The sequence below is a fragment of the Bufo bufo genome, chromosome 3, assembly GCF_905171765.1.
Source record: "Bufo bufo chromosome 3, aBufBuf1.1, whole genome shotgun sequence".
Taxonomy (NCBI): Eukaryota; Metazoa; Chordata; class Amphibia; order Anura; family Bufonidae; genus Bufo; species Bufo bufo.
In genome coordinates this window covers 314,215,850-314,360,028 of record NC_053391.1, presented here as the reverse complement: position 1 = coordinate 314,360,028, position 144,179 = coordinate 314,215,850, and the positions used below count along the sequence as shown (strand labels likewise).

At 44.5% G+C, this 144,179-nt stretch overlaps 1 protein-coding gene across 2 annotated transcripts; it reads right to left on the bottom strand.

Annotated features, from left to right (window-relative positions):
- Positions 1 to 26,087: 26,087 nt before the first annotated feature.
- ASAP3 (ArfGAP with SH3 domain, ankyrin repeat and PH domain 3) lies at positions 26,088 to 138,345 on the bottom strand. Of its 2 annotated transcripts, none has more exons than XM_040424298.1 (25): positions 137,647 to 138,345; positions 124,749 to 124,821; positions 122,885 to 123,030; positions 122,224 to 122,298; positions 122,096 to 122,145; positions 109,828 to 109,924; positions 109,638 to 109,723; positions 107,833 to 107,908; positions 107,632 to 107,718; positions 106,278 to 106,381; positions 95,807 to 95,876; positions 76,158 to 76,245; positions 70,623 to 70,671; positions 62,070 to 62,230; positions 61,848 to 61,981; positions 61,667 to 61,758; positions 58,976 to 59,156; positions 58,795 to 58,880; positions 58,515 to 58,630; positions 38,995 to 39,062; positions 38,813 to 38,914; positions 31,747 to 31,936; positions 31,237 to 31,408; positions 31,032 to 31,150; positions 26,088 to 28,958 (listed from the first exon to the last, which is right to left on the bottom strand). In XM_040424298.1, exons 1-24 carry the CDS (start codon positions 137,785 to 137,787, stop codon positions 31,060 to 31,062), a joined length of 2,535 nt encoding a protein of 844 aa, XP_040280232.1. In that variant the 5' UTR covers positions 137,788 to 138,345; the 3' UTR covers positions 26,088 to 28,958; positions 31,032 to 31,059. The 2 variants fall into 2 exon arrangements, with proteins under 2 accessions (XP_040280232.1, XP_040280231.1); XM_040424297.1 differs by having other exon boundaries at positions 26,088 to 28,840.
- Between the last annotated feature and the right edge of the window lie 5,834 nt (positions 138,346 to 144,179).

Here is a 144,179-nt window from a genome sequence, read left to right as displayed (position 1 = left end):
TGAGGCAGGTCATTGCTGCAGCCAGTGATTGGCTGATTGGTATTCCCAGTCATTTCTTGACATGTCAAAAGACAGCAAGAAGTGGAGTGAAGCAGAGACATGAGCACCTCCACAACTGCATTGCAGGAGGACTGGAGAGTTGAGCCTAAGCTAGTTTTTTTTTCTAACCATTTGTGGCTATCAAAAAAACTTTTTCTACTTCAACACCCCTTTAACCACTACTCCATTTATTTCTATGTGATTGTTTGAGAAAGAGCTGAGCATCTCCACCAGTCCCATACTATTCTAGTCACATGGGAACTCAGGGACCTCCGTTCGCCCTTTACAAGTACATTCACACAGGTCACTTTGGCCACGCAGAAGCCCTATCACTAGTATATGTATGCCACATGTTTGCCCCAAATAGGACAAACTGTACACCTCAAAAACTGTAACATGCTCAAAAAATGCTTTTTAACCATAAGGTGTGGTTAGGAATAAAAAAAAAAAACATAAATCACAGTACCCTATGAATGTATGTATATGTACCGTTAGTTTGCCATATGGTAAAAAAAAAAAAAAAAACGTGCAGCAACACTGTGTGGTTTTTGCTGCTTTTTTTTTTTCAATGTGCTTTCCTGTCACACAATTTTTGCAGGTTAATTGCACAGCCATAAATAATATTGAAAAAAAACCCAAATATTTAACCACTTAAGGACCACAGGTTTATACCCCCCTAAAGAGCAGGCCCTTTTTTACAATTCTGCACTACACTACTTTCACCGTTTATTGCTCGGTCATGCAACTTACCACCCAAATGAATTTTACCTCCTTTTCTTCTCACTAATAGAGCTTTCATTTGGTGGTATTTCATTGCTGCTGACATTTTTACTTTTTTTGTTATTAATCGAAATTTAACGATTTTTTTGCAAAAAAATGACATTTTTCACTTTCAGTTGTAAAATTTTGCAAAAAAAACGAGATCCATATAGAAATTTTGTTCTAAATTTATAGTTCTACATGTCTTTGATAAAAAAAAAATGTTTGGGTAAAAAAAAAATGGTTTGGGTAAAAGTTATAGCGTTTACAAACTATGGTACAAAAATGTGAATTTCCGCTTTTTGAAGCAGCTCTGACTTTCTGAGCACCTGTCATGTTTCCTGAGGTTCTACAATGCCCAGACAGTACAAACACCCCACAAATGACCCCATTTCGGAAAGTACACACCCTAAGGTATTCGCTGATGGGCATAGTGAGTTCATAGAACTTTTTATTTTTTGTCACAAGTTAGCGGAAAATGATGATTTTTTTTTTTTTTTCTTACAAAGTCTCATATTCCACTAACTTGTGACAAAAAATAAAAACTTCTATGAACTCACTATGCCCATCACGAAATACCTTGGGGTCTCTTCTTTCCAAAATGGGGTCACTTGTGGGGTAGTTATACTGCCCTGGCATTCTAGGGGCCCAAATGTGTGGTAAGGAGTTTGAAATCAAATTCTGTAAAAAATGAACTGTGAAATCCGAAAGGTGCTCTTTGGAATATGGGCCCCTTTGCCCACCTAGGCTGCAAAAAGTGTCACACATCTGGTATCTCTGTATTCAGGAGAAGTTGAGGAATGTGTTTTGGGGTGTCTTTTTACATATACCCATGCTGGGTGAGATAAATATCTTGGTCAAATGCCAACTTTGTATAAAAAAAATGGGAAAAGTTGTCTTTTGCCAAGATATTTCTCTCACCCAGCATGGGTATATGTAAAATGACACCCCAAAACACATTCCCCAACTTCTCCTGAGTACGGCGATACCAGATGTGTGACACTTTTTTGCAGCCTAGGTGGGCAAAGGGGCCCATATTCCAAAGAGCACCTTTCGGATTTCACAGGTCATTTTTTACAGAATTTGATTTCAAACTCCTTACCACACATTCGGGCCCCTAGAATGCCAGGTCAGTATAACTACCCCACAAGTGACCCCATTTTGGAAAGAAGAGACCCCAAGGTATTTCGTGAGGGGCATGGCAAGTTCCTAGAATTTTTTATTTTTTGTCACAAGTTAGTGGAAAATGATGATTATTTTATTTTTTATTTTTTTCATACAAAGTCTCATATTCCACTAACTTGTGACAAAAAATAAAAACTTCCATGAACTCACTATGCCCATCAGCGAATACCTTGGGGTCTCTTCTTTCCAAAATGGGGTCACTTGTGGGGTAGTTATACTGCCCTGGCATTCTAGGGGCCCGAATGTGTGGTAAGGAGTTTGAAATCAAATTCTGTAAAAAATGACCTGTGAAATCCGAAAGGTGCTCTTTGGAATATGGGCCTCTTTGCCCACCTAGGCTGCAAAAAAGTGTCACACATCTGGTATCGCCGTACTCAGGAGAAGTTGAGGAATGTGTTTTGGGGTGTCTTTTTACATATACCCATGCTGGGTGAGATAAATATCTTGGTCAAATGCCAACTTTGTATAAAAAAATGGGAAAAGTTGTCTTTTGCCAAGATATTTCTCTCACCCAGCAGGGGTATATGTAAGATGACACCCCAAAACACATTCCCCACCTTCTCCTGAGTACGGGAATACCAGATTTGTGACACTTTTTTGCAGCCTAGGTGGGCAAAGGGGCCCATATTCCAAAGAGCACCTTTCGGATTTCACAGGTCATTTTTTACAGAATTTGATTTCAAACTCCTTACCACACATTTGGGCCCCTAGAATGCCAGGGCAGTATAACTACCCCACAAGTGACCCCATTTTGGAAAGAAGAGACCCCAAGGTATTCGTTGATGGGCATAGTGAGTTCATGGAAGGTTTTATTTTTTGTCACAAGTTAGTGGAATATGAGACTTTGTATGAAAAAAAAATAAAAAAAAAAATCAGCATTTTCCACTAACTTGGGACAAAAAATAAAAAATTCGAGGAACTCGCCATGCCCCTCACGGAATACCTTAGGGTGTCTTCTTTCCAAAATGGGGTCACTTGTGGGGTAGTTATACTGCCCTGGCATTTTCCAGGGGCCCTAATGTGTGGTAAGTAGGTAAATGACCTGTGAAATCCTAAAGGTGCTCTTTGGAATATGGGCCCCTTTGCCCACCTAGGCTGCAAAAAAGTGTCACACATGTGGTATCGCCGTATTCAGGAGAAGTTGGGGAATGTGTTTTGGGGTGTCATTTTACATATACCCTTGCTGGGTGAGAGAAATATCTTGGCAAAAGACAACTTTTCCCATTTTTTTATACAAAGTTGGCATTTGACCAAGATATTTCTCTCACCCAGCATGGGTATATGTAAAATGACACCCCAAAACACATTCCCCAACTTCTCCTGAGTACGGCGATACCAGATGTGTGACACTTTTTTGAAGCCTAGATGCGCAAAGGTGCCCAAATTCCTTTTAGGAGGGCATTTTTAGACATATGGATACCAGACTTCTTCTCACGCTTTGGGGCCCCTAGAATGCCAGGGCAGTATAAATACCCCACATGTGACCCCATTTTGGAAAGAAGACACCCCAAGGTATTCAATGAGGGGCATGGCGAGTTCATAGAAATTATTTTTTTTTGGCACAAATTAGCGGAAATTGATATTTTTATTTTTTTTCTCACAAAGTCTCCCGTTCCGCTAACTTGGGACAAAAATTTCAATCTTTCATGGACTCAATATGCCCCTCACGGAATACCTGGGGGTGTCTTCTTTCCGAAATGGGGTCACATGTGGGGTATTTATACTGCCCTGGCATTCTAGGGGCCCTAAAGCGTGAGAAGAAGTCTGGAATATAAATGTCTAAAAAATTTTACGCCTTTGGTTTCCGTGAGGGGTATGGTGAGTTCATGTGAGATTTTATTTTTTGACACAAGTTAGTGGAATATGAGACTTTGTAAGAAAAAAAAAATAATAATTCCGCTAACTTGGGCCAAAAAAATGTCTGAATGGAGCCTTACAGGGGGGTGATCAATGACAGGGGGGTGATCAATGACAGGGGGGTGATCAATGACAGGGGGGGTGATCAATGACAGGGGGGTGATCAGGGAGTCTATATGGGGTGATCACCACAGTCATTGATCATGCCCCTGTAAGGCTTCATTCAGACGTCCGGATGCGTTTTGCGGATCCGATCCATCTATCAGTGCATCCGTAAAAATCATGCGGACATCTGAATGGAGCTTTACAGGGGGGTAATCAATGACAGGGGGGTGATCAGGGAGTCTATATGGGGTGATCACCACAGTCATTGATCATGCCCCTGTAAGGCTTCATTCAGACGTCCGGATGCGTTTTGCGGATCCGATCCATCTATCAGTGGATCCGTAAAAATCATGCGGACGTCTGAATGGAGCTTTACAGGGGGGTAATCAATGACAGGGGGGTGATCAGGGAGTCTATATGGGGTAATCACCACAGTCATTGATCACGCCCCTGTAAGGCTTCATTCAGACGTCCGGATGCGTTTTGCGGATCCGATCCATCTATCAGTGGATCCGTAAAAATCATGCGGACGTCTGAATGGAGCTTTACAGGGGGGTAATCAATGACAGGGGGGGTGATCAGGGAGTCTATATGGGGTGATCACCACAGTCATTGATCACGCCCCTGTAAGGCTTCATTCAGACGTCCGGATGCGTTTTGCGGATCCGATCCATCTATCAGTGCATCCGTAAAAATCATATGGACATCTGAATGCAGCCTTACAGGGGGGTGATCAATGACAGGGGGGTGATCAGGGAGTCTATATGGGGTGATCACCACAGTCATTGATCACGCCCCTGTAAGGCTTCATTCAGACGTCCGGATGCGTTTTGCGGATCCGATCCATCTATCAGTGGATCCGTAAAAATCATGCGGACATCTGAATGGAGCTTTACAGGGGGTTGATCAATGACAGGGGGGTAATCAATGACAGGGGGGTGATCAGGGAGTCTATATGGGGTGATCACCACAGTCATTGATCACGCCCCTGTAAGGCTTCATTCAGACGTCCGGATGCGTTTTGCGGATCCGATCCATCTATCAGTGGATCCGTAAAAATCATGCGGACATCTGAATGGAGCTTTACAGGGGGGTAATCAATGACAGGGGGGTGATCAGGGAGTCTATATGGGGTGATCACCACAGTCATTGATCACGCCCCTGTAAGGCTTCATTCAGACGTCCGGATGCGTTTTGCGGATCCGATCCATCTATCAGTGGATCCGTAAAAATCATGCGGACGTCTGAATGGAGCTTTACAGGGGGGTAATCAATGACAGGGGGGTAATCAATGACAGGGGGGTGATCAGGGAGTCTATATGGGGTGATCAGGGGCTAATAAGGGGTTAATAAGTGACGGGGGGGGGGTGTAGTGTAGTGTAGTGGTGCTTGGTGCTACTTTACTGAGCTACCTGTGTCCTCTGGTGGTCGATCCAAACAAAGGGGACCACCAGAGGACCAGGTAGCAGGTATATTAGACGCTGTTATCAAAACAGCGTCTAATATACCTGTTAGGGGTTAAAAAAAACACATCTCCAGCCTGCCAGCGAACGATCGCCGCTGGCAGGCTGGAGATCAACTCTCTTACCTTCCGTTCCTGTGAGCGCGCGCGCCTGTGTGCGCGCGTTCACAGGAAATCTCGGATCACGCGAGATGACGCCTATTGGCGTTAGTGTGACCTGGGAGCGCCGCAGGAATGACGCCTTTCGGCGTTAGCGTGACGGTAAGTGGTTAAAGGCTTAGGAAACATTTGCAGATGTTTTTTGTTGATTAGCTGATTAGACACATGGTGTGACACCATGAGTCTACAATATTGACCTTTTTCACAATATTCTAATTTTCTGACTTTAACTTTTAGGTTTTCATTAGCTTTAAGCGACAACCATCAACATTAAAAGAAATAAATGCTTGAAAAAGATCACTCTGTGTGTAATGAGTCTATATAATGTAGGAGTTCCACTTTTTGAATTAAATTACTGAAATAAATTAGCTTTTCGATGATAATCTACTTTACTGAGACGCACCTGTATATGGCATCCATTTTATACCATAAATCAAGTAGTGACTCATATTTATCTGACTTAGTGACCTGATGTATGTAAACAATATACATGTATCATGAGTTCAATAAAAGCTAAAAGTAACAAAGTGATGAGGTTCAATCCTAGTTAAGATCCGCATTAGTTGACAGATGGATGACTTTTGGCTGAAACCATTACAAATACACTCATTAAAATAACGCATCAAGTAGTTGCTGGAATCGAAAGAAACTTTATATGTGAGATATATAAGCAATTACAATATTCGAAAGAATGTCTATTAGGTAAAAAAAAACGTTCAACAGAAAGAAGGCTCTAGTACCCTGTTGGGCCACTTCTAGACTGGGTACAAGATGAGATTTGGCTGGGCATGGGCACATACAGGTTCTGTATGGTATCCTATAGAACATTTTCTCACAGATGTTGCAGCTTGTAGATCCTGTACACTTGTAGTTTGCCTAATCTGGTGTCCCAGCTGGTCCCATAAATGCATGACTGGCAAGCCAAGGAATCTGGTGGAGACATTCCTGGGAAACCCTTGCTGTGTGTGGACGAGCATTATACTGCTGAAAAATGACATTTTGAAGCTCTAGCATGAGAGGCAACACATGTGGCTACACGATATCCTGCACTTATTGCTGAGCTGCTAGAGTCCCTCATATCAATGCTAGGGGTGACTGCTGTCGTATGAGATGGCTCCCCCGATCATCACACCAGCAGTTGGGGCAGTGTGTTCCTCCTCAGCAAAGGCAGGAATGAAGCAAGGCCTCCATACTCAAACCCGACCATTGTGGGATCCCAAACAGAATTTGTTGCTAAAAATGATACAGTTCCATTCCATAGCAGTCCTGGTTTCTCATTCATGATACAACTGCAAATGAAGGCGATGGTGCTTGATGTCAATGGCAGAACACGTAATGGGAGTCGTGACAAAAAATTTCCTTTTGCTAAGTACCTGAAAATGGTCCTGGCAGAGACAGAAGTGTGTAATGAAGGGACTAGCTTTGTCTGGATGGTGGACAAATAAACTTTGCGTGCCCTCACATAACCACTGCTCCTAACAGCTAGGTCAGAACAGCCTAGATGGCGAGCAAGTCATTGAAATGAACATCCTGCTTCTCTCAGTCCCATGATGCGCCTACCCTCAAAGTCAACTGTGCAAAATGTCTTCCAGTGCACCGTAGACGCATGTCTAGCAGTCAGCAATCTCTCTCAGGAGGTACAAAAAGTGAACCATGAGAGCCTTTTTTTTATAGGGGAACGGTTGAGGAATCACTTTTACACCCTTTTGTGGCAAGACCCAAACCTGTAATCATTTACACATCTGCCCAGGACATAACTGCAGGTAGAGTTTTGCAGCAACCCGACATTTTTATCTGGGTGCATTATTTTTTTTGTATTTACATCCATGCATAGCTATATAGTGTCAGATGCAGCAGGTAACAGCCTCTTCAAGTAATATTGCCACTTTTTTTTCTTTTTACAATAGAACAAATAATTGAACATTTCATATATAAAGTGCACGTTTATATCTGCTTCTTTATAGGGGAAAAAAAGCCTGGACAAAAAAATGCCACCAATAAAAAGTCATTAAAACCGCATGCGATATGAAAAAATGTGCAAGTAGTTTCTGTGGAATTGTTTTAGTGAACGAAAAATGTCAGAGCAAATTTGTGTTATTAAGCCCTTGTTTTTTTTTTCCTGTGATATTTCCACAACCAGGGAAAAACACCACAGAAACATTATGGTAATGTCACATAGCTTGAACATAACAATAATCCTTTAGATCACCGTTGCAGGCAAGATATGAACTGTTTCATGTCTCCTGTGAATGTGTCCCCTGCACGACTGTCCATAAAGGCTACTCCTACTTCAGTATAAACATGGACAACCAGTGCACTATTCATTTTTGCCCATCTGCACCTTGTGGAGTGTTGGGTGTCCTGTATACATATTATATAGTCATGGCCAATTTCAGAGCTAAGCTTTGTCTTACATGTAGGGGCACCTTAAGACCTAAGCTGTACACATGCAACACATAAAATCTTTACAAAAAAAAAACTGTGACCACAGGATAGATGACAATATGCATATAGGCAGTCCAATTCATTTCAACATGTTCTCTTGAGAAGATAAGTGGTAGGCAATTGAGAGTGCCGGATTTGTGTGAGGAGGAGGTGGGGCGTGCACTATTTAAACCTGGCCCTCCTGCCCCCACTTGTCGGTTTGAACACTTTCAAATCGGCTTGTGGGTTGGTGCCAGAGAAGTGCGTGCGTCACTGGAGGATCGGGTGATCGGTTGCGTCGGGCTCGTCGCTACGGGACTAGGTAGGCAGGGTGGTCGCACACCTGTCTTACGATTTATTAACATGTGGGGCTGCCGAGCGTGCTGCCGGTCCCCAGCCGCGCTGGCGACTACTGTATATACATGTGGCGCTCCCGAACGCTTCCGGCACCCCCAGTGACATGTCCCGTTTTTCTCCATGTGTATACTCGTGCTGACTTGCACACTCCCGCTCTAGGCACCCCCATACAGGCACCCCGTCCCGCTCCAGGGCCGGCGCCAAGCACCCCCGCTCCCACACACAGTGTCCCCCAGACGGGCACCCCTCACCTGTGGCGCAGCTGCGTCCGATCACGCCGGCCGTCGGCTCCACAGCACAGCTCACTGACTTGCTGCGCTCCAGCAGCTCCTGGCTTGTCAGTGGGCGACACCTACAGGCCCACACTGGTATTGCAGTCCAAGCACAGGCATCACTTGCTCAGGCAGTGGCTAGGTACTAGGGCAGGGGAGGAAAAAAAAAAAAAAAAGTGTGTTTAATATATTTGGAAGATGTGTTGAAGTGCAAATACATGGTGGGCTTCAAGGAGGGGGGGGGGGGGGGGGGCTGGCCACTGCACTTGCGCACGCAGCCGGGCCGCCCGTAAGGCCGTACAATGAGGCAGGAGGTTGGTTAAAGCGCAGTCGCCATAGTCCGGTGGTTAGCTAGGGAGCGGCGGCATGAGTGAAGGGTCACCCAGCCAGCGTGCGCTCACCCACATGTCTGTCCTTGTTTATCCAGGTCCACAGGTGGTTGGCTATACTTACGACACTGTGGGGTTGTGGCTGTCATGGCCGCCAGGTGAGTCAGGGGTGGGGCATGCATGGGCGGAACCCCTCTTTTCTCCTACGTAGGCTTGGGGGTCGGGGGATGGTGGACTACTATGTCCAGCCGCTGGCGCATCTATTACAGGGGGGCGCCTACAGTCGTGAGGCCTTTGGGGGGGGAAGGAAAAAAATAAATAAAAATTAATTAAAATAATTTTGTACAGAGAGGAATGTTGCTTTGCCAGGTCTGTCACGACTACAGACTCCTTATAAAGCCCTGCCACGACTGCAGGCATCAGTCTTTGCAATAGAAAGACCAGCACTCTGTAATTCCAATGATGAAGAAAAGAGGTTTCTTTATTCGTCACCCATATGTGACGCGCGTTTCGACACTAGTCTGTGTCTTTATCAAAGTACAGGTGATAACAGCTCAACACAATGTACAAGTGGCACCATTTAAATACAATTCAAATAACCCGCCTGTTAGCCACGTCAGTGATCACATGGCAGGGGGCGGACTCAACCGCCCCCAGCCATGTGACCAGTCACGGGGCCAGAGCGTCATACTGCTTTGCAACCCGTCCAAACAAAACTCAATCTAGCCATGAGTGGAGTACGGTAAGACATGTATCTAATCCATGTACTATTATCTATCAGGACAGTCTTTAATCCTTTATACATCTGATTTCCACAATTTATAAATACCGATACATTAGAATTGAACCGTCTCCTCGTCATGTAGAAGATCATGTGATCACGGAAGTAGCAATCCCGGTCACATGATTTGTCACATGACACAATATTGTTACGTCACAGATCCAAAAAATGTTGGATCTCACAGAAGATAGGTTGCGCTGCAGTATTAAGAGATCCATGTCATGTTCAAACATATTTCAGAGAACTGAGGTATCAACGTTTGGTTACAAAGCAACAACATGCATAGAAACAAAATAACAGTCCACAATTATCCGTTCCACACATTGAATCAGAGGAAACTACTCAGTGAATATTCCTTATTGAGGCCTTTGGGGGCAAGAATCTCAAGTCGATGGATCCAATATGCTTCACGCTGGTGGAGCATCTGGATCCGATTTCCTCCACGTCGAGGTAAGGTCACTTCTTCTAAAATTTGAAAACGCAATTGTGAGATGCAGTGATTTTTTTCTTTAAAATGTTGAGGAATAGGTAGCAGGGTGTTTTCTTTTCTAATTGTAGACTTATGTTTTGCTACCCGGTCCTTCATACGCATTGTCGTCTCTCCAACATAGCACAACCCACAGGGACATTTAAGTAGATAAATCACGAAACTGCTGTCGCATGTGAAATGACCCCGAATGGGGATTTGTTGTCCTGTCTGTGGGTGTGCTATGTTGGAGCCTTTGATCACATTAGAGCAATGAACACAGTTAAGGCAGGGAAATGTTCCCTTCCTAACTGTAGAGAAAGTGAGCTGTCGCTGAAGCATCCTGTCACTTCCTACGTCCGCCCGGACAATCATGTCTCTAATGTTTTTATTTCGCTTAAAGCACATCATGTGGCGGTCCCTAAATTCCTGAATTGAGGGATATGATTTTTGTAAGATGTTCCAGTGTTTATAGATGACAGCCTTAACTCGGTCCATCCAAGGATGGTATTTTACAACTGGTGGTATTCTCTGTCCTTTGTCTTTCTTGTCTAATGTCTCTGTGGGATTTCCTATCTTGTCTAGCTGTTCATGTAATAGACAGGGCGGATAGCCTCTGTCTATAAATTTCTGAGTCATTTCCTGTAACCTAAGATCACGTGTGTCCTGATCCATAACAATATTTGCCACTCTTCTATATTGTGAGTATGGCAAGGATTTTTTTACAGTTGATGGGTGATTACTGTGGAATGACAAGAGACTATTTCTGTCAGTTTTCTTGACATGTAAGTCAGTGGTAATCCTATTGTCAATTCCCCTAATCACCCATGTGTCGAGGAAGGAGACACGTTGTGAATCTTGGTGCAGGGTAAATTTCAGCTCTGGTCTTATGTTGTTAATGTAGTCCACAAAGGTCATTAGGGTCTCAATGCTGCACCGCCATACGCAGAAAACATCATCTATGAAACGTTTCCAAAATATACAATGATTCTGATATAGCACACTTGGGTAAATATATTCTCTCTCAAAGTGTGCCATATAGCAATTTGCGTATGGCGGTGCAGCATTGGACCCCATCGCGGTCCCACACCGCTGCTGGAAAAAAGTGTCCTGAAATAAAAAATAGTTGCGACGTAAGACAATGGACAGTAAAGAAAGAAAAAACTTTTTTTCGTGTGCCGTGTACAGGCTGTCATCTAATAACACCTGGACAGATTCCAGACCTTTTTCATGAGTTATACTCGTATATAAGCTGCAGACGTCTAGAGTGACCAGGATGCAATCATGCGACAGCTCAATTTCTCGTACTGTCTCCAGAAAATGTTGTGTGTCCCTAAGGTAAGAAGGGGCCTTTTTGGTAAGAGGAGTCAACACTTTGTCAAGAAATATTGCAGGGGGAGATAGGACTGAATCCGTAGCTGCAACAATGGGGCGACCCGGAGGCTTGTCCAGGGATTTATGCACTTTCGGAAGTGTGTAAAAAACGTGTGTCACAGGGTGTTGGTTGATTAAAATTCCGCTAATTTTTTATCAATAACATGTTGTAATAAGTTTTCATCACCAAGGTCTGTAACTCCCGCTTTATTGCCCAGACCGGATCCCCCTGCAATATTTCATAGACATTGTGGTCGGATAATTGTCCCAGAATCTCCCTAACATAGTAATCTGTCTAGTATAACAAGGGCTCCGCCCTTGTCCGCAGGTTTAAAAACCAGGGAGTCATCATCAGTCAGATGATTGACTACCTGTCTTTCCTCTACGGACAAATTATGGTGGATATAATAATCACCTTTCTTAAAATTCGCAAGCAGTATGGCAATATCACGTTGTACAAGTTGTATGTACGTTTCACTAGGGTGATATATCTTCGGGGGCATATAATGGCTCTTAAGCCTTAAGCCAAACTGGTGCAAATTTAATAGTGATTGTACATTATCAATAGGGACCGGATCATGCATGGGTACATTTGAAAAATGGCTTTTAAGCCGTATACTCCGAAAGAAGCGATTTAAATCCATGTCCAGTCCAAATGTGTCCAGACTAGTGGTCGGACTGAAAGATAGTCCCTTTTCAAGAAGTCCAATTTGGAGTGGAGAGAGATTCTTAGAAGATAAGTTTAACACTAGGGTGTGCTGAGTACCTGTGACCGGGTTAGACGTGGAGCTTCGGCGTCCCCGATGATGGTGTCGGCCTGAGCGCCTGGTGTTGGCCTTCTTGGGCGTCTGCGTGCTCCTAAAAAATTGCGCTGACCTGTTATGGAGTCGCTTCCAGAGTCGGATGATGCTGTGCCCGCTCTGCGACTGAATCGACGCGGTGGTTGAGATGTAGCAGTGCCGGCTTTGTCCTGCCATCTGTAAACTTGATTTCTTTGGTAGTCTTCCATATCCCGAATATATTTTGTACGCTTTGTAATCTGTATAGAGCTTTGTAATTCAGTACATTGCTTATCAATTTTTTCTTTAAGGATATCGAGATCTTCCTTTTTTAGACAGTCTCTTAGTTGGGACTCAATAGTGCTAATGCCTTCTTGGCACTCTGCAATAGCTCTGGTCAGGTGTTCAATTGTCAGAACTATAATGTCCAGTGAACACTTGTTTAAAATATTGGCAAAGCGGGCACAATATTCAACACTCTCTCGAAAGAAAGTAGGTCTGAGGTTCACTCTTAATCCACGTGGAATACGTTTAGAGCGGTGATACTCCGCTAGAGTGGTTGCATGCAATTGCAGCGATACCAGATGCTTGGAGGTTCTCTCCAAATCACGGCTCCTCAGTTCACCTGGAGGTATTCTCAAGAGCTCTGCCGATGAATCAATGCGTGCTACTATTGCACGGGCTTCCTCATCATCGTAGCTGTAGGTACTCATCTGTACGTTTGAGCTCGACTGCACGTGCACGCTCCAAAAAATCAGGAGAATCAATTAGAAAATGAATGGGCGGCACTGCGCATCAGTCGCGGTCCAGGTGCACGGTCAAAAGGTAGATACCTCAATACTTGCAATAGAAAGACCAGCACTCTGTAATTCCAATGATAAAGAAAAGAGGTTTCTTTATTCGTCACCCATATGTGACGCGCGTTTCGACACTAGTCTGTGTCTTTATCAAAGTACAGGTGATAACAGCTCAACACAATGTACAAGTGGCACCATTTAAATACAATTCAAATAACCCGCCTGTAAGCCACGTCAGTGATCACATGGCAGGGGGCGGACTCAACCGCCCCCAGCCATGTGACCAGTCACGGGGCCAGAGCGTCATACTGCTTTGCAACCCGTCCAAACAAAACTCAATCTAGCCATGAGTGGAGTACGGTAAGACATGTATCTAATCCATGTACTATTATCTATCAGGACAGTCTTTAATCCTTTATACATCTGATTTCCACAATTTATAAATACCGATACATTAGAATTGAACCGTCTCCTCGTCATGCTTATACTCGTATATAAGCTGCAGACGTCTAGAGTGACCAGGATGCAATCATGCGACAGCTCAATTTCTCGTACTGTCTCCAGAAAATGTTGTGTGTCCCTAAGGTAAGAAGGGGCCTTTTTGGTAAGAGGAGTCAACACTTTGTCAAGAAATATTGCAGGGGGAGATAGGACTGAATCCGTAGCTGCAACAATGGGGCGACCCGGAGGCTTGTCCAGGGATTTATGCACTTTCGGAAGTGTGTAAAAAACGTGTGTCACAGGGTGTTGGTTGATTAAAAATTCCGCTAATTTTTTATCAATAACATGTTGCAATAAGTTTTCATCAACCAAGGTCTGTAACTCCCGCTTTATTGCCCAGACCGGATCCCCCTGCAATATTTCATAGACATTGTGGTCGGATAATTGTCCCAGAATCTCCCTAACATAGTAATCTGTCTAGTATAACAAGGGCTCCGCCCTTGTCCGCAGGTTTAAAAACCAGGGAGTCATCATCAGTCAGATGATTGACTACCTGTCTTTCCTCTACGGACAAATTATGGTGGATATAATAATCACCTTTCTTAAAATTCGCAAGCAGTATGGCAATATCACGTTGTACAAGTTGTATGTACGTTTCACTAGGGTGATATATCTTCGGGGGCATATAATGGCTCTTAAGCCTTAAGCCAAACTGGTGCAAATTTAATAGTGATTGTACATTATCAATAGGGACCGGATCATGCATGGGTACATTTGAAAAATGGCTTTTAAGCCGTATACTCCGAAAGAAGCGATTTAAATCCATGTCCAGTCCAAATGTGTCCAGACTAGTGGTCGGACTGAAAGATAGTCCCTTTTCAAGAAGTCCAATTTGGAGTGGAGAGAGATTCTTAGAAGATAAGTTTAACACTAGGGTGTGCTGAGTACCTGTGACCGGGTTAGACGTGGAGCTTCGGCGTCCCCGATGATGGTGTCGGCCTGAGCGCCTGGTGTTGGCCTTCTTGGGCGTCTGCGTGCTCCTAAAAAATTGCGCTGACCTGTTGTGGAGTCGCTTCCAGAGTCGGATGATGCTGTGCCCGCTCTGCGACTGAATCGACGCGGTGGTTGAGATGTAGCAGTGCCGGCTTTGTCCTGCCATCTGTAAACTTGATTTCTTTGGTAGTCTTCCATATCCCGAATATATTTTGTACGCTTTGTAATCTGTATAGAGCTTTGTAATTCAGTACATTGCTTATCAATTTTTTCTTTAAGAATATCGAGATCTTCCTTTTTTAGACAGTCTCTTAGTTGGGACTCAATAGTGCTAATGCCTTCTTGGCACTCTGCAATAGCTCTGGTCAGGTGTTCAATTGTCAGAACTATAATGTCCAGTGAACACTTGTTTAAAATATTGGCAAAGCGGGCACAATATTCAACACTCCTCTCGAAAGAAAGTAGGTCTGAGGTTCACTCTTAATCCACGTGGAATACGTTTAGAGCGGTGATACTCCGCTAGAGTGGTTGCATGCAATTGCAGCGATACCAGATGCTTGGAGGTTCTCTCCAAATCACGGCTCCTCAGTTCACCTGGAGGTATTCTCAAGAGCTCTGCCGATGAATCAATGCGTGCTACTATTGCACGGGCCTTCCTCATCATCGTAGCTGTAGGTACTCATCTGTACGTTTGAGCTCGACTGCACGTGCACGCTCCAAAAAATCAGGAGAATCAATTAGAAAATGAATGGGCGGCACTGCGCATCAGTCGCGGTCCAGGTGCACGGTCAAAAGGTAGATACCTCAATACTTGCAATAGAAAGACCAGCACTCTGTAATTCCAATGATAAAGAAAAGAGGTTTCTTTATTCGTCACCCATATGTGACGCGCGTTTCGACACTAGTCTGTGTCTTTATCAAAGTACAGGTGATAACAGCTCAACACAATGTACAAGTGGCACCATTTAAATACAATTCAAATAACCCGCCTGTAAGCCACGTCAGTGATCACATGGCAGGGGGCGGACTCAACCGCCCCCAGCCATGTGACCAGTCACGGGGCCAGAGCGTCATACTGCTTTGCAACCCGTCCAAACAAAACTCAATCTAGCCATGAGTGGAGTACGGTAAGACATGTATCTAATCCATGTACTATTATCTATCAGGACAGTCTTTAATCCTTTATACATCTGATTTCCACAATTTATAAATACCGATACATTAGAATTGAACCGTCTCCTCGTCATGTAGAAGATCATGTGATCACGAAGTAGCAATCCCGGTCACATGATTTGTCACATGACACAATATTGTACGTCACAGATCCAAAAAATGTTGGATCTCACAGAAGATAGGTTGCGCTGCAGTATTAAGAGATCCATGTCATGTTCAAACATATTTCAGAGAACTGAGGTATCAACGTTTGGTTACAAAGCAACAACATGCATAGAAACAAAATAACAGTCCACAATTATCCGTTCCACACATTGAATCAGAGGAAACTACTCAGTGAATATTCCTTATTGAGACCTTTGGGGGCAAGCGTCTCAAGTCGATGGATCCAATATGCTTCACGCTGGTGGAGCATCTGGATCCGATTTCCTCCACGTCGAGGTAAGGTCACTTCTTCTAAAATTTGAAAACGCAATTGTGAGATGCGGTGATTTGACCGTGCACCTGGACCACGACTGATGCGCAGTGCCGCCCATTCATTTTCTAATTGCAGGCATCAGTCTGTCACGTCTACAGACCCGCTCTAAAGCCCTGCCACGACTGCAGGCAACAGTCTGTCACGACTACAGACCCGTTATAAAGCCCTGCCACGACTGCAGGCTTCAGTCTGTCACGACTACAGACCCGTTATAAAGCCCTGCCACGACTGCAGGCAAAAATCCGTTACGACTACAGACTCATTATCAAGGCCGACCACTACGGCACGCAGTAACCTCACGACGGCATACCAGTCAGCTATACTACCACGGCAGTAGGAGAGATTCCGGTACCGCTACTACGATGCAGGGACCCCTCGGGGCTGCAGGTGCGAGGCGGTCACAAGCACGGCTCGGCCGCACTCCCGTTGACCACAGGCACGGGGGGGGGATAGCTGCGGGAGGTGGCGCCACGGCCACATACGCAGCCCAGACACTGCCTGGGTATGCAACTTCACGGTCACAGGCTAGGCCGGCCAGGCCTCAGTCTTCCAGCGGGTCCCAGTCACGCCACGGAAAAAAAAAATATATATATATATATTAAAATAAATAAATAAATATATATATATATATATATATATATATATATATATACAGTCGGGCAGTTAACAGCGGAGTCGCGTATCCTGGCTACGGTCACAAATACTACGATACTCGGACCTGCTCATTGACTACGGACTTCAGAATCCCTGCCGACAGGCGGCAGACCTGGCAGCGCTTCTGGTCACGACCGTGGGCGCCGTCGGCCCTTGGCCACAGACACTAGGTCCCCATCCCCCGGGGGCAGAGCCGGTCTGGACCGGCCAGTAGGTAGCGATTAGCATTGATGTGGTTACTTGAGTTTGAATTTCTTTTAGTAGGGAGATGTCTCAGGAGTTTCTTCCGGAGGGTTTCCTTATCTTCTCGGGACAAGCGGGGAGCAGCAGTCCGTGAGATCGCGGAGTTGCCGATAAGGTTGTGGACCGTCCCTAGGCTGACGGCAGAATTATCAAGAAGGGGGATACCGTTCCGGCCGCCGCGAGGAAGGCGGGAACTTCACCACCTTCTAACTTCACAACCCGCGGCTCCTAGCCGAGATGAGGGGTCCCTCAGTGCCATTCTGACTTCCCTAACGGAGCTGTATGCTGCGTCAACACCATGGGTACAGCGGTGTCAGATATGCAGGCTAGACTGGAGACTGTCGAGGGCCAGCCTGCAGCGTTCAACACAGTGTTGCAGACAGGGTCTGTCGCCAGCTCATCAGCATCCGCAGCGCCGGGTGGTCCAGCCTTTCTGCAACCATAGCTCCTTCCCATTTTGTTCCTCCCAATATCCGGCAGGATATTCTGGAAGGGAAAGACATTAATTTAGCGTCCCTGCTCGTGCCGGCACACGAAGCCCCGGACAATAAGACCATTTCCTGCGGAGAGGTCTCTGTTGTGCTCAAGTCTAGGGACGCAAGGCTCAACAGGAAACTCAATGTTGCCGAATTTGTGTTGGCATTCAGCCTATACCGAGACGTGTGTCTCTGCTAGCCCCCTTAGAGGGAGGAGCTTGACCTATATTTATTCAAGGTCGTTCGATCTAGGGTATAAATATGGAGGCACCGCCTTCAAGAGTTACCACCGCTCCTTCTCGGCAAAGGCTGCGGCCACACTCGCTCAGTGCAAACATGTCGTAGACTGGTCTCGGATGGATACCGAGTTATTTTGGCCACCACTTTGCGGGCCTCAAAGCCCCGGCTTGCGCTGGTTGCGGTTCCTACGCCCACACGGCTGGATGGTGCTCGGAGAGCGGCAGCACAGCCGCGCCTTCCGTGTCAGGCGTTCTCTCCCCATCCAGCCGGCGGGCAGGGCTTCCGCGCCAATGACAAGTTGGGCGCCCGGTGAAATACCTCGGTAAGTCACCTTTATGCAATAATTTTCAATTAATGCCATATGCCACTACAATCAATGCAGGTTGTTGCACTTATGTACCCAGTGTTTCAGGGCTCACCCCCGCGTCGCTTGCACGCAAAAAGGGGGAATCACGCATGACTAAGCGTGGTTAATGTGGATCTCTCGCCTGTTTCTTAGCCGGTCATCCAGATTCAGCTTGGGTACTATACGTGCTCAACGGTCTGCGGTACGGCGTCCACACAGGCTGCTGGCTCTTCCGCAAGCCCCGCACGAGTGCGGGAACTTGCGTCGGCTATCCGAGATCCCGAGACGGTCACCCAATTAATCCAAATCGAGCTGGATAAGGCTTATTGATTGGCCCAGTGCGGCAGCCTCCGTTTGAATTGCTGGAGGGTTAACCCGGTCGGGGTGGTGACAGGCAAAATTTTCCAATAAAAAAAGATTGTGTACGATTTGTCGGCCCCACATTCCTTATCATCCCAGTCTGAATTCTCTGATCCCCTCGGAAGAATTCTCCATGAGGTACGCCTCTATTGATGAGGCGATTGAGGTCATACTCAAGTTCGGGGAGAGGGGCCTGGTTATCCAAGGCGGATATCACAGACGCCTTTAAACTGCTTCCCATCCAACCGGAACTCTGGCAGTGGCATGGGATAAAGTGGCAAGGGCTGTACTACTTTGCCAGCAAACTGACCTTCGGTCCAAGTCAAGTCCATGGCTCTTTGATCAGTTGGCTAGCGCGTTGCATTGGGTCTTATCAGACGTCTTCAGGTCAGCCATGTCACGCATTACCTGGACGACTTCCTTCTGTCGAGCCCTCGACAACGGCAGCCTCAGGACCTACAGCGCTTGCAGACAGTATTTTCAGACCTAAATGTGCCAATAGCTTCTCACAAAGTAGAAGGCCCTGACACCACCATCACCTTTTTAGGATACGTTTAGACACAGTACGCATGCAGGCGAGTCTCCCACCTGAATAATTAGATAGGATTAGGCAGGGGCCGTGCATAGGTGGGCTCAAGTGAGAGTAGCTTCCAGAGCGGACCTGCAATCCCTGTTAGGCATGCTCAATTTTGCCATGCGCATCATTTCCCCAAGGCAGGTCCTTCATCTCTAGGCTTTTGGCGCTGCTCCACAGGCCCGCGCACAGAACGAGATGGTACGGTTAGGTCCAGAGGCTATGGCCGACCTGATGATGTGGGACAGGTTTTTGACACACTGGAATGGCGTGTCACTATTCATCCCGGTAGTCTCGAGCCAGTCTCCAGTGGTCCACACTGATGCCTCATCGTCAGTCGGCTTTGCCGCGCTGCGCAACGGCAACCACTGGTTCGCTGGTCCTTGGCCGCCGGAGGTCGCATCCATTCCAGGTTTCTCTTCATGTTCCGCCTTGTTTGAGGTATATCCCTTAGTGGGGGCAGCAGTGGCATGGGGCGAGCAGTGGAGGAACTGCACGGTACTATTTCCTCACGGACAATACGGCAGTTGTGGACATCGTCATGAAGGGCAGGTCTAGTTCCAAACTGGTCATGTCATTCGTGAGGAGGTTCGTCTGGTTGTATCTGACGCATAATTTTCGTTTCGTATGCAGGCATATCAGTGGAGAAAGCAATGTCGCTGCAGACGCCTTATCTCGCCTTAATTTTCCACTTTTCTTTCAGGTTTGTCCAGGGGCAGATCTCTCGCCGACACCAATTCCACACCAGGCCCAGCTGCGCTTGGATTAGTCTCGCATCTCACCGTAGCTAAGACACTGATGGCTAAGTCCTTGTCCCACAATACCCTGAGGCTATATAAGACAGCGTGGCGCCTGTTCCAGAAATACGAAAATACCTACCCGGCCGCAGGCCTGGGGCCTATCACTCACCTACTGGGTTTTGTTGGGTTTTGCCACTCTCAATTACACTTATCCTATAGTACGGTCAAATTATATCTGGCAGGTATTCAGCACCACCGTACAGCCTATATCCGGAACTACCATCACTTTTCTCTGCCCACCCTATCAAAGCGGCCTTGAAGGGTTGCGCAAGACGTCTGTCGCAAAACGACAGGTGCGTCAGCCCTTTACCGGCCGCTTGTTCAGGTTGGTGATAGACAAACTACAGGGCGAACCATTTGGCCCACAAGTTAGCGCGCTGATAGTAACAGCATTGCATCTGGCCTTCTATGGGTTCCTCAGGCCGGGTGAGCTCATGGGCGCCAACACCCTGGCCGGGTGCTTGCAGAAGGCTCAGCTCGTCCGGCGCGGGTCCATCTATGTGCTCACCTTGGCCTCATCCAAGACGACAGGGCCCGGGGAGTCGGCGGAGGTCAGATACTTCCCCACGGCCAACAGGTGGTGTCCGGTACGTGCCTTCGATGCTTGGCTCCTCAGCATTGAATCCGAGCCGTCATCCTCTCCCTTACTCGCACTAGGCAATACCCGCTAACCATCACGGTCTTTCTTAAATACGTTCGGGTGCTGCTGGCAGGGTCAGGGGTCGATCCCTCTCAATCACAAGGACATTCCTTACGCATTGGCGCGGCAGCCACGGCGTCCCTGCATAAGGTGCCGGCACATATTTTTAAACGGTTGGGTCGCTGGAGTTCCGCATGTTACATGCGGTATATCCCGGATCCGCATAACGAAATGTCACTGGCTTTTCAAGTGTTGGTGTTGTAATTTCTGTTATTAAAGCTTTTCAACACTCCTACGCATGGTTCTTTTGGCCCCTTTAGGCTACCCTTCAATAAGCAGTTCCGGCACAACTCTGCTGCTTCTAGTAGGCGGGGGAGGGTAGGCTTAGGTAGGGTATACTCTCAGCATGAGCCGATCCGAGCACAAGTGGTAGGCAATAGAGAGTGCCGGATTTGTGAGGAGGAGGCGGGGCGTGCACTATTTAAACCTGGCCCTCCTGCCCCCACTTGTCGGTTTGAACACTTTCAACCCACCCAGGAGCCCTCCCTTCTTTCAGGGCTCATCATTGGGGTAGCCCCCTTTAGGCTACCCTTCTATAAGCAGTTCCGGCACAACTCTGCTGCTTCTAGTAGGCGGGGGAGGGTAGGCTTAGGTAGGGTATACTCTCAGCATGAGCCGATCCGAGCACAAGTGTAGCCAGAGATGTAAGGAAGCTACTTATCTACGCTGGTACTTCTACCCAAAATCAAGATGCTGTGCATGTAGGCTTTCTCTTAGTTTAATATAGACTTTCAACTAACATCAGGCCACAGCATATTAGCCAAATAAAAATGTAAAACAGACCTTAGACTAACACTAGCAGAGGATGTCACTATTGTCATAGGACTGCTTCCTTTCTACAGGGCTTAACGGCAGGGACGCAACAGTCTAGTGGGGTGAAGAGGACATGAAGTACACATCATATTAGTGTAAATGTTAAGATTTAATCATTAAAATCATTAAAAGATGAAAAGATGAAAGTTTGGCGCAAATCCTCAGTAGCGTGCTACCTGTATGTTTCCAGAAGAGAACCCTAGTTGGACTGAATGTTAATGAACCATTCAGTAGCTCCGACTCCAAACTGAATCCCTTGGACAATTTCTATAATTGCTCTACCTTTTTAGCAGCTAATACCATCCATTCAAAATAAATAAAAATACACTGCTCAAAAAAATAAAGGGAACACAAAAATAACACATCCTAGATCTGAGTTAATTAAATATTCTTCTGAAATACTTTGTTCTTTACCTAGTTGAATGTGCTGACAACAAAATCACACAAAAATTTTAAAATGGCAATCAAATTTTTCAACCCATGGAGGTCTGTATTTGGAGTCCCACTCAAAATTAAAGTGGAAAAACACACTACAGGCTGATCCAACTTTGATGTAATGTCCTTAAAACAAGTCAAAATGAGGCTCAGTAGTGTGTGTGGCCTCCACGTTCCTGTATGACCTCCCTACAACGCCTGTGCATGCTCCTGATGAGGTGGCGGACGGTCTCCTGAGGGATCTCCTCCCAGACCTGGACTAAAGCATCTGCCAACTCCTGGACAGTCTGTGGTGCAACGTGACGTTGGTGGATAGAGCGAGACATGATGTCCCAGATGTGCTCAATTGGATTCAGGGCTGGGGAACGGGCGGGCCAGTCCATAGCATCAATGCCTTCATCTTGCAGGAACTGCTGACACTCCAGCCACATGAGGTCTAGCATTGTCCTTGCATTAGGAGGAACCCAGGGCCAACCGCACCAGCATATGGTCTCACAAGGGGTCTGAGGATCTCATCTCAGTACCTAATGGCAGTCAGGCTACCTCTGGCGAGCACATGGAGGGCTGTGCGGCCCTCCAAAGAAATGCCACCCCACACCATTACTGACCCAATGCCAAACCGGTCATGCTGGAGGATGTTGCAGGCAGCAGAAAGTTCTCCACGGCGTCTCAAGACTGTCACATGTGCTCAGTGTGAACCTGCTTTCATCTGTGAAGAGCACAGGGCGCCAGTGGCGAATTTGCCAATCTTGGTGTTCTCTGGCAAATGCCAAACGTCCTGCACGGTGTTGGGCTGTAAGCACAACCCCCACATGTGGACGTCGGGCCCTTATATCACCCTTATGGAGTCTGTTTCTGACCGTTTGAGCAGACACATGCACATTAGTGGCCTGCTGGAAGTCATTTTTCAGGGCTCTGGCAGTGCTCCTCCTGTTCCTCCTTGCACAAAGGTGGAGGTAGCGGTCCTGCTGCTGGGTTGTTGCCCTCCTACGGCCTCCTCCACGTCTCCTGATGTACTGGCCTGTCTCCTGGTAGCGCCTCCATGCTCTGGACACTACACTGACAGACACAGCAAACCTTCCTGCCACAGCTCGCATTGATGCGCCATCCTGGATAAGCTGCACTACCTGAGCCACTTGTGTGGGTTGTAGACTCCGTCTCATGCTACCACTAGAGTGAAAGCACCGCCAGCATTCAAAAGTGACCAAAACATCAGCCAGGAAGGATAGGAACTGAGAAGTGGCCTGTGGTTACCACCTGCAGAACCACTCCTTTATTGGGGGTGTCTTGCTAATTGCCTATAATTTCCACCTGTTGTCTATCCCATTTGCACAACAGCATGTGAAATTGGTTGTCACTCAGTGTTGCTTCCTAAGTGGACAGTTTGATTTCACAGAAGTGTGATTGACTTGGAGTTATATTGTGTTGTTTAAGTGTTCCCTTTATTTTTTTGAGCAGTGTACAAGGACTTCCTTGAGGTATGAATCCTAGGAGAAACATAATCTAGAGGTTATATGATACCACATGCATGTCTAAAATGAACTAGAGGAAGAATACTTTTAAATAAGGAAATAAAATGTATCTTCACAGAAGAAGAGCTGTGTAGTACAGAAGCACTGAGAAAACACGATAGGCATTGCCTGGCCGATTCTCAGGGCAATTATCAGGAAGGAACAATCCTAGTAGTGCTCATTCTTGATAATTGCTCTGTGAGAAGGTGCTATTGATCAAAAAGCATTGTTAATGCAGACACCAAAATCATAGTTTCTGGGCAGAAGATTGTGTTTTGTATACAGGGATCTGCTGCCGAGAAACAATGATTTTCTATGGGGACAAGTGAACACAGTAGCGATCATCTATTCCCATACATAGGAGATGATTGCTGCATGTAAATGATGTAAATGCAGCTTTCTTCACCTCTGACAATCAGGAAATTATCGTGAACAAATGGTTTATTATTTAGTCTGCCTGCGTAAAGGGATGTTAAAGGGGTTATCCGAGATGCACCGCAATCCCTTGCCGCCGCCACTTCCAGGATCACGTGCCGTACATTGGGCATGTGATCCCAGCCTGGGGTCAGAATCTGCAGTGCATGTGTGAGTCTGAATCTAAATCTGAAGGTTGTAATGCCAGGCTGGAATCACATGCCCAATGTACGGCACGTGAATCCGGAAGTGGCAGCTGCACGGGATTGCAGCACATTTCAGATAACCCCTTTAACATTCAATAATGAATAAACTGGCAACTAACTGACAGATTAATGATACAGAAACGTATTAGAAAGAATCATAGAATTAGTGCTCAATACAACATACTACTCTACATCTACCACATTTCAATGGCGTCTGCTTTCTTTTTTCTTTACACTCTGTTTCTCTTATTACTGCCTTATGCTACACAGACATCTTGGCAACATTGAGAAGAAAATTGGATTCCTTTCCATTTTTATAAAACATTAAAATTCAAGCTAGCAAAGCTTCTCCGATTCTGCACTGAGCTCATTGTGTTCTAGGGAGTTCAATGATGACAGATAATGTCTTAAATTATGTAATGACGGGTGAGTCATCTTTGGGCTCTAATACAGTTTAACATTACACTGCACACTGTAGAATACATATACAGAATAGATACAGATACTGTATCAAATACAGTATATAACTTGTTCTGAACCATCACAGCCAGAAAAGCCTGTTGTACATCATGTGTAGGATCTTCTTTCTGCTGTATATATTACAAGACAGAGGGAGAACATCCCCCGTGAAGATATTAGGGAATACCTCCCCTCTACTCTGCAATCTGATCCAAACACATTTGATAGAGTAGTGATCCACAACCACCAGGCCGCAGACCAGTCCCAGGCAATACCATGCAGCAGGGATCTGGATGGAACAGCGGGGACAAGAACTATTCAAAAGTGCGTTGGGCGGGGAGAAGCTGGAGACGCTGACTATACTGGAGAGAAGGGAAGCTACTGTGTGGATTGTAGGGGAACATGTAGCATCGCCACATAGCGGCCACTGTTACCTTCTTCCTATCCAGCTCTGCACACAGGTCACGGCCCGTGAGCATGTTCCTGCCTCACAAAGTGCCAGGCCGGGGACATGAAGGTGAGGGTGGATTTCAAGGAATCTCGAGGAGTATCACTGGGTGGGGGAAGAAGTCTGAAACTGGCTGAAGGTTTCCTGTGGTCACACAAGCCTTCTCTCTCAAGAAATACTGTGACCTCTGTGAGGTAATAGGGCTGCAACTTGTAGTGCCACAGGCTGCAAGCGTGTTTGTGTGTGGTGCCATGCAGTGCTGACACAGTGGGTACGGTATGAGGAAGTCTTCTGCTGGCTCTGGTACATGTGACCAGGCAGTGGACAGTGTAAGGGTCCATTCACACGTCCGTTGTTTCTTTCCTGATCTGTTCCGTTTTTTGCTTAACAGATCTGGACCAGATCTGGACCCATTCATTTTCAATGGGTCCTGAAAAAAAATCTGACATTGAGCTGTCCGTTTTTTTTCAGGACCCATTGAAAACTAATGGGTCCAGATCTGGTCCAGATCTGTTCAGCAAAAAACGGAACAGATCAGGAAAGAAACAACGGACGTGTGAATAAGGCCTAACACGGGGATATCAGGAGGAGGTGACAGGGGAGCAAGGATTTGGCCAGGAGCAGGTAAACATGCAGGCAAATACCTGGTCCTGGGATCTGCTGTGATGTGATGTAGCCATAGTGGTAGAAATTGTTACAGGGTAATATTTGGGTTTCCTTCAATGTGACAAGGGGCAGGGGCGTAGCTATAGGGGGTGCAGAGGTAGCAGTCGCTACCGGGCGCAGGAGCCTGAGGGGGCCCAAAAACCCTTGTGCCACATAAGACACTGGCATTATAGAAAGTGCATGCTGGTCCATTTACACCTCTGGCTGGAGGGAAGGGGTTAGGTCAACAATTTGGCATGAGGGGGTGCCCTTTCAATGTTTGCCTCTGGCAGCAGGAAGGCTATGTGCTACCCTGCCCCTTGCCAACAAGCACTAAGGGAATGGGGGGCCCAAGCTGAACTCTTGCACCAGGGCCCATGAGCCTTTAGCTACGCCCCTGACAAGGGGTGTCCAGCAGTAAACGCTGCAGGGCTGAAGATAATCTAGCAGAGCAATTCGAGCAAATAATGGGGAAATCTCTGGATCCACATAAGGTACAGGGCTTCTAGCTTTGTTAGAAAGGTATTGTCATGTACTATATGTTGTCGGATTTTTATTTTTTTACATCGATCATGGCATAACCCCTTTAATAATAAAATGAAAATTTGCTCAGACATCTGTGGCATCGCACTTTGCATTCTACGTTCCCTGGGAGTGATTAAAGCAAATATACGTACTGGGAAACTGGGTTTGGGGGAGTGGACAATAGTAAGGTTTGCTGTGGGGTCCTATAAGATCTGTGTAAGCCCCTGCCTGTGTAAACAGGGATGTGCTGCTGCCAAACCAATAAACTGTCTTGGGACAAACAAATGCATTAATGATCATTCATCCTCATACAGAGGGGATGATTGCTTCATGTATGTAGCAGCAGCTCACAGAAGTGGGAAATAATCAGCTACGAATCGTTTATTGACCTTTGTATCAGTCCATGCAAAAGGCCCTTATTCCTCCTCTGGACCTTCTGTGTCCTAAAGGTGCATTTACACAGCCTGAGAATAGTTTCCGGACAATCTGGCCATGTAAAAGTGCCGCCGATCACCCAATGAACGAGTGATCCTGTCGTTCATGCAGGCACCCCCGATCATGGCCGATGAATGAGCAATCAGTGGCAGCATTACACTGCCAGATCATCGCTAACAAGTGTTCCTATCAATGCTCGTTAGCGATGATCTGGCCCAGCATCAGCCAGTGTAATATATCCTTAAGAAACCTAAATAAGTAAAGCTACCCACAGGCTATAGATGGGATTCGGCAATTGGCTATTTTCCCTAAGCTTTATTCACAACCAAGCATTCTTGTTTATTGCCATAGGGAGGCTAGCCATGAATCAGCGATATAAAGATCCAAGTCCCTGTTTGATTAAATGTCTGCTGACCAGGGACAGTTGGGTAATATTCATTTTATTGCTGTGGGTCAAAACTGCAGCAGGCTGAGAACTATTGCACAGCCAGCTGAAGGCCTCTAAATTGCAGCAGATAATCTCTAGTCTTATAAAATACTCATTAGAAAACCATTCTGTCAGTTCAATATTCCCCTTTCAGAACCATTAGAAATAGAATTGCTATGGCAATATTTAGAAATGCTCTCATATTTCAATGGCTTACAGCTCTTTCACATCTGTGTTAAGCTTTCCGTTCTTCTGATTCATCAGATGAACAGAAAAATGAAAAATAACCAATGGTATGTCACATCTGACTGGAAGGCTCATTAAAAAAATGTTCTCCTGAACGGAAACCGAATGGATCTCATTACAGTCAATGGGATGTGTCAGGTTCCGTTCACGTCATTTATGTGGCGAATCCGGCCCATTTACGTTATTTTCGTTCTGCTCCTATAACTGATGTGAATGAGCCCTGATCCACTTTAGGCTGAGTTCACACCACCATTTAGCTTTCCGTTTTTTCTGATCCGTCAGAAGAACAGAAAGGAGCAGAAAAAAAAAAAAAAAGGATCCTTTATTTTGCTTGCAGGACTTTCTCCCTTCAAAAATAACTGATCTTTGATAGAACCGCAATACGGGCACGGGCTTCACACGGTCGTGTGAATGCTCCCTAAGGATCTGTTTTTCTCTGTTCTAATGATGGATCAGAAGAACAGAAAGCTAAACGATGAAGTGAACTGAGCATTAGGGCTCATGCACTAGACCATAGTTTTGGTCCGCATCCAATCCGCAATTTTTCCGCATCTCAAAGAGACCACAAAAGATGCGAACAGCACACTCATATGTTGTCCACATCTGTAAGTCCATTACGCAGCCCCGCAAAAATATATAGAACATGTCCTATCCTTCTCCGTTTTGCGAACAAGCATATGACATTTCTGGAGGAATAAAAAAAATAAAAAAATGGTGGAAGGATCTTGGCCGGTATCCGTGTTTTGCGGATCTGTGGACTACGGCTACAGCCGTGTGCATGAGCCCTAAATTTAACCATCAGTTGTGCTCAGTTATCATCAAATTGCACTAAAAATAACTGATCCATTTTTTTGCATCAGTTATGACCAGTCGGCATCAGTTTGTGTCACTGCATGCAGTACATTTTCTCGCATCAAAAATAAACTGATCTCTGACAACTGATCATAACTTATGCTACAAAAAGGATCAGTTATTTAGCATTTTCTGGCAGATCAGAAGCTGTCTGATCTGGATTCCAACTACAAAACTCAATTTTTGATTTAGGCTAAGGCTCTATGGCACGAAAAATGACTTGTCTGAACACACAGATAACACGCATAACGTGCTAGTTGTAGACCTCACATTACTATGAGTGATACTAGGTCTCACACATCACAGACTTGTTGGTATAACAGTAATAATAAACCTGCCCTAATGTGCATAACACAAACATGTAAAATGAATAGATTCCTCAAAGACAGATAAAATTCATGAAAAAGATATTTTCTTTCTGGTTAGTGACCCTATAATGATGAAGTGGTCGATATCTATACTATAGTCCAATAGTCAGTCGGGTGATGAGAAATGGTTGTAGGACTGCATCATCTAGTTCATCAGTCAAATATAGGATTCCGACATTTAACTCAAGAGGAGAAATCATAAATCCATACATATATGGCATCTGTGAGTATCTTGAATCCACAGCAATGACACGAGCATGTGAAAAAAGGGTGAAAAAGTAAAATTCTAAGCGACCATGCTATCTTCTGTCAGATTCCAGCAGGAAACATCCAGTATGGGTCAGGAGTGCACACGCTCAAATTGTTATCCGTTTGGGTGGCGCACATTTGAATATTGTTAAACGGTTTACATTTTCCAGCGTCTGCGATTAGCCTGCAGGATATAAATAAAGGATAATAACAGTTTTCCCCTGGTACTCATATCTTATTCTGCACTGGAGCATAATATATGAAGCTGTGATACGAGGATAACTTCATGATGAAAGCGGCAACTGAACACATAAAAAGGATGATATAATACTGTGAAAGTAACAAACAGGACTACAGGTAATAAGATGCACATATCAGATGCTTCCTTGATTCTCACAATCCCATATATTAAACTGACATTTCTACACATACTTTTTCATGCTACATGATTGTCGTGTTAGAGTTGTCGTCTTGCAAACTACATGCAATGTTTCCCTTGAAAATCTGTTTATCTCATATTGTTGCACGTATGTGCACAACCATCATATTACTCAGTGTATTGCTATGAACTATGGGGGTCATTTATTAAGCTGAAATACGCCTATACAATTTCTCCCCACTCACGCCTGCTCTAAAAAAGTGAGTGGGGTGCAGGTGCGGATGGGCCGGCACGCCCGTCTCATTTAGCATTTTCTACGCCTGTTTCAGGTGTAGAAAAGGGTCTGAATGTAAGACAGCAAGGAAGGTGTCTTACATTTAGAAGCAGCGGTGGGTCCGCTGAAGTTACGAAGAGTTCGACACCTCTACATAGCTCCGGCGGATCCACCCCCAGCTCTAGGTGATATTAAGAACGGCGTCTAAAACACCGCTCTTAATAAATGTGCTCCTCTAACTATCACAGCAGTCTGTTAGCAGCTCCTGCAGACATTATCACATGGAGGTTTCCATAGATCTGAGTGACATTGTACTGATACTTTATGAAAGTAAATCACAGCATGCTGTATAAGACGTTATAAAGATTTTCATCATAGAAGGCAATGGAGACTCAGATCTGTGCATATGGATACCAATGTGTACCTGTGTATCAATGTAAAGTACAGTTTGAATTTTTTTTCCTGCCTGCTCTTATTATAAATCATATACAGAACTGTGTATGGAGTAGAGTTGTTTCGATACCAAACTTTTTATTCGGTTTCGATACCTCGATACCACGTGAAAAAAAATAAAACACCCAAAAAAGCTGCATGCATTCCGCATTTTATGGAACATCCAGCCCATAACAGAACAGTCCGATGCTATTTTCTGGGGGGACAAGGTCACAAAAAAAATAGCGAATCGCACAGTTTTTATTTTTATTTTTTTCTGTTACGGTGTTCACCGCATAGGACATTTTTTAGTTTGGACTTTTCGGATGTGGCAATATGTTTATTTATTTGTTTATATATTTTATATGTAAAATTGGGAAAGGGGGTGATTTATACCTAATATTTTGATGTTTTTTTTTTACTTTTAAAAAAAAACTTTTTATTTAATAACTATTTCCCCCCTTAGGGGCTAGAACCTCGGATCTTTTAATCCCTTGTCCTATTCACCCTGATAGAGCTCTATTAGGGAGAATAGGACTTCACACTCTCCCAGCTGCCCTGTGCTTTGTACACACAGCAGCAGGGAGGTTACCATGGCAGCCAGGGCTTCAGTAGCGTCCTGGCTGCCATGGTAACCGATCAGAGACCGAGGATTACACTGCTGGGGCTCCGATCAGAAGCTGCCACTGGCACCACCAATGAGAAGGAGGGGAGAGGGGACCCTGTGGCCACTGCCACCAATGATTTTAATACTGGGGGGCGCACTGTGCCACCAATGACTTTAATACTGGAGGGTTGAGGGGGAGGGGCCGTACTGCGCCACCATTGATTTTAATACTGTGGGGGTTGAGGGCAGGGGGCGCACTGCGCCACCAATGATTTTAATACTGGGAAAGAGGGGGGTGCGGCATCTGAGGAGTTAACTGCCGCTGATCGCAGCTCCCCGCCAGCATTCGCCTCCTGGATTTGTATTAAACGTTTACTTTCATTGGTGGCGCCCCTCTCTCTTCACTGGTGGCAGCGGCAGCAGCGGCACAGGGGGGAGGGAGAAACTGCTTCTTTCTCCCCTGTGCTGCTGAGGAGAACACAGAGTGCGCTGAGAGCGGTATGGAGTGCTGCATAATACTGTATACAGTACCTCTTATGCAAGTCTATGTTAACACACACACACTTGGCGAGTTATCACATCTAGCTAACGCATTGTGACTGACTGTTAACTCTGCTACATATGCATGCCACATGGTTGTGTGCATTAGGCCCCTTTTTTTAAATCTTTTTTACTGTCCACACCTATGAAATATCCACGGTACTGGGTTGTCTACAGTAATGGAGGTCTAGCTTGTGTTGAACTTTCCACATTCTGAGAACATTTCACTCTTCTGTAAGACTTTACTCCATCCATGCCTAAACTAAAATAACAAGAAAGATGTGAAATAAAAAAAATATAATAATAAACTAGTAACGATAACAAGAGTAGTGACAGTACTGGTCTTACCTGCTGTGTGTATGGCCATGAGAATCTGACGTATATCGTGGAGGCTCAGATGACCGACGCTGCAATCCCACTTCTGAAACTCCCTCCCAATCCCCTCCACCAGGTGGGCAGGAAGAAACGCTGAGAGGGCGGTCCAAAGTGACTGGGGTGTGCCAAGAAAACTCATGGGCTTCTGGAAAGGATGGAAAAGAGATGATGACGTTCTGAGTGCAAAACCAGAATACCCTTTTAACGCTAATGTCCACATCTCCTTGTTTTCTGCTGCTTCTTTCTGAGTTCAATCATCTTGCTACTCTACTACAATAAAATGAAGAAGAAAAAAAAGTATAATAACAAGCAAAAAATGGAAACAGTAGCAGAAATGGCAGATTGATGGACTGGTTTACAAGATAATAGAAATCCTTGTATGTTTCCAAAGCTAGCTATAGACACTAGATTTTTGACTGCCAATTTCAACAGGATCCACCAAATATGAAGCCTCAAAGCTTTTTTAATGAGAAAGGTACTTACTACGACTATGTGTTTTGGCAGGCAGTGGTGGTGGCATCTCCACACTCCAGGATCTATGAGGTGGTGGTGGTTTGGAGGGAATAAGAAATGTCTCATAAGTTCTGTTGCTGATGTCCAATCCCATCGAAGTTTGTCTCTGGTAGGATCTGACTGCTGAAGGCAACACAGGATTTGGGTATAATGGGCTCAGCTACAAGTAAACAGCAGAGAGAAGATGAAAAAACTCATAAATCCACTTCACAGAACTCTTTTACACTTCTCTACACCGAAACGCATAGCACAGTGAAAGGTTTCCATTCCTATCTGACCACAGAAACATTTTCATGTTGTATGACAATCATTTATTGATACGGTCACTGTCACAAAGATTATCCCTACAGCTTCCATCCTCATACAATTGTCAGCAGAAGGATAGACTGTTCTGATGCATGACTCAGACTGGATTAGGAAATTAAGTAATGCAATTATTTTATCAAAATATGGACAAACTGTGCTCTAAACACCATGAAAATGTTTACCAAGGATAATTTCATTGATTCATTGTTCAAGACAGCCTTGAACCATGCAGTTATTAGCCACACAACTTCCTTTCCAGTAGAACACAAAAAATACATAAAAACAGTAAGCCCACGTAACATGACAGGCCGCTACCATTCAATCTAACAATTGCTAGCAATATCATCAACATCTTGAGATTGTCATGACGTAGGATGTATGGAAATCTTCTCATTAAGGCCTCTTGCACACGACCGTATGCCCTCCGAGATTTACGGTCCGTGAGCGTGTGCAGGACAATGCGCCCAACGTCCACAGCATCATTGAAATCTATGATGCTGTGTGATCCCGTGCGCACAATCAATGCCGCTCCGGGACATATGGCCCGCTCACGGACCGTATATCTCGGAGGGCATAAGGTCGTGTGCAAGAGGCCTAACTGTCATTACTAACATATACAATGTTCAACAGACCACATACAATAAGAGGGACATTTATTAAAGGGGTTATCATGGCTTTACTAAGCACTGCCACGACCAGGCTGGTGGAGCTGTGTAGTTTCAGTGCAGACTTCCAGTGACAGAGCTACACCCAGGTGTGTGGAGTGTTGGAACCCTGCTGATCAGTTAGTGATGGCCTATCCTGAGGGTAGGCCATCACGTACTAAAACCCAGACAGCTTCATGAAGACTGGCGTTTTATTGTTCATCCTTAAAGAGGTTGGCCCATCTCAGACATTGATGGCATATTGTTAGGATATGTATAGAATGTCAGATAGGAGCAGGTTCCAGATGTTGGTCCTGCACCTATCTCCAGAAAGGGGCTCCCAAAACGATGGAGTTAAACGAAGGATCTTAGCGATATGCCACCATGTCTAAGATGGGAATACCCCTTAAATCTATCCCCCACTGACGTCAGAGGCACACATCCGTGCAGGTTTGCGTGCCAGAACTGAAATTACACCAGTAAAAGAGCTAGTGTAGATTTCAGATACAACCTGCAAGAGATTCCTGGCATAGCTTATAATAAATGTGCTACCCGCTCCACCCAGTTTTTGAAAAAGTAGCGAGTAGGGCTAAAAAAAAAAAAAGTGGCAACATTTTGTGGGGGGTGTGCATCATATTTAGCGGACATTCAGATGCCAGTATTCAGGTGTACAGGTGATGATTAACCCCTTCAGCAACCGTGATGTTCCTGTATGTCATAATGGCTGAGGGCATGTATGGAGCGGGCTGCTGTGCCGAGCCCGCTCCATATGCGGTTGGTGCCGGCTGCATACAGCGGCACCCGGCCACAATGATGCTGAAACTGGTCATTTAACCCCTCAGATGCCACGTTCAATAGAAATCACAGCATCTGTGAGGTTAGGCAGAGGCATGCGGCTCCCTCTGCCTTTGCGGGGCTCCGATTGGTTACCATGACAGCCTGGGTCCTGATGAAGGTTCCCCAGCCTGTCATGGTAATCTGCCTGCTAAGCAGGTTGAGGGGCAGAATACCATTCACCATAATAGATTTCTATTATAGTGAATAGGACAAGGGACTATTAAAATGTAAAAATATTTTTCCTGGGCGCCGTAATGAAAAAAAAAAACAAAAAAACGTAATTCGCCATTTTTGGGTCACCTTATCTTCCCCAAAAAGTGATCAAAAGTTGTATGTACCCCAAAAATGGTTCCAATGAAAACTACAGTTTGTCCAGCAAAAAACATCCCCTCATACACCTCCGTGGACGAAAATATTAAAATGTTATGGCAGTCAAAGATGGCAAAGAAAATTTAGATTTTTTAAAAGGTTTTTATTTTGTCAAAAGTAGAAAAGGAAAAAAAATAACTATACAAATTTGGCATAGCCGTAATCGAACTGAACCATAGAACAAGGATGTCATATCATTTTTAGTGCACAGTGAATGCCGTAATATCAAAACCCCAAAAACCTTGTCAGAATTGTGGGGTTTTTTCAATTCACCTCAACATTTCTTCCCCTGTTTTTCAATACAAGACATGGTAAATTAAACAGTGCCATTAAAAATAAAAAAAAATAAGCCCTCACGGAAACGTTAAAAAGTTATAGCTACTAGAATGTGGGGAGATAAAATGGGAAAGTGCAAAAACGAAAATGGGCCCGGTACTTAAGGGGTTAATCACCCCCTAAGTGCATAATTACAAGAAATAGGGACTAAAAGAAATTGTTAAACTACATTTAACAACATTACAGAGAAAATCAAAAACACTCCCATACAAAGAAATCTACCAACCTATAGTTGGAGGTCCGCTGCACAGTGTAAATAATGGGCTTTGCTGCTGACGCCCAGGATGCAAAATGTATTAAATGTTGATTTACCTTACGGTAAAAGCTTACACTGGCGCTGGTAGGTAGAAATGTGACACATAAAATACAGTGGCTGGATGAATATTCCGCTATAGTAAAAGGTGGATGTCAATTGACGATCCAATGAATTAATCGCCGCAAAGATAATTACCTTTTCTCTGGATGTGGGCTGGAGAAATAGTCTAAGTTCTTTAAATATTTGCACGGTTCCCGTTCCTGTATGTAGAGGCGTGTGAAGAGAGGCAAAACTTCACTGCTCACCTGCTAGCATTCACACTGCTCCGGCCGGTAGCTGTGTGGTGCGAGGGAGCAGACTATGGGTTTGGCGTCCAGGATTTTCTGTGCGTGTGACGTCACCGCGAAGTACTACTGGTGCTCCCAGAGATCAAAGTTCATCCGACGCGTTTCTGAGCCGTCGGGCTCCTTCATCAGGGATGGTCTGACCCTTCAAGTCTGGGAGTTATATAGGCGTCCTGGTTGCCAAGGCAACACCTACTCTTATCACACACAGGGAGAGAGAAAAAGAGGAGAGGGGAAAGAGCCCAGAAAATAGTTCCACAGCGGCTACAATATGCAGATTATGCAAATTCACTGAGGAACAAAACGTTCACTGAAAAGCAAAAAGTTTGATTTCATGATTGAGTCCATTTGGGGCTAGGCTGTTTAATTTAAATATCCAGCTGCTTTCCGCTCTGGACATTTTTTTTGATGAAATTGCCGCCCCTTTTGTCTTCCATCACTTTTTCCAAGCCTCCAAAGATAGAGCCCCGAAATTTTGCCGCATGATGTTGTTGATAGTGTCTAGATAAGGGATGTCCGTCAAATTTTTTAATTATGTTTCTGACATGCTCACTTATCCTGGTTTTTAGTAAACGTTTTGTTCTGCCTATATACAATTTGTCACAGGGACATTTAATAAAATAAATCACTCCTCTCGTATTGCAGGTAATGAAGTTTTTTATTTGAAATGTATTTAAGGCTTTTATGTTTTTTTTTTGTATGGTCTCTAGTGATTTTGCAATTTCGGCATGTTTTGCAAGGGAAGAAACCCATTCCATTGTGACTGATCCTATTAATTAAACTGTTAGACTTGGTGGATGGAGCAATAAGGGTATTTAAATTTGGGGCTTTTCTAAAAATAAATTTAGGTTTTGATGGAATTTTGTCACCCATTAGACTATCCTGTTTTAGGATATCCCAATAACGCCTAATGATTTTCCTAAAATTCCCTGCTCCTGTACTGTATCTAGTAATAAGAGGAATATTAAAATCCTCTTTATTTGTATTTATTGTTGTCAAATCTGTTCCGTATTTGTTCTCTTTTAGTAGAAGATTACGGTTTAATTGTTTTACCTTGTCTATTGTAGGTTGTAAATCTGTTAGTTTGTAGCCTTTTTCTTGAAATTTACTGTTCAGCTGGTCTATCTCTTTTACAAAATCCACCTCATTTGAGCAATTTCTTTGTGCTCGTATATACTGGCTATAAGGGATATTTGTGAGCCAGGTAGCTAGATGACAACTGATTATCGGAATGAAACTATTTGTATCCGTAGGCTTATGATAGGTCTTAGTTTTGAGTGAGACGTTTTCTATAAATATGGTGAGATCTAAAAAATCAATAGATACTTTATTATAACTAGCTGTAAAATTCAGATAAAAATCATTTTTATTAATATTAGTTAAAAATTGGATAAGAGATAATTCATCACCGCGCCAGATAAAAATGACATCATCAATAAAACGTTTCCAGAGGACCAGACCCGCACCGAGCTCTCCACTGGGGAAGATGGTAAGCTCCTCCCATCTCCCCAAATGGACTCAATCATGAAATCGAACTTTTTGCTTTTCAGTGAACGTTTTGTTCCTCAGTGAATTTGCATAATCTGCATATTGTAGCCGCTGTGGAACTATTTTCTGGGCTCTTTCCCCTCTCCTCTTTTTCTCTCTCCCTGTGTGTGATAAGAGTAGGTGTTGCCTTGGCAACCAGGACGCCTATATAACTCCCAGACTTGAAGGGTCAGACCATCCCTGATGAAGGAGCCCGACGGCTCAGAAACGCGTCGGATGAACTTTGATCTCTGGGAGCACCAGTAGTACTTCGCGGTGACGTCACACGCACAGAAAATCCTGGACGCCAAACCCATAGTCTGCTCCCTCGCACCACACAGCTACCGGCCGGAGCAGTGTGAATGCTAGCAGGTGAGCAGTGAAGTTTTGCCTCTCTTCACACCCCTCTACATACAGGAACGGGAACCGTGCAAATATTTAAAGAACTTAGACTATTTCTCCAGCCCACATCCAGAGAAAAGGTAATTATCTTTGCGGCGATTAATTCATTGGATCGTCAATTGACATCCACCTTTTACTATAGCGGAATATTCATCCAGCCACTGTATTTTATGTGTCACATTTCTACCTACCAGCGCCAGTGTAAGCTTTTACCGTAAGGTAAATCAACATTTAATACATTTAACAACAGCATTTAACAACAGCAACAAGATAAGTGTCAAGGATCAAGGCAATTAAATGCTGAAGACTGCATGGCTTTATTCATGAAGTGTACATACAGGAAAAGTATAGGAATTGCCCATAGCGACCAATCAGAACAAAACTTGCTTTTTTAACCCAAAACTGAATTACCTGGAATATGACTTGTTCCCATGGCAACACCTCCACTTTTTTTTTTTTTTTTTTTGAAGTGCAGTATGAAGTGACAGTTCTCAAAGTAAGGGAAACATCCATTCATCATTGGGGATAATTTAGGTCATTTTAGATTTGTTTTTGATGGGGCTTGAATGTGGAACCGAGATTTTACAAGCTTTGTACAGAGGTAAATAGAGACATAGGAACATATCTGGTTGGTTATTTCAGTTAAGAGTATTTCTTATACAATAATAGGCATAGATACTGTACTGAATGTCTTACGGGGGAAAACTGGCTGAAAGGGCAACAAAATGCCAGAAGCTTTTCAATGAACCTTCAGGGTTTAATAGCAAATTCTGCATCGGGGCCTTTCATCTACCATGCGGTATTTATAATCCTGGTGTCTTCATTAGGGATGAGGGAACTTCATATTTTGAAGTTCGTGTTCGGGTTGTGGTATAATGTGAATTGCCTTATGAATTCCGTTACCATGGACCATAACGCAATTCCATGACGAAATGTATAACGGAATGCCTTTAGAAACATTCCATTATTCATTCCGTCATAATAGAAGTCTATGGCCAGAATAACGGATCCGTCCGGTTTCCATTATGCAGGAGAGGACTCCAGAATAACGGAAACGGGGCGGATCTGTTATGCTGGCTATAGACTTCTATTATGACGGAATGAATAATAAAATGCCTCTAAAGGCATTCCGTTATGGAATTGTGTTATGGTCCATGGTAACGGAATCCATAACGCAATTCAGCATATACCCCAACCCGAACACAAACTTCAAAATATGAAGTTCGCTCATCCCTAGTCTTCATATGTGGCAGAAGGGCTTGAAACTACTACTGTTGCACCCTCTATAGCTATGCAAGTATAACGGTATACATTTTGGGGGCAAAGCATACACCTTCTACCTATATCCCGAATGTAAAGTATCGATATTGTGCAGGGGCATCCCAGACTTTTTGTCTGATACAATTGATCCACAGATGAGTGGTAATTTTGACTACCCTATCATTCTCTGTCTTGTGCAGAACTCTTTGATCGAGTCACTAAATTGTGCTGTCTGTGCTGAGCCAGTAGCTCTGCAGGGTAAAAGAGGTAAAAAAAAAAAATTCTGTAGCACAAAAGTGAAAGTTTTTGTTTTGTGGGACTCAGGGGCATTATTACTTTTAAGGGGACATTGAGAGGGCAGTTTTACTTTTTAAATGGGCACTATTACTTTTTAAGAGGAGAACTTGAGGAGTTACTATTTCTATGGAGGCACTCAGTAGTCAATATTCCCTTCAAAAGGACATACAATGGGCATTATTACTTTCAAGGTGGCATCAGTACTGTATAGCAAAAAAGAGGTTATTATTACATCCTAGAGTGCACATAGAAGGCATGATTACTTTCTAGGGACAGACAGGGGACATTATTACTTTCTAAGGGGCACAAATATGTTTTTGTATATTGAGTAGAGGACACAAATGGGGCATTATTACTTTGTAAAGGGCAAAATAGTGGGCTTTATTACTAAGTAGGGACTGAAAAGGGGTATTATTACTGTGTGGGAGCAAAAGGGTGTTCTAGAAGACAGCACTTACCTTTTCTCCATCGTCCTCATCACTGTTGCTTACTTCCTCTTCTATGTGGAACCAGTCAAAATCCAGTTCAATATTAAAGCTCCCATCTCCTGCTCTTTCCAGCTGTAACCAATTACAACATAACTGTAATATGAACCTTATTCTAGACAAGAATAAAAAAAATACCTCTTATGGCAACTTACCAGCTCTTCGCATTCTAAGTGTTTAAGAGTCTGAGCCAACATCAATGGAGTTAATCCCGCATGGTTGACTGCCAAAAGACAAGAGGCAGATGAGTTAAGAGATATAGTAAGTATGTCAATAACGTAATAATTACATCCTGATATCTGTATTCTCAGAAGCAACATACAAGTCACGTGTTCTTCAACCACGTCTTCTCTATTGTCAGCCCATCGATATTAGTGTGTCTAACCTTCAATACCATTTCCAGCTCCAAACTAAAAGTTCTACGCCAAAGGCCTGCTCAACACAAGTCTTGGGCCAGTTGCCAGACCCTTTAAAACTATTTTTCTGGCTTCCAGCCTTTCAGAGGGTTCCAAGCACTTTGGCCTAAAAAAACTCTAATTAAGTCCTGTATATTGTAATTCTTGGACAGCACTGACATATTTCATTATCCAACATCCATTATTGTGACTGAAACTGTATATGTAACACAAAAACGATTAGTGAAAACCCTGGATAGCCAGACATCATTTAGCTTGTGTTTCTTTAACATTATGGGTTTAGTAATGTCCATGTGGTAGATAAGATCTACTGAATAGGCAGTACAGTGCTAATATGGCATTTCCTGCAGTTACTTAAAGGTCAGGTCATATTTTGGCATTATATTGGTATACAGTTTCCACAGAAACCTGCAGTATCATTATGCCAGAAAGTCAATCCACCATCTTACTATTATATTATTCTGATACCATTGTTTTACATCAATGGCCAGTACAATGGGATGTACTTTTTATACACAAATTACTATTACAATGAATGTTCTCATCTTCAGGATACTCTACAAGACAATGTTGCTCAGATGGGTTCCAGCTGTTGTATCCAGTGGTTATTCAGGTCTGCATTTAGTTTATGTCAAACTACAGTACTATGTGATAGAATATATTGGTTTGGCAGCTCTTTTTATAATTTATTACATCCTTTTGAAATGGAAAACTGTAGCAAGATACATTGGGGCAGATTTAGACGGTTAAACATAGACTAGACAGTCTACGCATGTGCCAGATATATCACAGTGGCTGATACTGGATGATAAATATGGTGCATCTTTAGACTGTCCAGTTTATTGCACTTTATTGCACTATAGTTTTGACACAATTTTGGCACACAGTGTTGCAACACCTTTTCTGCTAAATCACACCCCTTTCCCACTAAGCCACACTCACTTGCAGTGCAAGCTACAAAAAGTGGCTGAAACGTATAGTAAATGTGGAACAGAACTCTAGTGCATTCTCATTAAGTCTGTCCCATTATCCTTAAAATACTGTTTTGTAAAACACTGCATGTCTGGGTCCGTCTCTGGCAGTCAGCTGTTATAGCCAAGGAAAGCTAGGGGCAGCTATTCATTTCACAGTCACAGTCAGATATTTCATTTTTTCCATAAATGATTAGTTTAGACGAATATAAGAAATTTTGTAATTTATGTCATTCGAGAAATATGCTTCCTTCGCCTCTTATCAGACTCTTCTCCTGCTCCCCTCCCCCACCCACCTTCACTAAAAAGAGCATTGGCTGGGCAGATTATTGCTAATAAGCATTTGTACAAACGCTTGTTAGCGATAATCTGCCGGTGTAAAGGTGCTGCCAATTACCTGATGAACGAGCAAAAGGTTATAGGGTCATTGGTGCTGTCACCTAAATCATCGTTTGCTAGTAGCAGATCACGCTGTCTTAACAGCCTCTGCTGCTGGCAAACAATGATTCTGTATGGGGACGAGCATGGAAATGTAGCAGTCTCTTCCACTGACAAGCACGCTTCCTTCCCAACAATCGTCTGCTCAACGGAACAGCGTAAAGGGCTTTAACTTAGATCCTTCTTCAGTGAAGACAGTCTGTCTGCTCAATGAAGGATCAGATTACATAGAAGTCTGTGGAGAGGAAAGAAGGAGCAGGGAGAGGCTGCTGGCGACAAGCGCTGACACAGAGAGACTGCCGCTTGCTAGTACCTGATTTACTGTATTAAGCAACCACTGGATTTACAATTAAAAGGAATCTGTCACCAGCGACCTCCATTTCAAGCGGTTTGCATAGACACATAAATGTGATTCACCTGATTAAAAGGCTGTCTTTCTTTTGTTAATCCGAGCCTCCATTTCCTAGTTATGATACTTTTTAATATTCATTTTAAGCCTTTGGTGCAAGCTCCACTACTTTCTTTGGCCAGCTCCTCCCTAGCTGCTTTGTCACTTCTTTGTCCTGTCAATCAAAGGAGCTAGAGAGGGGCTGGACACAGAAACGGGTGGAGCTTGGGTGCAAGAAGAGCAATGGTGATGCCTTCATTGCACCAAAGGCATAATTTGCATGTTAATAAAAAGCATCATAACCCAGGGACTGAGCCTCGGATTGACAAAATAAAATAGCAGTGTTCTAATCAGGTGAGCCATGGTTATGTGTCTAAGCTAACAGTTTAGAGGGGAGGTTACTGGTGACTGCTCAGTTCTGCTGTGTAAAGTCCTTTATAACTGCTGTTTCTGAGGTTCTGCTACAGAGAGAAAGCAGAATCTCCTGTTTCTCCATGACCTGTGTATGGGCAGACATGATCCTTGCTAGTGCTGCCCACTAGCTTACAAAAACTGCTAAAAAATGCCAGATACATGTGATATAATGGATAGGAATATTGTTATCCCTCATGTACAGTGAAACAACAGATACACTTTAACATCCAGAGGTAAAATTCATTGAGGACCTCATACTTCTCACAGAATTAGCCAGTTGTCCAGATTAGACATTGCTCTGTAAGAAAATGCTTTGGCCACATGCAGCCGCCAAGGCTTGTAAAACTCAGACTCAATCTCACAGAGGATTGTTCAAATTTTCTAACAGAAAGCAGAGGTCTTGAAAACTGAAATAAAAGTATAGTAGGTAGTTTCATAACTAAGAAAATTAAGTTAAAGGGGTTTTCCAGGAAAAAATATTGAGTGCCGCAGCCTCTTCCTAGGCCATGTGACGTCACCGTACACCGTTGCAGCTGAGCCCCACTGAAGTGAATTGGCCTGAGATGCAATACGTAAGGCTCTGTGTTTGGTAAGTTCCTGGGAGTCCACAGCGCTGACCAGAGCTCTGGTGAGCACGGTGCCTTCCTGGAACAGCAGATTGGCAGGGGTGCCAGGGGCCCCCACCAATGTGATAACGATGATCTATCCTGAGGACAGGTGATCACTATCATTTCCAGGATAACCAGTCAGCTCTCACTAAACAGTCTGTTTCCTCTGTCAGCAATTACTGGCCAGTGGCTGTATAGGAATGGCCGTACAGACAAGGGGAATGGTAACACCTTCTTGTCAATATTTTTTTATAGGAGTAATAACAGAGAAACTTCACACTGCAGATTTTTAAAAAAAGGTGATCCAGAATTTCATGAGGAATATAAGTATTTACTAAAATAGGCACTTAGGGAAAGATAACAGGTCCTCTTTAAATGAAGGCCTGTTACATGAGTGTCAGAAGAACATGAGCAAAATGGCAAATATTACAGGCATCTGTATTTGATTACAGTTCTAACAAACAATCCACCCAGCACATTGTACTCAGCAGGCCAAACGGAATCCAATGTTCTCATTACACAGCTAAAAGTACACAGTCATGGCATATGGTCAGGCTAAAGGAATATCCATAATGTATCTCCTTATCTAATTGACACTGCGTTCGGGGCTCCGCTTGTGAGCTCCGTTTGAAGGCTCTCACAAGCGCCCCCGAACGGATCCGTCTAGCCCTAATGTATTCTGAGTGGATGCGGATCCGCTCAGAATGCATCAGTTTGGCACCGTTTGTCCTCCGCTCCGCTCAGCAGGCGGACACCTGAACGCAGCTTGCAGCGTTCAGGTGTCCGCCTGGCCGTGCGGAGGCAAACGGATCCGTCCAGACTTACAATGTAAGTCAATGGGGACGGATCCGTTTGAAGTTGACACAGTATGGCTCAATTTTCAAACGGATCCGTCCCCCATTGACTTTCAATGTAAAGTCAAAACGGATCCACTTGCATTATCATGAACAAAAAAAAAAATATATATATATTTTTTTTGTTCATGGTAATGCAAACGGATCCGTTCTGAACGGTTCTAAGCGTTTGCATTATAGGTGCGGATCCGTCTGTGCAGATACCAGACGGATCCGCACCTAACGCAGGTGTGAAAGTAGCCTAAATTGCAGCCCAGAAAGGAAGGTAGTCAAGGTTAAAGTTTAGTGGAGTACAATGCAGTCTTAAAGGGAACCTGCCACCAAGAAAACGTAGCAGCATGTTATAGACATTGCCAACATACAGAAAGTCCTGGACAGTCCATAAAAATAGACAACTTTTTTCCTGGGTTGTCATTAAAAAAAAAAAGATGTGTCTGTGATTTTTTGTTTTTTAGGCTGGTGGTATTTGAGCAGGTCACTTTTGTGATAATTATCATTTCCAGTACATGCTGGTAATGAGTTGTTATCAGTATACTGAGCTATAGACATGTAGTACTTCTGTAATCTTCATTATTCAATATGGTTTTCCAATTTGTCAGTGCTTGTTGGATAACGTGTCTGGCAAAACACGCGGAACGGATGCGGACTGAAACTACGGCCGTGTGCATGAGGCCTTATGGGAAATGATTCAGCAAAGCTTGAAGCTAAAGCTCCCTCTGAACTCAGTGGTCATGTCAGTAATTTGATGTTATTGGCAGTCTTCCCTATATAACATGTATACATAGATATATATGAAAAAAGACGGCAGCACTCCAAAATTGTGATGAAAATAAGTGGATGGTTTATTAACCCATCTAGCGGCAACGTTTCAGCTCTCTCAATGGAGCCTCTGTCAGCTACAGTAGATAAAGGCTCCATTGAGAGAGCTGAAACGTTGCCGCTAGATGGGTTAATAAACCATCCACTTATTTTCATCACAATTTTGGAGTGCTGCCGTCTTTTTTCATATATATTTACATGGGACTTTGGTAGGATTTGCACCCGCCATTAATGTGTGCTGCTTTTTTTCTTTTCCATGTATACATAGATAGCTAGCAATCTGCTCGATGACATGCTGATGATGACAGGTCCCCTTTAACTAGACCTAGATTTGGGACTAAGGCTACTTTCTGTCACAGCCAGACAGCTGAGAAGCGCTCACAGGAGCTTCTCAGATCCTCCTCCTTGAATTTCTTTGTTTTGGTTTAGTTTCTCATCTCGTTAGTCTATCTCAGCTGTCATGCAGTCAGACTGATCGATACCCTTTAAGTTCCTCTCCATAATGCAGTAGTGTGCGGCTGATACAACTTCCTGGAGTGTGTGTGCATGCTGTTCCCAGTTCCCAGTCGTCAGTAGTCTGCAGATAAGTGCTGTTTATGTATTTATGTTTTTGTCTTTTCTGGATCCAGGTGACCCTGACTCCCTCCGTGTCAGTGTAGGGAGCCGGTGGTCGTGTCCCTTCACTATTGTAGGGTCTTCAGGTAATAGATAGCCGAGGAACGTGGATATGCGGCCATCCACCTTTGGGGTGTTCGCATAGGCTGAGCAGTGAGGGAGAGCGGCAGCTCTATTGCAGGGGTCTCCCTTTGTTCCTTAGTTGTGGATCCAGAGAGACATTGTTTATATGGTATTGTCTTGTTTCCTGTACACCATCCGTGACATTATCAGCCGCCAAAACCGTCTCAAGCATGGATCCGGTTTCACTTTTGGCTGAACGCCTCCAGGGTCTTTCATTGGAGGTAGCTGATCTCCGTAGGATTTTTTCTCAGTTTCAAGTGACCGGTTCAGCTCGCGTTCATGGAGTTTGTGCTGAGCCCAAGATCTCGCTCCCGGATACGTTCTCTGGGGGTAGTGAGAATTTTGTGCGTTTTAAAGAGGCTTGCAAACTCCATTTTCGCCTTCTTCCCCATTCTTCTGGTGATGAAGAACAGAGGGTGGGGATCATTGTATCGCTGCTCAGGGGTAACGCTCAGTCTTGGGCCTTTTCGCTACCGGAGGGGGCACGGCCCCTCCGCTCGGTGGATGAATTCTTTTTAGCCCTGGGTCAGATATATGATGATCCGGATCGTATTTCTCTGGCTGAGTCTAGACTACGTCTGTTATGCCAGGGTAAACAATCCGCAGAGATATACTGCTCCGAATTTCGGAGATGGGCAGCTGATACTGGTTGGAATGATGCTGCACTCCGAAGTCAATTTTGCCATGGTCTTTCAGAGGGATTGAAAGATGCATTTTCCTTTCATGAGAGGCCTATCTCCTTGGACTCTGCTATGTCTCAGGCCGTTCGTATTGACAGGCGTCTTAGAGAGAGACGAGAGATCTCTCCTTCCTGTCCTACTCAGTCTCGGAACAGTGCAGCGGTCTCATTCTGTGCGCAGGAGTCTCAGTCGCTGTCAGCCCCTTCTGAGCAGGAGCCCATGCAGCTGGGGTTGATTGCCTCTGACAATAGAAGATTCAGCCCGCATGGGAGGGTTTGTTTTTGTTGTGGAGGTATAAATCATTTGGCAAATGTTTGTCCCTCAAGGAGATTCAGGCAGTTTTCTGGGAGTAATAAAGAGACAAAAAGGAAAAAATCTTTTAAAAATGTTCCGTCTGTTACTATTGGCAGGGTTGAGGCGGAAATTGAAGGTTTTCCGTTTGCTTGTAGTTCCCGTTTTGTCCTGCCTGCTAGGGTGGCGCTAGAGAGCAAGAGCATTTTTTGTGAGATTTTTGTGGATAGTGGAGCAGCTGTCAACCTCATTGATAATCAATTTGCAATAACTCATGGTTTCCAGGTATGCACTTTGGGAAAGGATATTCCTGTTTTTGCTATTGATTCAGCTCCACTTTCTCAGAAATCATTAAAGGGCATAGTTCACAATATCCGTTTAATTGTGAGTGATGCTCATGTTGAGGATGTGTCATGTTTCGTCCTTAGCGGTTTGCCTACTCCTCTAGTGTTGGGGCTACCCTGGTTCACTAAACATAACCCCACCATTGATTGGCAAGCGAGGCAAATAAATGGTTGGAGTAACTTTTGCAGAGAGAATTGCCTCATAACATCTGTTTCTGAGGTTTCTACTAAGACTGTACCACCTTTCCTCTCTGAATTTTTGGATGTCTTCTCTGAGAGTGGAGTTCAGGGTTTGCCTCCGCACAGGGAGTATGATTGCCCTATTAATCTCATCCCAGGTGCCAAGCTGCCTAAATCTCGTTTATACAATCTCTCCCAACCTGAGAGGGTCGCTATGCGGGCTTATATCTCTGAGAGTTTGAGAAAAGGACACATACGACCCTCGAAGTCACCTGTTGCCGCTGGTTTTTTCTTTGTTAAGAAAAAAGATGGTTCTTTAAGACCTTGTCTGGATTTCAGGGAGCTGAACAGTATCACTATTCGTGATCCTTATCCGCTTCCTCTGATCCCGGACCTGTTTAACCAGGTTGTTGGGGCTAAAGTCTTTTCCAAATTAGACCTAAGAGGGGCATACAACCTGGTTAGGGTCAGAGAAGGAGACGAATGGAAGACGGCTTTCAATACCCCTGAGGGCCATTTTGAGAATTTGGTTATGCCTTTTGGTTTGATGAATGCCCCAGCCGTTTTTCAGCATTTCGTCAACAGCATTTTTTATCATTTAATGGGAAAATTTGTATTAGTGTATTTGGATGACATTTTGATTTTTTCTCCTGATTTCAAGACTCATAAGGAACACTTACGTCAGGTCTTGCTCATTCTGCGGGAGAATAAATTATATGCGAAACTGGAAAAATGTGTGTTTGCGGTTCCAGAAATCCAATTTCTGGGGTTTCTTGTCTCCGCTTCTGGTTTTCGCATGGACCCCGAGAAGGTCCGCGCTGTGCTTGAGTGGGAGCTTCCTGAGAACCAGAAGGCGCTGATGCGTTTTTTGGGCTTTGCCAATTATTACAGGAAATTTATTTTGAATTATTCCTCTGTTGTTAAACCACTCACTGATATGACCAGAAAGGGGGTAGATTTTTCTTCCTGGTCGGTAGAGGCGCGTAAGGCCTTTTCTAATATCAAGGAGAGTTTTGCTTCCGCTCCCATCCTAGTACAACCTGATATTTCGTTACCCTTCATAGTTGAGGTTGATGCTTCTGAGGTAGGGGTGCGTGCGGTCTTGTCTCAGGGTTCCTCTCCTGCCAAATGGCAACCGTGTGCCTTTTACTCAAAGAAACTCTCCTCCGCAGAGAGAAATTATGATGTGGGAGATAGGGAATTGTTGGCCATCAAGTTGGCTTTTGAGGAATGGCGCCATTGGCTAGAGGGAGCCAGACACCCTATTACCGTGTTTACTGACCATAAAAATCTGGCCTATTTGGAGTCAGCCAAGCGTCTGAACCCGAGACAGGCCAGATGGTCTTTGTTCTTTTCAAGGTTTAATTTTGTTGTTACGTTCCGCCCTGGGGTTAAGAATGTGAAGGCAGATGCCCTGTCACGTTGTTTTCCAGGAGGTGGGAATTTTGAAGACCCGGGTCCCATTTTGGCTGAAGGTGTGGTGGTCTCTGCTCTTTTTCCTGAATTGGAGGCAGAGGTGCAGGCAGCCCAGTCAGAAGCTCCTGATCTTTGTCCTCCTGGGAGGTTGTTTGTGCCTCTCGCTTTGAGACACAAGATTTTTAAAGAACACCACGACACGGTCCTTGCTGGGCACCCGGGGGCAAGAGCCACACTGGATCTCATCGCTCGGAGATTCTGGTGGCCTGCACTTCGTAAGTCGGTTGAGGGTTTTGTGGCAGCTTGCGAGACTTGCGCTCGTGCCAAGGTCCCTCATTCACGGCCATCAGGTCCTCTCCTTCCTTTGCCCATTCCTTCCCGTCCTTGGACACATCTGTCCATGGACTTCATAACGGACTTGCCTCGTTCCTCGGGGAAGTCTGTGATTCTGGTGGTGGTGGACCGTTTTAGCAAAATGGTGCATTTTATCCCTTTCCCTGGTTTGCCCAATGCTAAGACGCTGGCGCAGGCATTTATTGACCACATTGTCAAATTGCATGGGATTCCTTCAGACATAGTCTCTGATAGGGGCACGCAGTTTGTTTCCAGATTCTGGAAGGCTTTCTGTTCTCGCTTGGGGGTTCGGTTGTCATTCTCTTCTGCTTTCCATCCGCAGTCGAATGGCCAGACAGAGCGCGTCAATCAGAATCTGGAGACATATCTGCGCTGTTTTGTGGCGGAGAATCAGGAGGATTGGTGTTCTTTTTTGTCCCTTGCTGAGTTTGCTTTAAATAACCGTCGTCAGGAGTCCTCTGATAAGTCACCATTTTTTGGTGCATATGGGTTCCATCCGCAGTTTGGGACTTTCTCGGGAGAGGGCTCTTCTGGTTTGCCTGATGAGGACAGATTCTCCTCGTCTTTGTCATCTATTTGGCAAAAGATTCAGGATAATCTAAAGAGCATGAGTGAGAGATATAAGCGTGTGGCGGATAAGAGACGTGTGCCTGGTCCGGACCTGAATGTTGGTGATCTGGTGTGGTTGTCTACCAAGAATATCAAATTGAAGGTTCCCTCCTGGAAGTTGGGTCCTAGGTTTATTGGGCCTTACAAGATCCTGTCTGTCATCAATCCTGTTGCCTACCGTCTTGATCTTCCTCAGACTTGGAAGATCCATAATGTTTTTCATAAGTCCTTATTGAAACCTTATGTTCAACCTATTGTACCCTCGCCTTTGCCTCCTCCTCCGATTATGGTTGATGGAAATCTTGAATTTCAGGTCTCTAGGATTGTGGATTCTCGTCTTGTCCGCGGTTCCCTCCAGTACCTCGTTCATTGGGAGGGTTATGGTCCTGAGGAGAGGATGTGGGTCCCAGTGACGGACATTAAGGCCTCTCGTCTCATCAGGGCTTTCCATAGGTCCCATCCTGAGAAGGTGGGCCCTGAGTGTCCGGAGTCCACTCCTAGAGGGAGGGGTACTGTCACAGCCAGACAGCTGAGAAGCGCTGACAGGAGCTTCTCAGATCCTCCTCCTTGAATTTCTTTGTTTTGGTTTAGTTTCTCATCTCGTTAGTCTATCTCAGCTGTCATGCAGTCAGACTGATCGATACCCTTTAAGTTCCTCCCCATAATGCAGTAGTGTGCGGCTGATACAACTTCCTGGAGTGTGTGTGCATGCTGTTCCCAGTTCCCAGTCGTCAGTAGTCTGCAGATAAGTGCTGTTTATGTATTTATGTTTTTGTCTTTTCTGGATCCAGGTGACCCTGACTCCCTCTGTGTCAGTGTAGGGAGCCGGTGGTCGTGTCCCTTCACTATTGTAGGGTCTTCAGGTAATAGATAGCCGAGGAACGTGGATATGCGGCCATCCACCTTTGGGGTGTTCGCATAGGCTGAGCAGTGAGGGAGAGCGGCAGCTCTATTGCAGGGGTCTCCCTTTGTTCCTTAGTTGTGGATCCAGAGAGACATTGTTTATATGGTATTGTCTTGTTTCCTGTACACCATCCGTGACACTTTCACACTTGCGGCAGTGTGACCCGGCGGGCAGTTCAGTCATCGGAACTGCCCGCCGGATCCACCGCTGACTGAAAGCATTTGTGATGCGGATCCGTCTCACAAATGCATTGCAAGAACGGATCCGTCTCCCTGCTTGTCATGCGGACAGACGGATCCGTCTTGTATCTTTTTTCACATTTTTACCAATCTGCGCATGCGCAGGCCGGAAGGGCGGATCCTGCATTCCAGTATTTTGAATGCCGGATCCGGCACTAATACCTTCCTATGAGAAAAAATGCAGGATCCGGCATTCAGGCAAGTCTTCAGTTTTTTCCGCCGGAGATAAAACCGTAGCATTCTACGGTTTTCTCTTTTGTCTGATCGGTCAAAACGACTGAACTGAAGACATCCTGAACGGATTACTCTCCATTCAGAATGCATGGGGATAAAACTGATCAGTTCTTTTCCAGTATAGAGCCCCTAGGACGGAACTCTATGCCGGAAATTAAAAACGCTACTGTGAAAGTACCCTAATAATGCAACTTTTGACTACTTTAACGACCGTATGTATTTTGCGGTCCGCAAAAAACATATCCGCAAAAAATACGGATGACATCCGTATTTTGCGGAACGGAACAGCTGGCCCCTAATAGAACAGTCGTATCCTTGTCCGTAATGTGGACAATAGGACATGTTCTATTTTTTTGCGGAACGGAAATACAGACATACGGAAACTAAATGCACACGGAGTAGCTTCCATTTTTTTGTGTGGACCCATTGAAATGAATGGTTCCGTATAAGGTCAGCAAAAAAAAAAAAACACGGAACGGACACGGAAAGAAAATACATTCGCGTGCAAGAGGCCTAACTCTGGGCTTATGAGTCTAGTGAGTGGTCCTACTTAAAGACTGACAGCGCGCTTTGTATGTGCAGTCACACGGAGAAAGCCATCTGATTGAGTGAGATCATCCACTGGTATTATACATTTTACATATATATATATATAATATCTTTTCAGTTCCTCCTGCTCTAAACCGCTAAACCATGCTGCCTGCAGATAGGGCAGCACTTTCAATATGATATATTCTTGCTGCCCCTAATGGGAAAGTTGGGGTCATCTCTCTCATCAAAAGTTACCTTAGCTATGAAAATGAGAAAAATACAAAGGATTAGATTCCATTTTTCATAAATGATCATTTTCTTACCATATGACACATACATTATTTTGGGGACTACAGGTAAATCCTAATATAAGCCTGCCTACAGCACAAATGTGACACTAAGCAGTCTCTTCCACAGACAGCTTAGATTCAATCTTAATGATAGCATTGACAGGATTTTTACATTTTGGAGTATATTCTGTGATTTTGTAAGTGTGCCCTTGGCTACCTGTTGGAATACAGCACCCATACAATTCTTTGGGCCCTATTGTTCTTTCAATGTGGCTCTATGTTACTTCTGTCTACCTAAGTGACACTATGGACATGAGACCATATGCTGATTCATATTTTCTTCAAGAAAAGACTGAAAGGTGTTCATGGTAGAACATTCAAGCTGTATTATTTTCTAAGATCACAATGCGATAAATTTAACCCTTTCAACCCTAGAGGATTTTCCATTTTTGCATTTCTGTTTTTCGCTCCCTGCCTTCCTGGATCCATAACTTTTTTTATTTTTCCATTCACATAATCCTATATGGGCTTGTCTTTTGCGGGACAAGTTTTACTTTTAATAGCACCATTTACTATTGATACAATGTAGTGGGAAGCTGAAAAAATTTGAAATGGGTTGGGATTGTAAAACTAAGCAACAGTTTTATTGGTTTTGTTTTTACAGTGTTCCTTGGGCGGTAAGGCTGACCTGTTACCTTAATTTTCCGGGTCAGTACAATTACAACAATACCACATTTATATAGTTTTTCTTGTGTTTTAATGCCAAAAAAAATAAAAACTTAATTTTATTTTCATCGCCATAGTCTGACCATATTCTCATATACCTTTTTCATGGTTATGTTTATGAAGCTGAGTGGGGGCTCATTTTTTGTGGAGCAATCTATAGTTTTTATTGACACCATTTTACAGTGCATACAGCTTTTAGATTTTTTATTTCATTGGGAGGTGAATTGATAATTTTAAAATATAAAAAGTAAAGTCATGTTTGTTTTTACTTTTTTATGCCACTCTATAAGAAGCAATTATTATATTGCTTCTCTCTTACTTTGCAATAAATTGCCATTGCGATTTTCTTATGGAGTCCTGCCACATGCAGAGCTCCAAAGGAAATACAACTGCAACAGCATGGGTTTCTTCAGCGAGACCGAGGCTATCACAGAGCTCCTGGGGAAAGCAACTTCATATGCCGTGGTCACAATTAACCACAGCATCTGAGGGGTTAAATGTGTGCGATCAGCGTTATTGCCGATCGCAGACATTAGCCCTAAGGGTCTCTCTGCTTGGCGTGATGGTCTAACTGAAAAAGTTAAGCAAGACTGTACGGGCCCACCAGAGCAATTCGCTTGGGGGACACATGGGGGCAATGACCCCCCTTTATATTGCATTTATATTAGGTAGCTCTTGCTCTCTCTATCCCCCCCCCCTTTTTTTCTCTCCCGCCTTATTTTTCAGGTAAAATTACCTTAGTCAAGGTTTGAAGAAGCTGAATCCGGTTGGAGCTGGTTCTTGTTTACACAGAAGAATTTGGATGGCAACTGAAGCTGAGCTCCTGATTGGTTACTGCCTGTTGCTGGGGGAGATTTATAGCGCTCTGATTTGTTCTTGCCCGCACGGCGGGAATTTCGCACCCTTTATATTTGCAGGGTCGGCGCTACTTCAGGGCAGTTGACGCGGATCTGGACAGCGCTGACCGGGATGGATGATCTGCTGCGTCAACTCATTGTGAGAGCGGAGTCTGCCGGCGGTGAAGACTGGCTGAAGACTTGCCTGATGATGCCGCCGTCGCTTCTGCCGCCAGCATCGCGCCGCCGCTGATGATTCCGGCTGATGAAGAGAAGGGGCCGGAAGACAGAAGAACCATGCCGGAGCTGCGCATGGATGAGCCATTGGTTACCCAGTGCCGGGGGGAGAAGTTCTCTGCGCTTCCTTGCAAAAGAGCTCGTAAAGCTAGAAGCGCTTTTACTCCTCCTCCTCCGGAGGCGGGGCGCCGGTGCAACAGCAGGGAAGATGGTGTGGCCTCAGGCCGGAGCCTGAGGTCCTCCAGGAGCAGCGTGAGAAGAGGACAGAGTGACGGAGCGCTCTGTACAACGGCTCCCAGCACCAGCAGGGGGCAGCGTCATCAACAAGCTGCCAGAGAAGTTCTACGTCATCAGCAAGTGAAATTTTATCAGCACAGGCCAGCGCTTCTCAAGGAGCCCAGCAGGAAGAATTAGAGGCTGTTGAGAGGCTCCCACCTCCAGTGGTTGAGCTGTCTCCGGGCCCCTTAAGAAGATCACCACACCAGTCAGCTGCAGCCTCTGGTCCAGTTCAGGAGGGACAGCCTGTGGGTGAGAATTTCAATGTTCTGTCTGTGTCTGATTCAGTGTTAGCTGGTTTGGTAAAGCTGCTAGTGGAAGCTACTGGCAGGCAAAGGGTTAATTCAGCTTCAGATGTCTGGAGCTCTAAGTCTGATCAAGTAGTTAAGCCGCCTAGTGTTGAGAGTGCTGTGTCCTACCTAATGTTGAAAAAGGTGCTGGTGTAAAGGAGACTTGTTTTAAGGAAGCTTTAGCTTGTAATGTTTCACCGCTTGGTTTTCATTTGAGTAGTAACATCAAAGAACGTGTTTGACGAATGGAATATGTGGAGTTAATGTCATTATTGCCGTCCGCCAAAGAGCAGGTGGTTAGAAAAGAAGATAGAGTGGATGATGAAAGAAAGCGTTTTCTCCCCAGGTCCTTTAATAATTGGCTGCAAGCCTTTTGTATTTATTCTGCAGTACTGGGTGAGAAGCATCCTGAACTTTGTTCGGGTCTCTTTCAGCATCTTGACATAATTATAGAAGCGTACCGGAATTTTGGTGGAATCGCGTGGTTCCAGTACGACGAGACATTCCGTCAAAAGCTGGCGGTGCATCCGTCTCTTAAATGGGGGGTGAAGGACATTGGTCTGTGGGTGAATTTGATGTTGCCCCAGAAAACTGTTCCAATTAAAGCATCCAATCCTTCACAAACCAATATGAGAAAAGGCGTGTGTTTTGCCTTTAACAAATCCACATGTAAATGGTTGAGTAATTGTCGTTTTAAACATGAGTGTTCTTTTTGTGGAGGTACGCACCCAATGTCACGTTGTTTCAAAAGCAACTCCCAGTCTGGCCAGCAGTAACCAAATACCATGGAGCAAATTTCAAAAAGCATAGAGTCCTGTGAGGTTAGCAGAAATGCGACCGTGGCTCGTCCGTTATCCAGATCATCAGAAAGCTGAGTTACTTTTTAGGGGGTTTCAGAATGGTTTTGATGTTCCGCAGTTCCTGGGTGTTGGTTGCTGCTGGGTGGAGAATTTAAAATCCGTATCTATGCATAAAGAAGCAGTTAGAAAAAAATTACAAAAAGAACTTGATTTGGATAGAATTGCTGGTCCTTTTACAGAGCCTCCTTTTGAGAACTTTAGGCTTTCTCCTTTGGGCGTTGTGCCAAAGAAGGAGCCAGGCGACTTTAGGCTTATTCCTCACCTGTCATTTCCTGAAAAAAGCTCTTTGAACGACATGGTGGATAAATCAAAGGCCTCGGTTGTTTATGCTTCATTTGACAATGCGTTAGCCCTGTTACAGTCTTTTGGTAAGGGAGCCTTATTGCAAAGGCAGACATTAAGTCAGCATTTCGTTTATTGCCAGTTTCGCCATCAGGTTTTAATTCGTTAGGTTTTCAGTTTGATGGTTATTTTTATTTCGATAAATGTCTCCCAATGGGTTTTTCCTTGTCTTGTTATTATTTTGAAGCATTTTCCTCGTTCATACAGTGGGTTATGGATTTTGATATAAAAAGAGGTGGTGTTTTACACTACCTAGATGATTTTTTGTTTGTCGGATTTCCTGATTCTAATCTTTGTTCGGAATTGTTAGTTAGATTTTTAGACATTTGTTCTTGTTTTGGTATTCCTATAGCAGCAGAGAAAACTGTTTTTCCTTGTTTATGTTTAGAATTTTTGGGGATTGTTATTGATGCTGAGTATATGGTATTTAGGCTACCGGTTGAAAAAATAAACAAAATCAGGTTTTTATTAAGGTCATTGTTGAGGAAGAAGAAATGCAGTCTTTGTTAGGGTATTTGAATTTCGCTAGTAGAGTTATTCCTATAGGAAGGGTTTTCTGTAGACGTCTTTATTTTTCTACTAGGGGTTTGGTGTCTCCAAGTTCCCATATTAGATTGACAAAATGTTTGAAGGACGATATGTCTATTTGGCTCAAATTTTTACAGGACTTTAATGGTTCTAGTTGTTGGCAGGAGGAATTTGTGGAATCTGACGCCTTGGGCTTGTTTACGGATGCAGCTGGAAGCTGTGGCTATGGGGCATTGTGGAATGGCAAATGGTCAGCGGAGAAGTGGCCATCATCATATTAGATTGACAAAATGTTTGAAGGACGATATGTCTATTTGGCTCAAATTTTTACAGGACTTTAATGGTTCTAGTTGTTGGCAGGAGGAATTTGTGGAATCTGACGCCTTGGGCTTGTTTACGGATGCAGCTGGAAGCTGTGGCTATGGGGCATTGTGGAATGGCAAATGGTCAGCGGAGAAGTGGCCATCATCCTGGGTGCTCACCGGTCTTACAAAAAATATTGTTCTTTTGGAGCTTTTTCCGGTGATTGTGGCAATTGTTTTATGGGGTTGTGATTATAGGAATAAAAGGATATTATTACATTCAGATAATAAAGGGGTTTGTTTTGCCATTAACACTCTTTCTTCAAAATGTGATGTAGTAGTTAAACTGTTGAGACATTTAGTTCTTTTTTGTATGCAGTATAATATATGGATTAAAGCTAAGTATATAGTGGGTTCATCAAATGTTTTAGCTGATGCATTATCTCGTTTTCAGTTTTTGAGATTTCGGGAAGTAGCTCCAGAAGCGGATGTGGAGGGGAGTCCGTGCCCTCGTCACTTATGGGATCTGATATGGGACTAATATGTGATTCTATTAAACAATCTTTGGCCCCAAGAACATGGGCGGCTTATGCTGCTGCATGGCATGAATGGTTGAATTTTGTTAATTCGGTTGCAGTTAGTGTTAATGTAAACAATTTAAGTTATGGGTTGCTGTTTGTTGCTAGTTTATTTAAAAGGAACCTGGCCCCTTCATCTGTCTCTAGGATAGTGGCAGGTATTTCATTTTTTCTGAAATTATATGGTAACCAGCCATTATCGTCCCATTTCCAAGTTAAGCAGATGCTTAAAGGGTATAGGAGAGGCCTGTCAAACATAGACAATAGGAGACCGATTTCTATTCCCTTACTGTTTGATTTATGTAATTCGCTGCCTAAAGTGTGTTTTTATCATTTTGAGTCTTTGCTTTTCCGTACAGCTTTTGTTTTAGCATTTTTTTGCGGCTTTAAGGATCAGTGAGTTAGTTGCGGTTAGCCGCAAAGTTTGTTCTGGTTTAGACTTCTCGGATGTTTCTTTACAAGGTAATGTGGTTGAGATTTTTCTTAAAAGATCTAAGACGGATCAATATGGGAGGGGTAGATTCATTAGATTAAATGCTTGGGTGGGTTCTAATTTATGTCCGGTTATGGCTGTGAAGTCTTGGCTGGAGGTTCGCTCAGCTCTGAGTGGCCCATTTTTAGTGCATAGAGATTTCTCTCCTCTCACTAGATTCCAATTCAGTTCAGTATTAAAGAAATGTTTGATTTTGTTGGGTCATGGTTCTTGTAAAATATCATCCCATTCCTTCAGGATTGGTGCCGCTACGGAGGCGGCGCGTTTCGGGTTAGATGAGTCAATAGTCAGGAGAATTGGGCGTTGGGATTCTCATCGGGTTAAGCTGTATGTTAGGCCAGATTTAATTTTACCAGTCTGAATATTTTTCTGTTTTCACAGTCATGTTGTGGTCTGGATTGTGGGCCACTCCTTTATTTTCTGGGCTCAGAAGCGAGCTGAGAAGAGAATATATTCGGAAAAAGTTATCTTTTTATTCGGCTGACCTGCATGTTTTTTGGTGGGGAATTAGAGGGTTGGGTTGGAAGTGTGTATTGATGGGAATCCGTAAACTTTTATCAAAATGTCCGGTTCCCAATCTTATTTTGCTTCACCTTGGTGGTAATGACATAGGGAGATTGAAAACTTGTGAATTATTATGGGTTATGAAGAGGGATTTGTCTCTTCTGCAATGTTTGCTACCATATACTACATTGTTTTTTTCAGAGATAGTTCCTCGTCTGGTCTGGTCAGGTAAAGAAGGTATTTTTCTTGAGAAAATACGCAACTAAAGCTGGATGGCAACTAAAGCTGAGCTCCTGATTGGTTAATGCCTGTTGCTGGGGGAGATTTCTAGCTCTCTGATTTGTTCTTGCACACACGGCGGGAATTTCATCCCCTTTATATTTGCAGGTTCAGCGCTACTTCAGGGCAGTCGACGCGGATCTGGACAGCGCCCACCCTCCCTTAATTTTAAGCTATTTTGTCGCTGTGCTTTATTAGAGGGGCTGTATCGCTCAGTTGCTGCTGAGTGGATCTTGGTCTATATATGGATGGTTTTAAATTGGTATTTATTGTTATGGGTTATGGTTTTAATTATTAATTAATTTATTTAAATTATTTATCGGTTTTAATTTGGTTACCCTTAATAAAGCACTTAGGCCATTTCTATTCCATTAAAAGTTGTCAGTGTTGTTATTTATTTTAGTCACAAAAGAGCCAGGAAGTTAAAGAGCCAGGCAGGAAGTAGAATACATGCAGTGAGTGACTTTGACAATTATACCTGAAAATAAATCACTATTTAAAAAAAAACACAAAGAATATTCACATACAGGATATGTAATAATTTTTTTAAAATTTAATTGTCCCTTTAACCTCTTTCCAACTGCCGCCGTACGTTTAGGCAGAAGTTGGGCCTTTAAAGATGGCACCTGCTCACCAGCGCAGCCGGTGCCATAGCTGCCTGTTTTTTGCAGTTTAAAAGAGAGGACTTTTCATGGCTTTTTTTGTTTTTAACTGAGTATCTTTACATGGGTAGTACCCTCCGCTGATGCTGCTGTAATTTTTCTTTTTTTGAAATGCCCCTCGTCTGCCCCACTGTTATCCCCCAAAGTTTTGACGCCCAATATGTTAATGCTGAGCACCAGTATAGGGAGTAGGAGACGTCCGCGTTTCTCAGTGGCTATCTTCTTCTCCATGGCTGTGGCGTGTTAGATGTTACTTCAAACACTTGTTCCCAATTATAGGCCCATGTAAATGCTCATTAATCAAGTTAAATGATCTTTCATGCAGCACAAAAAAAATCATAATTTCTGAGCAGCAGATCGAGAGGTGTAAACATTGATCTGCTGTCCAGAAACAATGAATCTGTATTAGGACGAATAATGTCAATAGGCATTACTTGTCTCCATACAGTGTAAGTGATTGCAGCATGTAAATGCAGCTCTTGACCTCCAACGACGAGCAGGCAATTAATGAAAAGAAACAGTCCCTTCCTGATAACTGCCTGTTCAGTCAAGCATTATAAAACTGCCATTGCGGTTATCCCAATTCTACACCTACTATTATCATGAGGATTACCCATCAGATAACATTTTCCCCTCACTGCAGCAACAAACTGACAATAGATTACCTATCTATATAGGAGATGTATCTCACTCTGCTGACTGCTACAGATGGACAGTATTTTGTATTTAATTTTCAGTGGTATAGTGCTGCTAAAATGAAAAATAGCCAATAATTCAAAAAAATATATATTTTCTATGAATATTGAGTTTAAAAATACCTCTTTCTGATGGAAGTGTCCTTTCTAGTAAATAATTCTGGTAAATGACATTGCAATAATTTGTTATTCTGTTACATATCCAACTTTACCGAAACCATTTTTGTTTCACATGATATGTTTCCTTTTTTCATTTACACTAGAAACGTGTGAGAATAAGGTGACAGTCTCAAGATACAATAAATAGAATTTATCTGGACACTGAGAGGAAGATGAGCCATGTGCTTACCAGTATTCACAGATGCCTTTGCTCTCAGGAGAAGCCGTATGCAATCTGGTTTATTATATTTCACTGCATAATGTAGGGCTGTTTGTCCATCTGCTGTAACTTTATCCACAGCTCCCCTGTGAAAGCAGAGTCAGCCATCCAGTAAAACAGAGAAAACTAATATATATATATATATATATATATATATATATATATATATATATACATACACACATATACACACACACATTAATGAAATGATAGACGTCAGTGCTCCGCCTGATTACGCAGATGTACATACCCATTTTGGATGAGGAAATCTACTATTGGGAGGGAATTTTTCTCACTCATATAGACAGCAAAGTGAAGGGGATGCTCCGGATGATCCTTTCACAATAGGGAACACAAAGTTTTTTTTAAACTGCTTGGGACAGACACATACCTGCAGAAGATTGTAGTAATCTAATAAGTGTGGTCAATACCTGATTGTCCACCGAGGGAAGGGGTTTACTCAGATCTGCCCCATTCGCCATGCACTGCAGTAGGGACACCAAGTCATGCTGTTGAATGGCCTCTCTAATCCCAATCAGAACATTGCTTTTTTCTCTGTCCACAAAGTTGTGTTCCACATATTTTGCAGTGATATAATCTTTCCTAGAAGCCCTATAAATAAGACAAAGTGATCCCTATAGAAATAATTCACGTATAGGCTTCCAAAAGAGAGCCACTGACAGCATTTAAAGCATCATTGCAATATCATTAATATCATTTGTGGTCCTCACTTTTTATGAGAAATCAAAAAACACGGCATTGAAAGGGCCTCTATACTTTATTACAAAGCTGACCCATAAGCAGCAATCAACACTCGGTACAACTTCTTAAAGGGGTATTCCCATCACAGACAATGGGGGCATATTGGTAGGATATGCCCCAAATATCTGATAGGTGTGGGTCCCACCTCTAGGACCTGGACATACCCCGGTAATGGAGCGGGGAAGGTGGCGGAGGACGCACTGTGCATGCGCAGCCGCCCTCAATTCATTTCTATGGGGCCACCGAGAACGGAGCAGGGAGAGTGGTGGCCGCACATATCAGACAATGGGGGCATATTCTAGTGATATGCCCCCATTGTCTGTAATGGGAATACACTTTTAATATACACTTTGTCCCAGCGGTGAAGATGCTTCGTGGGCGAGACATTCAAGATTTGCTCTGCAACATCTATACCATTCTTACTGATGACTAATGGGCAACTACATCCTTTTGTGCTATTGTGTCAGCAACAAACAAATTGCCTTCTTATATGTATTATGCAACTGGGTTATTCTCTTTATGGTATACTAAGATTTTTTCCACAGAAAATTTAGAATGTGTGCGTCTATTCCTCAGATACTCAAGCACAGTTTTCATTCCATACAACACCATACTAAAATATGTGGTATTGTATGTGCTCAATGTGTGGAAATGAGGATTAGCCCCTTCCAGACACAGTACCTTCACCTTCCTGACCATGTCTATCTTTGCAAATCTGACATGTGTCCCTTTATGTGGTAATAACTTTGGAATATTTTTACTTATCCAAGCCATTCTGAGGATGTTGTCTCGTGACACATTAGTGGTGAATTTGGGTTGATATGTAGTATAGGACAGAAGGAGCTGAGCAGATTCATATATACAATAGTTTTGAGGGAAAAGATTCAATAAAATGTGAAATTTTATACATTTAAATCTCTGCTCTTTCTGAGTTCAAGATGGCCCAATCAGATATTATCAGCGACTGATAGCATTCTCTGTGTAAGGGTGCGTTAAGAAGACCGTTCTGGGTCCGCATCTGTTCCGTAATTTTATGAAATGGGTGCGAACCCATTCATTTAAATGGGCCGAAAAAGATGCAGTCAGCACATTGTGTGCGGTCTGCATCTGTACTTCTGTTCCACGGCCCCGCAATTGCGGACAGGAATAGGCTTTTCTATATAGCGTTGGCCGTGTGCATGCCGCAAAATGCAGAACTCGCACGGCCTTTATACATGTTTTGTGGATCCGAAATTTGCAGACCACAAAACACATACAGTCATGTGAAAGTGTGTATACATAGATAACTGTCAGTCACTGATAGTTGTGCATTGGATGGCCTTAAAGGGAACCTGTCACCAGTTGTATGGTGTCCTAACTAAGGGCAACATAAATAAGTGACTGATTCTCTTAGCACAATGCTGGGTCACTTTCTTTAATTGACCCAGTCAATCTGCCAACATCTTGTATTGAAAAGCTCCAGCTGATAATGATGAGTCCTGAATATTTATGAGCTCCTGACTCTCCCCACCTACCTGCTGCTGATTGACAGTTTTTTTCCATAAGATTCAGCAGCAGGTGGGCAGGGGAGTGGCTATAGCTCTGAATTAAATAAACGCCGGACTCAATGACATCACGCTGGACTCCAATCAGCTCATTAGCATGCAGCATCTTTGTGTGTACATTATGAGGTAACCATCTGTCACACCACTAAGTGAATACATCTAAGGTACTTTTTAGTAGTTAATGATTGTATATAATTAGTTAGATTATAATCAAATATCCACATGACAGGTTCCCTTTAAGTTCAGAAAGAGCAGAGTTTTAAATGTATAAAGTTACAAGTTTTACTGAATCTTATCCCATAAAACTATATGTCAATCTGCTCAACTCCTCCTGCCCTATAACCTGCTGCTTACAAAGTGCACTGCATTTTAGGGTCCATTCACACATCCGTGTGTTTTGCGGATCCACGGATCCGCAAAACACGGACAGCAGCAATGTGCGTTCCGCATTTTGCAGACCGCACATTGCCGGCACTAAGAGAATATGCCTATTCTTGTCCGCTATTGCGGACAAGAATAGGACATGTTCTATTTTTTTCAGGATCGGAATTGCGGACCCGGAAGTGCGGGTCTGCAATTCCGGATCGGGGCCGCATGTCAGACGGCCCCATAGAAATGTATGGGTCCGCAATTCCGTTCCGCAAAATGCAGAATGGAATTGCGGATGTGTGAATGGAGCCTTATGGTGACAGGTTCTCATTTATAGTAGTACTTTTGTTCTTGTTCCAGCCTTGACACTGATATCATTATCCATCCTGTGTGTTTAAATTAAAAAAAACAGCACCTGGTGTGCATGAAATGTTCAACAGCACTTACATGTCACTGCTGGATTTGGGCTTGGGATTTGGTGTTGGAAGAGATACTTCAAAAACATCATTGAATTTGGCATTTCCAATCGAAACTGCAATCTGAAGAAGCACAGAGCAATATTAGGATAGAATTCACTATATGGTATGTTGGAAGAGACTGGTCTGTTCAACTATAATGTGATACCTACCAAGAGTTCAGAAGTGCTCAGTAAGTCAAGAGTTAAAGACTGAACCCGTGAGTAGCGCACTCCTAAATCGCGATGAATCCCAGAACACTCAATGCAGATGAGAATTCCTAAATTGGTGGATACCCAGGAGGGTTCTGGGATTGTACATAAGAATAAGAAAGGGGAAGAATAAAGTAAATGTGAACCATAAAAGGAGAAAGATAAAGAAAAATGGCAAATTACCAGGAGCTCCGCAGTCACAGCACACTTGGTTCCCAGGTAAGGACCTAATCTCATTAATGATCTGCTTTGCCAGTTGGTTGGAGTGGTCATTTGACCCTGTATCTCCGCTGAAGGCTGCGTTCAAGGACTCATCTTTACTGTTTTGAAGCACTGATATCCATCTTTATGAAAAGGAAAATGATCAAAGAATATGTAAGTTTGTGCTTATGTATATAGGCCACTACAATCTGTCCATTTTACATTAGAAACCACATCATAATACAAAGTGCCTGCATAATGACACTGCATGCAAGTGGACATGTCACCAACTCCAAAATATATCCTATACTCAATGTTTGCGTCATCTTGATTTTAAAGGGGTTGTCTCATCGCCGTCATACATGAGGATTCCTGTTTGGCAGACTTCAGATGACGACAGCTGCAAGGAAAATTATGTTGAGGGAACAACTAATTCTCCCCTCTTAATAACGGTTGTCTGTAGTCAGACCACCCCTTTAGGATTAGTAACACTATAAGGGAGATTTATCAGAACTCATGTAAAGAAAAACACAGCAACCAATGAGATTCCACCTTTCATTTTCCAAAGAATCTCTGAAAAATTAAAGGTGGACCCTGATTGGTTGCTATGGGCAACTAAGCCAGTTCTACTTTACACCAATTTTGATAAATGTACCCTATGAATTACTTATCAAGGTCAACCATGTGGCATCAAGAACCATCACTTTTCTACAGCACATTATCAGATGATCTTCCAGGGGCACTATTTCAAATCATGTACATACACAAGGGACCATGTAATGGTTCTTTCTTTAGTAACAGAAAGAGTTGCAGTCAAGACCACACTAAGCACTCCTAAAGAGTACCTGTCAGCAGTTTTTACCATGCTAAACTGCTGATGGTGCTAAATAAGGGCTGGGGAGAGCACAACAAACATACCTTTTATCTTCAGGAGTAGTGAAAAGGTGAACTTTTTTTTTGCCATATACTGCTCCCGCTCTCAAGGAAAAGCTTCACCCTGAAGTGCTCTCTGCATTGAAAAGCTTTGCAGCCCCTACTCTCTGCTCTGAGTGACAGATGTAGTGGTCTTCTGGGTGGATGCTACAGCTGTCACTCAGAGAAAAGGGGAGGAGCTGTGAAACAGCTCATGCAAAGAGTACTTCAGAGTGAAGCTCTGCCTTCAGTGCAGTTAATGATCAAAATCCGGCAGAATATACAGTACAGACCAAAAGTTTGGACACACCTTCTCATTCAAAGAGTTTTCTTTATTTTCATGACTATGAAGGCATCAAAACTATGAATTAACACATGTGGAATTATATACATAACAAACAAGTGTGAAACAACTGAAAATATGTCATATTCTAGGTTCTTCAAAGTAGCCACCTTTTGCTTTGATTACTGCTTTGCACACTCTTGGCATTCTCTTGATGAGCTTCAAGAGGTAGTCCCCTGAAATGGTTTTCACTTCACAGGTGTGCCCTGTCAGGTTTAATAAGTGGAATTTCTTGCCTTATAAATGGGGTTGGGACCATCAGTTGCGTTGAGGAGAAGTCAGGTGGAGACACAGCTGACAGTCCTACTGAATAGACTGTTAGAATTAGTATTATGGCAAGAAAAAAGCAGCTAAGTAAAGAAAAATGAGTGGCCATCATTACTTTAAGAAATGAAGGTCAGTCAGTCAGCCGAAAAATTGGGAAAACTTTGAAAGTAAGGGCTATTTGACCATGAAGGAGAGTGATGGGGTGCTGCGCCAGATGACCTGGCCTCCACAGTCACCGGACCTGAACCCAATGAAGATGGTTTGGGGTGAGCTGGACCGCAGAGTGAAGGCAAAAGGGCCAACAAGTGCTAAGCATCTCTGGGAACTCCTTCAAGACTGTTGGAAGACCATTTCAGGGGACTACCTCTTGAAGCTCATCAAGAGAATGCCAAGAGTGTGCAAAGCAGTAATCAAAGCAAAAGGTGGCTACTTTGAAGAACCTAGAATATGAGATATTTTCAGTTGTTTCACACTTGTTTGTTATGTATATAATTCCACATGTGTTAATTCATAGTTTTGATGCCTTCATAGTCATGAAAATAAAGAAAACTCTTTGAATGAGAAGGTGTTTCCAAGCTTTTGGTCTGTACTGTATGTTCATATTCTCACTGCTCCTGATATTAAAAGCTCCCTCCACAAAAGATATGTTTGTACTGTTCTCCCCTGCCCATATCTAGGGCTGTCAGAAGTTTAGCATGGTCACTGCTAAATGAAAAAGATTCCCTTTACAACTGGCCTCCCTAATGTTATTTAGATAGTATCTAATAGATATTCTAAGCAAACGTATTTGTCTAGTGCAGGGATCAGCAACCTCTGGCATTCCAGGTGTTCTGAAACTACAACTCCCAGAATGCTTACTTCACTTTTATAGGTGTTATAAGAACAGCCAAGCATGTTTGCATGCTGGGAGTTGTAGTTTAACAGCAGCTGGATTGCTGAAGGTTGCTGATCCCTGGTCTAGTGACAGAATCCCTAAAACTGCATCTCCACCTTGTAATGTTATATCGTTAGGAAATGCCATGATATTATGGTAAGTCGGGGACCAACCTTTTGAAAACAAAGGGGCTGAGGTCTCTTTTGCCTTTCTCCTACACAACAATGCTCCTAGCGATCTGCAGCACAACTCTGTCCAAGTTAGGGTGGGTTCACACTAGCGTTAGGGATTCCGTTAAAAAATGGTTATAACGGAAAATAACGGAATCCATAAGACGGAAGGACGGATCCGTTCTTCTGCCTATAGACTTGTATTATGACTGAATGCAAAACGGAAGCCTTTAACCACCTCCGGACCGCCTAACGCAGGATCGCGTTCCGGAGGTGGCAGCGCTGCGCACAGTCACGCATATACGCGTCATCTCGCGAGACGCGAGATTTCCTGTGAACGCGCGCACACAGGCGCGCGCGCTCACAGGAACGGAAGGTAAGAGAGTTGATCTCCAGCCTGCCAGCGGCGATCGTTCGCTGGCAGGCTGGAGATGTGTTTTTTTTAACCCCTAACAGGTATATTAGACGCTGTTTTGATAACAGCGTCTAATATACCTGCTACCTGGTCCTCTGGTGGTCCCCTTTGTTTGGATCGACCACCAGAGGACACAGGTAGCTCAGTAAAGTAGCACCAAGCACCACTACACTACACTACACCCCCCCCCCATCACTTATTAACCCCTTATTAGCCCCTGATCACCCCTAATCACCCCTGATCACCCCATATAGACTCCCTGATCACCCCCCTGTCATTGATTACCCCCCTGTCATTGATCAACCCCCTGTAAAGCTCCATTCAGACGTCCGCATGATTTTTACGGATCCACTGATAGATGGATCGGATCCGCAAAACGCATCCGGACGTCTGAATGAAGCCTTACAGGGGCATGATCAATGACTGTGGTGATCACCCCATATAGACTCCCTGATCACCCCCCTGTCATTGATTACCCCCCTGTCATTGATTACCCCCCTGTAAAGCTCCATTCAGATGTCCGCATGATTTTTACGGATGCACTGATACATGGATCGGATCCGCAAAACGCATCCGGTCGTCTGAATGAAGCCTTACAGGGGCATGATCAATGACTGTGGTGATCACCCCCCTGTCATTGATTACCCCCCTGTAAAGCTCCATTCAGATGTCCGCATGATTTTTACGGATGCACTGATAGATGGATCGGATCCGCAAAACGCATCCGGACGTCTGAATGAAGCCTTACAGGGGCATGATCAATGACTGTGGTGATCACCCCATATAGACTCCCTGATCACCCCCCTGTCATTGATTACCCCCCTGTCATTGATTACCCCCCTGTAAAGCTCCATTCAGATGTCCGCATGATTTTTACGGATGCACTGATAGATGGATCGGATCCGCAAAACGCATCCGGACGTCTGAATGAAGCCTTACAGGGGCATGATCAATGACTGTGGTTATCACCCCATATAGACTCCCTGATCACCCCCCTGTCATTGATTACACCCCTGTCATTGATCACCCCCTGTAAAGCTCCATTCAGATGTCCGCATGATTTTTACGGATGCACTGATACATGGATCGGATCCGCAAAACGCATCCGGTCGTCTGAATGAAGCCTTACAGGGGCATGATCAATGACTGTGGTGATCACCCCCCTGTCATTGATTACCCCCCTGTAAAGCTCCATTCAGATGTCCGCATGATTTTTACGGATGCACTGATAGATGGATCCGATCCGCAAAACGCATCCGGACGTCTGAATGAAGCCTTACAGGGGCATGATCAATGACTGTGGTGATCACCCCATATAGACTCCCTGATCACCCCCCTGTCATTGATCACCCCCCTGTCATTGATTACCCCCCTGTAAAGCTCCATTCAGATGTCCGCATGATTTTTACGGATGCACTGATAGATGGATCCGATCCGCAAAACGCATCCGGACGTCTGAATGAAGCCTTACAGGGGCATGATCAATGACTGTGGTGATCACCCCATATAGACTCCCTGATCACCCCCCTGTCATTGATTACCCCCCTGTAAAGCTCCATTCAGATGTCCGCATGATTTTTACGGATGCACTGATAGATGGATCGGATCCGCAAAACGCATCCGGACGTCTGAATGAAGCCTTACACGGGCGTGATCAATGACTGTGGTTATCACCCCATATAGACTCCCTGATCACCCCCCTGTCATTGATCACCCCCCTGTCATTGATCACCCCCCTGTCATTGATCACCCCCCTGTCATTGATCACCCCCCTGTCATTTATCACCCCCCTGTCATTTAGCACCCCTCTGTAAGGCTCCATTCAGATATTTTTTTGGCCCAAGTTAGCAGAATTTTATTTTTTTTTTCTTACAAAGTCTCATATTCCACTAACTTGTGTCAAAAAATAAAATCTCACATGAACTCACCATACCCCTCACGGAATCCAAATGCGTAAAATTTTTTAGACATTTATATTCCAGACTTCTTCTCACGCTTTAGGGCCCCTAGAATGCCAGGGCAGTATAAATACCCCACATGTGACCCCATTTCGGAAAGAAGACACCCCCAGGTATTCCGTGAGGGGCATATTGAGTCCATGAAAGATTGAAATTTTTGTCCCAAGTTAGCGGAACGGGAGACTTTGTGAGAAAAAAATTAAAAATATCAATTTCCGCTAACTTGTGCCAAAAAAAAAAAATTTCTATGAACTCGCCATGCCCCTCATTGAATACCTTGGGGTGTCTTCTTTCCAAAATGGGGTCACATGTGGGGTATTTATACTGCCCTGGCATTCTAGGGGCCCCAAAGCGTGAGAAGAAGTCTGGTATCCAAATGTCTAAAAATGCCCTCCTAAAAGGAATTTGGGCACCTTTGCGCATCTAGGCTGCAAAAAAGTGTCACACATCTGGTATCGCCGTACTCAGGAGAAGTTGGGGAATGTGTTTTGGGGTGTCATTTTACATATACCCATGCTGGGTGAGAGAAATATCTTGGTCAAATGCCAACTTTGTATAAAAAAATGGGAAAAGTTGTCTTTTGCCAAGATATTTCTCTCACCCAGCATGGGTATATGTAAAATGACACCCCAAAACACATTCCCCAACTTCTCCTGAATACGGCGATACCAGATGTGTGACACTTTTTTGCAGCCTAGGTGGGCAAAGGGGCCCATATTCCAAAGAGCACCTTTAGGATTTCACAGGTCATTTACCTACTTACCACACATTAGGGCCCCTGGAAAATGCCAGGGCAGTATAACTACCCCACAAGTGACCCCATTTTGGAAAGAAGACACCCCAAGGTATTCTGTGAGGGGCATGGCGAGTTCCTAGAATTTTTTATTTTTTGTCACAAGTTAGTGGAAAATGCTTATTTTTTTTTTTTTTTTTTTTTTTCATACAAAGTCTCATATTCCACTAACTTGTGACAAAAAATAAAAACTTCCATGAACTCACTTTGCCCATCAGCGAATACCTTGGGGTCTCTTCTTTCCAAAATGGGGTCACTTGTGGGGTAGTTATACTGCCCTGGCATTCTAGGGGCCCAAATGTGTGGTAAGGAGTTTGAAATCAAATTCTGTAAAAAATGACCTGTGAAATCCGAAAGGTGCTCTTTTGAATATGGGCCCCTTTGCCCACCTCGGCTGCAAAAAAGTGTCACACATCTGGTATCTCCGTAATCGGGAGAAGTTGGGGAATGTGTTTTGGGGTGTCATTTTACATATACCCATGCTGGGTGAGAGAAATATCTTGGCAAAAGACAACTTTTCCCATTTTTTTATACAAAGTTGGCATTTGACCAAGATATTTATCTCACCCAGCATGGGTATATGTAAAAAGACACCCCAAAACACATTCCTCAACTTCTCCTGAATACGGGGATACCAGATGTGTGACACTTTTTTGCAGCCTAGGTGGGCAAAGGGGCCCACATTCCAAAGAGCACCTTTCGGATTTCACAGGTCATTTACCTACTTACCACACATTTGGGCCCCTAGAATGCCAGGGCAGTATAACTACCACACAAGTGACCCCATTTTGGAAAGAAGAGACCCCAAGGTATTCGCTGATGGGCATAGTGAGTTCATGGAAGTTTTTATTTTTTGTCACAAGTTTGTGGAATATGAGACTTTGTATGAAAAAAAAAAAAAAAAAAAAAAATCATCATTTTCCACTAACTTGTGACAAAAAATAAAAAATTCTAGGAACTCGCCATGCCCCTCACGGAATACCTTGGGGTGTCTTCTTTCCAAAATGGGGTCACTTGTGGGGTAGTTATACTGCCCTGGTATTCTAGGGGCCCAAATGTGTGGTAAGGAGTTTGAAATCAAATTCAGGAAAAAATGAGGAGTGAAATCCGAAAGGTGCTCTTTGGAATATGGGCCCCTTTGCCCACCTAGGCTGCAAAAAAGTGTCACACATCTGGTATCCCCGTACTCAGGAGAAGTTGAGGAATGTGTTTTGGGGTGTCTTTTTACATATACCCATGCTGGGTGAGATAAATATCTTGGTCAAATGACAACTTTGTATAAAAAAATGGGAAAAGTTGTCTTTTGCCAAGATATTTCTCTCACCCAGCATGGGTATATATAAAATGACACCCCAAAACACATTCCCCACCTTCTCCTGAGTACGGAGATACCAGATGTGTGACACTTTTTTGCAGCCTAGGTGGGCAAAGGGGCCCATATTCCAAAGAGCACCTTTCGGATTTCACAGGTCATTTTTTACAGAATTTGATTTCAAACTCCTTACCACACATTTGGGCCCCTAGAATGCCAGGGCAGTATAACTACCCCACAAGTGACCCCATTTTGGAAAGAAGAGACCCCAAGGTATTCGCTGATGGGCATAGTGAGTTCATAGAAGTTTTTATTTTTTGTCACAAGTTAGTGGAATATGAGACTTTGTAAGGAAAAAAAAAAAAAAAAAAAAAATCATCATTTTCCGCTAACTTGTGACAAAAAATAAAAAGTTCTATGAACTCACTATGCCCATCAGCGAATACCTTAGGGTGTGTACTTTCAGAAATGGGGTCATTTGTGGGGTGTTTGTACTGTCTGGGCATTGTAGAACCTCAGGAAACATGACAGGTGCTCAGAAAGTCAGAGCTGCTTCAAAAAGCGGAAATTCACATTTTTGTACCATAGTTTGTAAACGCTATAACTTTTACCCAAACCATTTTTTTTTTACCCAAACATTTTTTTTTTATCAAAGACATGTAGAACTATAAATTTAGAGCAAAATTTCTATATGGATCTCGTTTTTTTTTGCAAAATTTTACAACTGAAAGTGAAAAATGTCATTTTTTTGCAAAAAAATCGTTAAATTTCGATTAATAACAAAAAAAGTAAAAATGTCAGCAGCAATGAAATACCACCAAATGAAAGCTCTATTAGTGAGAAGAAAAGGAGGTAAAATTCATTTGGGTGGTAAGTTGCATGACCGAGCAATAAACGGTGAAAGTAGTGTAGGTCAGAAGTGTAAAAAGTGGCCTGGTCTTTCAGGGTGTTTAAGCACTGGGGGCTGAGGTGGTTAAAAGGCATTCAGTTTGCTCTCCGTCCTAATAGAAGTCTATGGAAATCAAAACGGATCCGTCTGGTTCCCGTTATGCAAGACGGAAAACAAAGTCCTGTCGACATGACTTTGTTTTCTGTCTTGCATAACAGGACCCAGACGGATCCGTTATGCTTTCCCATAGACTTCTATTAAGACGGAAAGCAAACGGAATGCCTTTTAAAGGCTTCTGTTTTGCATTCTGTCTGGGCATTCTGTTATTTTCCGTTATAACCATGTTATAACGGAAAGCCATAACGGAATCCCTAACGATAGTGTGAACCCACCCTTAATGGGGTTGGGTTGCAGAGTGAGTGGCCAGAGAAGAATTTTAAGAAGATCCTTTCATTCAGCCAGGCTCCCAGCAGTCAGACCACTACTGTTCAGAAAGTGATAGCATATTCATCACGTGTAATATTGGAAAACCCTTTAAAGCATCTTCTATAAAACTCTAGCAACGGGTATACATTTAAATTGAGAAATTATCTATTACTCACATGAACGCCTCAGCCTCATCCTCAGCCTGAAAATGATATGTTCTGTTATCTGCAAAAGAAGTGGAAACTATGAAAAGCAATGCATAGTTTGATCATTTATCATGCATGAAAATAGATAATTATGGCAGAAAGTCTCTTCTAGATACACATGTGTTAATGTGTTCCACTGAAGCACATGATCTACAGGCCACAATGACTGTCTGTTAGGAGCTCAGCACAAACAAGTGGTGAAGTGGTTACAGTGTTTCTTATAAAGCCTACTATACAAAAATAGATTTTGCTTTGTTAGTAGGAATCTTCAAATTAGGTCTCATGCAAACAACCAAATCCGTTTTGCAGTCTGCAAATCGCAGATCCACAAAATACGGATTATGTGGTCCGCATTTTACAAACACATCCAATGTTTTTGCAGAACGGACATACGGATGCTGAAAGCACATAAGGGATCCATGAGCTTTCCACATCTCAATAGAGGCGACCTTGACGTGGTGAGTGGCTTATTACGCTTTGGCCAAAATGTACACCAATGCCTCATCCAGCATGGAGGCAGGGCAGAATGCTGGATGCAGAGTGCGATCACATTTGTATTTTCCATGTCCTATAATAGGCCACAAAATATGGACTATTGACACATTAAAGTCAATGGCTTAGCAAAAAATGCGGCTGCAACATGGAGAGTATCTGTATTTTGCGGATCCACAAATTGTGGACTGCAAAATACACACGATCATGTGCATGAGGCCATAGGGGTTATGAGGCTAAACCTCTTAACCAAATGTACCCTTTTAGGGCTTGTGCACAGGGTCGTGGTTTTAGTCCGCAGGGCTCATTCTGCCTTCTCCATCACTCTGTACACAGCACTGAACGAGCACTGTGCATAGACATCAGGAAACAGCTATGCCACTTCCTGCTCTGGTCCCAGCGGTCATGTGAGGCCGAGACCACCTCTGCAGTGAGGTTACATAACCCAAACCTTTCTGGGGGCTGTTTCCCCCTGTAACTGAAGTTAACATGTTAGCCCCCATTACAGGAGAAATCAGCAATTAAAAAGAATGTAAAGTTAACTGTCCCCCAAAGGTCTTGTATTACTTTTTAACTTAACAGTTAACAGGAAGAGGGGTAAATGTGAATATCGCAGTTACTGAGAAGCGTTACAAAGGTAAATAGAGCCCTGCAATGCTGGCAGATTACTGATATACACTCACCTAAAGAATTATTAGGAACACCATACTAATACGGTGTTGGACCCCCTTTTGCCTTCAGAACTGCCTTAATTATACGTGGCATCGATTCCACAAGGTGCTGATAGCATTCTTTAGAAATGTTGGCCCATATTGATAGGATAGCATCTTGCAGTTGATGGAGATTTGATGGATGCACATCCAGGGCACGAAGCTCCCGTTCCACCACACCCCAAAGATGCTCTATTGGGTTGAGATCTGGTGACTGTGGGGGCCATTTTAGTACAGTGAACTCATCGTCATGTTCAAGAAACCAATTTGAAATGATTCGAGCTTTGTGACATGGTGCATTATCCTGCTGGAAGTAGCCATTAGAGGATGGATACATGTTCTCATTCTGTTTACGCCAAATTCGGACTCTACCATTTGAATGTCTCAACAGAAATCGAGACTCATCAGACCAGGCAACATTTTTCCAGTCTTCAACAGTCCAATTTTGGTGAGCTCATGCAAATTGTAGCCTCTTTTTCCTATTTGTAGTGGAGATGAGTGGTACCCGGTGGGGTCTTCTGCTGTTGTAGCCCATCCGCCTCAAGGTTGTGCGTGTTGTGGCTTCACAAATGCTTTGCTGCATACCTCGGTTGTAACGAGTGGCTATTTCAGTCAACGTTGCTCTTCTATCAGCTTGAATCAGTCGGCCCATTCTCCTCTGACCTCTAGCATCCACAAGGCATTTTTGCCCACAGGACTGCCGCATACTGGATGTTTTTCCCTTTTCACACCATTCTTTGTAAACCCTAGAAATGGTTGTGCGTGAAAATCCCAGTAACTGAGCAGATTGTGAAAAACTCAGACCGGCCCGTCTGGCACCAACAACCGTGCCACGCTCAAAATTGCTTAAATCAGCTTTCTTTCCCATTCTGACATTCAGTTTGGAGTTCAGGAGATTGTCTTGACCAGGACCACAACCCCTAAATGCATTGAAGCAACTGCCATGTGATTGGTTGACTAGATAATTACATTAATGAGAAATAGAACAGGTGTTCCTAATAATTCTTTAGGCGAGTGTATGTACATGCATTTTCTTTCCTCCCCACCCTAATGGGGGCATTTATTTTATTGGTGGATACTAATGGGGGCATTATTAATACTGGGGGCCACTAACTGAGGCAGAGTAATACTAGGCAGCATTAATATTACTGTGGGCAACTAATGTGGGCATTAATAATACTGGGGGCCACTAATGGAGGCAGAATACTACTAGGGGAGCACTAATGGGGGTATTAATATTACCGGTGGTCACAAATGTGGGCATTATTAATACTAGGGGCACTGCAGGGGTTCAGATTAAAAAACAAACCAGTTTTTCATGGCCATTTTTCAACCATTTGTGCATCCATTTTCTGCCCATTTTTAATGTCTGTTTTGCATACGTTTTTCATGGTCGTTAAAAATGGCCATGAAAAATTGATGAATTTTATTGGTTTCATTTTTTTAGCATCCTAACCCCAGTATCTATAATGGCCCACCTGTAATGCTCCCAGGTTCCATAATACCCCCATAGTAGTCCCAGTATATATAAGGCCCCCCACAGTACCACCCTGTATGTAAAATCCTACCAATAGTGCCCACTGTATATAAAATCCCCCCCTAATAGTGTTCCTACAGTATCAAATATCCCCAGCATCAATAGAGCGACCTTATGTATTAAATCCCCCCCAGCAGTGCCCCCTGTATATAAAATGCCCCAGTAGTGCCTCCAGTATAAATTAGTAACTCTTTTCTTACCTCATCCACTTGAACGTGCTGACACTCGGCTCTGCACTGGAAGGACCTGACAGTGCAGAGCGAGTGTCTGCGCATTTAAATGGATGAGGTTAAGTATATATATTTCTTAACCCCTAAAAGGCATTTTAACCCATTTTTAACGGCAGTTAGATGGGTGCACTCTTGTCTACACAGCTATTAAAAATTGGCTCATTGATTTCAATAGGGTCTGTCTGGCCGTGAAATGTCCTATTTTTTGACACCCGCTATTCACTGGGAGTTAAAAAAACGGCAATGTGAATAGACCCAGACTGTAATGGTTCTGAAAACGGGCATGTGACGGCCGTTTTTTCACCATTGTGTGCATGTAGTCTTAGAGGACAGAAGGACAGGCCCTAAGAAAAGTGAATATGTGCTTTACTCACAGATCCCTGGACCTCTTCTGCAGGTGCCGGGGTGTGTATAAATCTGGGGTCTGTATGAATTTGGGGACTTAAGCATGCTGGACTGGTTGCAGCTGGCTGCAGTACTGCCCATGCTTCCAAAATGAAAAACAGCAGTAGAACATCCCATCCATCTCCATCTCCATCTCATCAGTATATAATGCAGCCTGTATCGGAAGTTGCAACAGAAGTGTGATGAGCCACAGGCAGTGTTATTTAGAGATGTAAATGGATGGTGGAGTGTTCTGCTGATATACATTTTGTTGGATGCATGGCATCTACAAAATGAAGATCTGCAGCAGCAGAAGTCCGAACACACCATCCTTTTACATCTGTATATAACACAGTCTTTGGCCTCTTGCACACAAACTTTTTTTTCCCGTTTACGTTCCATTTTTTGCGTTCTGTATACGGAACTATTCATTTCAATGGATCTGCAAAAAAAATGGAAGGTACTCGGTATTCCCTCCGTTTCCGTATTTCCGTTGAAAGATAGAACATGTCCTATTATTGTCCGCATAACGGATAGTACTGTTCTATAAGGGGCCAGCTGTTTCATTCCGCAAAAAACGGAATGCACACGGACCCCATCCGTATTTTTTGCAGGTCCGTTTTTTGCTGACAGCAAAATACTGAAAAAGCCATACAGTCGTGTGCAATAGGCCTTTATCTCATGGCAGGCCTCTGCTACAGTTAGGGCCTCCAGCTGCGTATAGGAAAAACTTAAGGGACAGCATACCCCAAAGCCAGGTAGTATTGTTTATTAGTTTTAACATACATAGTTATGGAAGAATTTGTCAGTTCACATCACTGTTTTGTTCTTCTGATCGATCAGAGGAACAAAAAAAAAAAAAGAAAAACATTTATTTTGAGCATCCGTTGTGCTCATTTTGCATCCGTCTGTGTCAGTTCTGTCAGAGATCCGTTATTTTTGACGGGAGAAACTCAAAAAGAACAGATCTCTGACAGAACTGACACAAACGGATGCTAAATAACCACAACAGATGCAAAGAGTTTCCGTTCTTCTGCCTCAAATAGTGCCACCAATTACTTTAAAATTACACCCTCCCACACCTTCTTCCAAGTGTAGGTGTCTGTCTGCCCCGTCCAACCATCCTACCCCTAGTGTCCTCCTTTTTGAAAACCAAAATATGGTCACCTTAACTTATGGCACTACAGATAGGGCATTATATATACTTATGGCTGTACAGAGGGGGCATTATATATACTTATAGCACTACAGTGGAGGCATTATAAATATTTACGGCACTACAAGGGGGCATTATAAATACTGTATCTCTATAGGGGGCCATTATAAATACTGGGGGCACAACTGGGGGGCATTATAGGGGGCCACTATAAATAATGGGGCACTATATGAGGGCATTATAATTATTGGGGAAACGATAGGGCATTATTATTGGGAACAATATTGAGGGCATGCTACTAATGGGGCAGACATGGGGAGCATTTTCACTAATGAGGGCACCCTGGGAGAGAAATATTACTATAGGTGGGACTTTAGAGGGCACTATTACTATTAAGAGCAGTCTAGAAGCACAAGTACTATGGGGGGACTATCTGTATGGCACTCTAATTTCTGCAGTATAGTATTTGGGGCTTTGGAGACACAGTATTGGGGATAGCAGCAGGATAACGCTGTTGGGGTACCAGGAGGGGAAGGATGGTAGAAAAGTAAGGAATCTAAGATGTCTGTGTGTCAAACTCTGCAGAGACGAGGCAAGGCATACATAATTCATCATGGCGATCTGGTCTGAATGGAGGAGATGAGAAAAGAGAATGTCTACATCAGAGGAGACATCACTGAATGTGATAGATATCTAGTGCTGTATTAACCTGTATGTTTGGAAGCACTTAATGCAATGTCCAAAGTCCATCCTAATATATCTTTAACAGTGGGGGAAGAGGGGGGGTTGGATTGCAAATTTGGCATGAGAGAGAGGGGGGTGCTATTTAAATGTTCAAATCAGGCAGCAGAAAAGCTAGAATCAGCCCTGACTGTATAGAGATAAAACATGTTCTCTTTTTCTGCTCCCTCCCCAACATGTGTATGAACATTAGTGCACACTGTTGTGCACAAGTTCGAACAGGCTAATATGAATGATCTAAGTTTTATAACTCACGTGTGATTAAGTAGAAGCTTCTTTTGTCCTCAACATTGGGCCGTACCTGACATGTCAGCAATTTAATTTTAGTTGGAGGTCGATTAATCTGCAAGTACAAAGCAGAAAAGTACATTGAAGACAAATTTACTATAAGGACATTTCAAGCTAACTGCTTTATTTAATAGAGAGAAAAAAAAGAAAAAAAATTATATATACACACACACACACACACACATATATATATATATATATATATATATATATATATATATATATATATATATATTCTAGATACATATTAAAGAGCTTCTGTAAGCTAAAACTAGGCATACTGCCTGTAAGGGTTGATCATGCTGAGTTAAAAGATCCTTTAGTATTTTAAACTCCCGTTTGGGAAGAAATTTTCACTTTATTGCTTATGCTAATGAGATGTTCAGAGCACCAAGTGGCAGGCCTAGCACCTTATAGCACTGCTTTACCACTTCCTTTTCCCCTTAGGCACTCCCCTTGAGTGACAGTGCCAGGCATCCCCATTGGCTTCTTGTCTGCCCCTGTAATCCTGCCCATGCACTGGTGAATAGAGAATTGGCAAATGCGTAGTTCAGATCTCAGAAGACTTTCCTCGACGCTGAGATCTGAACAGTGCATGAACCGATTCAACATTCATTAGCGCATGCATGGGATTACAGGTCCAGGTAGGAGGACAGTGAGGTGTGCTCACCGTTCACTGCGAGACCCCATTCTTGAGATAGGAACTGGTCCTATTGGACATTTATGCAGTATCCTATCAATATAGGACAACCCATTTAAAGATAACACAGTCCCTTTAAAGGGGTTGTCCAAGACAGGGAATCGCTTTTAATTTTTCCAGGCAGGGTGCAAAACAAAGACCGAGCTCCCTTCATCTCCACTTCCAGTCCCTGCTAGACTGGAAGTGTGATGTGCCATCTACTTGCACGTCACAGCTGCTGGCCAATCAGTAACCTCAGCAAAAGCAGTGGCCACGTACCAAGCCTGCACATTTTACCGCTGACTGACCAGCAGTGGTGACGTAGGTGTACACGGCACATCACACTTCTGGTCCAGTAGTGACCAGAAGCAGAGAAGGAGGGAGCTAAGTGATGGAACCGGAGTGCCAGTGACGGTTCATTATTTTTTTCATCCCTGCACCCTTCCTGGCAATATCACATTGAGTTCCAAGTCTCGGAGAATCCCTTTAATCTGTTCCAGAATTTTGAACCATTTGCAATAATAAATCTGCCCCATTTCTCTACATGGCATTGTGTAAACATTTCAGATACTACTCATTGCCAGCCGTACCGAATTACTTCTGCAAGCATTGCTATGAAGGAGCAGGCTGCCTGTGAGGTCATTGCATCCTGTTCGTCTGCTATGAATCATAAGCTCCTCTGTATGAAATCACTTTGAATAAATATGTTTGAACTTTAAACACAGCTGCAACATAATCCATAGACTTTGCCATATTCAATACATTTACGGTACATGTGCAGCTGCCTACGCATGTCGAACCATATGTTCCAAACGCTGTTAGTAAACAGATAGACATAATCTGCACATGCTGCAAAATGTGGGATCAGAATAAAGCAACTTTCCCCGATTTACAACACTGTAAAACTTTTCTTCCCTGTGGTGTGGGCATTTACGTCTGTCAAGGTTTTGCTTTAGCGCAAAAGTTTCTCTGCAGCAAATGGCCACAAGTTTTCATGGAATAAAACGACATACTTAGATGATGAGGTTGAATTTTGTAGCATATTTCCTGGATCCCATCTACAGACCACAGGGAAATAGAGTTTTCTTTAGGCTCCCTGCATATAACATCATATTGATTGCTATTTAAGCAATTCATTGACATTATATGGAAAGTTATATTGTAAAACCACTGATGCCAACTAGAAGCCTTTAACAGCTGGCTTTATGAACTAGCATATTTGACCACTGAGATCTTTCTAAATTATAATGTACATATATACGATGACACAATAGTAATTTCATACAATTCTAATGTATTAGTAGAACATTTACAATGATTCTTTTATTTTACTTGATTAAGGGTCCATTTACACGTCCGCAATTCTGTTCCGCATTTTGCGGAACGGAATTGCGGACCCATTCATTTCTATGGGGCCACACTATGTGCTGTCCGGATCCGAAAAAGCAGATCCACAATTCCGGGTCCGCAATTCCATTCCCGAAAAAAATATAACAGGTCCTATTATTGTCATCAATTGCGGACAAGATTAGGCATTTTCTAATATAGTTCCCGCTGATGTGCGGTTTACAAAATGTGGAACGCATATTGTCGGTGTCCGTGTTTTGTGGATCCGCAAAACACATACGGATGTGTGAATGGACCCTAAACAGAACTGGTCATCACAAAATACAGCACAATCTGCAGGCAGCATGTTATAGATCTGGAGGAGCTGAGCAGATATACTGTATGTATAGTTTTATGGGAAAAGATTCAGCGTAACGTGTAATTTTTACATTTATAACCCTGTTCTTTCTGACTTCATTGTTCACAGGGAAGGTTTTATCAGTGACTGACTAGTATCTCAGTATACATACTGAAGCCTGTATTAGACTGGCAGATAATCTGCCAGATCATTGCTAACGAGCATCCATAGTAACGCGCGTTAGCGATGATATGGCAGTGTAATACTGCCGCCAATTACCCGATGAACGAGCAAATGCTCATTCATCGGGCAATCCCAATCTTTCAACAGGTTTAAAAATCATCGTTTGCCAGAGGCAGATCGTGGTGTCTAATCATGATCTGTTGCCAGCAAACACCAATTCAGTGTCGGCACAAGTGATGGCATTAGTGATCGCTTCTTCCCGTACTGTAGAGAAGATCACTGCATGTGATAGCAACACTTCCTTCCTGACAATTGCTTTCGTGTCTAATATAGCCTTTACACAAGGAATTGTCACAGGTTAAGGGGAAGGGAAAACACACCCCACAATGAATAGACAACAATCTAGGCCTCAAAAGCTAAGGAAGAGGGATGGTGACCACCTAGTAATCCCTAGGCCTTTCCCTAACTCCTGTCAGTATGAGCAGATCCTGATGGTGGAAAAGCTCATACACCAGATACCTAAAGCCCTGCTAAAACATACGAGCCCTAGGATAGGTAGCAGGGGATGAGACAGCTGGTTCCTTCCAGAATGAAGGAACCTGCGTCTCCCTAAGGCCTAGAAACAACACACACCAGATAATAAGAAACAGAGAAGGCAACAAATACTTAGCTTAGAGATGTATGGATAAGCAGGAGATCCAAGACAAACCAGCACTAGCAACTTCAAGCAGAAACTATCAACCGCATGGTCAGCAGTGAGGCGGATCTAATTAGAGCCTCATCACTGATAATGAGCGGCACCTGAGGAGAGGTGAGATCCTGCCCAACAACAACATACATAGAGGAAAACGGAGAGACCTGTCAGATAGCCTCACGTACAGCAAGTCTATCCGATCTTCTTACCTCTCTCACAAGAGGGACCGTGACAGTACCCCCCCTTATACGGGTGGCCTCCGGACACCCAGGACGGACTTTATCAGGATGCACCCTGTGAAAGGCCCTCACAAGGCGACTGGCATTCACTTTGGTCGCAGGAACCCACATGCTTTCCTCTGGACCGTAACCCTTCCAGTGCACGAGGTACTGAAGAGATCGCCTTCCAGAATCTGGAAACAAATTGAGTCCCTCTATCAGACACCACATCAGAGGGAATGCCGTGTAGTTTCACGATGTTATAGACAAACACTTGAGCGAGAGTTTTGGCATTAGGTAAACCTGATAATGGTATAGTGTGCCATCTTGCTGAAGCTGCCGACAACCACCAGAATAACAGTTTTCCCAGAAGAATTAGGCAAATCTGTGACAAATGAGTCCAGGGTCGGGATGGGATAGACAAGGGAAGTAGAGATCCTGAAGGCAGAGTATGAGCCACCTTAGCACGCGCACAAGTCTCACAAGCTGCCACATAGCCCTCAACACATTAAGTTAACCCTGGCCACCAGAATCTGCGAGAAATTAGATCCACATTGGATCTGCTCACAGGGTGTCCCGTAAGAATAGTATCGTGATGTTTCTTAAACACCTTGTGTCGTAGTTCTGAAGGGACAAACAACTTCCCTGGAGGACAGAAATCGGGTGTCTCTCCCTGGGCCTCCAACACCTCTGCCTCAAGTTCAGGATAAAGGGCGGATACAACCACCCCATCAGCCAATATTGGAGAAGGATCCTCTGAATCACCATCCCCCCCCCACCCCACCCCCTGGGGAAAGCTATACAACTAGGCATCCGCCTTGACGTTTTTAATCCCAGGACGATAAGTGGCAATAAAATTAAATCTAGTAAAAAATAATAAAAAAAAACACCAACTGGAGGTAGGCCAGATTTTTGTGATCAGTAATTACCGTAACGGGATTAATCGCTCCTTCCAACCAATGATGCCACTCTTCAAAAGCCAATTTAATGGCCAACAACTCTCTATTACCTACATCATAATTTCTTTCGGCAGAAGAGAGTTTTTTAGAGAAAAAAGCACAAGGGCGCCATTTGCTAGGAGAAGAACCCTGCGACAAGACTGCTCCTCTGGTGCGTCAACTTCCACAATAAATGGTTGTGACACATCCGGTTGCACCAGAATAGGAGCAGAAGCAAAACATTCCTTTATTGCTGAAAAAGCATGCAATGCTTCTTCAGACCAGACTGAGAAATCTGTGCCTTAGTCATATCAGTTAATGGTTTAACAACAGTTGAGTAATTCAAGATAAATTTACGGTACTAGTTGGTGAACCCCAAAAATCGCATGAGTGCCTTCAGATCTTCAGGTCGATCCCAGTCCAACACAGCATGGACTTTTTCCGGATCTATACGAAAATCTGAAGATGAGAGTAGGTACCCCAGGAATTGCACTTCAGGGACCACAAAAACACACCGCCATTTTGGCATACAATTTATTCTCTCTTAGCATCTGTAAGACCTGTCTCACTTGATCCTTATGCGTCTGCATATCAGGGGAATAAGTTTAAATATCATCCAGATAAACCACCACAAACCTGCCCACCAGATGATGAAAGATGTCATTGATGAAGTGTTGAAAAACCACAAGAGCATTGGACAAACCAAAAGGCATGACCAGATTCTCAAAATGACCCTCAGGAGTATTAAAGACCGTTTTCCATTCGTCCCCTTCCTTGACTCTTATCAGATTATGTGCCCCCCTCAAATCCAACTTCGAGAACACCTTGGTGCCGACAATCTGATTGAATAAATCTGGGATCAAAGAAAGGGGATAGGGATCACGGATAGTGATGCGAAGAAGCTCACAGAAGTCCAAACATGGCCTAAGAGTTCCATCCTTTTTTTTTTACAAAGAAGAACCCCGCCGCCATTGGTGATTTGGATGGTCTAATATGACCTTTAGCCAAACTCTTGGTGATATACTCTCGCATGGCTACTCTTTCGGGTTTGGAAAGATTATACAACCGAGACTTTGGCAATCTAGGTTCGGGAATAATGTTGACGGGGCAATCATACTCCCGATGCTGGTCTCCACCCTTAGAGAATATATGATAAGAATCCGAAAGCAAAGGAGGTAACTAGTGTTGAGCGAACTTTTGTTTTAAGTTCAGCGTCTAAAGTTCGGGTTCGGGTTATCGAAGAATCGAGATATGGATTCCGCTACTACGGACCATAACGGAATTTAGAATTCATAACGCGATTCTTCGATAACCCGAACCCGAACTTTAGACGCCGAACTTAAAACACAAGTTCGCTCAACACTAGAGGTAACATTTTAGTAGTTACAACAGAAAGCGACATGCTAAGACAGTCGTCAAGGCAGAAATCACTCCAATCGAGAATCTGTCTCGCATGCCAATCGATGGATGGGTTATGTTTGGTTAACCATGGTAAACCTAACACCAGAGGAGCAGGCAAACCCTCCAGCACAAAACATGAAATGGATTCAATATGAGAATCTCCCACCTTTAGGCAAATGTAATGCACCATTTGAGACAGACACTTTTGAGAGAGAGGGGCGGAATTAATCGCAAACACAGAAATATTTTTGTCTAATGAGCTTGTTGTCAAACCATGCATACAGACAAACTGGCCATCCACTAAGTTAACCCTCTGGATTTGCGTGAAATGCCATGGCGTCCTTCAGGTTCTCAGACGGTCCTTGACAAAATTGACTACGGAGAGCTGGGTCATTCCACTCCGTATCAGTTGCCCACCTCCTAAATTCAGAGCAATAGGACTCTCCCTGCCACAAGCAATGCAACTTTCAGCCAGGGAAACCCAATCTGGGTCTGAAAAATTAATCTACCGACCGGAGGGATTGTGAACCAGTCGGCAAAGAGAAAGCCCAAGATTCAGCAACGAAATAATAATCCCCACTCTCTGACTCTCGTCCCCAGAAGAGCTACGACGCAGTCTGAAATATAATTTGCACAATTCCCTGAACCGAACAAAGTTGTCAATTCCCCCGGAAAACCTATCCGGGAGAGCAATCTTCGGTTCAGGGCAGGCCTGGTTCCCGCTGCCGGAACCCACCGCCTGTGGTCTCTGAAACTGTGCAACGACCGTGCAGAGGCCAGCCACTTCCAAAGACAGCCCCTGCATACGATCGACCAGTGCAGAAACAGTATCCATAGTTGCACTGATAAAACAAAGGATAACGGTTTAGGCGGTTGATAATGTCACAGGTTAAGGGCTTTTTCACACGACCGTGTGAAGCCCGTGCCCGTATTGCGGACTACAGTTGCAGCTATATAAGAAGTTTCTCAGCCCCATTGCTTTATTTAACCCCTTCCTGACGCAATTTTCCATTTTTGCGTTTTCATTTTTCCCTCCCTGCGTTCACGGAGCCATAACTTTTTTATTTTTATGTTTACTCAGCCGTATGAGGTCTTGTTTTTTGCGGGGCAAGTTGCAATTTATAATGGCACCATTAAATATTGCATAAAATGAGTGGAAAGCGGGAAAAAAATTCCAAATGGTGTGGAATTGGAAAAAAAACGCAATTCCGCCACAGTTTTATGGGTTTTGTTTTTACGGCATTCACTATACGGTAAAACTGACTTGTGCTCTTCATTCTCCAGGTGAGTACAATTATGGTGATACCACATAAGTATAGTTTTTCTTACATTTTAATTCTGAAAAAAATAAAAATAAAACACTTTTAAAAAAAATATTTGTTTTCTCGTGCATGGCATTGGGGGACACATCACCATGGGTATATGTCCAACTACCACTAGGAGGCGACACTAGACATAAAAAAAGTGTTGGCTCCTCCCCGTTGGGCTATACCCTCTCCACAGACACTAGACAGATCAGTCTTGTTCTAGTGTCCGTAGGAGGCAGACCTGACCTGCTTTTTGTGCAGGTCCTCCTGCTACTTTTTTATTTTATTTTTTCTTTCTCTTCTCTGCAGGTTCCGGCCTGCGGCAGGGGTGGCTCCATCGTGTTCCACTTTAGTTGCCCCCCTGCGGGCGCATACTTAGGTACCTGGCAGCCACCCAGTCCCCAAATCTGCTTCCGCAGTGGAATTCCGGCAGTCCTACGGTTCCCGTGTTGAGTCCGCCGAAAAGGTGGTTACTGCTGCGCCGGATAACGTCTGAGGGTGAGTATGTTAGATTAGGGTCTCCCACCCTCCTCCCAGGGCCTGGGCGCGTTCCCCCCTCTCCCTTCCCGGATACCTATACAGCTCTTGTAGCTGTGTGGGTAAATGCCTTGCCTCTGATACAGAAGGTCATAAACTTTCTCTCAGCGGCCATCCTGGTTCTGTACCCTGGCCCCAGAAGCCCCCTGGCCTTCCGTTTTCCCTCTCTGGGGGTCGCTTCTTCAGCTCTCTCCCCCTCCTGGCCCCCGTTCGTCGCGGCAGCTCTGGGGCACTTCCGCGATCGCAGCCGTTCATCCCCAGCCGCGCTCCAATAATTTAGGCCCCGGCTTTTCGGGCCTACTAGGCCACATCTCCCCGCCCACTTTCTGTCCTTCCCGGGCTTACTCCGTCACCTCCCCTCCGTGGGTGGAGCCTGGGAGGTGCATCTCCTGCCTGCCAATCCAGCCCCAGGTTCCCTGCTCTCTCTCAAAGGGGCGGTTCTTCCTCCAGCTCCCGGCTCCTGCTCTCTCCGGGTCGCCATCTTCTGCTCTCCTGCTTGGGGTCTGCTGCACAGCTCCTGGGGTCTGGTAGGCAGCCTCTGGCTGAATTGCTCTGCAGGCTCCTTTTCCCCCCCTCCCCTCTCGATTGCTGCATTCTCCTGCAGCCCTGCCACCTGCTCTATAGCTGCTGCAGCACCTCTTGGGAATGTGGCTTCCGGGGACAGATAGGTCAGCCCTGCTGCTCTATAAGGGCTTCCTCTCCCAGCCTTCCTATCGGATCGCCACGTATTTCACGTGCGTCCGTTGTTTACGGAGGTTTCCACGTGGTCGCCTTGTCCCCCCTCCCACCCTTTTGTGTGTAGGTCCCCCCTGAATGGGCTCCCTCCATGTTAAACCATGGGAACCTTGCCTGACTCGCCCAATCCCTGGCGGAGTCGCTGGAGCGCTACCTACAAATTGAGGTTTCCTCCCCCCCAGGTGATCCCTGCAGATGAGCCAAGCTCACGCTCAGATACAGGGTCACGCAAGGAGTAGCCCATGGACCAACCTCGGGTGGTCTCAACTAGCTTCCACCCGTCCTCGGCATCCTCGGGTCGCCCCAGGACAGGCCTGAGGCTGGTGACAAAGCCTTCTCTGTCAGTTGCCTCTGGGGACACCTCTGCACCGATTCCCTCGGAACAGAGCATCAGGCGGTCTTCCATCATGCAGAATCCCTCTGTGTGGTCAAGTCAAACGTGCATGGTGGTACCTACCCTACCCAGGTTTGGTGCCCCTCTAGTGGACTTTCGGATGGCGCTCTCCTGCCTGCACAGGTAAGGCAGCCGTCACCCTGCTTAGCAACTGGGACACCTACGCGGTGTCTCTGGTACGTACGCCCTCGTAGGCTGTACACGACAGACCTTTCTGGTTCCCCTATCCAGGGGCTATGTTCTAGGCAAGCTGATAATTCAGGCAAACGCCACTTGTAGGGTTGGCAACCCTTCTCGGCCTCTAAAGGTTCGTTTGTAGTGCCCGTACCAGAGAATACAGGCCGGCTTCTATGCCGTGGCGATTAGTGTCTAAAGCTATAGCTCAGTGGTAAGACACTTGCTTTGCATGTAGTGTTCATGGGTTCAGAACCCCTTACTGGCTTTTACACCTACTTCAGATGCTGTAGCCATTACTCCTGACTGGCTCTATGGTGTTCCATGCGGCACTATTTCCCCCTTCCGGGCGAGATATACAGGCCGCCTTCAATTGCCGTAGCAATTGCACCTGTCTGTTTCCAGCCACCTTGCTCCCTTCATGGGTAGAGTCCCTACACCATCTCCTGATGCTGTATCCAATATCCCTGGCGGGCTCTATTGTGTTCTGTGCGGCACTATTTCTCCCTTCCCGGCGAGATATAGAGGCCACTCTCAATTGCTGTAGCAATTATCTCTGTTTGGTTCTAGTGGGCACCAGGCTGCCATCTTGTTCCCTTCATAGGTAGAGTACCTACACTATCTCCAGAGGCTGTTGCCGTTGCTCCTGTCTGGCCTTATGGTGTACCTTGCGGCACTATTTCTCCCTTACCAGACGAGATATTGAGGCCACCTTGTATTGCCGTGGCCACTGCACCTACCTCATCATAGTGTGCACCAAACAGCCATCTTACTCCCTTCTTAGGTAGAGTTCCTGCACCGTCTCTGATGCTGCAGCCGTTACACCTGTCTGACTCTATGGTGTACTATGCAGCTCTGTTTCTCTCTTTTTAGGTGAAATAGAGGGCACCCTTCAGTTGCCATTGCACTTACTTAATTGTGGTGTGCACCTGTCGTTCTTTGTGGTACCGTGCGGCTCTATTTTCCCCTTCACGAGCGGAATATAGGTGCCATTGCTAACGTGGCAGCCGTTGCACTTCTCTGGTCCTAGGGTGCTCCATGTGGCCACATCGCTCTAATCTTAAATCTAGTACCTCTACCATCTCCAGATGCTGTACCCATTGCACCTCTCTGGTCGTATTTCTACACTACACAGCCGTATTTCTACCTTACAGGTTGAGGACCTGTACCCTCCAAATGCAGTCGCATTCCCGGATGCTGTGGTTTTGTTTCCACCCTCCTTAGAGTGCAACATGCAGTCACTTTACCTCGGTTTTAGGCGTGTATTTTTAGTACCCAAGTGCTGGGCCCTATGGTGCAATCTGTGGCCCATACAGTTTCTGTATTACTGGGTGCTTCCTTCCCCGGGCTCTAATCTGTGCTGCAGATGTTGGTTACTTCCCTTTTCGGCCATCCTGGTTCGGCATGAACATGGTAACCATATCTGGCAGGGGTGGGCCAGCCCAACCCCCACCTCCACCTTGTCGGTCTATTGCTACTTCTGGTGTACCCAGTATATGGCTGATCTGTTCTGATCTGGTGGGTGGTACACATACAACCAGGCTCCCTACACCATGGCCAGGTGGTTGTTGGCTTTTGTGCTAGGGTTGCTATTGCAATCCCTATCAAATACTACTGTCTGCTGCACTCCGTGTTCCCCATATTATAAGGAGTACCCGCGTTGTTTTCTATTACAGGGCGGACCATTCCTGGTAGAGTACAGTGATCTCCACTGGATCTTCTCCTTGTTGGGGTACGTAGCTTGGTGAGCACCGGCCGCTGCAGCAGTTTTTGGCCATCACTGGATGTCCTCCGCCACACGGAATCCTTCTGGGGTCAGCGACATTATCCTCGCTGGACGTCCTCCCTGATGAGTCAGGGACAGAACCACTGAGCGCCACTCACCTGCCTGGTAGGTGAATTTTCTGCTGATTGCTCCGGCATCGGACAGGGTTCCGTAGTTCCTTCTGGGTCCGGGTGTTCCCTAATATTCTCTGCTTAGTTGTACTATCTAACAGAGGGCAGTCCCCTGGGACCTTGCTATTGTCTGCGCCTGTCTGGTACTCTCTCCCCCTGGGAATCTTCTGTATATCGGTCGCAGCTGGTTTCTACATTTCGTGTAATCACTCCCGTTTCTTTTATAGCGACTTCCCCATTCCTTATGCATATGGGTGTCTGTTGTTTTAGTGGTACAACCCAAGCCGTTGTATTTGCCCTCCCCGGGACAATGTATGCAGATTGCTAGCAACTATTCTTAGAATGGCAAGTTGTCCATGGCCAATTCCTTCCCATATGGTGTTTCTTTTCATTTTTTCTTGGAAATTCTGTTTTTTGTTGTCCTCCGGTGGTTCAGTTCCTGGTTCCTTGTGAGCCCATAGCGGGTACTCCTTTCTGGAGTCCCTGTCCCCGTTCATTTGACCACACAGATTCTGTATGATAATCGTTGTTTGGGAGGGGCCTGGGTTGATTGTTCCCCTTGCGGGTTCCAATAGCCTTGTGGTCCTCTTGGGATTCGTGTCTATCTTCCCATCCTCCCACGTCAAGTACCTGGTGTTGAGTGGTTTAGTGCTACGGTTTGCATTTCCACCTTATGGTCTCCTTCGGGAGGGACTCCCTCCTGTTTGTAGAACCTTCCTCCTTAGACTGTTGGGAGTACTCTCCTTCTACTCCCATGTCCTTCAGTCCAGTGTGTCCCTGCTGAGATTTCCTGGGCCTGCATCTCCCTGATACTTCATTTGGCCGGATTTTCTCCGGTCTTGCGCTTCTCAGCGATATTTTGTTTTCAGAGGCTCGTTCCTCGTCTCCGGGTTTAGGGATGCAGGTCTTATCTTTTCTTTTTTTCCTGGCCTTTACTTACAACCCCCTCCCTTTCCAAGGGTTGGCGATTTCCCTTAGCGCCTTTGGGGTTTTCACCTTTCAATAGGACGCTTAACTTGATCACCTGCTTCGCGGTGGGGGGAGTCCTGCTCCCTTCATATGTGAGCCTTGCTATGACTTCCCTCACTCGAATGTGTGCCTCTGCTGAGATTTCCTGGGCCTGCATCTGGGCCCCTTTTTTCCCTGATACTTTGTTTGGCTAGAGTTCCTCCGGTCTTGAGCTTCTCAGAGATATTTTGTTTTCAGAGGCTCGTTCCTCGTCTCCTGGTTGGGGATGCAGGTCTTATCTTTTCTCGTCTCCTGGTTTTTACTTACAACCCCCCCCCCCCTTCCAAGGGTTGGCGGTTTCCCTTAGCGCCTTTGCAATTTTTTCCTTTCAATAGGGCGCTTAACTTCTTCACTGCTTTGCGGTGAGGGGAGACCTGCTCCCTTCACATGTGAGCCTTGCTATGGCTTTTCTCACTCGTTTGGCCTTCAGTGATTCCATGTTCCCTTGCTCCCCTGGCCCTTCAGGGGTTGACCTCAGGGTGTTTGTGCTTTCGCCTGAGACAATTAGAATGTTAGGTAGCTCCAATACGCGATGCTGTCCTACTTTCTCTCCAGCCTTCGGCTGAGCTGGCTGTTCACCTTTACCTTCTTCTTTCATTTGGGATTTTCTCCCAGGCATTCGTCCTGGGGTGCTGGCAGTCGTCACTGTGGCTTCCTTGGGGTTTCTCCCTTGTTATGAGGCTTCCTGCCTATTCCGTGCTTTTCTTCTGTTGGGTCACATGGTTCTCCTGCACCTGTATGCCCAACAGGTGGCATGGTTGTTCTTTTCCCACCCTCGGGGACTGCTTTGGGACGTCCCATGGTGCTGTGTCCCCCAATGCCATGCACAAGAAAATTGGATTTTTTTTACTCACCGTAAAATCCTTTTCTCGTAGTAGGCATTGGGAGACACAGATCCCACTCTATGTTTTTTTACTTCCGCTTCTCCGGGCTGGTCTCTTGATCTTTCCCGGTACGGGAGTTGTTGGTTCCTTGCCTTGCTTCTCTCTCCTACTGCTTTTGGTACAAACTGATCTGTCTAGTGTCTGTGAAGAGGGTATAGCCCAACGGGGAGGAGCAAACACTTTTTTATGTCTAGTGTCGCCTCATAGTGGTAGTTGGACATATACCCATGGTGCTGTGTCCCCCAATGCCTACTACGAGAAAAGGATTTTACAGTGAGTACAAAAAAATCCAATTTTTTCTTTTCATCAGACCCTCATTACTTTTTTGTAGTTTTGAGATGTGTAAGGGGTTAATTTTTTGCAGGATGATCTGCAGTTTATGCTAATACCATTTTGGATTGTATATGACTTTCTGATCACTTTTTTTCTATTTTTTGGGGGGAAGTAAAGTGATAAAAAAAAAACTGTTTCTATTACGCCATTCACTGTATGAGATCCTTTTTTTATATTTTAATAGTTTTATATTTTAATACACTGCTCAAAAAAATAAAGGGAACACTTAAACAACACAATGTAACTCCAAGTCAATCACACTTCTGTGAAATCAAACTGTCCACTTAGGAAGCAACACTGAGTGACAATCAATTTTACATGCTGTTGTGCAAATTGGATAGACAACAGGTGGAAATTATAGGCAATTAGCGAGACACCCCCAATAAGGAGTGGTTCTGCAGGTGGTGAACACAGACCACTTCTCAGTTCCTATGCTTCCTGGCTGATGTTTTGGTCACTTTTGAATGCTGGCTGTGCTTTCACTCTAGTGGTAGCATGAGACAGAGTCTACAACCCACACAAGTGGCTCAGGTAGTGCAGCCTATCCAGGATGGCACATCAATGCGAGCTGTGGCAAGAAGGTTTGCTGTGTCTGTCAGCGTAGTGTCCAGAGCATGGAGGCGCTACCAGGAGACAGGCCAGTACATCAGGAGACGTGGAGGAGGCCGTAGGAGGGCAACAACTCAGCAGCAGGACCGCTACCTCCGCCTTTGTGCAAGGAGGAACAGGAGGAGCACTGCCAGAGCCCTGCAAAATGACCTCCAGCAGGCCACAAATGTGCATGTGTCTGCTCAAACGGTCAGAAACAGACTCCATGAGGGTGATATGAGGGCCCGACATCCACAGGTGGGGGTTGTGCTTACAGCCCAACACCGTGCAAAACGTTTGGCATTTGCCAGAGAACACCAAGATTGGCAAATTCGCCACTGGCGCCCTGTGCTCTTCACAGATGAAAGCAGGTTCACACTGAGCACATGTGACAGACGTGACAGAGTCTGGGGACGCCGTGGAGAACGTTCTGCTGCCTGCAACATCCTCCAGCATGACGGGTTTGGCATTGGGTCAGTAATGGTGTGGGGTGGCATTTCTTTGGAGGGCCACACAGCCCTCCATGTGCTCCAGAGGTAGCCTGACTGCCATTACATACCGAGATGAGATCCTCAGACCCCTTGTGAGACAAAAAGCTGGTGCGGTTGGCCCTGGGTTCCTCCTAATCCAAGACAATGCTAGAGATCATGTGGCTGGAGTGTGTCAGCAGTTCCTGCAAGACGAAGGCATTGATGCTATGGACTGGCCCGCCCGTTCCCCAGACCTGAATCCTATTGAGCACATCTGGGACATCATGTCTCGCTCTATCCACCAACGTCACGTTGCACCACAGACTGTCCAGGAGTTTGCAGATGCTTTAGTCCAGGTCTGGGAGGAGATCCCTCAGGAGACCGTCCGCCACCTCATCAGGAGCATGCACAGGCGTTGTAGGGAGGTCATACAGGCACGTGGAGGCCACACACACTACTGAGCCTCATTTTGACTTGTTTTAAGGACATTACATCAAAGTTGGATCAGCCTGTAGTGTGTTTTTCCACTTTAATTTTGAGTGTGACTCCAAATCCAGACCTCCATGGGTTGAAAAATTTGATTTCCATTTTTAAATTTTTGTGTGATTTTGCTGTCAGCACATTCAACTATGTAAAGAACAAAGTACACTGCTCAAAAAAATAAAGGGAACACAAAAATAACACATCCTAGATCTGAATTAATTAAATATTCTTCTGAAATACTTTGTTCTTTACATAGTTGAATGTGCTGACAACAAAATCACACAAAAATGTAAAAATGGAAATCAAATTTTTCAACCCATGGAGGTCTGGATTTGGAGTCACACTCAAAATTAAAGTGGAAAAACACACTACAGGCTGATCCAACATTGATGTAATGTCCTTAAAACAAGTCAAAATAAGGCTCAGTAGTGTGTGTGGCCTCCACGTGCCTGTATGACCTCCCAACAAAGCCTGTGCATGCCCCTGATGAGGTGGCGGACGGTCTCCTGAGGGATCTCCTCCCAGACCTGGACTAAAGCATCTGCCAACTCCTGGACAGTCTGTGGTGCAACGTGACATTGGTGGATAGAGCGAGACATGATGTCCTCAATTGGATTCAGGTCTGGGGAACGGGCGGGCCAGTCCATAGCATCAATGCCTTCGTCTTGCAGGAACTGCTGACACACTTCAGCCACATGAGGTCTAGCATTGTCTTGCATTAGGAGGAACCCAGGGCCAACCGCACCAGCATATGGTCTCACAAGGGGTCTGAGGATCTCATCTCGGTACCTAATGGCAGTCAGGCTACCTCTGGCGAGCACATGGAGGGCTGTGCGGCCCTCCAAAGAAATGCCACCCCACACCATTACTGACCCAATGCCAAACCGGTCATGCTGGAGGATGTTGCAGGCAGCAGAACGTTCTCCACGGCGTCTCCAGACTGTGTCACGTCTGTCACATGTGCTCAGTGTGAACCTGCTTTCATCTGTGAAGAGCACAGGGCGCCAGTGGCGAATTTGCCAATCTTGGTGTTCTCTGGCAAATGCCAAACGTCCTGCACGGTGTTGGGCTGTAAGCACAACCCCCACCTGTGGACGTCGGGCCCTCATATCACCCTCATGGAGTCTGTTTCTGACCATTTGAGCAGACACATGCACATTTGTGGCTTGCTGGAGGTCATTTTGCAGGGCTCTGGCAGTACTCCTCTTGTTCCTCCTTGCACAAAGGCGGAGGTAGCGGTCCTGCTGCTGGGTTGTTGCCCTCCTACGGCCTCCTCCACATCTCCTGATGTATTGACCTGTCTCCTGGTAGCGCCTCCATGCTCTGGACACTATGCTGACAGACACAGCAAACCTTCTTGCCACAGCTCGCATTGATGTGCCATCCTGGATAAGCTGCACTACCTGAACCACTTGTGTGGGTTGTAGACTCCGTCTCATGCTACCACTAGAGTGAAAGCACCGCCAGCATTCAAAAGTGACCAAAAAATCAGCCAGGAAGCATAGGAACTGAGAAGTGGTCTGTGGTAACCACCTGCAGAACCACTCCTTTATTGGGGGTGTCTTGCTAATTGCCTATAATTTCCACCTGTTGTCTATCCCATTTGCACAACAGCATGTGAAATTGATTGTCACTCAGTGTTGCTTCCTAAGTGGACAGTTTGATTTCACAGAAGTGTGATTGACTTGGAGTTACATTGTGTTGTTTAAGTGTTCCCTTTATTTTTTTGAGCAGTGTATTTCAGAAGAATATTTAATTAATTCAGATCTAGGATGTGTTATTTTTGTGTTCCCTTTATTTTTTTTAGCAGTGTAGTATGAGAATTTTCACATGCAGCGATGCCAACGATGTTGATTTTTTTTAATTATTTTTCAAGTATTTTGATTTTGGCGAAAGGGGAGTGATTTAAATTTTATCTCTAAAAAAAAAAAAAAACGGGCAGCACTCCAATATGAAAAAGTAAAAAAAAAAATTATTAACCCATGTGGGAAGAAAGCAACGTTTTGGCTCAACACTAGAGCCTTTATCAGCCCTACATGGATGGCAGATGTCGTGAAGGGTTTAAGAGAAAGTTATGAAGCAGATTCTCTTCTACTTTCTGTGTGCAGGGGATGGCAGCTACTATCCACCCACCACCTCTGGGCAAACTGCAAACTAGGCATTCAGTATGCACAGAGCCAAACTGCTATAAATGTAGTGGCCAGAAATAGTGTTATTCCTCATGTACACACATTGCACTGTTGATTGATGCAAAGTTTGTTGAAAGGTTAGGTATGCTTAAATTACAAGTCCTATTGAATCTTTTTCCAAAACTTAATATCTGCATAGTACATTCTGCTCTAAAACATGCTACCTGCAGATTGCACTGCATTTCATGGCGACAGATGCCCTTTAAAGGAAAAGCATACTTATGAATGAAAGATAAAGATGAATGGGGGATAACCTTGTCCACAATGTTTGCCAGCTTGCAGAATTGTCTGCATGTTATTGCATCCATAATATTCACCTCTCCTCAAGTCTGCAGTCCTCCTTGCTCCAGGGTGTTGCTGCAGTCAGTAGGGGTGATTTAGGAAGACTGGCATTTTCTACGCCAGTGTTGATAGCCCTGTGCCCCACTGGAGGATGTGCTTAATTTATGACAAGGTGTACGCCTCGTGATAAATTAAGAACTTTTTCTGGCAGTCAATGCACCTAGAATGAAATCTAGATTTCATCATTATCAACATCATTTAAGCTACTTTCACACTTGTTTTCCAATATTGAGATCCTCTGCCAGATCTCAATACCTCATAAACGTTTCTGTTTAGTCCTCATGCATTCAGAATGGAAAGAGCCCTGTTCAGGATAAATCAGGATGTCTTCCGTTCCGGCAGCATTCCGTTTTGTGACCGGACACAAAAACGCTGCAGTGCTGTGAACCGCACATTGTGGTCCGCAATGCACGGGCACCTTCCGTGGGGCAGGCGCATGGGGATCGCAGACCCAGTCACTTGAATGGGTTCGCGATCCCTCCATTCCGCAAAAAGATAGAACATGCTCTATCTCTTTGCGGTGCGGAAGCACGGAACGGAACCCCAGAAAGCACTCCGTAGTGCTTACATAGTGTTCCGTTCCGTGCTTCCGTTCTGCATCTTCGGATTTGCGGACCCATTAAAATGAATGGGTCCGCATTCGTGATACGGAATGACAACGGAACGGTGCCTGTGTATTGCGGTTCCGCAAATTCGGTCCGCAATACAGGAACGGGACACCAACGGTCGTGTGAACAAGCCCTTAGGGGGTCTGGGATCCGTATTTACTTAGGGGATCTGATCTGAGTTCTGTATTTGTTTAGGGGCTTTGTTTTGGGGTCTAATGTCTGTGTTCATTTAGGGCACCTGGTCAGGGGTTTGTGTTAATTAGAGTTCTGTATTTATTAAGGTAGTCTCGGTTTTGTATTAGCTTAGGTAGTCTGGAGTGTGGTTTGTATTTACCTAGGCTACATTTACTTCTCCGGATTCCAACTCCGGTAGTCTGTTCCGGCAGGTGAGCCAAACCAGACACTTCTGTAAGCCTCTGGGTCCCCATTAACTATAATGAGATTCGATGAGTTTCCGTCATAAATTCCAGGTTTTGACCAGATAAAAAGGACTGCATGCAGGACTTTCTGTCCAGCTGAAACCCATGATTTATGCCAGAAACTAGCCAGTTCCTTATCAGATCCCATTATAGTCAATGGGGATCTGGCGGCTTGCAGAAGTATGTGGCTATGCTCCTCTGCCGGAACAGACTACAGGAGGTCCAGAGATGTGAACATAGCCTTAGGGAGTTTCGTATGACATTTGTATTTACTTAGGGAGTCTGGTCTTGGGTCTCTATTTAAGGTTCTGGTGTCTATATTTATTCATGGGGTCTGTATTTAGATGCAGTTCTGGGATCTATATCTATTTGGGTGATCTGTATTTGTTTAGGGGGTCTGAGTTCAGTATATACTTTACGGTGTGATGAAGAGGGTCATATTCAATACTTGTGATTCCTATGCTTTATGTTGGAGGCATGTCCTATATAAATAGTTGGGACATAAGGTAAAAATAGGTCACTTGTCTAAACCTACACTGTGGTGCTATACCATGTGGCCAGTGTTCCTAGGACATGAATAAGGCACTGTGTAATATATTTGACTGACAAATTGCTAGTTCTCTCTTGCTAAATTTGTCAAAATGAGCTGATATGTCTTTACTTTTCTTGTGTGACATTCTTTATTTGCACATGATATATGTCATGGTTGTGTGAATTGTAGAACCAGGCCTATCCAATGGGTGTTGTTTGTTGAAGTCCTCTACTATTAGTAGTCCTCTAATATTTTGATTAGTTTTAATAATCATATCTTATTTCTTTATTGTACCCTGTGCCTGTTTCTCCACTTCGGTGAGGGAATCAACAGTTGACAAAAATCCCCCTTCAGTCAGTCTGTGCTGTCTAGCCTTCCCCTCCCACCAAGTGAATTTGGTCCCTTTTAGGCAAGCTGCACCCTCTCAAAACATTCAAATTAGTTTCTGGAGATAGCAAAAAAATCATGAAGACTGGCAAGTACTTGTTTTCTTTCAGATTTTCTTATCATGTATGTTTTCATTTTGGAGTGGCACTGTGCTTTCAATAAACCTTTGATACGTTATTGGGACATAAAAAGGATGAAATCAGTAGGGGACTGAGCACTGAGACCCCCACCAATCTCTAGAATGAGGGTCTCTATCTACATGCCATCTTAGCACGCTCTCTCTCTTAGCTGCAAAAAATGAAGAAAGATTGGCCCAAAGACTTTCTATGGGCCAGCACTTCTCTCCCCTCTTTCTCAGACCCCCACCAATCTACTTTTTGATATGTCCCTATAACATATCAAAAGTTTAATGAAAGTACAGTGCCACTTTAATGCTATATGTAATACATTTAAAATTTACTGTACATATACATGGGATACAACAATTATCCAGGCAGCAGCATAGTTATTTGGAGCAAACAGTTTTAACTCACCGTACTGTGAGATATTGTCAGATATCCATATTTCACTCCACATTTTCTTTTCTGCCATACTTTTCGGATACTAAATATAACAAAAGTTGAATAAATAAATTAGATACTAAATAATACCATTCATACAGTATTGAGCTTTTTTTTTGTCTCCAGGAGGGGATGTAATATAGATCTTCCACAGAGCATGACAGGGAGGCTGCACACAGAGCCTTGTTTGTCGGTATAGTGTTGCTATTCTCGCTTATCTATGTCATACAACGGTCATTAAATCTCCAAACCTCTGCAACCCTGTCCCAGTCTACACAGAAAAACGTACAAGTCAGCTACAGAAAAAAATGGACGTGTCAGCCTATAGTGACTGCTCTAGCAACAAGTGCAAAAGCTATAATATTGCAATTTTTTTGTGGATAGTCACATGTTTATAATAAAAATCTGATTTAAATTGTGTTGGTTTTGATTATACATTTCCTTTAACCCCTTTCTATGCCAAGGATGTATCTCATATTCCCTTGTTACTGATCGCTACATAAACCAGGTCTTGTTTTAAACCTGAAAATCTAGTTGCATTACAGCCAGAGATATAGCCTTTAGAAACACATCGGAAACACATACCTGCAGCTCTCACTCCTAACTCAATTTCTAAATGCTGTTTCTGGTTGTATTGCAAATAGCACTGACTTCTTAGGCTACTTTCACACTTGCGTTCAGAGCGGATCCGTCTGCTGTCTGCACAGACGGATCCGCTCCTATAATGCAGACGTTTGTATCCGTTCAGAACGGATCAGTCTGCATTATAGCTTAGAAAAAATTCTAAGTGTGAAAGTAGTTCAGACGGATCCGTCCAGACTTTACATTGAAAGTCAATGGGGGACGGATCCGTTTGAAAATTGAGCCATATTGTGTCATCTTCTAACGGATCCGTCCCCATTGACTTACATTGTAAGTCTGGACGGATCCGTTTGCAAGCAGCGTTCGGGTGTCCGCTTGCAGAGCGGAGCGGAGGCTGAACGCTGCCAGACTGATGCATTCTGAGCGGATCCGCATCCACTCAGAATGCATTGGGGCAGTACGGATGCGTTCGGGGCCGCTTGTGAGCCCCTTCAAACGGAGCTCACAAGTGGAGCCCCGAACGCTAGTGTGAAAGTAGCCTTAGATTTCCAGCTTTAAAACAACAAGACCTGGTCAGAGCTGCTATACAGACTGAACTACTATAGTCTTAGCCAGTTTGGAGCAGGATGGCCTGTGAGGAACGTGCTGACAGACTGCAGGGAAAGAAGGAGAGGTATAGATCCTCCTATCCCTGTATAAGGCCGAGTTCACACGAACGTTTGTGACCCGTGCCCGTGCTGTGTCCCGCAAATTGCGGGCCGCAATGCACGATCGTCGGCCGTGGGTCAGCCACATTGGATCACGGACCCATTCACTTTAATGGGTCCGCGATCCGCCCGTTCCGCAAAAAGATAGGACCTGTTCTATCTTTTTGCGGAACGGAAGTACGGGACGCAACCCCACGGAAGCATTTTACATTCTACCTAAAATCCATAAAAATCTTACTCATCCACCGGGCAGGCCAATAGTAGCCTCCACTGACTCCCTACTTTCAGCACTATCAAAGTTCCTAGAAAAAATACTTACTCCGCTCATTAAACAAACACGATCATTTTTACTGGATACATCACAATTTCTATCTATCATTTAAAACCTTCAAGACCTGCCCCCAGATAGTTTACTTGTGACATTAGATGTAAATAGTTTATACACTTCAATTTCACATGACAAAGGAATTGAAGCTGTCACGGTATTGCTGAGAACTTCCGAACTCTCCCCATTAGCACAGACCTTCTGTATACATCTATTACAATTTGTCCTTCAACATAACTTTTTCATGTTCGGTGATAACTTTTACATTCAGAGGAAAGGGACCGCAATGGGTGCACATGTGGCGCCACCCTACGCTAATGCCTTTATGGCCCAGTTTGAGGAAGATTGGATCTACTCCAATTACCTATTCCAGACACATGTAATATCATGGCACCGGTATATCGACGATATATTCTGTATATGGAAAGGTGACCAGACTACATTTTCTGCCTTCCTGCTACACATCAATAGCATCGACCCTGAACTGCAATTCACAGCGCATACCGATCCACAATCTATCAGCTTCCTGGACACGGTTGTTATTAAGACACCCCATGGCACACTGACCACAGACTTATACCGCAAACAGACGGACCGGAACACTCTCCTCCATTATTCAAGCTGTCATCCCCGCACAACTAAACAATCCTTACCCCGAAAACAGTTCCAAAGAGTATCTAGAATAGTCAAGGACCCCACACTTTGCAAACAAAGACTAGATAAAATGTCACAAAAATTTCAGGACAGAGGTTATCCACTTTCATTACTTACACGAGAACAGACTCTTCCTGTACGCCCGAATTCCTCTTCCAATACCACTCCATCGCCTCCCCGTCTCCCGTTAGTGGTGACATAACATCCCATCATGCCCAAAATTCAAACAATTATAAAAAAAATTGGCCAATCCTTACACAATCATATCCAGATATTCCAGAATTCCAGTCTCCAGTCCGCATGTGTTACAAAAGACCCCAAAACCTGAGAGATAGACTAGTGAAAGCAGATATTGGTCCTATGAAACCCTCCTTAAAACAAACCACATTGGCACCTTCAAAAACAGAAACCTATCCATGCCTCAGTTGCACCCAATGCAATAATGTCATTCGAGGTAACAGGATCATTCACCCACACTCAGGCAAAATATACCACCCAAAAGGTTTTTACACATGCGCATCTTCATACGTTGTTTATATAATCCGTTGTCTGTGCGGACTGGCATATGTGGGTGAAACCACCCAATGTGTACGGGACCGCATCTCTAAGCACAAATCGGATATCCGTTGCCATAAAACCGAACTACCAGTACCACACCATTTCATCTCTGCTAACCACCAGATCAACCAATTAAAGTTCCAAATCCTTGTAGGATCGTCAAGTAGGATCGTCAAGACGCGAGGCGTATTGGATTTTCGAACTTAACACCCTGGCACCCCGTGGGTTAAATAGAGACTTTGATTTCTGTATTTCTTGATTCTTGATTTTTGTATTTCTTGATCTTGTTGTTCCTGGATTCATATGTCTCCATCCTAGCACTCTATTCCTTCCTCTACTACAACTCATTGTTTAATATACTGTATATGTGAGATAAATATGAGATATGCTTCCAGATATTAATTCTCCTTCCCCCCCCCCCTCCTCTTTATTTTCCACAGGTGAAATGACCACTGTCACACAGGTATGCCACTGCCATAATATACTATAGTGATATATCGATATATATGTAAGGATACATAGAGGTGTACCTACTCATTACCTTAGACTAGCTAATATTTAAGTTTTAACATATATTCCTATCTCTAATAAATAGATAGTGACTATGTCCTATCATGAGCAATTCCCATGTGATAAATGCTGGCTATATGTTCTTAACACCATTCCACTCTCTCTATTAGATTCGCGATTGCCATTGCGCATGCGCTCATCCCTTAATACGTGCCTACGTTCTACCAAAGCAAGGGTTAACAGCCAAACCAAACTCAATATTTATGGCCCTGATTCTGTAGTTTATACAGAAACACCCCATATGTGGTAGTAAACCGCTGTACGGGCACACGGCAGGGCGCAGAAGGAAAGGAATGCCATACGGTTTTTGGAAGGCAGCTTTTGCTGGACTGGTTTTTTGACACCATGTCCCATTTGAAGCCCCCCTGATGCACCCCTAGAGTAGAAACTCCAAAAAAGTGACCCCATTTTAGAAACTACGGGATAGGGTGGCAGTTTTGTTGGTACTAGTTTAGGGTACATATGATTTTTGGTTGCTCTATATTACACTTTTTGTGAGGCAAGGTAACAACTGTGTTTTGGCACCGTTTTTATTTTTTGTTATTTACAACATTCATCTGACAGGTTAGATCATGTGATATTTTTATAGACCAGGTTGTCACGGATGCGGCGATACCTAATATGTATACTTTTTTTTTTATTTATGTAAGTTTTACACAATGATTTCTTTTTTTAAATAAAAAAAATCATGTTTTAGTGTTTCCATAGTCTGAGAGCCATAATTTTTTCAGTTTTTGGGCGATTACCTTGGGTAGGGTATGATTTTTGCGGGATGAGATGACGGTTTTATTGGCACTATTTTGGGGTACGTGTGACTTTTTGATCGCTTGCTATTACACTTTTTGTGATGTAAGGTGACAAAAAATGGTTTATTTAGCACAGTTTTTATTTTTTATTTTTTACGGTGTTCATCTGAGGGGTTAGGTCAGGTGTCGGCAACCCGCGGCTCTTTTGAACCTTTGCCGCGGCTCTGTCATGGGCGTAGGAAGCGGGGTATCAAATCCCCCCCAGGCCAGCGGCAGTGTGTGTGCGGCGGCGGGGCAGGCACTGAGATGAGCGCTTCCATTGTGGAAGCGAAGCGCTCATCTCCATAGTAATCTGTTTGTATCGCCGTCCTCAGGACAGCGATACAAACAGAAGGCTGTGCGGAGGAGCAGGGTAGGGAGGTGTGTCCCTTTTCTGACCTCATCGCGGCGTAGGCGGCGCGATGAGGTCATTGCGCCGCCTGAGCCATACAGCGCTGGAGTCGGGACACAGGCCGGGGGGGTCTGGTATTACTACAGGCACATGATTGGGGGGTCTGGTATTACTAATGGCACATGATTGGGGGGTCTGGTATTACTGGCACATGATTGGGGGGGTCTGGTATTACTGGCACATGATTGGAGGGGGGTCTGGTATTACTGGCACATGATTGGAGGGGGGTCTGGTATTACTGGAACATGATTGGAGGGAGGTCTGGTATTACTGGCACATGATTGGAGGGGGGTCTGGTATTACTGGCACATGATTGGAGGGGGGTCTGGTATTACTGGCACAGGATTGGAGTGGAGTCTGGTATTACTGGCACATGATTGGAGGGGGGTCTGGTATTACTGGCACATGATTGGAGGGGGGTCTGGTATTACTGGCACATGATTGGAGGGGGGTCTGGTATTACTGGCACATGATTGGAGGGGGGTCTGGTATTACTGGCACATGATTGGGGGGTCTGGTATTACTGGCACATGATTGGGGGGGTCTGGTATTACTGGCACATGATTGGGGGGTCTGGTAAAGGTAAATTAAATATTTTATTTAGCTATTAATTTGCAAAAAAGTCATTTTTTTCTTCAGATTGACAGCTGACTGCACGATCCTGTATATAGCATTAAGGTAAGGAACAATATATGCAGTGTTATATTTGTTTTAAATGGTTTTGCGGCTCCCAGTTTTTTTTTTCCTTCGGAAACAGGTCCAAGTGGCTCTTTATGTCTTAAAGGTTGCAGACCCCTGGGTTAGGTCATGTGATATTTTTATAGAGCCGGTCGATACGGACGCGGCGATACCTAATTTTTATTTATGTAAGTTTTACACAATAATATCATTTTTGAAACCAAAAAAATGATGTTTTAGAGTTTCCATATTCTGAGCCATAGTTTTTTTATTTTTTGGGTGATTGTCTCAAGTAGGGGCTCATTTTTTGCGGGATGAGGTGACGGTTAGATTGGTACTATTTTGGTGGGCAAACGCCTTTTTGATCGCTTGCTGTTGTACTTTTTGTGATGTAAGGTGACAAAAAAATTGTTTATTTAGCACAGTTTTTATTTTTTATTTTTTACGGTGTTCATCTGAGGGGTTAGGTCATGTGATATGTTTATAGAGCCGGTCGATACGGACCCGGAGATACCTAACATGTATACTTTTTATTTTTTCCCTATTTTTTACCAATTTTTTTTTACTTTATTTGGGGAAAATTACGTTTTTGTTTATTTTTACTTGAAACTTTTAATTTTTTAGGGGAAAACTTTTTTTTAACTTTATTTTTTGTTCCACTTTGGGACTTCAACTTTTGGGGGTCTAATCCCTTTTACAATGCATTCCAATACTTCTGTATTGGAATGCATTGGCTGTATGAGTAATACTGTGTGTATTACTCATACAGCTTCTGGCCTGTGAGATCCAGGGGGCTGGATCTCACAGGCTCGTCACCAGAAGGCAGCGCGATGCCTTCCTTAGACATCGCGCTGCCTTCCATGCCATCCGGTCCCCCCTACAACCGCATGGGGACCTGATGGCACCGCCGCCCGCAACCGCCGGATAAGGTAAGAGCCGCAAACCGCAGGTCTGAATTGACCTGCGGTTTGCGGCGATCGTCGACACGGGGGGGAAGGGGGTCACGGGACTCCCCCCGGGCGTTGTGACAGGATGCCCGCTGAATGACTTCAGCGGACATCCTGTTGCGATTAACCCCCGCCGCGCGACAATCGCGATTTAAACTTAGGACGTACCGGTACGCACTGAGTCCTTAAGGACTCGGAAAACAGGGCGTACCAGTACGCCCTAAGTCCTTAAGGGGTTAAAGGGGTTGTCCGAGTTATTTTTTTGTTCTTTCTATGTTCCTAACTGGGCAAATATAACAGCTTTCCAATTAACTCACTTTATCTCCGGTGGCTGGTTTCTCAGATTTCACTGAAGGTCACATGACCTGTGATGTCAGCTTCTCTCCCTGCTCTGATAAACTTCATTTACAAGCCTGTAAAGAGAGGTCTGTGCTGGCCACGACTCCCCCCCCCCCCCCCCCCCCCACCCCTTCACTGCCGTCTACTCTCTGCTAGGATTCTTAACCCCTTTAGCTGCACAGACTGGCTAGCTGCAGCAGGCAGTGAGGAGACAATTCTGGGCACAGGAGCTGAAGGACTAGAGAGAGCATTGCAAAAGAAGGTAGGGGGAAGATCCTGTGTGTATTAGCAGTGTCATTATACAGCTGGGACTTGTAGTTCTATACATACAACATGATGAAGAGTCAACCAGCAGGCAACATGTCACTCAGGGCAGCTCTTGTATTCACTCCCTTAGCAGTGTCATTATACAGCTGGGACTTGTAGTCCTACACATACAACATGCTGCAGAGTCTCCCAGCAGGCAGACATGTCACTCAGTGCAGCATTTATATTCACTCCCTTAGCAGTGTCATTATACAGCTGGGACTTGTAGTCCTACACATACAACATGCTGCAGAGTCTCCCAGCAGGCAGACATGTCACTCAGGGCAGCTCTTGTATTCACTCCCTTAGCAGTGTCATTATACAGCTGGGACTTGTAGTCCTACATATACAACATGCTGCTGAGTCTCCCAGCAGGAAGACATGTCACTCAGGGCAGCTCTTGTATTCACTCCCTTAGCAGTGTCATTATACAGCTGGGACTTGTAGTTCTACACATACAACATGCTGCTGAGTCTCCCATCAGGCAGACATGTCACTCAGGGCAGCTCTTGTATTCACTCGCTTAGCAGTGTCATTATACAGCTGGGACTTGTAGTTCTACACATACAACATGCTGCAGAGTCTCCCAGCAGGCAGACATGTCACTCAGGGCAGCTCTTGTATCCACTCCCTTAGCAGTGTCATTATACAGCTGGGACTTGTAGTTCTACACATACAACATGCTGCAGAGTCTCCCAGCAGGCAGACATGTCACTCAGGGCAGCTCTTGTATCCACTCCCTTAGCAGTGCAGGGGGAGGGGCAGAGATTGTTTTTATTGCATGTAAACAAAGGGCCAGAAAAGAACCAGGGAAATGAGGAAATATATACATCTTTTTTACATAAAACTTGCTTAGCTTAGTTATATATTGCTGCCCATCAGATTTTCAGTGCTATATATATATTTTTTTCATAACTCGGACAACCCCTTTAACAATCACTCATGGGGGTGGGGGTAAGGTGTTCCAGAAATAGTGAGAAGATGAACGCTTGGTCATCTACTTACCCCTCTGCACCTTATTAGGCTGTTAAATGACACCATGACCCAGAGGTCTACCAGCATCCTGATCACAGCGTCAAATAAGTCACATCAAACACTTGCTGCGCACACATCAATAAAGTTTACATTTTACACTGTCAGTATCTAGTCCATATCGGGTCTTTAATATAAAATATTCTAACCACTTCTCCAGCAATACCTGTTACAAACTACAATAATGAGATAATGATTATCACTACAGAAATATCTAATATATTTCTGACAGACGGAAAAGATTTTTTGATCAGTCAGAAAACACCTCTGACTTTCACCATAAACAATCTTTATCAATTAGTAAAAAACAGTTTGCAGCTTTTCAGACGGGGGTAATACACATGCTTTTTGGTGTCCATACTATGGTACTATGGTAAAACCCATACCTTCTATGATTCATCATAACCAGAGTTATGTACCCTCTGAGGAAACGCTGTGTCCATAATACAGGAGCAATGAAGCATTTGCATTGTGCCCATCTGAATGTGGTCATAGTTAAGGAAATCTGTCAGGTCCGAAACACCTCCCAAACTAGACTAAGTTGGATTATGTGATTTTTATGTTCATACTCACTTGCGTTCCGATGCTGGTCTCCAACAAACCAGCAGTAAAATGCATTCAGAGGACTCCTCTTTGAGCGCTCTCCATTGTGTCCATGAGCTCAGGATTCGTCTCAATGCATGTTATTACTGGTTTGTTGGAGCACAGCATCAAAATGCAAGTGAGTATGAAAAATAAATAAAAATTACATAACCGGACTCGGGATTATTTACACTAACACTGACAGATTCCCTTTCACACATTATATTAAGTTTAGGGATTTATAATTTATAACTGTGATTACAGTTTGTATGGAAGGTGGAAAATGATATACTTCTATAATTCCCAATATCTGCATGCAAAACTTAGTTGCTGAATTCCTGTGTTTTTTGGATGTCTTCAACACATGCAACCGTGTGGTATGCAGCCATGTGTGGTATGTATAAACTTGTCACATCCTAGAGTTTTTTTGAAGACTATATTTTATTTGAATAATGACTCTGCTAGTCAAAAACTGAATTTTCATGCAATTTTTTATATCAAAATCACAATTTTTTGCAAAGCTGCATGAAGGTGGTTGTATGTTAGGCTACTTTTACATTAGCGTTTTTTGAGGATCCGTCATGTATCTGCAAAAACGCTTCCGTTACCATAATACAACCGCATGCATCCGTCATGAACTGACCCGGTTGTATTATGTCTTCTATAGCCATGACGGATCCGTCATGAACACCATTGAAAGTCAAAGGAGGACGGATCCATTTTCATTTTACACATTCTATTGTGAGAAAACGGATCCGTCCCCATTGACTTACATTGTGTGCCAGGACGGCTCCATCTTGATCCGCACCACATAGCGGACGGAAAAACGCTGCTTGCATGGTTGGACATGGTTGTCAACAGTGCGTCAACTGCAATTATCAGGTCGTCTGCTTTCAGGAAATAAATAGGTTTGTGAATACACTTATTTTTCAAGGTGTGTAATCCCTTTATTTTATAGGTTGTTTTTTTTATTTGCTTTTTTTGTTTTTTAGAATTTCCAGCTCAAAACCAGATTTTTGGTCTTTCCAGTACTGGTAATTTTATGAAGAGATATGCATGTAAATGTAGGTTTTAATTATATGCTGAACTTTTATTTTTAGGAGGAGGTGTGGTGCATATACCGTAGCTTTCTGCTTGGGCAACACTTTTACCTACTAATATAAATTTTTGTGTGATTTTTATAAAAAAATTGCAAAGACTGAGACAAAATTGCATGGGGTTGTTGTGTATAAAAAGTGGAGTGATTTTTTATTTTACAATTTATGTTTTATTTGTAGCATTCGTCAAAAGTGCAAAAATTCTCCAGGCTATCAGAGGTGCAAAACCCCTGGCAGCAAAAGGGTTATAATGAAGGTTCATCTTCTGACATCAAGATCTCAGTGTATCGCAAGATAGGCACCTGGGACCTCCACTAATTACTAGAACTAATGGGCCTTTGAGTTCCACATTAGCCCCTGTTTTTTGAATTGCACAATAAGCCTATAAGAATATAGGGAAACCATCCAAGTACTTGAGGAGTTTAGTATTTGAATGATTCCTTACTACTTTTTCACACATTAAAAAGCAGAGGTACAGGAAAGTAAGTTGGCATTGCGAATTTCAAAAAGAGAAAACTGTGACTTACACCTAAATTATATATTCTGGCTGACACCAAAAGGGGTGTCACAATCACAAGTACCTACAGCCTGAAAGGGCGCACACACAGCCTCATATTTTTGTATTTCACGTTTCCTCTGAAATAATTCCTTGTAGAGATGGACAGAAATACGCTGCATTCAACATTGCCGATTAGGTTCAGTTTATTCGCTTCTACTCCACTGCCAAAAAAACATGCAAAAACTGCAGTGTGTGGAAAAAGCTACTCATAGTACTGATAGTGACTGGATATAGAAAAATTAAAAAGTGACACAAGTAGTATGAGTTCATATAGCTAAAGAATGAATAGTGTAATTGTGAATGATACACACCCTTCACTCTTTTTGTACAGAAAGCCAGATTTCTCTGTTCCATGCTGCTTATCTCCTTGATGTTGGTGCAAACTATATCCAGAATCCTTCCTGTTAAATGAATCCTGAAACAGCAAAAGTCAAATCCCACTTAGCATAGCATGGCTTTGTACCACCCCCTTACAACTTTTCTTGAAAATAAAAAAAAAAACACTGTGCTAAGGCTGCCCCTACACATCAGATAAATTTCAACCAAACCAACCAATTTCCGAGGGATCAGCCAACTATCTAATGTGCATGCGTGGCCCCTAACTCTTTCTCTCAACAGAAGTTGGTTAGAGGAGGAACAGGCATGGTGGATTAAAACATGCCGTATCCTTTGCTCTGAGAGAGATATATGTCAGAGGGATCTTGTAGCAGCCTATTTGCCTCTCCCCATTGTACAATCATACACATTTGGCCAAGAGTGAACTTCAGTATAGTCAGGAAGAATATACAAATGAGTGTCTGGCTGACAGCTATCTCAAATGTATAGTCAGCTTACATTCATGCTGATGGAATTAACTGACAAACTAACTGGCCTCTCAACCGTCCAGGGAAGAGGGTGTCTGGGCAACGATCCAGCATGTTGGATGTCAACATGCCTGATCCTTTGTTAAAGCTCGTGAAACAGAAGATTTTTGTTTGCACATCCTGCCAAGTTCGAATGAATCCGCCAACAGTCGTATATCTTAAGAGGCTGACAGACTCTTAACCAAGAACTGTCATTGTCGGGAAAAAGAATACAATATTAATTGGTTCTGGGTTGACTATTGCAAGTTGAACATATTTCAATTTGAAACCAAAACTCTATGGAAAATTAGTAATTGGTTCCAAAGCCCCAAAATGTCAAACCAAAATAAGGAAAAAATGAGGATTAAAAAAATAAATAAATTGTTCATACAAATAAAGCAAATCCTTACATATATCAGTGAGAAAGAGCTGTTGGATGGAACTGTCCTTACCTGGTGCCCAAAGGAGCTGTTCATGCTGGTAAAGGAAAAGGCAGTACAGGATATGCAATGGCACCGTAGAGAGGCACTAGTAGACAGCCAGTCAGTGCATGCACTTCAGTAATACAGGTGATTTAGCAGTAAAATGTCCATGCAGACTGGCTGGCTCTTGCAGCCAACCACACATCTCAGATCCAGACCATCTGTGACAATGTACGCTGGATGTGGTTTCAAGTTACAATGTTTTAGGAAAGACTATTGTAAGCTGGAAACATTGCAACCTAAGGCCACTGTAACTTGAGGGACCTCTTGCATGTCCATGACCCACAGTTCTTTTTTTATTTTTTATCTTTAACAAAGAAATGTTGCTAAGATCTTCTCACCTCTTTATTTTCTATAAGTAACTGTTTTTGCAGATCATCCCGAACATCTGAAAGTTGTTTGAGGTCGTCATCCTGAGCCTGATGAATCTAAACAGCACATGAAAGACATTATTTCAGAACATTATAAATGAAGGAAGTTATTGTAATTGTTATTACTGTCATGATTATGGTGATATGCAGAATATAGGAAATGGTGCTCACAGTATGAAGGGGCGACGACAACTTCTCTATGAAAGGAAGGAGACTTTGCGTAGCATTTAATCCATCCTGAAAAAAACTAAGCCACAACTATTAGCAATTTCCCTCAAACAACCTTTAGTGAAAAGCAAGTCTTATAAGATAGACAAAGCTTTACAGAAGTGAACCTACATTAGGATCAAATGCATAATCGGTAAGGGCAAAACAAGCTAGTGGGCATTCACACGACTGCAAATCCGCAGCATACAGGTGACTCATTGCCTTCAGGTCACCCATGTGCTTTCCGCAATCATATGTCCGTTCCACAAAAGATAGAACATGTCCTATTCTTGATGCAGAGACCAAAATCATTGCTTCTGGCCGGCAGATCCTGCCCAGAAACAAGGAATCTGTATGGGGATGAACGATTGCTGGTCCCCATAAAGAGACGACTGCTGCATCTAAATGCAGCTTTCACCTGTGACAAGCAGGAAGTTATCAGGAATGAACGGTTGATTCCTGATAACTGCCTTCAAAGATTGCCACTGTTTAACCCATGCAGGGGAAATAAAGAATAAGAGAACAAAGAACAATGGTTACAAACAGACCACAGTGAAGGTTCTTCTCAAATAATAACTTGCAACATTAAGTGCTTGTGACATCAAGGCACAGCAATGACAAACAGGGCCTACCAAAACACCATCCCCCTCCATCCAAACCTGAAATCCTGAAACTTCACATCTTATACAGAAATATAATAACCCAGATCATAAATATGAGAAGAGCACAACCAGTGGATCGAGACTAAGGAATGTCTGTGAGATGCCCCTGGTCTGTTTCCATGAGCATTTCATGGGCACGGCCTCTTCCTTGTAGGGGTTTTCCACTTTTGACTAGCCCATTTTTTTAGAAGAGTCTACTGACCATCTGGTCACAACTGATCCTACTACTGGGAGCCCCAGTAATCAACTGTGTTATATGGGGGAACTTGACAAGAAGTGTTTAACTTCTATGCCGCAAAGCTATAGGAGCATTACTCCGTTCCAGTCAAAATCAATGGCCTGTCCATATAATGTATAAATGTGTGGGTCCTCCATAGGGATACAGGCTGTTTGAAGACTCTCTGCTGTGGCTGATACATGTATTCCGCTAATAACTTAGAATTTCCCTAGTGGATGGGCTCTGGACAGAATCAGTCTCCTTCGCCTCTTGCAGCTGAAAATATAGTCCTTTCTTACTTCACCTCCAGGAGTCTACTGCCATGCTATAGCAGAGGATCTGCTCCTTCCCTGAAAAGCAGGTCAGAAGGCTATTTCTAGTGAATGCTCTGCAATGAACAAAGGAACACTATACAGGGACCTGTCTGTGGAGGAGTGACTAAAGGCTGCTTAACAATAATCACTAACAAGCGTTCAAAGGAGCACATTTCTGGCTCGTTCATCAGGTAATATGATCGTTTGTGCAGTCATCTAAATCATCGTTTGCTGGGAGTAGATCCTGTTGTCTAAACACGCCCTACTTGCAAACAATGATTCTGTATGGGGACGAGTGATGGTATTAGCAATCGCTTCTTCCCATACTGTAGAGGAGATCACTGCATGTAAATGCAGCAGTCTCCTACACTGACGGGCAGGCGATTCTCAGGAAGAAACGCTTCCTTCCTGATAATGGCCTGCTAAATTATCCCATGTAAAGGGACCTTAAGTATGCCTGTCCACCAGCACTCACAGCTCAGGGGTTGGATCTGCACATGGTTATATGATTTACACACCGGGTGGTGAACTTCTATGTAAGAAACTACCATCAAACAGAACAGCATAAATACTTACTTGCGTTGTGCATGAAAGGCTTTGATGAGAGATTCCAGGAAGTCAGGACCCTGTTTAACTTGCAGCTCTCCTAATCTGAGCAGGTACTAGTGAAGAAATCATAAAAGAAGAATACTTAGCAAAATTATAAACCTGTTTATGCAGATTTCTTATCCACAACTATTTGTCTTCTGATTATCTTCTTTTGTACCTCACATAAGTGAAGTTGAAAGAGTTTTTTCTCTTTGTCAGCATCCTCTGCACTGTCAGATTCTGCTCGGGACCCTCCTGAGCGAGCTTTCTTTGTCCTACAGGGAGGGAACACAGCATACATTTAAACCTCATCACTTACTTCACATAAGATAGCAGTGAAAGTAATACTTTTCTATGATCTAACAGTTGTAATTTAGTACGGCATGTGCCCTGTACAACAAAGAGTCCTTGCATAGACACTTCATGTGCCATTGTAAGGCTACTTTCACACTAGCGTTCGGGGCTCCGCTTGTGAGCTCCGTTTGAAGGGGCTCACAAGCGGCCCCGAACGCATCCGTCCAGCCCTAATGCATTCTGAGTGGAGGCGGATCCGCTCAGAATGCATCAGTCTGGCGGTGTTCAGCCTTGCAGCGTTCGGGTGTCCGCCTGGCCGTGCGGAGGCAAGCGGATCCGTCCAGACTTACAATGTAAGTCAATGGGGACGGATCCGTTTGAAGATGACACAATATGGCTCAATCTTCAAACGGATCCGCCCCCATTGACTTTCAATGTAAAGTCTGGACGGATCCGTTCAGGCTACTTTCACACTTAGAAATTTTTCTGTTATAATCCGTTCTGAACGGATACAAACGTCTGCATTATAGGAGCGGATCCGTCTGATGAAACATCAGACGGACCCGCTCTGAACGCTAGTGTGAAAGTAGCCTAAGGTAGATGATGTATGTATGGTTCCATAGTGTATTCACTTGGGAAACAATGCTCCTAGTGGAAGATCCCACTTTAGTACAGCATGAGGTAGTCTGGCCATAAAAAATGACAACACATAGGGTGTCGTAATTAGAAAAAGCAAAGTATAAAACAGTGGGATTATTATCTTACTTCTGCTTTATTGGCATATACATTGAGGGGATCCCAGCATAAGGCCTCCTGCACACAAACGAGTGTGCTCCGTGGCCGTGCTGCGGCCTGCAAATTGCGGGCCGCAATGCACAAACGCCGACCGTGAGGCAGCTGCAGCAGATCGCAGCCTATTCACTTTAATGGGTCCACGATCCGCCCGTTCCGCAAAAAGATAGGACATGTTCTATCTTTTTGCTGAACGGAAGTACGGAACGAAACCCCACGGAAGCACTCCATAGTGCTTCCGTAGGGTTCCGTTCCGTGCTTCCGTTCCGCACCATTCCGCATCACCGGATTTACAGACCCATTGAAGTAAATGGGACCAAATCCGTGATGCAGAATGCCCACGGAACGGCGTCGGTGTATTGCGGATCCGCATATGCTGTCTGCAGCACGGGCACGGGACACCCACTGCCGTGTGCAGGAGGCCTAACACTGTCATGAAAATGTTATACTAAAGAAACTATATTTTTCTTTTTCCTTTAAAAAAAATATACTGAATTTAACAAGTTTCGCCAATTACAGCATTGATCTATGAGCTAGCTGTTAATGGCCTCATAGTCTGCAAAAAAAAATCCTTCTTTGCTCCAACATGGAAGAAATAAATATCACTACAAATAGATTGATCTACGCAGTCTGCTACAGATAAATTGGAATATTATGTCTTCTGCGAAAGGAATCCAGTCCTTTCCATGGTCTCATTACCCTGTAAAAATGCTTGCTATGAGTAAATGCTCTTTGCTATAGACATACTGCATTCCCCCCTTGTTATCTTTACAGGAATAAACTGTATATATTTATTCATAGTCACCCACAAATTGTCTTTTCTCAAAACTGAACAACCATAAGTTTGGTCAACTTTCTTGGTAGTGCATAGACAAGAACCTCTAGCCTCTCCAGGTCCTTACCCTCCAAACTCAGCAACTGGCCAGGAACCTTTAATAAGGAAGGTAGCCAAACCAGCAACATTTCACAAAACATGTCTCATATCAAATTCATAGAGGTCCACAGAAAGCAACAAGAGCACTTAAACGGATTGTCCCATGAAAAAATATTCTTCCCTTTTCAAACCAGCACCTGGATCTGAATACTTTTGCAAATGCACATAATGAGAAATGTAATATAGCCACTGAGTTATTCAATAAAATCTATCTGTATAGCGCCACCTGCTGTTTCCTCATCCCTTTGTCCACCTTACTGACTTGGACACATGTGCTCAGTTCCATCCTTCAACTGCCACCAGCCATATCTTGTTAGAAAATGTGACAATTACTGGGAGAGAGCTGCTGCAGAAAAGACATGCCCCCGGAGTAAGAACATGAGCTGTAATAGGAAGAGAGCTGCCGCAGAAAAGACATGGCCTCTGAGAAAGGACACCCCTCCCCCCTAAACTGAGATGAGCACAAAGCTGCAGCAGAAAAGACATGGCCCATGAGAAAGAACATGAGCTGTAATAGGAAGAGAGCTGCCACAGAAAAGACACGCCCCCTGAGAAAGGACACGCCCCCTGAGATGTCAGCTTGAAACAAACCTAGCTGAGCAATTGGAACAATGAATGTGGAGATCTCTGGATCCATGTGAGGTACAGGGCTGGTTCTAGCTTTGCTAGAAAGAGATTGTCATGTCCTATATGATGTCTGATTTTTATTTTTTACATTAATCATGGAATAATGTCACGGTGGGTAGGATACATGATACAATAAACACACAGAAAACCTTAAAACAAGCATCTAGGCCAGAAGCTGGGGATAAAGGTCACCTCCTGACAATTCCCTACCAGCTCTCCCTGGACTTCTGTGCCCACGTTTAGACCCTAATGGTGGCAATAAACGTTCCCCCGTGCCTAAGGCTGAAGATTCCCTAAAGTCCCTGAGATGGTGGAAAGGGGAAAAGGGGCAGCCTGCTTCCTCAGGTCCCGGAGGAGGCAGGTGTCTCTCTAACAGCCTAGACGGAACACAAAAAGGAAACCAAAACCAACTTATCTTTGTAGCAGAGCAGAAACAGAAAATCCACCTTTCCTCAGAGCATGATAGAAGCAATAACCCGCACAGGACACTGGGAAGGGGCGTAATTTAAACTCACACAAACGACCCCACCCAGTGCACCTGAAGGGAGGCGGATACAGCTCTATTCCAAACCCAAAACAAACCAAAAAACTACACACGTGCTGCTAACCTGGCAGACCTCCGCACATAACTTGAGCAGGGCATGACAGTACCCCCCCCCCCTTCTACGGGTGACCTCCGGACACCCCGGCCCAACTTTATCCAGGTGGGCCCTGTGAAAGGCACCAGTCGGCTGGCACTAACATCCACAGCCGGAACCCACATCCTCTCCTCGGGGCCGTATCCCCTCCAGTGTACCAGGTACTGAAGGGAACCCCGAAGAAAACGTGAGTCGAGAACCCTAGAGATCTCGAACTCTAAATTTCCATCAACCAGAACAGGAGGAGGAGGCAATGGCGATGGTTCCACATATTTCTTCAGTAAAGACCCGTGGAACACATCATGGATCCTCCAGATCTGCGGAAGATCTAGACAAAAAGCCACTGGATTGACAACCGCAGATATTTTGTAAGGTCCAATAAATCTTGGACCCAGTTTCCAAGATGGTACTCTCAGTTTAATATTTTTAGTAGATAACCACACCAGATCACCCACACACAGGTCCGGACCAGTCATACATCTCCTGTCAGCCATTCGCTTATACCTCTCACTCATCTTCTCCAAATTAACTTGGATTCTCCGCCAGATAGAAGACAAGGCAGAAGAAAATCTCTCCTCCTCTGGAACCAGTCCGAGAAAAGGTACCAAACTGAGGATGAAAACCGTATGCGCCAAAAAATGGCGACTTACCCGTGGACTCCTGCCTACGGTTATTCAAAGCAAACGCTGCTAGAGATAAGAATGAGGACCAGTCCTCCTGGTTCTCAGCCACAAAACACCTCAAGTAGGTCTCCAGGTTCTGGTTAGTACGCTCTGTCTGCCCATTCGACTGCGGATGAAAAGCCGAAGAGAACGAAAGTTGAACACCAAGACAAGAGCAGAACGCCCTCCAAAACCTGGAAACAAACTGAGTGCCCCTATCAGAAACCACATCCGAGGGAATGCCATGTAATTTCACGATGTTATCAACAAAAACCTGAGCAAGAGTCTTAGCATTGGGCAGACTAGCTAACGATACAAAGTGAGCCATTTTACTAAAACGGTCCACAACCACCAAAATCACAGTTTTCCCGGAGGAACTCGGCAGATCAGTAATAAAGTCCATAGACAAGGGCGTTCAAGGACGAGATGGAATAGACAAAGGAAGAAGTGAACCAGAAGGTCGAGTGTGAGCAACCTTTGACCGTGCACAGGTCTCACAAGCTGCTACGTAATCCTTAACACTCTTACGTAACCCGGGCCACCAGAACCTCTGAGAAATAAGATCAAAGGTGGACTTGCCAACAGGATGTCCAGCAAGGACAGTATCGTGATGTTCCTTGAATACCTTGTATCGCAGTCCAGCAGGAACTAACAACCTCCCTGGGGGACAAGAATCAGGAGCCCCCTCCTGGGCTCCCAACACCTCCATCTCCAACTCTGGGTACAGAGCGGAGACCACCACCCTATCAGCCAAAAACGGAGCAGGATCCTCTGAATCACTTCCCCCAGGAAAACTACGAGACAATGCATCTGCCTTGACGTTTTTAACCCCCGGGCGAAAAGTAACCACAAAATTGAACCTAGTAAAGAACAGTGACCATCTAGCCTGTCTAGGATTCAGACGCTTGGCGGATTGCAGGTAAGCCAAATTCTTATGATCAGTATATACCGTAACGGGATGAGACGCCCCCTCCAACCAGTGACGCCATTCTTCAAAAGCCACTTGGTTCTTTGAAAGAAAAGCACACGGACTCCATTTGCCAGGAGATGAGCACTGCGACAACACTGCTCCAACCCCCACCTCTGAGGCATCCACCTCCACCAGGAATGGCTGAGACACATCGGGCTGCATCAGAATGGGAGCAGACGCAAAACATTCCTTAATAGCCGAAAAGGCCTGCAATGCCTTATCCGACCAGATAGAGAAGTCGACGCCTTTCCTAGTCATATCGGTCAAAGGTTTTACAATGGTAGAGTAGTTCAAGATAAATTTTCTATAATAATTGGTAAACCCCAAAAACCGCATCAAAGCTTTCTGATTCTCCGGTCAGTCCCATTCGAGAACCGCCCGGACCTTTTCGGGGTCCATACGAAAACCAGAGTCAGAAAGCAGATATCCCAGAAACGGAAGCTCCTGAACAGAAAACACACATTTCTCCAATTTAGCATATAATTTATTCTCCCGAAGGATCGACAAAACCTGTCTCACGTGATCCTGATGGGTCCTCAGATCAGGAGAGTAAATTAGTATGTCATCCAAGTAAATTACAATGAACCTTCCCACAAAATGATGGAAAATGTCATTGACAAATCGCTGAAACACCACGGGCGCGTTAGTTAACCCAAAAGGCATAACCAGATTCTCGAAATGACCCTCGTGCGTGTTGAAGGCCATTTTCCACTCATCCCCCTCCTTGATTCTGATCAAATTGTAGGCCCCTCTTAAATCTAACTTGGAGAACACCTTGGCTCTAACAATTTGATCAAAAAGGTCAGAAATCAAAGGAAGGGGATATGGATCACGGACCGTAATGAGGTTTAATTCCCAGAAATCCAAACAAGGTCTAAGCGATCCATCCTTTTTCTTTACAAAGAATAAACCAACTGCGACCGGGGACTTAGATGGCCTAATATGACCCTTTGCCAAACTCTCACCAATATACTTCCGCATGACCTCTCTTTCAGGTTGAGAAAGATTGTATAGCCGAGACTTTGGCAACTTAGCCCCTGGGATGAGATTAACCGGACAATCATATTCACGATGGGGAGGCAACTGCTGAGCCCCACCCTCTGAAAAGACATCCGCAAAATCTGAGAGATACTGAGGTAGAACCATAGTAGACACCCTGAGATAGATGCACCAAGACAATTGTCCAAACAGAATTCACCCAACCAATGATCTGCCTTGCCTGCCAATCTAAAGTAGGGTTATGTTTCATCAACCACGGTAAACCTAAGACCATAGGAGCGGGCAAGTCCTTCTTGACAAAACAAGAAATGATCTCAACATGTGAATCACCCACCCTTAACTGAATACCATGAGCAATATGAGTGAGACTCCTTTGAGAAAGAGGGAAAGAATCAATTGCGAACAACGGAATCTCTCTTTCTAAAGTGCAAGTACTTAAGCCCAGATTTTGAAGAAAAAGAAAATCAATAAGGTGTACCCCAGCACCACAGTCAATGAATACTTCAAAACAAAACAAAACTAGCGCCACCATAACTGGAAGAAGAAAACGAGAATTTCAGGGAGATTGCATACCTGCTTGCTCCGACACCCCATTCACACTACCAAGAGTCAGGGATGTTTTTTTTTTTTTTCTTTATGTAAACCTCTTTGTGGTTCTTTATTATCAACTTGCGGTTTAACAAAAGGACAAGCATAAACAAAATGACCACTTTCTCCACAGTAAGACCTCTTTCACACAAGCGTGTTCGGATAAGGTCCGGATGCGTTGCGGCAAACCCGCGTGAGTAGGCACCCAATTGCAGTCAGTTTTGACTGCGATTGCGTTCCGTTGTTCAGTTTTTATCGCGCGGGTGCAATGTGTTTTGCACGCGTGTGATAAAAAAACTGACTGTGGTACCCAGACCCGAACTTCTTCACAGAAGTTCAGGTTTGGGTTCAAGGTTGTGTAGATTGTATTATTTCCCCTTATAACATGGTTATAAGGGAAAATAATAGCATTCTGAATACAGAATGCATAGTACAATAGGGCTGGAGGGGTTAAAAATAAATAAAAAATTATTTAACTCACCTTAATCCACTTGTTCGCGCAGCCGGCATCTCTTCTGTCTTCTTCTTTGAGGAATAGGACCATTGATGAAGTCACTGCGCTCATCACACGGTCCGTCACATGATCCATCACCATGGTAACTATTAAAATATTTAAAAAATGTCCTATGAAGTGAGCGCCGTAACAGAAAAATAAAAAATAAAAACTGCACGATTTTTTTTTTGTCACATTGTCCCCCCAAAAAATAGGATCGGACTGTTCTATTATGGGCCGGAGGTTCCATAAAATGCGGAATGCACGCAGCTTTTTTTGGTGTTTAATTTTTTACGTGTGGTATCGAGTATCTCAATACTTTTTTATGGTATTGAAACCGAATAAAAATTTTACATTAAGTATTAAGGCTGGTTACAGCCTGTATTTGTGGGCGGGGCTGCTGGCTATATCTTCTCACGCGACCTCACCCTGAGGACGGTCGCTTCATGCAGACTTTCCTCGGTCCGTTCCGTCACTTCCGGTTCGCTGCCACGTCACTTCCGGGTAGGTCTCGGCTCTCTAGGCTTCCTCAGCTGGGGGCAGCGTTCGTCCTGCTCCCGGCCGGGCTTCCTCTCCCCTCCAGCTCCGGGGGGGGCCTGCTCACAACAGGTGCGTTTCTCTTGTCCGCGGCTAGGGTTCGGCAGGACCGGCATCCACGGCATCCGCGTCACAAGTTCCTTAGCCCCTTCCATCACTAATTCACGCACGCCTCGTTTCATTTTATGCAGCCGATCTGACTTGTCTGGCACAGAGCGGCCCAGCTCTTCTGCCTCTGTATGAATTAGTGTTCTACCAAGCAGGCATGTGCATCGCATCGCATTTTATACGGCACGGCCGTGTTGTGCCGCCCTCCTATGCCATGTCAGTGACACCTATTATGCCGCCCTCCGGTGCACAGGTACATCACACCGCATGTCATCCCGCCCTCCTGTGCACTTGTTTATAGCGCAGTGGTGTGATGCCGCCCTCCTGTGCATACGTGTTCGGCACCGCTATTTTGTGTCACCCTTCTGGGCACATTACACGGCTTAGCGGTGTTGTGCCACCCTCCATGCTCGGGTACCTGGCACAGCTGTCTCGTGCCGCCCTCCTGTGCACATGCGTGTGGCACCGCCGTGTTATACCGCCCTGATGTGTGTATGGGGGAGGGCGGGGTAACCCTTAAACGGGCCCTTCCTTTCTCAGGTGGAGATGCTGTTTTCCGGTTGTCTTATGTGCCAGTTCGGGCTCAGGGCTGTCTTTATGAGCTTGTTGTCTTTACCTAGGTGCTGATAAATTTTTCCAAAATGAACAGGGCTGCAGTACCGTCTGATATCCAGTCTTCCCGTTCAGCCAAGTAGCTGCTCAGCTTCCCGAATTTCTTCAGGTATCACGCACACGTCATTTTGTCTGTTTTCCATGCTTCTTGTCTCGCTCTCACACATCATCTGTAGTCTCCCTGGATCCCCCAGGCTCGTTCTGTCTCTGTAATCCTGGATCGCCCAGGCTCGTTCTGTTTCTGTCATCCTGGATCCCCCAGGTACACGCTGTCTCTGTCATCCTGGATCGCCCAGGCTCACTCTGTCTCCGTCATCCTGGACCGCCCAGGCACACGCCGCCTCTGTCCTCCTGGGTCGCCCAGGCTCGTTCTGTCTGTCACCCTGGATTGCCCAGGCTCGCTCTGTCTCTATCATCCTGGATCACCCAGGCCCACGCTGCCTCTGTCATCCTGGTTCGTCCACTCCCGTTCCGTCCAGGCCTTCCTGAGCACGTTGGGTCCACTTACACGGACACTTTCTCTAATTTGTCTTCTACCTGCACCTCCAGGGTTAATTTTCAGCCTGATTCACTCGGGTATTCTTGTTGACCAGTGTCCACCTGAATCGCTCAGATCCACGTACTGGCTGTCTTTTCCTAAAATAACTCAGACGTCAGCCACCATTAGGGTCCATCTTAGTTTCCACCCCATACCTTTCCGGTGCCTTTCCTGAAATCTCAGGACATTTAACAGCCTGGCACCTGCCTAAATCGCTCAGGCCCATGTCTCCACCATGTCGCTCGGGTCTTCTTTTCCTATCACGGCACGTACACGTCCAGGATCGCCCAGGGTCAGGTATTTCATACTGAGTCACTCAGGACCTCACTCGATTCACTCAGGTCCATTCGGCTTGTCAACAGATTCGATTTTAGTTCCTCTATTCACCAAATCACCCGACCCCGTCAGCACATCCCGGCCCTCTTTTCCCGGCAATCCGCATCTTCGGGTTGGGTCCTCCCTCTTGTAAATCCACACTCATCCTTCCTTGCTCCCCGTCCACGGTCCTCCGTTCCCTCATCTTCCTTCTCTTCCCGGCTCTCCTAAAGCGGTATTTATTAAAAAGAAATAAAATAATAATAAAATCTAATTGGTACAAGTACTTCTTCAGTACGCCTGACCTGGGGGTATCTACAACTGTAATTAGGTATAATTGCATGTATTGTTTTCTATTTTCATTTATTTGGCAGTACATTCCAGCCGAGAAGCCATGGTTGGCATCGGTTGGCAGGAACGGGGCTGGCCGGCCTGTTCTCCATTCCGGTGGGAGTGGGCTGGTCCTGCTTTTGCTAGGGGGGAGTTCAAGTATGGAGACAGAGAGGGGAGGAAGCGCATGCCAGAGCTTCTATTCCTGGGAACAAAAGATGAGATCAAAAAAAAAAAAAAAGCTTCAAGAACGCAGCGGAGAGACCAGACACTGGTGTGACCAGTAAGGTGCTGCCTTGCGGACACTGCTGCGGGGTCAGGGACTGCTGCTCTGATTCCCATCACCTATACTACCACTAGCCCAGGTCAAGTTTAAGTTGGAACCTCCAGTGGACCCCTATACCCACAAGTGCCAATCAATTGCTGCACAATCGCTCTATGCCTCATCGACTGGGGCCAGAAACTGCACCTTCCACTGCTGCTACTAGATGTAACATAAGTTATCCCCTCTAGTGTAGCTAACTCCATGAATGTTGTCTTAGTAGTGGGGTTTTGTTGCCGTGCTATTTTCCGGTTTCCTAAGGTACCATTTTGGGCAATCTTTTCTTAAAACAAACAGGGCTGCGGTACTGTCTGATATTCAGTCCTCCCGACCAGCCAAGTAGCTGCTCATCAGCTTCCTGAATTCTTCAGGTATCACGCATATGTCTTTTGTCTGTCTTCCCTGCTTCTTGTCGCACGCTCACATCATCTGAGGTCCCCCTGGATCGCCCAGGCTCGCTCTGCCTCTGTCATCCTGGATCGCCCAGGCCCGCTCTGCCTCTGTCATCCTGGATCACCCAGGCTCGTTCTGTTTCTGTCATCCTGGATCACCCAGGCTCGCCCTGTCTCTGTCTTCCTGGATCGCCCAGGCTCGCTCTGTCCCTATCATACTGGATCGCCCAAGCTCACTCTGCCTCTGTCATCCTGGTTCGCCCAGGCTCGCTCTGCCTCTGTCTTCCTGGATCGCCAAGGCTCGCTCTGCCTCTGTCATCCAGGATCATCCAGGCTCGCACTGCCTCGGTCGTCCTGGATAGCCCAGGCTCGCTCTGCCTCTGTCTTCCTGGATCGCCCAGGCTCTCTCTGTTTCGGTTATCCTGGCTGGCCCAGGCTCGCTCTACCTCTGTCATCCAGGATCGGCCTGGCTCGTTCTGTCATCCTGGATCGCCCAGGCTCGCTCTGCGCCTGTCATCCTGGATCGCCCAGGCTCGCTCTGCGCCTGTCATCCTGGATCGCCCAGGCTCGCTCTGTCTCTGTCATTCTGGATCGCCCAGGCTCGCTCTGCCTCTGTCATCCTGGATCGCCCAGGCTCGCTCTGCCTCTGTCATCCTGGATCGCCCAGGCTCGCTCTGCTCCTTTCATCCTGGATCGCCCAGGCTCGCTCTGCTCCTGTCATCCTGGATCGCCCGGGCTCGCTCTGCTCCTGTCATCCTGGATCGCCCGTGCTCGCTCTGCTCCTGTCATCCTGGATCGCCCAGGCTCGCTCTGCTCCTGTCATCCTGGATCGCCCAGGCTCGCTCTGCTCCTGTCATCCTGGATCGCCCAGGCTCGCTCTGCTCCTGTCATCCTGGATCGCCCAGGCTCGCTCTGCTCCTGTCATCCTGGATCGCCCAGGCTCGCTCTGCTCCTGTCATCCTGGATCGCCCAGGCTCGCTCTGCTCCTGTCATCCTGGATCGCCCAGGCTCGCTCTGCTCCTGTCATCCTGGATCGCCCAGACTCGCTCTGCTCCTGTCATCCTGGATTGCCCAGGCTCGCTCTGCTCCTGTCATCCTAGATCGCCCAGGCTCGCCCTGTCTCTGTCATCCTGGATCGCCCAGGCTCGTTCTGTCTCTATCATTCGGCATCGCCCAGGCTCACTCTGCCTCTGTCATCCTGGTTCGCCCAGGCTCGCTCTGCCTCTGTCTTCCAGGATCTTCTTGTTACCTCCCGTGTCGTTCGGTTCAAATAACTATTTCCCTCCTAACAGTGTGGGTAGTCTTTTTGCCCACTTATTCAGGCCTACCCCGCACTGGCTCCGGGCACAGTTCAGCCAGATAGATCATGGAGGGTGATAGGCATCCCTCCCAACTCCACGCCAATGTACACCTCAGCCCCTACCACAAATTATAGTTACAGACTTTCTTCAGATCCTCTGCACCAATCTCAGTTTGGATATGACCTATGGTCTAACTGATGTCATCTTCACCTCTAGAAATCAACAGGGACATCAGTTAAAATCTACAAGCAAATAGTGCAGTTTTATAAACTTTGTTTATATCTGAACATTCTTCAGTAAAATCACAATTTTACCAATACAACCAGCAATTGAAAAACATGCTAATTGCAGAAAAAGCAGTGCGGTTCTTGTATGCACGTCCCACACCCGTACAGCACTATAAACGTGACGCAGTGTTTTTAACTACATTGTAAAAATATATGAGCTTACACTTCTAAAACTTCCCTATCTTTTCATATTTTCAACATCACATGCCTGTGAAACGTGATCACATGTCCTTGAAAAACGAACATGTGATGAATGTTTTTTTAAAGAACATCACACGTCTTTTTTAAGACCAATGGTAGTCTATGGGGTTATTCACACAGCAGTTTTTTTGATGGTCAGTGAATAACGGACGTCAAAAAATTGAATATGTTTTATATTGTCTGTTTTTCACTGACTGGCTGCCCCCATACAATTGAATGGGTCAGTTTTTAACGTCCATTTCCCAGAAAGGCATCAGTGAAAAAAAGTCCGTTAAAAATGGACAGTTTATCAGTTTTTAAGGGACGCTTTCTTTCACTGCCGTGTGCATGTAGCCTCACATTGCTTCCAAATGCATCCTACCAAGGGAATGTGCTGATTCAGTAATACCTTTTACTGCTAAAAAACAGAGGTATTAGAATATCACACATATTTGACCGTTTCTCAGCATCAAAACCACTTTGCTCACCGCCACCTCATAGTATCCCCCAAGGAGCTGTAATCTTACATTCTTATCTCGCATTCCTTCCAGCTCTTGTCTGCCTGCTTCCTCAGTTCCTGTAGTGACATATAGATAGATGTCAGACAGCTACAAGCTACCATTCCACAGGTTAAAGGCAAATGACGCCAACTCACCATTCGTCCATCTTTTAAATCTCCACGTAATAACGAGTCAACAGGAAAAGAGAGGATGCTGTTCAGGTTGTGTATCTACAAAAATGCATTGACGAGTTAAAGGAACGTAAATTTACTTTTTTGTTGTCATCTTACTTTCCTCCTAAAATACTACTTCTGCATTGCTGCTAAAGATTACTCATTGAACAGACAACCATTGTCCAAACTGTCCCCCATCTGGAGCTTTAAATCTGCTGAGATCAACAGAATGTACCTAGGGGCTTTGCAAAAGTATGACATATCGAGCCAGTGGTTGTGGCTTCTCTTGGAAACTAAAGAAAACCATCACAGCCAGAAAATCAGAAAATAATACAAGAATCGATAGTAAAGCACTGGTTAAGTACAGTAAAAGCAGAAAAGTTTTACAAAAAAAAACTGCTCCATTTTGCACATTTTAACTTCTTGTACGGTTTATTACACTTTTCTTTGCTTTCATGTTTGCAAAACGTTTTCCTTTTTTGTCCTCTCACACTCAAAGTCTGCATACTCCCAACAAGTTCTCTGGGTGTTTCTCTTTAATTGGAGCCATATGAAGAGGAAAATGTGCTGTCAGGTCAGCAGTTACACACAGGGGTGGGGAGCTAAAGATTCATAAAGTGAGAACTTATAAGAGTACACTCACCATGTTACTGAAGAGCGCGCCCAGCTCCCTTGAAAGGACAGACAAGTTCAGGAAGCCGGTGGTTAGCTCATGGTTGTTGGTTGAGAGCTGGTTGGAACCCAAAGCCTGCAGAGCTTCCACAAAACTCTCCTGAGCTTCCACAAACGCTGGAGTTTAAGGAGAAATATTCTCTGAGAGTCATAGACACAGAAGAGGGAGCTCATACTGTCATTATAAATGACAATTATAACCGGAAACGTCCCATAATCGACACCTATCACCTCGACAGGATAAGTATCTGATGCTGGAGGTTCGAATGCTGGGACCGGCACTAATCAAAAGAATGGGGATTCAGTGTCCCCCATATAAATGGAGCGCTGGTCATGCACTACCACTCCATTCAAAATCTATGAGACTGACAGAGATGGCAGAGCATTCTCATGAAGCATAGGGGTCCCAGTAACTGGAATCCGCCCGCTCTGCAATCAGATACTTATCACCTATCCTTTACATAAGACCCGTCACCTCTCCTGACATGTCTGGTGTAAGAGCTATTTGCATTCCCCATGTGATAACAATTCCAAAGCATCTATTCTTATGACTCTGTGATGTGTGATTCCTTATTGAAGTTAAGAATGAATTACAAGCAGTTTGCAATGAAGGTCCAGATGGGTGTTACCAGTTTTTGGGGGGGAAGGGGGGGTCCCTGCACTATCTGACAACTGTTAGTAATTCATGCATAATAGCACATCACAGAATCATAAGAATAGATGCCAGACTTGTCTTTACGGGTAGGATGCAAGTTTTTGCTGAAACAGACATATCAGGAGAGGTGACGGGCCCCTTTTAAATGCTACTGTGTGCATTACTCTTCATTTTAGAATATGCAATCAATATCTAATCTGGATCCCCATCATATGGATGATTTATCCTACTGATATGTTTTAATGTCTGTGCTGGAAAAAAACTTGTGATAGTGAACAGTATTTTGCCTAAATTCTGATGGGATAGTCAGTTCCATATGCTTTAGTGCTCATTCACACTACCGTGGTTTGGTTCCGCATCAGAGCCGCGGCTCGGGTGCGGACCCATTCACTTCAATGGGGTTGCAAAAGATGCGGACAACACTCTGTGTTGTTCCGTTCCGTGGCCCTGCAAAAATTATAAATCGTGTCCTATTCTTGTCCGTTTTGCGACCAAGAATAGGCATTTCTATAAAGGGCCGTCCTTTCCGTTCCACAAATTGCGGAAGGCACACGGGCGGCATCCGTGTTTTGCGGATCCACAATTTGCGGACTGCAAAACACGGCACGGTCGTGTGAACAAGCCCTTAATATGTTGTTGAATATCGCTAGCTAACACTCACACAAAGCAGGCCCACCCAAGTATCTCACTCTTCAGAGTCTTCATTTTCTGTTTTCTTGTGATCATGACCTTGAAGGGCCTGTACAGTGGACCCCTGAAGTTCTGGATCCCTGTCAGTAGATCTTCCTTCACTGTTTGGTAAGGCGAGGTGATCACAACATATACTTAGATAAATGACATTCTGATCCTCTATTCCCCTGGAAATAAGAACTGCCAGAGGTGTTTGGCAGATGCTTATCCCATTCTCTTATTGTGGTAGTGAACATGCACGCCATCCAGGCTCGCATGTTGATGCAGGAGCTGGAGGCAGCCAGCTGCCTGGCTTCTGCCAGAGTCTTTTATTGCTGGATCCCAGGAATTGTTTTGGGAAAGAGAATGGGGATTATCAACTTTAACTAAGAAGAAAATCAGACTTTCTGTTTTTGCTTGTTGTTTATCACTAAAGGCTTATAGTATAAAGCTGTAAGGAAAATAATGATCTGTATGCACTGAAATACTCATCTGCTTCCATTATACTCACACAGGCCTGAAGTATAGATGGATCTAACACTCTTCCGAATCCTGCTCAGAACCTGCAGGTCCGTCTCTAAACTCTATGAGTGAAAAAACCAAACATGAGAAAATAAAAGGGGTCATCATAAAATTACCTATTATTTAAATCAAGGGGTCAGTTATCAAACTGGTGTAAAGTAAAACTGGCTTAGTTGCCCATAGCAAACAGATTCCTCCTTTAATTTTCCAAAGGAGCTGTCAAAAATGGTAGGTGGATTCTGATTGGTTGCTATGGGCAACTAGGCCATTTCTACTTTACACCAGTTTGATAAATGACACACAATTTTTTTATGTTAAACATATTTCTAAAGAACTTTGGTGACGTTAGTTTTAATTTTCCATGTCACTACCTATATTCAAAAAAATCCTAAAATCCTGCAGTTTTCACATTAGCCACTAAGCCTAATAATAGGCGCCACTTCTTGGTCTTTACAGATCACTCTTCATCATTATCATCACAGTCACGTTTACAATGACAGATATCACCTATATATACAGTGGAATGAAAGAATTCCGCAGCACATCCAAGTGGTAAAGAAGTATAAGAAGCTTTATTCACCAAGCATGCGACGTTTCAATCCTCTCAATGGAATTTTTTTCTCAAGCATATATACAGTGGATATAAAAAGTCAGGTTTCTGTGATGTAAAAAAATGAGACAAAGATAAATAATTTCAGAACTTTTTCCACCTTTAACCACTTCAGCCCCCCTAGCTTAAACACCCTTAAAGAGGACCTTTCACTTGTAAAAACAATGTGAACTAAGTATGCTGACATATAGAGCGGCGCCCGGGGACCTCACTGCACTTACTATTATCCCCGGGCGCCGCTCCGTTATCCCGTTATGCCCTCCGGTACCTTTGCTCCTTAAGTTATAGTAGGCGGTGTCTGCCCTTGTCCTGTGGGCGTCTCCTTCTCCTAGGCTGCAGCGCTGGCCAATCGCAACGCACAGCTCACAGCCTGGGAGAAAAAACCCTCCCAGGCTGTGAGCTGTGCGCTGCAATTGGCCAGCGCTGCAGCCTAGGAGGGGGAGACGCCCACAGGACAAGGGCAGACACCGCCTACTATAACTTAAGGAGCAAAGGTACCGGAGGGCATAACGGGAAAACGGAGCGGCGCCCGGGGATAATAGTAAGTGCAGTGAGATCCCCGGGCGCCGCTCTATATGTCAGCATACTTAGTTCACATTGTTTTTACAAGTGAAAGGTCCTCTTTAATGACCAGGCCACTTTTTACACTTCTGACCTACACTACTTTCATCATTTATTGCTCGGTCATGCAACTTACCACCCAAATGAATTTTACCTCCTTTTCTTCTCACTAATAGAGCTTTCATTTGGTGGTATTTCATTGCTGCTGACATTTTTCCTTTTTTTGTTATTAATCGAAATTTAACGATTTTTTTGCAAAAAAATGACATTTTTCACTTTCAGTTGTAAAATTTTGCCAAAAAAACGACATCCATATATAAATTTTTCTCTAAATTTATTGTTCTACATGTCTTTGATAAAAAAAAAAATGTTTGGGTAAAAAAAAAATGTTTGGGTAAAAGTTATAGCGTTTACAAACTATGGTACAAAAATGTGAATTTCCGCTTTTTGAAGCAGCTCTGACTTTCTGAGCACCTGTCATGTTTCCTGAGGTTCTACAATGCGCAGACAGTAGAAAAACCCCACAAATGACCCCATTTCGGAAAGAAGACACCCTAAGGTATTCGCTAATGGGCATAGTGAGTTCATAGAACTTTTTATTTTTTGTCACAAGTTAGCGGAAAATGATGATTTTTTTTTTTTTCTTACAAAGTCTCATATTCCACTAACTTGTGACAAAAAATGTGGGCCCCTTTGCCCACCTAGGCTGCAAAAAAGTGTCACACATCTGGTGTTGCCGTACTCAGGAGAAGTTGGGCAATGTGTTTTGGGGTGTCATTTTACATATACCCATGCTGGGTGAGATAAATATCTCGGTCAAATGCCAACTTTGTATAAAAAAAAATGGGAAAAGTTGTCTTTTGCCAAGATATTTCTCTCACCCAGCATGGGTATATGTAAAAAGACACCCCAAAACACATTGCCCAACGTCTCCTGAGTACGGGGATACCAGATGTGTGACACTTTTTTGCAGCCTAGGTGGGCAAAGGGGCCCACATTCCAAAGAGCACCTTTCGGATTTCACCGGCCATTTTTTACAGATTTTGATTTCAAACCACTTCTCACGCATTCGGCACCTAAAATGCCAGGGCAGTATAACTACCCCACAAGTGACCCCATTTTGGAAAGAAGACACCCCAAGGTATTTCGTGATGGGCATAGTGAGTTCATGGAAGTTTTTATTTTTTGTCACAAGTTAGTGGAATATGAGACTTTGTAAGAAAAAAAAAAAAATCATCATTTTCCACTAACTTGTGACAAAAAATAAAAAATTCTAGGAACTCGCCATGCCCCTCACGGAATACCTTGGGGTGTCTTCTTTCCAAAATGGGGTCACTTGTGGGGTAGTTATACTGCCCTGGCATTCTAGGGGCCCTAATGTGTGGTAAGTAGGTAAATGACCTGTGAAATCCGAAAGGTGCTCTTTGGAATGTGGGCCCCTTTGCCCACCTAGGCTGCAAAAAAGTGTCACACATGTGGTATCGCCGTATTCAGGAGAAGTTGGGCAATGTGTTTTGGGGTGTCTTTTTACATATACTCATGCTGGGTGAGAGAAATATCTCGGCAAAAGACAACTTTTCCCATTTTTTATACAAAGTTGGCATTTGACCAAGATATTTATCTCACCCAGCATGGGTATATGTAAAATGACACCCCAAAACACATTGCCCAACTTCTCCTGAGTACGGCGATACCAGATGTGTGACACTTTTTTGCAGCCTAGATGCGCAAAGGGGCCCACATTCCTTTTATGAGGGCATTTTTAGACATTTGGATCCCAGACTTCTTCTCACGCTTTAGGGCCCCTAAAATGCCAGGGCAGTATAAATACCCCACGTGACCCCATTTTGGAAAGAAGACACCCCAAGGTATTCAATGAGGGGCATGGCGAGTTCATAGAAATTTATTTTTTTTGGCACAAGTTAGCGGAAATTGTTTTTTTGTTTTTTTTCTCACAGTCTCCCTTTCCGCTAACTTGGGATAAAAATTTAAATCTTTCATGGACTCAATATGCCCCTCAGCGAATACCTTGGGGTGTCTTCTTTCCGAAATGGGGTCACATGTGGGGTATTTATACTGCCCTGGCATTCTAGGGGCCCTAAAGCGTGAGAAGAAGTCTGGAATATAAATGTCTAAAAAATTTTACGCATTTGGATTCCGTGAGGGGTATGGGGAGTTCATGTGAGATTTTATTTTTTGACACAAGTTAGTGGAATATGAGACTTTGTAAGAAAAAAATAAAAAATTTCCGCTAACTTGGGCCAAAAAAAAAGTCTGAATGGAGCCTTACAGGGGGGTGATGAATGACAGGGGGGTGATCAATGACAGGGGGGTGATCAGGGAGTCTATATGGGGTGATCACCCCCCTATAAGGCTCCATTCAGATGTCCGTATGTGTTTTGCGGATCCGATCCATGTATCCGTGGATCCGTAAAAAACATACGGACATCTGAATGCAGCCTTACAGGGGGGGTGATCAATGACAGGGGGGTGATCAATAACAGGGGGGTGATCAGGGAGTCTATATGGGGTGATCACCCCCCTGTCATTGATCACCCCCCTGTAAGGCTCCATTCAGACGTCCGTATGTGTTTTGCGGATCCGATCCATGTATCAGTGGATCCGTAAAAATCATACGGACGTCTGAATGGAGCCTTACAAGGGGGTGATCAATGACAGGGGGGTGATCAGGGAGTCTATATGGGGTGATCACCCCTCTGTCATTGATCACCCCCCTATAAGGCTCCATTCAGATGTCCGTATGTGTTTTGCGGATCCGATCCATGTATCAGTGGATCCGTAAAAATCATACGGACGTCTGAATGGAGCCTTACAGGGGGGTGATCAATGACAGGGGGGTGATCAATGACAGGGGGGTGATCAGGGAGTCTATATGGGGTGATCAGGAGTTAATAAGGGGTTAATAAGTAGTGTTGGGTGCGAATATTCGCGATGCGAATATTTCGCGCGCATATCGCATATTCGCGATTTCGCGAATATTTAGAATATCGTTCTATATATTCGCGAAATCGAATATTCTTTTTTTTTCTTTTTTTTTTTATTATATTTTTTTCTTTCCCACTTCCCTAAAGTTGTTCTTACCTGTCCTTTGGATTCCTGGCTTCCTGGCTGCTCCAGTCAGTGGCGTTTTCAACTTACTGCTATATTCCATATCCATATTAGCTAAATTACAATCTAATCTATATGTGTATTTTACGAAATTTCGCAATAGTCGCAATTGCGATGCGAGTAATATAACACGAAATATTCGCATGAAGATTTCAACTTAGCACTGCTATACTCCATATTCTAGCCTAATATGGAATATAGCTGTGCTAAGTTTAAATCTTCATGCGACTATTTCGTGTTATATTACTCGCATCGCAATTTCGACTTTTGCAAATGTTCTTAATATTGCTCTAACTTCGTCTTTTAGAATATTCGTAATATTCTAAGAGACGAAGTTAGAGCAATATTACGAAATTTCGTAAAATACACATATTAGCCTAGCCATAGTCATTAGCATAGGAACGTTGCCTTATACTATCAAGATAAATTTTCGCAATATGCGAAAAAATAATTTCGCGATAATTGGAATAATTGCGAATATTCGATTTCGACGAATATAACACGAATATTCATGCGAATATTCGCGAATATTCGCGAAATCAAATATATGGCACCTCCCGCTCATCACTATTAATAAGTGACAGGGGGGTGAAGTGTAGTGTGGTGCTTGGTGCTACTTATTACTGAGCTACCTGTGTCCTCTGGTGGTCGATCTAAACAAAAGGGACCACCAGAGGACCTGGTAGCAGGTATATTAGACGCTGTTATCAAAACAGGGTCTAATATACCTGTTAGGGGTTAAAAAAAATCGCATCTCCAGCCTGCCAGCGAACGATCGCCGCTGGCAGGCTGGAGATCCACTCGCTTACCTTCCGATCCTGTGAACGAGCGCGCCTGTGTGCGCGCGTTCACAGGAAATCTTGCGTCTCGCGAGATGACGCATATATGCGTGACTCCGCGCAGGGCTGCCGCCTCCGGAACGCGATCCTGCGTTAGGCGGTCCGGAGGCGGTTAATGTGACCTATAAACTGTACCACTCAATTGAAAAACAAACTGAAATCTTTTAGGTAGAGGGAAGAAAACAAAGAAAACTAAAATAATATGGTTGCATAAGTGTGCACACCCTTAAACTAATGCTTTGTTGAAGCACCTTTTGATTTTATTACAGCACTCAGTCTTTTTGGGTATGAGTCTATCAGCATGGCACATTTTGACTTGGCAAGATTTTCTCTTCTTTGCAAAAACTCTCCAAATCTGTCAGATTGCGAGGGCATCTCCTGTCCACAGCCCTCTTCAGATCACCCGACAGATTTACAATCAGATTCAGGTCTGGGCTCTGGCTGGGCCATTCCAAAACTTTAATCTTCTTCTGGTGAAGCCATTGCTTTGTTGATTTGGATGTATGTTTTGGGTCGTTGTCATGCTGAAATATGAAGTTCCTCTTCATGTTCAGCTTTCTAGCAGAAGTCTGAAGGTTTTGTGCCAATATTGACTGGTATTTGGAACTGTTCATAATTTCCTCTAGCTTAACTAAGGCCCCCGTTCTAGCTGAAGAAAACAGCGCCAAAGCATGATACTGCGACCACCATGCTTCACTGTGGGTATGGTGTTCTTTTGGTGATGTGCAGTGTTGTTTTTGGGCCAAACATATCTTTTGGAATTAAGGCCAAAAAGTTCAACCTTGGTTTCATCAGATCATAACACCTTTTCCCACATGCTTTTGGGAGACTTCAGATGTGTTTTTGAAAAATGTAGCCTGGCTTGGATGTTTTTCTTCGTAAGAAATGGCTTTCATCTTGCCACTCTACCCCATAGCCCAGACATATGAAGAACACGGGAGATTGTTGTCACATGTACCACACAGCCAGTACTTGCCAGATATTCCTGCAGCTCCTTTAATGTTGCTGTAGGCCTCTTGGTAGCCTCCCAGACCAGTTTTCTTCTCGTCTTTTCATGAATTTTGGAGGGACGTCCAGTTCTTGGTAATGTCACTGTTGTGCCATATTTTCTCCACTTGATGATGACAGTCTTCACTGTGTTCCATGGTATATCTAATGCCTTGGAAATTCTTTTGTACCCTTCTCCTGACTGATACCTTTTAACAATGAGATCCCTTTGATGTTTTGGAAGCTCTCTATGGACCATGGCTTTTGCTGTGGGATGTGACTAAGAAAATTTCAGGAAAGACCAACTAGAGGTGCTGAACTTTATTTGGGGTTAATCAGAGGCACTTTAAATTCACAGTGGGTGATATCACAGCTTATCTACTCCCTCTTGACCTCTGCACACGTTACAGAGCATGTCTACAAAACTCTCTTATAGAAGTCCCCTCATGTTCAGTGTGTCTATTGTCCTTGTGGCTGCTGAAAACTATATCTGTAAATGCTGTTAGCAACAGCTCAGGCAAGATGGCAGACCCCATAATCATGTTCAGGAAACAGAATAAAAAAGCATTCCCTTTAGGCCTCTTTCACACGACCGTATGGCTTTTTCAGTGTTTTGCGGTCCGTTTTTCACGGATCGGTTGTTCCGTTTTTTGTTTCCATTTCTGTTCTGTTTTTCCGTTCCGTTTTTCCGTATGTCATATACAGTATTTACATATAAAAAATTGGGCTGGGCATAACATTTTCAATAGATGGTTCCGCAAAAACGGAACAGATACGGAAGACATACGGATGCATTTCTGTATGTGTTCCGTTTTTTTTGCGAACCCATTGACTTGAATGGAGCCACGGAACGTGATTTGCGGGCAATAATAGGACATGTTCTATCTTTCAACAGAACGAAAAAACGGAAATACGGAAACGGAATGCATACGGAGTACATTCAGGTTTTTTTTGCGGACCCATTGAAATGAATGGTTCCGTATACGGAACGCAAAAAACGGCCTTAGGGCTTCATGCACACGACCGTTTATTTTTTTTCGATTACCGGCCGTTTTTGCGTTCCGTATATGGTCCGTATACGGAACCATTCATTTCAATGGGTCCGCAAAAAAAACCTGAATGTACTCTGTATGCATTCCGTTTCCGTATTTCCGTTTTGTTGAAAGATAGAACATGTCCTATTATTGCCCGCAAATCACGTTCCGTGGCTCCATTCAATTCAATGGGTCCGCCAAAAAAACGGAACACATACAGAAATGCATCCGTATGTCTTCTGTATCTGTTCCGTTTTTGCGGAACCATCTATTGAAAATGTTATCAAATACAAAAAACAGAAAGTCAGTCCTGTGTCCCAACACGGACAAGTTACTTGCGCTGCTGCAGGTCCCGAAGTAGTGTGGTAGGTCGTTCACACCGATATAAGCAATTCAAAAGGGTTTTGGAACCGCGCTGCTAGAGACTATGTCTCCCGGTCATCAGTGAATAAAAAAGGGTGTCAGCCCCTCTCCTCAATACCCGCCGGATCCAGTCCTCCCCAGAACTCTCTCACTGCAGGGTTGAAAGGAAATGGGCAGAATAGTGAAGCACCCTTTACACTCTTTTTATAAAAAGGTTTTATTCTACTCACAAAGGTTCGTAGACAAAAGGCATAAAATCAATATCAGTCGTCACATTCCTGCCCGACCCGGGTTTCGCTACCTTGCTTCTTCAGGGGCGATAACTCGGGCGCCCCTGAAGAAGCAAGGTAGCGAAACCCGGGTCGGGCAGGAATGTGACGACTGATATTGATTTTATGCCTTTTGTCTACGAACCTTTGTGAGTAGAATAAAACCTTTTATAAAAAGAGTGTAAAGGGTGCTTCACTATTCTGCCCATTTCCTTTCAACCCTGCAGTGAGAGAGTTCTGGGGAGGACTGGATCCGGCGGGTATTGAGGAGAGGGGCTGACACCCTTTTTTATTCACTGATGACCGGGAGACATAGTCTCTAGCAGCGCGGTTCCAAAACCCTTTTGAATTGAAAATGTTATGCCCAGCCCAATTTTTTCTATGTAATTACTGTATACTGTATATGACATACGGAAAAACGGAACGGAAAAACAGAACAGAAACGTAAACAAAAAACGGAACAACGGATCCGTGAAAAACGGACCGCAAAACACTGAAAAAGCAATACGGTTGTGTGCATTAGAAACATAGAATGTGTCGGCAGATAAGAACCATTTAGCCCATCTAGTCTGCACAATATACTGAATACTATGAATAGCCCCTGGCCCTATCTTGTATTAAGGATGGCCTTAGGCTGGGTTCACACTTGAGCGTTTTACAGCGCGTTCAAACGCGCTGTAAAACGCTCAACACATGAAAACCAATGCTTCCCTATGGCCCTGGTTCTCACTTGAGCGTTTTACAGCGCGTTTGAACGCGCTGAAAAACGCCCTACACTCAAACAAGTTCTTGAGCTTCTTTGGGGCGTTTTGACGCGCGTTTGTGGCCATAGGACACTGCAGTCAATCACACAAACGCGCGTCAAACGCGCGTTTACTATTGCAAAAAACGCACATAAAAACGCGCGACAAAAACGCGCGTTAAACGCGCATATCAAATACGCTCAGGTCTGAACCCAGCCTTATGCCTATCCCATGCATACTTAAACTCCTTCACTGTATTTGCAGCTACCACTTCTGCAGGAAGGCTATTCCATGCATCCACTAATCGCTCAGTAAAGTAATACAGTCGTGGCCAAAAGTTTTGAGAATGAAACAATTATTAGTTTTCACAAAGTTTGCTGCTAAACTGCTTTTAGATCTTTGTTTCAGTTGTTTCTGTGATGTAGTGAAATATAATTACACACACTTCATACGTTTCAAAGGCTTTTATCGACAATTACATGACATTTATGCAAAGAGTCAGTATTTGCAGTGTTGGCCCTTCTTTTTCAGGACCTCTGCAATTCGACTGGGCATGCTCTCAATCACCTTCTGGGCCAATTCCTGACTGATAGCAACCCATTCTTTCATAATCACTTCTTGGAGTTTGTCAGAATTAGTGGGTTTTTGTTTGTCCACCCGCCTCTTGAGAATTGACCACAAGTTCTCAATGGGATTAAGATCTTCAGGCCATGGACCCAAAATGTCAACGTTTTGGTCCCCGAGCCACTTAGTTATCACTTTTGCCTTATGGCACGGTGCTCCATCGTGCTGGAAAATGCATTGTTCTTCACCAAACTGTTGTTGGATTGTTGGAAGAAGTTGCTGTTGGAGGGTGTTTTGGTACCATTCTTTATCCAAGGCTGTGTTTTTGGGCAAAATTGTTAGTGAGCCCACTCCCTTGGATGAGAAGCAACCCCACACATAAATGGTCTCAGAATGCTTTACTGTTGGCATGACACAGGACTGATGGTAGCGCTCACCTTTTCTTCTCCGGACAAGCCTTTTTCCAGATGCCCCAAACAATCGGAAAGAGGCTTCATCAGAGAATATGACTTTGCCCCAGTCCTCAGCAGTCCATTCACCATACTTTCTGCAGAAGATCAATCTGTCCCTTATGTTTTTTTGGGAGAGAAGTGGCTTCTTTGCTGCCCTTTTTGACACCAGACCATCTTTCAAAAGTCTTCGCCTCACTGTGCGTGCAGATGCGCTCACACCGGCCTGCTGCCATTCCTGAGCAAGCTCTGCACTGGTAGCACTCCGATCCCGCAGTTGAATCCTCTTTAGGAGACGATCCTGGCGCTTGCTGGACTTTCTTGGACGCCATGAAGCCTTCTTAAGAAGAATTGAACCTCTTTCCTTGAAGTTCTTGATGATCCTATAAATTGTTGATTGAGGTGCAATCTTAGTAGCCACAATATCCTTGCCTGTAAAGCCATTTTTATGCAACGCAATGATGGCTGCACGCGTTTCTTTGCAGGTCACCATGGTTAACAATGGAAGAACAATGATTTCAAGCATCACCCTCCTTTTAACATGTCAAGTCTGCCATTTTAACCCAATCAGCCTGACATAATGATCTCCAGCCTTGTGCTCGTCAACATTCTCACCTGAGTTAACAAGACGATTACTGAAATGATCTCAGCAGGTCCTTTAATGACAGCAATGAAATGCAGTGGAAAGTTTTTTTTGGGATTAAGTTAATTTTCATGGCAAAGAAGGACTATGCAATTCATCTGATCACTCTTCATAACATTCTGGAGTATATGCAAATTGCTATTATAAAAACTTAAGCAGCAACTTTTCCAATTTCCAATATTTATGTAATTCTCAAAACTTTTGGCCACGACTGTATGTTCTCTTGTAGCAGTTTTTCTTCTTTTAAATATTCTCTCCTCTTTTACCTGAGAGATGGGTCAGAGTAACGCCTCATGCACACACCCGTAGGCTGTCGGTGCCCATGCTGCAGGATATCCATGTAACCACCGTCTGAAGATGTGGACCCATTCCCTTGAATAATTCCGCGATCCAGGTACTATTTTTTTGCGGTGAGGAGGCATGGACAGAAAGCCCACAGACGCTTTCCGTAGTGCTTCCGCTTTTTACCACACCGTATCTGGTGGATTGTGAACCCCTTCAAGTGAATATGCACATTACGGGCATGGACAAATTACGGTCGTGTGCATAGGGCCTAATTCTGAGGGATGGCAAGGCTAGGGCTTTATGGCTGCACTAAATGCCACTACCATGATCACTAACCTATAGAGGACAAGACACTAGCAATGTTTCTCATTGTAGGTAAACCATGAGGTAGCATGGTAGTCACCATGAAGCTCTAGTCTTCATGCCAATGAGGGACATGCAGAAATAAATAATGGTATAAAATGGGAACAATATACAGATTAATGGTATATATCAAAAACACGGCACCGAAGATATCTCACAATCTGCTAATCCACAAAAGAGGCCACACATTTTAAGGGGAACTCCAGTAAAATGCAGGATGCATCAAACAGGTGATATCTCCACACTCTTGATACTCAGTGACAGAAAAGTGACATCACACATATAGACCCACTCACATCACTCATGAGACTAAACCAATGGTTGCGACTAGAAGAGAGGCTCTTAGGAGAATCATTAGAGACATATCACCAGAAGCCATCCTGCCTGACGGCATTCTCCACCTCCCCGCTCGCTAAGGCCTCATACACACGACCATATCTTCAGTCCGCCTCTAACCCGCATATTTTTGAAGATCGGATGCGGACCCATTCACTTCTATAGGGCTGCCAAAGATGCGGACAGCACAATGTGAGCTGTCCTTATCCGTATGTCCGTACCGCAGACCCACAGAAAAGGTAGAACATGTCCAATCCTTGTCCGTTTTGCGGACAAGGATAGGACATTTCTAGAGAAGTTTGAAAAAAAAAATGGTGGCATGCACATGAGATTTGCGGACCAGAAAACGGATACGGTCGTGTGTATGAGCCCTGACCCCGACAAAATGCACACAAGGGCCCATGCAAACCCCTCAAACTGTAGCACTTTCTACCACTCACTGTCTGAGCGTCAGGGAGCCTTCACACGCAGCAGATTTTGTTGCAGAATTTTTCTGCGACTGAAAATCAGTTCCATTCTTCCGAATGGGGTTGTTTTGGCAGCAAGCAACGTGTGAAGACACCCTTGCTTGACCTCCTAATATAGCATTAGGCTAGGGCTACACTGCAACTGATTTCGCACCAATGTCGCACGACAAATTTTGATAACGATAGTCTATGATGTCGCACTGCGATATGTGACAAGCTGCAACTGTGACACACCTAATGCTATATGTCAGGACGGCCACATTCACATCACCACTAGTGATTTCCGTTAGACCCCATGCATACGACCGTATACATTTTGCTGTCTGCAAATAGTGGATCAGCAAAATACAGATGCAGTCCGTGTGCCGTTTGCATTTTATGTGCAGACCCATTGTTTTCAACGGGTCCGTGGTGCACATTTTGCGGACACGTTCCAACTTTTTACGGAACGGCCATAAGGATGCGGAAAGCACATGGAGGATCTGTTTGCTTTCTGCATGTGTATGTCTGTTCTGCAAAAAAAAAAAAATAGAACAAAATGTGGACCGTGGAGCCATTGAAGTCAATGGGTCTGCAAAAAATTTGGACGCAACATGGACCGTATACGGTCGTCTGCATGAGGCCTTAGAGTAGCAGAACAAAGAAAATAACTGAAACCAAAAGAGCCAAACAGACCCCATCGACTACAATGAGGTCCATCCAGTTTTTGTCTGGAGATTAAAACTCCTGCATGGAGAACTTTTTGCGGCCACTTTTTTAGGGGAAATCTGCAATTTAGCCACCAACGCAGGTGTGAACAAGCCCTAGGTTTGTGGACTAACAGGTGCAGGATGGGCACCCCACTAAATGTACACAATGCACATTTGGGGTCATGTTTTTCTCCTCAAAAAAAGTCACTAACGTAAACAGATTCCATGAATTGTGTGACCAGACTGGACAGCACAGAAAGGTCAGCTTTTGGTGGCGGACACATGCCTGTGGTGGTGTGTGATCCTCCTGAAGGAGAGGTAAGGAGTTCTATTAGGGGAGGGGGCTGGGAGTTATTTTATAGCCACTGGTATGCGGATATAACCCCCCCCCCAAACCCACCCCACCCCCTTTGCTTTAGTTCTCCCACAAGGTGTGACATAATGACACAAGAGGACACCGCAACCAAAACAAAGAACTGCAATCAACAGCAGTGTACGGAAAATGGTGACTGCAAACCCCAGAAGTAGACAGTAGATAGGTGGGCATTGCACTCACCTCCTCCAGGGCACTCACTCCCTGCCTGCACTGCTGCACTCTGCCCAGGACGCTGGGTGAAGGTCCCTGAAGAAGTTCTGAAGACACCTCCTGGAAGAGCGACATTGGGGTGACGTCTGGCATGGTGGCCAGCTCCTTCATGGACCTGAGATGATGCTGCTGGACTCTCACAGGACGTTAGCTCCAGGCTGTGCACTGACTTGCTGCATTCCTATGTCAATGGCTCCTGTCTGAATGCAGGGGATCCGATGCTAGCCACAAGTTGGCATCCTGAGCCTGTACTCAATGCGCCCTGTAGATTTCACTTTCTCTTAGGAGAGAGACTTTTTCCTACAATCCGGATTATGTGTTGATAGGCTCCTTGGGTGGGGATTAGCTGCGCACCCATCAATCGGGCTGTCTTCTGGAGTCACTTCACAGGAGTAGGGGTCTCTGGGCTCTCCCCCTCCTCCTCCTCCCTCCTCTCCCCGGGCCTATCCCAGTCACATGACCAGTCGGTCTAAGAGCAGAGTCTGAGCATGTTTGCTTCTGCTGCACAGCTATGTGACCTGCAGTGTGTGCTCACCTGTGCATGTTGTGTGTGAAGAGGAAACTGCCCCTGGGTTTATTCCACTTTTCACATTTAGGAGGAAAAGGATTCCACTTATTTTTGTTTGACCAGCCAACACCCTGAAGCAACTGTGTACAGAAAGAACCTAGAAAAGGAGAGAAGACAAGGGGCATCTAGTGTAAACCTGTGTGAGGTAAAAGCCAGTGCCTAAATGCCCTCACCTCCAATCTATCCTCAACTGATCCTCCTCTCCCCTGCTGCCCCTCTGTCTCTTCTCTTTCCCAGTCCCTTCACTGGCTCCCCATTACCCACAGAACCCAGTACAAAACTCTAACTATGACATGCAAGGTCATCAACTACTTTTCCTCTCCATATGGCCTCATGCACACGACCATGGCGTTTTTTTGCGGTCCGCAAACCGCAGATCTGCAAAAAACGGAAGCTGCAATTTGCGGAATGGGCGGCCCATTGTAGACATACCTATTCTTGTCCACAAAATGGACAAGAATAGGACATGCTATGGTTTTTTTTTGCGGGGCCTCGGAACGGAGCAACGGAGCCTAAATCTGTGTCCTGATCTCCTGGTAACTTCCCACATGCAATCTCAGATGCTCACAATATCTCCTTCTCTACTCTCTTATCTGCTCTTCCCACGATCGCCTCCAAGATTTCTCCCGTGTATCTCCCATACTCTGGAATTCTGTACCCCAACATATCAAATGCTCAACTACCGTGGAAACCTTAAAATGAAACCTGAAAATCCATCTGTTCAGAAAAGTCTACACACGTACGGTAACCCTGCTGCCACTAGAATACACTACTCACAAAAAGTTAGGGATATTTGGTTTGTGGGTGAAATTCCAGGATGAACCTAAAATGCATTGTAACCTTTATAGGTGAACTTAAAGAGGACCTTTCACTAGAATAAAACATCTAAACTAACTATACAGACATGGAGAGCGGCGCCCAGGGATCTCCCTGCACTTACTGTTATCCCCGGGCGCCACTCCGTTCTCCCGGTATAGCCTCCGGTATCTTCATAGTTAGGCTCCACCCAGGGTAACCTGACGGCGTCTCTTTCTCCTATGCTGTAGCGCTGACCAATCGCAGCGCTCAGCTCATAGCCTGAGAGGCTTTTTTTTCTCTCAGGCTGTGAGCTGAGCGCTGCTATTGGCCAGCGCTACAGCCTGGGAAAATGAGACGCTGGCAGGTTCCCCTGGGTGGAGCCTAACTATGAAGATACCAAAGGCTATACCAGGCGAACGGAGCGGCGCCCAGGTATAACAGTAAGTGCAGGGAGATCCCTGGGCGCCGCTCTCCATGTCTGTATAGTTAGTTTAGATGTTTTATTCTAGTGAAAGGTCCTCTTTATTGAGACCTTCTCTAAACTTTTGGATGCACATGTCCAACTGTTCAATGTTTCAGTACTTTTTGTACAACTTGCTGTTTTCTAACAATGAGCTCAAAGCAAAATTCACAACAGGTGTTTTATACGTGAATCGCCCATTGAATTTCCTGGTTCAATTAGAATTGGTATTTAAACAGTCCTCCTCATCATGCTGTTCACATTTTGACATCATGAGACCAAGACGACACCTAACAATTGATCAACAGTACCTCGCCATTGCGAGGCTTGATGAAGGATGTTCTCAGACGGAAGTGGCCCCTGAGCTTAGAGTGTTACAGAGTGTCATCAGCAGTTGTATCAGAGATACAGAGAGACTGGAAGAGTCACAGCAAGGCATAGAAGTGGACGTCCTTTGGCCACATCCTACACTGATGACTGCTTTATTGTGGACAATGCCCTGCGGAACCGGATGATGAATGTCACGCAACTCCAGGCACATTTAAAGAAAGTGAGAGGCACCCAAGTGTCACGTAAGACCATTAGAAACCGTTTACAACAGCGTGGTCTGCATGCTAGATGCCCTGCAAGGGTACCTGACCACAGGCGTCATCGTCTACGCTGGACGAGGGACCAGTGGGCCTCAGTGCTGTTCACTAATGAAAGTCGATTCACGCTGAGCAGAAATTATGGCCGCCAACGATGTTGGAAACATCAGGGAGAGTGCTGTGTATCAGCCACTGTTGTCACAAGACGAACCTTTGATGGTGTTATAGTGTGGGCAGGTGTGTCTAGTCAATACAGAACTGCCCTACAGTTTGTGAATGGTACAGTGACAAGCCCATACTACTTGAATAGCATCATGAATCCAGTAATTGTGCCTCTGCATGAACAACACAGGCCTAAATTCGTCATCATGGACGACAGTGCGCCAGCTCATCGAGGTCACATCATTAGGGAATGGCTGCTGGAGACTGGGGTACCTCAAATGGAGTGGCCTGCACTTTCTCTAGACCTGAATCCCATTGAAAACCTATGGGATCAGCTGAATCACTGTGTAGAGGCTCGTAACTCTGTACCCCAGAACCTCAATGATCTGAGGGCCGCCCTTCAAGAAGATATTGTGCCTCAGCAGACAATAAGTTGATTTGTGAACAGCGTGAGACGTCGTTGTCAAGCTGTAATTGATGCTCAAGGCCACATGACAAGTTATTGAGACACTGACATTTATTGTGGGAGTCAGGGCCGCCCTCAGGGGGGTAAAGCCGATACCCCAGTAAGGGGCCCGGACCCCGGGGGGCCCGGCCGGTCCCGAGCCATATATATATATATTTTTTGTGTCAGTGTGTTAACTTTAAAATCAGTTCTCATCTCTTTACTATCTTACACTGACTCCGGTAACAGGCAGTGCGGGCGGCGCTCTCTCACTGACGTCACGCGCCTGCTCCTCCCACTAGGCGGTGCAGGCGCGTGACGTCAGTGAGTGAGTGCTGCCGCCCGCACTGCCTGTTACTGGAGGGAGCAGAATGTAAGCTAGACTAGTTTAGTTTAGTTTTCTGCCAGTATTGATAGGTGCATCATTTATGTGGTTTTTGCCACTGTCCGGTTGTTGTATAATTCAGCCCTACAGTAAGTCCTGGGGTATCTGAGTAACACGAGCCACAGTTAGGACTTGGGAAAGGAGACCGCTATAAGCGAAGTCCAGTTCTGCAGTGTTGTGCACAACAAGTGTCATTACAGATTAGAGGCAATGGGCTTGGTAAGGATATCGTCTCTATTCATGGCAAAAGACTCAATCGCGTAACTAGACTGTCTATCTGGCACTGAGCATCTGATGTTGCATCCAAACCCCACTAGTAAAGAGATGAGCGCTGATTTAAAGTTACTGTCTGCAGGATACCGATTACAGTTTATAAATGTATACTACTGTGAGCGGCAGGGAGGGGGATCTATGGATGACGGCACTGTTATAGGGAGGGGGATCCGTGGATGACACTGTTATGGGGGGGATATGTGGGTGACACTGTTATGGAGGGGGATCTGTGCACTGTTATGGAGAGGGGGATCTGTGGATGACACTTATGGGGGGGATCTGTGGATGACACTGTCATGGAGGGGGATCTGTGGATGACACATAGCATAAGATGCTATATACGGTATGTGTCATCCACAGATCCCCCTCCCCAAACCAGTGCCATCCACAGATTCCCCCCCCCCATAACAGTGCCATCCACAGTTCCCCTCCATAACAGTGCCATTCACAGATCTCCCCCATAAGTGTCATCCACAGATCTTCCCCCATAAGTGTCATCCACAGATCTCCCCCCATAAGTGTCATCCACAGATCTCCCCCCATAAGTGTCATCCACAGATCTCCCCCCATAAGTGTCATCCACAGATCTCCCCCCATAAGTGTCATCCACAGATCTCCCCCCATAAGTGTCATCCACAGATCCCCCCCCCCCCCATAATAGTGTCATCCACTATTTGGATGGATGACATTGTCATGGGGTGGATCTGTGGATGACACATATAGCATAAGATGCTATATACGGTATGTATCATCCACAGATCCTCCATAACAGTGCCATCCACAGATCCCCCTCCATAACGGTGCCATCCACAGATCCCCCTCCATAACAGTGTCATCCACAGATCCCCCATAACAGTGTGTCATCCACAGATCCCCCATAACAGTGTGTCATCCACAGATCCCCCATAACAGTGTGTCATCCACAGATCCCCCATAACAGTGTGTCATCCACAGATCCCCCATAACAGTGTGTCATCCACAGATCCCCCATAACAGTGTGTCATCCACAAATCCCCCATAACAGTGTCATCCACAGATTTCCCCGCCATAACAGTGCCATCCACAGATCCCCGCATAACAGTGACTGGAGCAGACCTGCTGATAAACACACCTAGGCCACCACCAGTCAAGGTAAAAACTTACAGTTGTCAATAATGTAGTGTAGGGGGTCATGTAATGTTTTAAGGCCAAAATGGCACAGACCACCAAGAATATCTAAAATTAGCTGGTCAAGTAAAATGTTGATAGGTGGCCGACAAAAAGGGGCGGGTTAAAGGGTGTGGTCAATGGACTGAGTCAAGGGGGGCGGCAAAATTAGCTTTCGCCTAGGAGGGGGGGGGGTTGGGGGGGCCCAGGCCTTGAGCTATGTAAGGGGCCCCAAAATTTCTGATGGCAGCCCTGGTGGGGGTATACCCACCACTGTTGTTGGCTTTTGTTTCAATAAATTGTTTAAGATGAGGAAATCACCATTGCATGCTTCTACTTAAATGCTGTACATTCATGATATAATATCACTGTAGGGTAAACTTTTAACTTTTTCCATAAATTTCACCCAAAAGCCAAATATCCCTAACTTTTTGTGAGCAGTGTGTATCACTGTATGACCATCTTTGCCCTTGTAGAGTGTAAGCCTTTGTCCTCTCTCCTTCTGTACCTGTTTATAACTCCTCTTGTTCATGCTTAACCCGTAGAGGGCCCGCGCCGTACATGTACGCCGCAGATGTCCGTGACTTAAGGACCAGCGTCGTACATGCACGGCGCTGTGAACGGGTGGGTGCAGGAGATGTGCCTGCCCGATCCCTGGCAGGGGTCCGGCAGTCACTGATAGCCGAACCCCTGCTGCATGCGCCGGCATCGGCGCATTAACCCTTAATGTGTCGCTGTCAGTGCTGACCGCGGCACCTGTGAGGTCCTTGCGGGTATCGGAGCTTCCATCGGATCCCCGTGCTGCTGTGACGGGGATCCGATGGCAGGGAAGGCAGTCAGATGCCTTCCTTAGGCATCATGGCTGCCTTCCGGGAGACAAGCAGGCTGTAAGCGTATTACAGGCTGTAATACACTTACAGCCAATGCATCATAATACAGAAGAATTGTGATGCATTGTAAAGGGAATCAGACCCCCAAAAGTTGAAGTCCCAGAGTGGAACAAAAAAAAAAAAGTTAAGAAAAAAAACGTTTTACAAAAAAAAAGTTTCAAGTAAAAAAAAAAAATCGTCCTTTTCCCAAAATAAAGTAAATATTTTTTTGTAAAGAAAAAAAAAAAAAGTAGACATATTAGGTATCACCGTGTCCGTATCGACTGGTTCTATAAAAATATCACATGACCTAACCCCTCAAATGAACACCGTCAAAAGAATAAAATAAAAACTGTGCTAAAAATTAAAAAATTTTGTCACCTTACATCACTAAAAGTGCAACACTAAGCGATCAAAAAGGCATATGCCCCTCAAAATAGTACCAAAATAACCGTCATCCCGCAAAAAATGAGCCCCTACCTAAGACAATCGTCCAAAAAAAAAAAAAAATAACTATGGCTCTCAGACTATTGAGACACTAAAACATGATTTTCTTTTGTTTCAAAAATGCTGTTATTGTGTAAAACTTAAGTATATAAAAAAAAGTATACATGTAAGGTATTGCCGCATCCGTAACAACCTGCTCTATAAAAATACCACATGACCTAACCCCTCATGTGAACAACGTAAAAAAAAAATATTAAAATGGTGTCATAAAAGCCATTTTTTGTCACCTTACATCACAAAAAGTGTAATAGCAAGCAATCAAAAAGTCATATACACCCTAAAATAGTACCAATAAAACTGTCA

What these genes read in the sequence shown, in the direction of transcription:
- ASAP3 (XM_040424298.1), bottom strand. Translation starts at nt 137,787, where the DNA reads ATGAAGGAGCTGGCCACCATGCCAGACGTCACCCCAATGTCGCTCTTC. An exon ending in CATCTATACTTCAGGCCTGT is followed by an intron (nt 123,031 to 124,748) that starts GTGAGTATAATG and finishes CTTAAACTCCAG; the next exon opens with CGTTTGTGGAAGCTCAGGAG. An exon ending in ATTTAAAAGATGGACGAATG is followed by an intron (nt 122,146 to 122,223) that starts GTGAGTTGGCGT and finishes ATGTCACTACAG; the next exon opens with GAACTGAGGAAGCAGGCAGA.